This window comes from Hyla sarda, chromosome 1 (assembly GCF_029499605.1).
Source record: "Hyla sarda isolate aHylSar1 chromosome 1, aHylSar1.hap1, whole genome shotgun sequence".
In the NCBI taxonomy this organism is placed as follows: Eukaryota; Metazoa; Chordata; class Amphibia; order Anura; family Hylidae; genus Hyla; species Hyla sarda.
In genome coordinates this window covers 43235574-43354897 of record NC_079189.1, presented here as the reverse complement: position 1 = coordinate 43354897, position 119324 = coordinate 43235574, and the positions used below count along the sequence as shown (strand labels likewise).

The 119324-nt window shown below is 44.1% G+C and overlaps 1 protein-coding gene across 2 annotated transcripts; it reads right to left on the bottom strand.

The window, feature by feature from the left end:
• Nucleotides 1-18578: 18578 nt before the first annotated feature.
• Nucleotides 18579-99461, bottom strand: MAEA (macrophage erythroblast attacher, E3 ubiquitin ligase). Of its 2 annotated transcripts, none has more exons than XM_056554783.1 (9): nt 99172-99461; nt 74671-74853; nt 66924-67127; nt 38844-38966; nt 34577-34653; nt 29438-29546; nt 24184-24317; nt 21591-21786; nt 18579-19409 (listed from the first exon to the last, which is right to left on the bottom strand). In XM_056554783.1, exons 1-9 carry the CDS (start codon nt 99238-99240, stop codon nt 19314-19316), a joined length of 1191 nt encoding a protein of 396 aa, XP_056410758.1. In that variant the 5' UTR covers nt 99241-99461; the 3' UTR covers nt 18579-19313. The 2 variants fall into 2 exon arrangements, with proteins under 2 accessions (XP_056410758.1, XP_056410784.1); XM_056554809.1 differs by lacking the exon at nt 99172-99461 and adding an exon at nt 89129-89233.
• Nucleotides 99462-119324: the final 19863 nt, after the last annotated feature.

Sequence of the window (119324 nt, the reverse complement as noted above, 5' to 3'; positions counted from 1 at the left end):
GCAACCAATTGTACATTACAAGGTTATAATTTAATGACGTCACTCATTTTACCATACTACGGTTACACCTCCCCCCCCCAAAAAAAAAATAATAATAATAAATAATAATAATAATAATATATATATATATATATATATATATATATATATATATAAAATTTCAACACATGATGGCTTCTAGTGCGGTGCAAAGTATCCCCCAGTGTATGTATATGTGTATATATATATATATATATATATATACACATATATATATATATATATATATATTTGTGGGACAAAATAGATAAAAAAAACATGCAACGTGGCAACCTTTTGGGGGGGGGGGGGGGTTCGCTTTAACGCAGTGCATTACAGCAATACCGAATTGATGTAGGTTTTTGTTTCACTTTACTACTATTAAAAAATATAAACTGTTGGGCTAGGTTCACACTATGGAATCTCCAGACTGAAAATTTCCATCTAGAGATTCCGAGTGCGGCCAGGCTAGGACCGTGCGGACATTGCAGTCCCCAATAGACTGTAATATGTTCTGCGAGCGTTTCTGCCTGAAGAAAGCACCACCATACTTCAGGTGGAAATTTTAAAGCGAATTTTCCGTTCACAGATTCCGCTTCCAAAATTCCGAAGTGGGAATTTGTGAACAAAAAACCCATTCACCACACTATACATTTTAGCAAGCAGATTTTCTGCCTCCAATTTCAAAGCGGAATTGCAGGGCAGAAATTCCGTAGTGTGAACCTAGCATCAGGGTAGGGTCACAAGTAATGGATCCGCAGCATATTTTAGGCTATGGATCCGCTGATGACCAACGCTAGTGAGCCCCCCTGCCTGTGCCTACTCGCATACAAGTGCACACACAGGGATCTGCGCATGCAGTCCTGAGACCACTCCATAAATCTTAATGGCACCATGATGGAAAATATCCGTCATGTGTTGCCAATTGGCTTAAGCAGGAAAGAGCAATCGGTGGTTTGAAAAAAACAGTGCATGTACAGGATTGGAGGTTTAACCTCTTAATGGCTTCCGCTACGTCTTTTTACGACACATAGAGCGAGCTTAGGAGTTGAGCCTGCTCTATATGCAACGGGTGCTGGCTATATTTTATAGCTGACACCTGTCAGCCCTAGACTTAAAGGGGTTCTCCACTGCCCTGCCTTCTGGAGCTCCGCTCGCAGCGTCTGGAAGTTTATTACTCCGAACGCTGTGTGCGGGCTTCCGTGTTCGAGGCCGCCGCCCTCGTGACGTCACGCCCGCCCCCTCAACGAAAGTCTATGGGAAGGGGGCGCAACCAAGGGGGTGAGCGTGATGTCACAAGGGGGGCGGCCTCGAACACGGAAGCCTGCACACAGCGTTCGGAGTAATAAACTTATCTCCGGGATGGGACCCCGGCTCTCTCAGTGAGGAGCGTGTGTTGTCTACTGATAGACACCACACTCTCCATTCATTTTAAAGGGAGCTCCGATGTTGCCTGAGTGCTGTACACGGGTCTTTTCACCACTGATTGCTTTTCAACATTTACCACCATAGAAATGAATGGAGTGTGTGCTGCACTGCTTACAGAGCACCAGGTCCGATCCCGGTGATTGCGAGGGGTCCTAGTGCTCAGACCCCCTGTGGATAGGGGATAAGTTTATTTTTGCCAGATTTCTCCTTTAACCCTGTACATACCAAAATCAGTGGTGATCGTGGCATGCAGAGAGTGAACTGACAGGTGACACACCTGTCAGGGGTACGATCGGCACCATCACTGCACAATCGCGGGGTGCTGGTGGGTTACCATGGCACCAGGGGGCCTTCTGAAGGCCTCTGTACCTGTCATGGCAGACCTGCTTGTACACTCTGCCTCTGGCAGCGTACTAGAAAATCTCAGATTTGACCGTTCACTGCTATATAGTGGTATGGCAATAAACTGTAAAAACAATCTAATAATATCTTTAAAAGTCCTTGTGGGAAACTAAAAATGTATTAATAAAATATAATTTATAATGATATTTTTCAATAAAATATTTAAAAACTTTTAAAATCTAAAGAAAAAAAACTAAAACAAAAATAAAATTTACATCACCCCACTTTTCCCATAAAAACAAAAAAAAAGTCTAAACTATTAAAATACAACATGTACATACAAAATACATACTGATCCAGTGCCTGAACAGTGTCTACCAAAATAAAATAAAAAATACCAAATGCAGGAAATACTCCTTTTTGGTCACATAACATCTCAGAAAATTAAAAGTAATAAAAAAAAAAATCAAAAAGTCCTATGAACACCCTAATGATAATATTAATTAAAGAAGAAATCCAGTGGTAGACACCTTATCCGACCGCTGGGACCCCCGGCGATCTCCCATACGGCCCTGCTTTACTAGGTTGACTACATAGGTTGTCGTACACAGCACTGATGTACTTTAAAACATGCGCCCTCTATTCAATTCTATGGGAGAGGCGGAGACAAAATTTGCGTGTCAGCAGAAAGCACTGTGGTCAGACTGGAAAAAACTACACAACTTCCTCTGGTGCATACAACAGCTGATAAGTACTGGAAGGTTTAAAGGGGTTATCAGGGGACCTTAAAATAAAATTAAAAAGAAGAAACTCCACTTGGTGTGTAATGTTCTTGCATAGTCCCCCTGGCTTGTTTCTGGTACCATTCACTGCTTTCCAATGCACCATCCCCCACCGCAATCCGCTCCATTTTCTCTCTGCTCCTTCCTCCTGCACGCACTATATTAAAACTACATTTCCCAGCAGTCCTCACTGCTGAGACCAATAGAAAGGGGATATGGCTTGCCCTATTGATGCCAGAGGGATGCGTGGCTTGACAAGCTATGATAGAGAGGGGGGTAGCTTGATTGGATTATGTTACAAAGAGGTTGTGATATGTCAGGATGTTGCCAGAAAGGGGTGTGGCTTACATGAAGAGGACACTGAAAGCCAGGACAAAGTACCACATGACTGATATCTCTGTCGGGTGTTGAGGGGAAAATGAGAGATAAAAAATGGAGGACAGTGCCTCGCGTAATTCTGTGGGCTAGATTTGTCCCAAGTGCCCTGGGTTGTGTAATGCTCACCTTAGGCGAACCTTGGTTTCGTGCGTGTAACTCCTTAATGTAGGGGTAGCAATCGGTGGTCCTTGGCTGCAGCCTGCAGAGTTGACCTCTCAGGAGTCGGTAGTGGTCCAGGCGTAAGGAATTCAGTAAAAAAAACTTGCGGTGGCGCTGCCTCGTGGGTGAAGAATCAGATTCGGATGCAAGATATGTGATAACAGCATGTATTTTATTCATACATGAATGGCAAAACGTGTTTCGAGGGTATATTCCCTCTTTATCAATTGCATAGTGACATGTATCATACAGTGGAGTTATATACAGAGTTGGAAGGCGCTAAAAACAGTTGGCGGGGGTCAGGGTGGGCGGTGACATGCATCACAAAATGTGCGGGTCAAGTACATGAGAAGGCATGATACATGATAATAATCATAGTTTAAGAAACTCAAAAAAAGCGCTCAGAAACCTTTATAAATGTCATATTTGGTGAATACACTGTTTTGTGTTTCGTAGTGTGTTATGTAAGTTTGAAGGGATGGTTTTTTCCCGCTGGAAGGTTCATAATGGGAGGCGACCGATTGGATTAGGATGGTGGGGTTACCTCATTGGGTCACGTGTGATAGGCGCGACCAATGGAGGGAGAAGGAGGAGTTCAACACAATGCGCGTGAGATGACGTAGATTTTATTGATTTGATTGGTGGATTCTGTGGCCAATCGTAGTATTCCTGTGTGATGGCGATTGGGCCAATCACTGAGGTGTCTACTGTGTAATGTAAAGTATAGGCAAAATACAGCGACGACTTCATAGATTTCATTGATGATGCTGCGACCAATCATATCGTTTTTGTCTGATGGTGGTTTGACCAATCAGCTCAGTGGCTACTCCGTGGTGTATAGAATAGGTTATAAATGGCAGGGAGAGAACTTTTATGAAAGAAGGAGATAACCAATCAGCTTTGTGCGGCTGATATCTCTGTGGCTAATCGGCGCATAGTTTATCAGTACGGCTGTTTGATGGTGTTACCGTGGTCCTGGGAGCCAATGAGAGATTAGAGCGTGATGTGGTTTCATCCAATCAGGTGATATTCTTATTTGAGCGTACCGGGATTTTTGAACCTTCCAAAGGCTGATGGAGTGGTTTCTGTGTTACGTGGTGTGTTCCATGTATTTGTTCAAGCCCAGCGGGGTCAAGGTTTTCAATTTGAAAATCCAATAGTTCTCTCGAAGGCACAGTTGGGTGTATCTTCTATTGCAGGAAGGTGGTATCTGTTCTATGGGTGTCACGGAGAAGTTAGAAAAATCGCAGTCGTGTTTGATTGATGCATGTCTGGACACACTATGAAGTTGGTATCCATTTTTCACGTTCGAGCGGTGTTTGTTGATTCTGGCACTAAGCATTTGTGTTGTCCTACCTACGTATTGTGTGCCGCAGGTGCATTCAAGTAGGTATATTACATATGCTGATTTGCATGTCATTATGCTTTTCATTTTGTGACACTCTCCAGTGGTTTTTGAGATTGGAGCCATTCTTTATGTTGTTGCAACATTTGGGTGTTGAGGGGGGAATGGGCCAGTACAGGTAATAAGCAAATACAGTATTACAATACAGTTGGTCATTAGGGGACAAAATATGAATAATTTTTACTATCTGGAGTGCCCTTTTAAGATTTTTAAATAGAAGTAATTTACTGATCTGTATAACTTTCTGGTACCAGTTGATTTGAAAAACCTTTTTTTCCCTCCAGAGTATCCCTTTAACATTTGCTTAATGATTTATGGTTCCGGACGAGAAACTCTGTTCCGGTCATAAATGAAAGAGCTGTATTATGGCTACTCGCCTCCTGAACACCTTTGTTGAGTTGTGATTGATCGGGTTCTAGAAATGTAACAAGCGATTCATGTGCGGAGTGAAGTGTTTAGTGCAGTCTGGAGGGCTGGGAAGTGGACACGAGAAGATATACAGTCAGTGTGAGGAAGTCAATATCCAGCAGGGACTGCGGCGGGGAAGAGGTAAATAAAGAGGAAATGCTGGGGAACATTAACTGAGCGCTCGCCACGCTGAGGAGATCTATTGATTATTTTACTTTTACTGAAGTCATTGAGTAATGGCGCACTTTATTATGTAACCGCTGTATGGCCGATGCCATCTCTTTCTATGGCGGTGTGTAGTAAAGCTCACATGTGACCGAATCCCATACCCAGGACCAGTCTTTTTATTGTAGTTAATGAAGAGCTCCAGAGGGGTCTGTAAGGTGTGGGGGCAAGAATATACCATGATACCAAATTAAAATTTACCCCTTAGGGACCAAGTCATTTTAAAAGGGTACTCCGGCGCTTAGACATCTTATCCCCATGATCTTGCACACCGCACCCTGTTAAAATCAGTCCCCGGAGCGTGTTCGCTCCGGGTCTGATTACTGTCGATCACAGACCGGAGCATTGTGACGTCAAGGCTCCGCCCCATGTGATGTCACAGCTGTCACGCCCACTCCCATAGGCTTGCATTGAGGGGGGTGGAGCGTGACATCACACGGGGCAGAGCCTTGACGTCACAACACCAAACTGACAAAAAAAACTGACAAAACTGTACAGGACACAACCTGATGCATCTTTTGGCATACTGTTTTCAATGGAGAGTCAATCCATATGGTTCTGTACGGTTTTCAAATTGAAAACGTATACGGGTACTGTATTGCAAAAACGTGGTGTGAACCCAGACTAACTTATTCATTACATATTATAAATTCTTTTTAAAAGGGGGAAAGGGGGATAATGAAAACAATGCTATATAAGTTTATTTTTTGTAGTTTTATTTTTTGGGTCAGTAGGATTACAATAACATTAAATGTACATAGTTTTGTTTGACTCAAGAGGAAGAAAAAAAAAGTCACGTTCCAAGGGGTGCCACCTCACGATCGCGTGATTGATCCGTCCGGACGACCAATCAATCACCAAGCCTGCTGGGAGGTGATCGGGTGGCGATTGGGCAAGTCGGGGGTTCCTTACCTGTCCATCAGGGCAGGTGGTGTGGAGGGTCCCTGGAGTCAGCGGCATCGGCAAAGGTACCTGGGCAGCGGCAGCAGCATCCTCAGTGGCGGTGGCAAGATACAGCAGGAGGTGAGTTGTTCGCCTCCTGCTGTTGCTAAGCAACAACTCCCAGCATGCACAGCGAAGGGCATGCTTGGAGTTGTAGTTTTGCAACAGCTGGTGACAAAACTACATCGCCCAGCATGCCCGTTTGGCATTCTGGGGCTTGTAGTTATGCAACAACTGAAGGGACTTTTTTTTCTATGAAAAAATGTGCCTCCAGCTATTTCAAACTACAACTCCCAGCATGCACTGACAGACCGTACATGCTGGGAGTTGTTGCAACAGCTTTAGACACACTGGTTGTGAAACACTGAGTTAAGTAACAAACTGTGTTTTGCAACCAGTGTGCATGGACAGCCAAAGGGCATGCTGAGAGTTGTACTTTTGCAACAATTGGTCCCCCCCCCCCCCCTCATGTGAGTTTTCTGCTGCAAGTTTGAGCTGTGGCAAATTTTACGCCGCAGCTCAAACTCCCAGCCGGAAAGCTGTAAACTTCCGCCTGTGTGGATGTATCCTAATAACACTACACTACACCTACACAAAATAAAAAGTGAAACGCTACGTATACTTACAGTATACCCTTACACAGTTACCCCCCCCCCCCTCCCCCCAATAAAAAAAAAAAAAAAAAGTCTTGCACGGCACTGTTTCCAAAACAGAGCCTCCAGCTGTTGAAAATCAACAACTCGACTGTCAAGGCATGCTGGGAGTATTGCAACAGCTGGAGACACTGCCGTAGAGGTATTTTTGAGAGGGAACACTGCAGTAGGATATTTTGGTAGCGGATGTATAATCCACAATTTAGGCCTCAAATGCGCATGGCGCTCCCTTGCTTTGGAACCCTGTCGTATTTCAAGGCAACACTTAAGGGCCACATATGCGATATTTCCGTACTCGGGAGAAATTGCGTTACAAATTTTGGGGGCTTTTTCTCCTTTTACCCCTTATGAAAAGGTAAAGTTGGGGGTCTACACCAGCATGTTAGTGTAAAAATGTTTTATTTTTTACACTAAGATGCTGGTGTTGCCCCATACTTTTAATTTTCACAAGCGGTAAAAAGAAAAAAAGACCCCCAAAATGTTTAATGCATTTCCTGAGTATGGAAATACCCCATATGTAGAGGCAAAGTGCTCTGTGGGCGCACAACAAGGCTCAGAACTGAGAGCACACCATGAACATTTGAGGTCTAAATTGGTGGTTTGCACAGGGGGGGCTGATTTTAAAATATGATTTGAAATACCAACATGTGACCCCATTTTGGAAACTTCACCCCTCACGGAACTTAACAAGGAGTATAGTGAGCCTTAACACCCCAAAGGTGTATGATGAATTTTTGTTAAAGTTGGATGTGAAAATGAAAAAAAAAAATTTTTTTTCACTAAAATGCTGGTGTTACCCTACATTTTTCATTTTTAGAAGGGAAAATAGGAAAAAAAAGCCCCCCAAAATTTGTAGAGTATGGAAATACCCCATATGTGGATGTAAAGTGCTCTGCCGGCGAACCACAATGCTCAGAAGAGAAGGAGCGTCATTGGGCTTTTGGAGAAAGAATGCGTCCGAAATTGAAGGCCATGTGTGTTTACAAAGACCCCATGGTGCCAGAACAGTGTCACCACCACAACATGTGACCCCATTTTGAAAATTACACCCCTCACGTAATGTAATAAGGGGTGTAGTGAGCATTTACACCCAACAGGTGTCTGACAGATTTTTGGAACAGTGGTCCGTGAAAATGAAACATTTAATTTTTAATTTGCAGAGCCCACTGTTCCAAAGATCTGTCAAACGGCAGTGGGGTGTAAATGCTCACTGAACCCCTTATTAAATTCTGTGAGGGGTGTAGTTTCCAAAATTGGGTCACATGTGGGGGGGGGGGGGGAGGGGTCCACTGTTCTGGCACCAGGGGGGCTTTGTAAACGCACATGGCCCCTGACTTCTATTCCAACCAAATGCTCTCTCCAAAACCTCAATGGCGCTCCTCTTCTTCTGAGCATTCTAGTTCGCCCGCAAAGCACTTCACATCCACATATGGGGTATTTCCATACTCAGAAGAAATGGTGTTACAAATTTTGGGAGGCATTTTCGCCTATTACTCCTTTTGAAATTGAAAAATTTGGGGTAACACCAGCATTTTAGTGAAAAAAAATCAAATTTTTCATTTTCACATCCAACTTTAGCAGAAATTTGTCAAACACCTGTGGGGTGTAAAGACTCACTATACCCCTTGTTACGTGCCTTGAGGGGTGTAGTTTCCAAAATAGTATGCCATGGTTTTTTTTTTGCTTTTCTGGCACCATAGGGGCTTCCTAAATGCGACATGCCCCCCAAAAACTATTTCAGCTAAATTTGCTTTCCAAAAGCCAAATGTGACTCCTCCTTTTCTGAGCAATGTAGTGCACCCGCACTGCACTTGACGTCCACACATGGGGTATTTCCATACTCAGAAGAAATGGGGTTACAAATTTAGTGGGGCATTTTCTCCTATTACCCCTATGCCATGTGGGGGGGGGGGGTCTGCTGTTCTGGTACCATGGGGGCTTCCTAAATGTGACATGCCCCCCAAAAACCATTTCTGAAAAATTCACTCTCAAAAATCCCATTGTCGCTCCTTCCCTTCTGAGCCCTCTACTGCGCCCGCAGAGCACATTACATACACATATGAGGTATTTCTTTACTCGAGCAAAGTCGGGCTACAAATTTTTAGGGTGATTTCTCTCCTTTTACCCCTTGTAAAAATTCTAAATCTGGGTCTACAAGAACATGTAAAAAATGAGCGTAAAAAAATGAAGTTTTTGAATTTTCTCCTTTATTTTGCTGCTATTCCTGTGAAACACCTAAAGGGTAAGCACACCTTCTGAATGTCATTTTGAATACTTTGAGGGGTGCAGTTTTTATAATGGGGTCATTAATGGGTTATTTCTAATATGAAGGCCCTTAAAATCCACTTCAAAACTGAACTGATAAAATTCAGATTTTGAAAATTTTGTGAAAAATTGGAAAATTGCTGCTGACCTTTGAAGCCCTCTGATGTCTTCCAAAAGTAAAAACATGTCAACTTCTGTTCCTCCCCTGAATTCCGCCTTCTGAGATGAGGTCCGATTCTAGTTCTGTTCCGCTGACCCTGATATCCCCGTCCAGAGCTATGGGCCGCTGGGTGTCCACCCCAGCGGGATTCCTTTGTTTTATGTTGGTCCGACTGTTTGCCCTGTTGTGTGGCTTCTCCTTATCGTTTTTTCTTTGTCCTTGTCTGGTGTTCTTTTACTATTCTCTCTCTTGTCCTGCACGGATTTGCCTATTTTCCTTTTTCCTCTACTATAGTTTCTAACACTTCCATTCCTCAGTTTGAGTGCCTGGGTTTTTTTTTCCTCCCCCTTGCTTGCTCCTACTTCTCACCTTGCTCCTTATCTCTCCTTCTTACCCACTTGCCATGGTACCTAGAAGGCTTTACCATACTCACGTTTTTGGTTTTAGTGCAGTCTCATTATGTTGTTTACACTGCTCTGCATAGCCAGACTCTGTCTTACTTCTGTATTGCTATTTTAGCCTATTTATTTATTTATTTATATAGCGCCTACAGATTCCGCAGCGCTTACAATTATGGGGTACAAACAAAGACAAGTATCAGACATAATATTACACAATAACTATTCAAACAAGAGGTGTGGGGATATATTGAGGATATGTTCGGGATATATTGAGGATATGTTGGGGATATGTTGGGGATATGTTGAGGATATGTTGAGGATATGTTGAGGCCAATTTGAGACTGTTATAGGCCTGTCTGAAGAAATGTGTTTTTAGGCCACGTTTGAAACTATGGATGTTGTAAAGTCTGAGGGATTGAGGGATAGCATTCCAGAGAACCGGTGCAGCACGAGTGAAGTCTTGGAGACGGGAGTGAGAAGTTCGGATTATAGAAGATGTTAGTGTGAGGTCATTAGCAGATCGGAGAGAACGTATAGGATGGTAGACAGAGATGAGAGAGGAGATGTAGGGAGGTGCAGCATTGTGGAGAGCTTTGTGTGTGAGACTGAGGATTTTGTACTGTATTCTGGACTGAATTGGTAACCAGTGTAGTGACTGGCACAGGGAGGAGTCGTCGGTGTAGCGGCTGGAGAGGAAGATGAGTCTGGCTGCGGCATTAAGGATGGACTGGAGAGGAGAGAGTTTGGAGAAAGGAAGGCCTATTAGTAAAGAGTTACAGTAGTCGAGGCGGGAGTGAATCAAAGCAATAATGAGAGTTTTAGCAGTTTCAATAGTGAGAAACGGGCGGATTCTTGAAATGTTTTTGAGATGCAGGTGACAAGAACGTGAAAGAGACTGAATATGGGGAGTAAAAGACAGATCAGAGTCAAGTGTAACTCCAAGACAGCGAGCCTGCTGCCCGGGAGTTATGGTAGTACCACATACCGAGATGGAAATGTCAGGGTTAGGTACAGTATCAGTTGATGGAGAAAAGACAAGAAGTTCTGTTTTAGAATGATTTAGTTTCAGATATAAAGAGGACATGATGTCTGAGACAGCAGAGAGACAGTCACTGGTATTCTGTAGGAGTGCAGGGGTGATGGTGGAGGAAGAGGTATAGAGTTGGGTGTCTTCAGCATAGAGGTGGTACTGGAAACCAAATCTACTGATTGTTTTTCCAATGGGGGATGTGTAGAGTGAAAAGAGTAGAGGACCCAGGACCGATCCCTGGGGAACCCCGACTGCAAGGGGAAGAGGAGAAGAAGTAGAGCCAGAAAACGAGACGCTAAAGGAGCGGCCAGAGAGATAGGAGGAAAACCAGGCGAGAGCAGAGTCCTTGAGACCGATGGAGTGGAGACTACTGAGGTGGAGTTGGTGATCCACAGTGTCAAAAGCCGCAGAGAGGTCCAAGAGAATCAGTAAAGAGAAATTGCCATTTGATTTGGCCGTCAGAAGATCGCTAGTGACTTTGGTTAGGGCCGTTTCTGTGGAGTGAAGGGAGCGGAAACCAGACTTTAAGGGGTCAAGGAGAGAGTTCTCGGAGAGATAGCGGATAAGGCGGGAGTAGACCAAGCGTTCCAGCAGTTTGGAGATAAAGCGGAGATTTGAGACTGGTCGATAGTTGGCTGCACAGGACGGGTCCAGAGATGGTTTTTTCAATAGTGGGGTTATGATAGAGTGTTTGAAGGAGGAGGGAAAGACCCCAGAAGAGAGGGAGGCTATCGTACCAGGCTATCGTTCAATGTACTGTTTGCCTACATTTGTTTTGAATTCGCTTGATTTTCAATAAACTTCCTTGAATTTGAAAAAAAAAAAAAAAAAACATGTCAAGTTTATGATGCAAACATAAAGTAGACATATTGTATATGTGAATCAATATATAATTTATTTGGAATATTAATTTTCCTTACAAGCAGAGAGCTTCAAAGTTAGAAAAATGCAAGATTTTCAATTTTTTCATCAAATTTTGGAATTTTTCACCAAGATATGATGCAAATATAGACAAATGTTTACCACTAACATAAAGTAGAATATGTCACGAAAAAACAATCTGGGAATCAGAATGAAAGGTAAAAGCATCCCAGAGTTATTAATGTTTAAAGTGAAAGTGGTCAGATGTGCAAAAAACGCTCTGGTCCTACAGTGAAAATTGTCCTTAAGGGGGTTAATAACGGTCGTTATTTTGTGACGGGCGAATGAACGGGAGAAATAGTCCCGTTACTATCGCCCGCCACAAAATAACGGCCGTTATTAATAACGGGCGATAACAGGTAAAAACGGCTATTAGAAAAATCCCATAGACTATAATGGGATTTTCTAACGGCCGTTAGTGATTTAGTACCGGCCGTATAACTGCAGATTTCATGATTTCATAACGGAACTAGTTTTACAGTGTAAAAGCAAACCTTAAAGTAACAGTGGTCAGATGTGCAAAAAATGCTCTGGTCCTTAACATGAAAATGGGCTGGGTCCTTAAGGGGTTAAACAAAAACCCTGATCCTCGCAAATGGGGGGGGGGGGGTAGGTTAGGGTTAAATTAACTATCCTATATTTTAAGTGGATATATAAGTAACATGTGACCAAGTATTATGGAAATATCTCCAGCCGTTTGGGAGTTATGCAGTAACATATATATTTCCCATTGACTTGTATGGGACTTTAAACAAAAACCCCGACCCTGGCAAATGGGGGTGAGTAAGGGTTAAATTATCTACCCTATGTTTGTTGTTAACATATTAGTTACATGTGGCCAAGTTTCATGGCAATATCTTTAGCAGTTTGGAAGTGATGCTGGAACATACACACATATACATACACACATTGGGGGAGATTTATCAAAACCTGTGCAGAGGACAAGTTGCCCATAGCAACCAGATTACTTCTATCATTTTTAAAAGGGCCTGTGCAAAATGAAAGAAGCGATCTGATTGGTTGCTATGGGCAAGGTTTCCTTTGCACAAGTTTTGATAAATTTCTCCCATTGAGATATATAAATATACATATATATATATATATATATATATATATATATATATATATATATCTATATATATATTTAATACCGTATATACTCGAGTATAAGCAGAGCTTTTCAGCACGATTTTTCGTGCTGAAAACGCCCCCCTCGGCTTATACTAGAGTGAACTCTCCTCCTGTCAATCCCTTCATCAGTGGTCTTCAACCTGCGGACCTCCAGATGTTGCAAAACTACAACTCCCAGCATGCCCGGACAGCCATCGGCCATGGGTGTTGTAGTTTTGAAACCTATGGAGGTCCGCAGGTTGAAGACCTTTGCGGGCTTCGTCATCATCCAGCCCCCCCCTCCCCCTTTTGTTTTGTACTCACCTCCCCTCGGTGGGAAGTTAGGGTGAGCTGGTCCGGGTCATCTATGCTGCAGGGACCGTCCGATGGGGAGGGTTAGTCATTGCGGGCTGTCCATCTTCACCGGGCGGGCCTCTTCTCCGCGCTTCGGGCTCGGCTCTCCGGGCATGCTGGGAGTTGTAGTTTTGCAACATCTGGAAGTCCGCAGGTTGAAGACCACTGATGAAGGGATTGACAGGCGGTGATGATGAAGGGGGGGGGGGGGTATGATGACGGGGGTCTGGATGATGACATGGGGGGATGATGTATTTCCCACCATAGGCTTATAGTCGAGTCAATAACTTTTTTTCCTGGGTTTTTGGGGTAAAATTAGGGGCGTCGGCTTATACTCTAGTATATACGGTATGTATTTTATAATATGTATAATATTTTTTAATATGTATTTTTTATTTGTTTTCTGCCATTTTAGGTTGATAAATTGATATTTTTGAAAATGTTTAAAGTTTTTCCACTGTAAATCAATGTAAATAAAGACCAGGAGGTGGCACTAAAACTAAACTGTTGAAATCTCCATTAAAAATAGTTTGCGTGCATTTCTTTTCCTGAAAGGCAACACCCCAGAGATTTTATATTTGTGCTCCCCCCCCAAGGACCAAATAAATCACAGTGACCCAGCGATTAAAACCGACATGATTTCATATAGTAATTCCCTACAGCAGACCCCCATGCTCCCCTCTTGCTTAGGCTCATTTTACATCTTTACTGTAGCTATTTTTATTTTCACTGGTGGTTTAGTTGTTTTTTTGGAGTTTACGATCATTTTATTCTTGCTGCAGACGTTGTGTCTCTTCATGCACTGACTTCTTGTTGGGCTTGTTCTTATAGACAGAAGCCAATATGAGGATGAGATTCAGTCTACGGGTAGGATCGCACAAGCGCACCTGCAGAGTATTTCATGCCGCAGATGCACCAATGGCAGTCACAAGAGTCAACTTCCAGCGCTTGTAGCTGCGATTTCCCGCTGCACGCCTACTACGAGCTACAAGCGGAGACACACAGCTACCCAGCCGCAGCAGGGAGCTCACTCCGCACGTTAAATTGGCTGCGGAATGTGACCCTACAGCAGGACAGAACCGCAACACGTGACTATTTGATTCCAATGCATTAGGCTACACTACACTGCAAATATGGCCATGCCAAGGGTCAAACAGCTTGAATCCTGCTGCATCACAGCTAAATTTATTGAATGGGGTTATCTTGCGACCCAAAAATCCATTCCAGATGGCTTTCTGGTGATTGCTGAGATGTGGCCACCTATTCATCTACATAGATGCAGCATGATTCAAAAAGTGCAAGACTGCACAACCAGTGTTGCGTCCAAAACATGTCAGATTTTGACTGTACTTGGATTAAATCGTGTGGAAATAAAGTTTTTATGTGGACCATCTGTTGCCAGAGATTTTGTTCTTGCTTTTAAAAGTTGCCATGTAGCCCTAGCTAGTCCAGGGCCAGACAAAGACATTTCTGTAGAACTACTGATTAAGCTGCATAACAAAGAAATACATTGTGTGGAACTTTGCAGAGGTCACTTGTGAGTTAATAATTTCCTTATTTATATAGCCAATGTTAACCACTGAGTCACCATGCTGCTCTTACAGTAGCTCTAAGTCTCAGAGTAGTCCAGGCCTAAGACTTTGCAAACCTAATTTTCCTGGTGTGTAGGGCAAAGACATTCCTGGAAGGCAGATGAGTTTGTGAATCTGGTGAGGAAAGGGCTGAGGGCTTTTGGGTCTTATTTAAGTCCTTAGTGGTAGAACCCCATTTTAGCTCCATAACTGGCGGCGTAGCTCATGTAAAATGAGCTATGGACACTGGCATTTGACATCTTGAATATAACCTATTCCCCTTACTTTAGTAAAGTGGCAGCATACAGTAACCAAAAAAACAAACAAAAATAAAACATGGATGTTATTCACAATGCACACTGTTTTCAGTCTAGTTCTGGCCAGATAAATGCCCGTTGTGCTGCTTACGTCCTCTGCATTCCTCTCCCAAGCAGGGGGCATGTCCCTAAACAAGTTGTGTCAGCATTCACTTCATGTCTCTCAGCTCCTGCTGCAGGGATCCAGATAACATTCTGTGACTACATAGATGACTGATTAGTGGCCAAAATTGTAACGATCAAATATAAAGTAAAAACTACAAGACCCCATTCTTGTGATCAGTGAGTAGAACACCAACAAGATATTTATGGCATACCCATTTAAAAACCTCATACATTTACTTTGTGGGAACCCCTTTTGAAGTATAGTTAAAAAAAAAAAAAAGACATTCTTTACAAAACAGGAACTTCCTTCGGAGGATAAGGATCTGGTTGACACTTGAACAGGAGGGAATGGATTTCCTTAGGGGCAGATTGGCTCCCGCCTCCTCAGTTTTTTTGTTTTTTTGCCTTCTTGTGAATCTATAGTGGAAATCAAAGTTTTAAGATATCACTACATTCACATCCTTTCTCTGGTTGGTTGATAAGTCAATGGGATCAAACTAAAATTACGGAAGTCCTTACGGAGTGTAAGCAGTGAATGTGTTTACTTTTCTGGTGCCAAAATGTGCTCAGAGTAGTTTCTCTTCCTCCACTCCTGGCAGGTCAAAAAGCCTAACTTAGCAGGGAAAGTGGTATGAAACTTGTGCTCGGTAACACTGGGATTACAATTTAGGGTACGTTCATACATGTGTAGAATTACTGTTTCCACTTGGTAAACGACATAAATGCAGAACAATACCAAAGGCCAACATTGCAGATTTTTTGGCACATCAAAATCCATCCTAGAAAAAAAGGGAATGAAAAGTGCTCAAAAAGTCCTATAAAATGCAAATTTGGTACCGATAAAAACTAAAGATCATGGTGCCTTTATACAGCCCCCAAAAGAACAATAAAAAAAAGTTATACGGGTCAGAATAGTGAAATTATAAGCAAACTTATTTTGTTAATGTTTGCCTTTTATTTTTTAACCCCTTAAAGGGGTACTCCAGTGGAAAACTTTTTTTTCCCCAAATCAACTGGTACCAGAAACAGTGAAACAGATTTGTAAATTTCTTCTATTAAAAAAAAATCTTAATCCTTCCAGTACTTATCAGCTGCTGTATGCTCCAGAGGAAATTGTAGTTTTTTACAGTCTGACCACAGTGCTCTCTGCTGACCCCTCTGTTCGTGTCAGGAACTGTTCAGAGTAAGAGAAAATCCCCATAGCAAACAGCTCCTGGCTCTGGACAGTACCGGACACAGACAGAGGTGTCAGCAAAGAGCACTGTGGTCAGACTAAAAAGAACTTCACAACTTCCTGTGGAGCATACAGAACCTTATAAGTACTGGAAGGATTAAGATTTTTAAACAGAAGTAATTTAAAAATCTGTTTAACTTTTTAGCACCAGTTGATTTCTTTAAAAAAAAATATTGCGATGGAGTACCCCTTTAAGGACACAGCCCCTTTTATTTTTGCCTTCTAAGAGACATAACTCTTATTATTCCTTCCACAGGGCCATATGAGAGCTTGTTTTTTTGCGCGACCAATTGTGCTTTTTAAGGATATCTTTTAATCTACCGTAAAATGTATGGTGCAAACAAAAATTATTATTTATGGTGGGAAATAAAACGAAAACCGCAATTTTGCAACTTTGGGCAGTGCATGTTATCTTTATTCTGGGGGTCAATACAAATAAAACGAGACCAATCTTTACACACTTTTCTATTATTGTACTGCTGATCATACATACATACCAGTACGTCCTGTGTCCACAAAGATTAAAGCAGTACAATAATACAAAAGCATGTAAATAGGGGTATAGCTCCAATCGTATTGACCCACAGAAAAATGCACTGCTTAAAAACAAAACCCCTCCAAAAGTTTTTTTTTCTCCAGTTACCCACCAAAAATAATATTGTTTTTTTGTTTTGCCATACATTTTAAGGTAAAAGAATAGATGTCATTATGCTCAATGCAAGTCTATGGGAGGGGGCGTGACGGATGTCACGCCCCTTACCAAAGACTTGCATTGAGGGGGCGGGGTGTGACTTCATGAGGGGGTGGGGCTATGACATCACGAGCTCCCAGCTCCAGCGTTCAGAACAGTTTGTTTTAAATGCTGAGCAGCGGAGTACCCCGGATTAATAAAATCCATTAGAAACTAATGGGATCCTTTTTTTTTTTTTTTTAATTATTATTTTCGTTTCTCAAATTCTTTAACAGAAACTAGTAACAGAAATGAAAAACGCTGATGCGAACCCAGCCTAAGGCTATGTTCACCCGATGGAATTTCCTGCTGAATTCTGCATGGACATTCTGCTGCAGCAAAGTCCCATTGATTTCATTAGGATTCTTCTGCACTTTGCACATAGCAGAATTTCTGCTACAGATGTTTCTGCAGCGGAAATCCCTATTACGGAGTCAGCAGAAAGAATAGGCATGTCTATTCTTTCTGCAGAGTCTGCACAAAAATGCATTGCCGTCTATGAGATGCCTAATTTCCGAGCGTCATTATGTTCTGCTGGAGCTTCGCTGTCAGTGGAATGTCTACAGGGAAATTTTCTGTGTGGACATTCCACCATCTGAATATAGCCTTTAGATGGTAAAAGAAAAAAAAAAAAACACACTAACCGCTAGCCAGATCATGATATGATCACTGATCAAGACTGGCTAAAATTGTGTACTTTAGATTCGTCACAAACTTCTCGGCTCGGCAGTTGATGACTTTTCCTGCATAAATTAGTTCAGCTTTCCGGTGCTCCGATGGGCTGGAAAAGGTGGATACAGTCCTAGGAGACTCTTTCCTAGGAATGTATCCACCTTTTCCAGCCCACCGGAGCACCTGAAAGCTGAACTAATTTATGCAGGAAAAGTCATCAACTGCCGAGCCGAGAAGTTCGTGACTAATCGAATTTACTGTAAGTTCGCTCATCTCTAGTGTACTTCTTTCTCTACTTGTATGTGTGTATTATACATTATATTTATATAGTTGTGTATACTGTTGCATGCAATATTAGCTTATTCATTTCACAGGGACTCTCTCTGATGAGTTTTGATATTTATATTGTTAAATTAATAAAGTACAAAATTTACAGAAAGTAACTGGTTAAAGACATTTCCTTCAGCCTCCATCAACCATATTTTTCCTTAAAGGGGTACTCCGCTGCTCAGCGTTTGGAACAAACTGTTCCTAACGCTTGAGCCGGGAGCTTGGGATGTCATAGCCCCGCCCCCTCATGATGTCACGCCCCACCCCCTCAATGCAAGTCTTTGGGAGGGGGCGTGACAATCGTCACGCCCCCTCCCATAGACTTGCATTGAGGGGGCGTGGTGTGACGTCATGAGGGGGCGTGGTTATCATGTCACAAGCTCCCGTCGCAAGCGTTAGTAACAGTTTTTTTCAAATGCTGAGCAGCGGAGTACCCCTTTTAAACCCAACAAGTGACGTGGCATTTTTTGTGTGACTGGACGGCCACATTCTTAGAATCCAGGCAAAAATTATGAAAAATAAATAAAAAGGTATAGTATATTTCCGTAATCGACACCAAGTGCAATGACACCATGGCACCGCTCCAAACCCATATAGGTTTTCATTTTGGAACATAAAAAGAAATAAACACACTATTCGCTTAACAGGTTTCAAATTTACAATTTTTTTTTATTAGCTAATGAACACCAACATGCAAAAATAAGCACTAAATACAAATTTCTACAGCACTGGTTCCTAAAGACTTGGAAAGACTAAAATGTTTTTTTTTTTTTTTTCCTTTCTGCGGTGAGTGAAGACGAATCCTGCGCTGCTAAAAACAGAACCGTGGCTTTTCCTGGTGGCTCGTAGTTGGCTTCTTAAAAACGTAGGTCCCGGGAGCGGTAAAGAGATCCGACGCAGGAAGGAAGGACTGTATTATGTGTTTCCATGTGAGTAGTACATTCTGAAAGCTAGGAATAAGGCAGCGATACGGATATGATCCCAAGACCTAACACAGAACTAACGCAACCCTCGTAGGCATTACTACTTGTGTAGTAAGAAAGGGTCAGGAATTAAATAACTTTAGTCATGGGGCTTCAGTAGCCTCAGTCTTGACTTGTGTTACAAAAAAAAAATATATATATATATATGCTCACAATCAAAAGAATTGAAATCTCCTAAAAGTACAATTTTTTTTATTTCAGTTTTTGCACTTTGTTGTTGTAACTTTTTTGTTGTTGCTTGTTGATAATCTTTGGTCGCAATTGAAGTGAATAAATGCAACCATGGAATAGGGTGCCCTGTGACCCCATGGACTTGTTGTGCGTGAGATACTGCTGAACCTCTCCCTCTGTCTAATCTTCAGCAGCATTAGGGAGGCACGTGGATGAGATCTACATGATGTAGACCTTCTCGGCTTGGGAGAAGTTGAAGACTTCTTTGGTTCTTGGGCAAGTCACTTTGTCATCTTGGCGAATAGAAAGAAGAGACTGAAGAAAGGGGAGGTAAAACAAAATGTTAGTTAAAAAAAAAAAAATATATATATATATATATATTATATATATATATATTATATATATATATATATATTTATTATGAATAAACAAATAAATGGATAGCAATGAGAATAAGTACTTTCCATGTGGCACTACACATGGAGTCTTACGCAACCAAACCTACTTAGTGCTGATGAAGAACAACTTCAAAACAATGTAGTCAACAGATGAGTGACTCGAGAGTTCGGGAGATAATCCAAATACAATTTTTAAAAGGTAAGAAAGATCCTGACTGTGGGTTTCCCAATACTGGGGCAACCATGATTACTAACACAAAGTAGGGATGTCCCGATACAATTTTTTATTTTTAGACCGAGTACCAATACTTTAATTCTAGTACTCGCCGATACCAAGTACGAGTACTTTTATTTTAAAAGGAATCTGACAGCAGGGTGACCCGGTTTCTGGCGCTGTTTACCGTATGATGTGGGTCCTTGTTGTGTACAATGGAGGCGGTGAGACCGATGATCACATGGTGAGCAGCCCTAGAAACCGGGTCACCTGCACTATCTACCTATAAATTCAAGTTAGTGCAGGTGACTCTGCTGTAAGATTGTCTTTAATAGTAGGTAGTATCCCCTTGCAGACATTAGCAGCAGCCCCCCCCTGTAGACAGCAGCCCCCCCATTTAGACAGCGGCAGGGCCCCCCCGTTTAGACAGCGGCAGGGCCCCCTTTTAGACAGCAGCAGCAGGGCCCCCCTTTAGACAGCAGCAACTGGGCCCCCCTTTCAGACAGCAGCAGCAGGGCCCCCTTTTCAGACAGCAAGCCCCCCTGTAGACATTAGCAGCAGCACACAGCTCACCTGCGGCTGTCCTCCGTCGGGGGCTACCGCTCCACTGCCCCGTTCTTCCGTTCCGCATCATGTCGTCCTATGGAGGAGCATGTGACATATACGTCACTCCGCTTCCTCCGTAGCGTTACGCAGGGGATGAGGAGGAGTGACGTGTGTGTCACATGCTCCTCCATGGAACACTATGAAGCGGACGGGAGGACCGGAGAACGGGGCAGCAGAGCGGCAGCAGGTATCGGACCTGGTATCAAGGACCATGTAAATGGCTAGTATCGGCCCCGATACCGATACTAGTATCGTGAAATCCCTAACACGAAGCATCTGCCTGATCCCAATAGATCCCACTTAGCTTTTCTCAAGAGACACTTTTGGACCTACTGGATACTCACCAATCAAATATTGGAGAGAAAAAAAATCCCCTTTAAAAGAGTTGGCCACAAAAGAAAGACAATCTGTGAATGTTGTCAAAACTATAATAAAGCAACTTACTAATATGTTATTAGCTATAGTGCAGAGATCTTCAATATCAGCTGTGCTTTCTCCCTTGTAAGCTGTGATATCACAGCCTCAAAATCCTCAAAAGAACGCCCATCCCTCCTTCCCCTCTCTCAGCATGAGACAAGACCAGTGATATAAAGGGAGGAGCTGATATTACTGCTTATTAGACTAATGACTCACTAGATAAGGCAGCAGGAAGCCATGCTCAGTTAAAGTAGTTTCTGACAGAATAGGCTTCCTGCTGCCTTTTCTAATAAGATAAATCTAATAAGCAGTAATACCAGCTCCCCCTTCACATAACTGGTCTTGTCCCATGTTGACAGGAGGGGAGCGGGAGAGAAGGGATTTAGAGCCTGTGACGTGACAGCTTGCCAGGAAGGGGGCACAGCTGATATGGAACATCTCTGCACTAAGGCTAACAGCATTATATTAGTAAGCTGTCTTATTATACTTTTCTACACCATACACAGGTTGGTTTTCTCACTCAACAACCCCTTAAAAATGTTGCTCTGCTCCTATTTCCAATTTACATTTTGGAATAATTTTTTCGGCAATATCTTACTATGTTTCCATTACCGAAATGACATCCAAATTATTTCCTAAAGCTCTCAATCTGTCATAAAGTGCATCTCCAGCAGGCTTGAGCCAGACAGGTTATGAAAACCTTCAGCTTTGAAAGGAATTATTATGCTGCTCCATTTCTGACAGAAAAAGAATTTAGGTATTTAATATTCAGCTTTCCAAAGCAACTCCTCAATAGACCGCCCAGTGGTTGTGTAGACTCCATAGCTCATCTGCTACCTAGGATAGAACTTGAGGACTCACATTATATCCATAGACATATCCATTAGGCAGCATCATAGGAGGGTTGTTTTCATTCATGACGTCTCCCGAAATCTTACACACAAGCCTGGAGTTGGCACAGTGTGCCATTGGAAGGGGCTGAGCTAGTTTATTCAGGGACTTGCTGCACACTGGGCAGTCCGGGTTTTTGGAAGTCCCATCCTCTTTGTAGCACTGTCTGTGTTGTGGTTAAGGAGACCCAAAATAACTGGTAATATGATGACATTTTATGTTAATGAAAATGTATCTAGTCGTATCTTATGTCTTTCCCTTTCAAGCACGTTCCCTTTTTTATCATTTACTAGCTGAGTACCCGGCGTTGCCCGGTTTTTCCTTCCTCATCCTTGTTGGGGAGGAAAATCAACAAAGGAGGAAGCTTTTGACTTCAAATCCCATCCCCGTATATTGTTGTCATATCCCAACCCCATATCCCCCTCCTCATACCCCGACCTCCTATCCCGTCCTCCTATCTCGACCTCCTATCCCGACCTATCTCAACCTCCTATCCCGTCCTCCCATCTCCACCTCCCATCCCATCCTCCCAACCCATCCTCCCAACCCATCCTCATATCCCGACCATCCCGTCCTCCTATCTTGACCTCCTATCCAGACCTCCCATCCCGTCCTCATATCCCGACCCGTAATATGTGTACCAGGTATTGAAATATCTCCAGCCGTACGGAAGTTATGTGAGAACATACATTTCCCATTGATTTGCATGGGACTTTAAACAAAAACCCCGACCCTCACAAATGGGGGTAGTTAAGGGTTAAATTAACTATCCTATATTTTAAGTGGACATATAAGTAACATGTGACCAAGTATTATCGAAATATCTCCAGCCGTTTGGAAGTCATGCAGTAACATATATTTTCCATAGACTTGTATGGGACTTTAAACATAAACCCCGCCCCTGGAAAATGGGGGTGAGTAAGGGTTAAATCACCTATCCTATGTTTGTTGTTGACATATAAGTAACATGTGGCCAAGTTTCATGTTAATATCTTTAGCCGTTTGGAAGTTTTTGTGGAACATACACACACACATACACATATATACAGACACATGTTGAGTTTTATATCTATAGATTAAAATTCAGTTTCATGACTTTTAAGTGTTTAAATATTTTATATATTTATTCTTATAAGAGCCCCAAAAGCTTCAATACAATAAACAAGCAGTAACTCTCCTTTACGATCGGTAAAGGGAGTACTGATGCACGTTTATTATTTTAACCCCATATTGACGAAGCCAATTTAGGACTTAACGCTAAGTTTTCTTAAATTTTTCTTGCCGCATTGTAAAAGCTATAACTTTTTTTTTCCTTCGACAAAGCCGCATAAGGATTGTTTTTTTTTTGTGGGAAAAGTACTTTTTATGGCAACATTTTGGGGTTCATATAGGAACATTTTTTTTTTTTTATTGGGGGGCGAAGGTACTGGTATCATTTTCAGGTACATACAAAGTATTGATATATGGGAGGCGAATGCTGCCATTTTCGCATTTTAGTTATTTATAACATTTACTGTGTAAGATAAAATTTTTATTTTATTTTTTATAGTTCAGGTTGTTATTGATGTGGGGGATAAGTGTCTGATCACAGGGGGGTGTTTAACCGCTGGGACCCCCATAATCTCCAGACCACTCCTGTCTCTTACCTTGGACCACTCCAGCTCTGACCGTTGAAGAAGAAATGGTCAGAGTAATGAAGGCCCGTTCCACCAGTCACTGGCAGAGTGGTCTGTCGCTACCGAAACCAGTTCATCTCGGCAGCGGGGGTCAGAGTAGAGGTTTCTCCACTCCTGGCAACGGTTTCAAACTTCATATCCTCACCATCCCTGCAGGCAGAAACGTCCACCGGTGATGGTGAGGAAGAAGATTTTACCATATACCGTGTTGCAAAGCATTATATATGAAGACATCTAATGATTGGTTTCCTTTTAGAGATGTGCTGCTCATGTCTTGGTGGTGCCAGATACCACAAGACACCTTCAGAGGTCTTTTGAAGTCCATCTTGATGGGTCAGAGAAGTTTTGGTGGCATGAGAGGAACCTAAACAATATTACGAAGCTAATACATGAATGATAAATTACATACTGGGAAAACCAGTCGATCATTAGTTTTAGCAACATACGCATCATAGCACAAGAAACTGATCAAATGGTAAATTCCCCCCTATGTTCCTATAGGATTCTACAGTTTCTGCAGAGCATGAAGCTCAGATCTAGCTGCAATATCTCTACAAATAATATGAAATCATTGTCAAGCATTTAAGGCTTAAAGGGGTACTCCGCTTCTCAGAGTTTGGAACAAACTGTTCCAAACGCTGGAGCAGGGAGCTCGTGATGTCATAGCCCCGCCCACTCATGTCACGCTCCGCCCCTCAATGCAAGTCTATGGGAGGGGGCGGAGCCCCCTCCCATAGACTTGCATTGAGGGGGTGGGGCGTTATGTCATGAGGGGGTGGGGCTATGACATAACGAGCTCCCGGCGCCGGCTCAAGCGTTTGGGAAAGTTTGTTCCAAACACTGAGCAGCAGAGTACCCCTTTAATAAGACTGCATAATCGAGGATACGGTGTTTTGATGGCAGATAGGCCTGCTTGAAGAGTTATGGTAAAAACAGAGTTATTTCCCAGCTGATGTAGTCTATAGTTGTCATAGCGGAACTGTTGGATAAGCATGCGCCACCGGGCAGGGTCCAGGAGATCCTAGAATAGAAATGAATGGATTATTACAAAGACTTCTTACCAATTACAGTCATTGTACTACTGTAAAGTGTATAATATACTTCTAGATACATAAACACGTTAGTGGTTGTCTTATCTAGGGTAGTGTTCACCATACAATAGATGTGGACATAAGTGGCGTTAACAATGGAATTGGCAGCAAGAAACCCACCAATCAATAAAATAAAGGGGGAAGATGAGCTCAGCTAACCACTGCAACCCTTCTCATCAGCTCCACCTGGAGGATGGAGTAAGCAGTGTATGGACTCTCATAAAGTCTATAGAGCCTGCACACATGGTGCATCACCCATGGTGACCTCACTCTTCAACCAAAAGTAGCTACAATGAGCACATAAGAACTGGACCATGGAGCAATGGAAAAAGGTGACCTGGTCTGATGAATCTAGAGAGGTTACCTGGAAGCTTGGAGAAGAAAGTGAGCAGTGTATGGGGTAATGGAAAGTCTAGAGAGTCTGTACACCTATATGTAATATAATTTTATTATATTTATAACAGAATTATATTGTTTCGCACCTTTATGCACAGTCACTTTTCCATAGCAGTCACTAGTGATTTGCATGAAATACAGTCTCAGTAGTTATCCAGTTTATTACAGATAGAGTACATATACTATGTTTATATAGGGATATGTCCCATTATATTTCTACAGTATTTATTGAGTGTAATCAGTTAGATACTGTTCACCCTCTGCGTTGCATTTGGCAACTGTCATTATCTGCTTTATTGTGCGCACTATTATTATATTTTAAAGGAGTAGTCCAGTCCTGAAAAAACGTATCCCCTATCCTAAGGATATGGGATAAGTTTCAGAGAGCGGGGGGACAAGAGGCGGTCCGACTGCTGGGACCCTCTGATCTCTCGTACGGGGCCCTGGCTCTCAGGCCCGATGGCGTGTGCCGACCACCGCACGAAGCGGCGGCCGACAAGCCCCGTCAATACATCGCCATGGCAGAGCCGGAGATTGCCGAAGGCAGCGCTCTGGCTCTGCCATAGTTGTATTGAGGGGGGGGGGGGGTGTCAGCTGCCGCTTTGTGCGGTGGTCGACACACCCCTTCCCGCGGGCTGCTGGGGCCCTGTACAGGAGATTGCGGGGATCCCTGCGGTCGGACCCCCCCGCTATCTGAAACTTACCCCCTATCCTTAGGATAGGAGATAAGTTTTTTCAGGGCTGGACTACCCCTTTAATGTATATCAATAAAGTATGGTTTTATGATCGTGATTTTTCCTGTGGCCTTATTGAACTTAATTTTCTTTGGTGTATAAGAGTCTGTACACCACTCACTCAGAGTCTATCATAAAGAAGGTACCTAGCTGAGGGACCTAGCTAGTGATTCGGACCACCCATCAACACCACTGACCTGTCCCTATGACACGTGTTTAGGCATTACCCAGCATCTATTGAAGTCAACAGACAGTCTGTGTAATGTTTCTTTGTATCGATGCTCTGCATCAGGGGGTCCAGTTTTCCCAATTCCTTCCAAGAAACCCCCTTCTCCCCATTTAAAAGAGCGTTTTAAAAGCTGGAGTCAAATGCAGAACAATCTAAATTCCTATCACGGATCAGATTGTTGTAGAAGACGTCATCTACAGTACATGGAAGATCAGCTGCTAGTGAAGGATGACAGCAAATCCAAAGTATAGCCTTATATGAGGATTACAGCTTGGCAGACAAAACCTGTCATTTATCGTTGTACCACCTACTGGGAGATCTGCAGGGACTGGATGTAAAGTGCGGAGGTCAAATACACGTAAAAGGAAAACATTTAACCCCTTAAGGACCAGGCCAATTTTATTTTAGCATTTTCGTTTTTCTCCTCCTCGTCTTCTAAAATCCATAACTTTAATATTTCCATCTACAGACCCATGAGAGGGCTTGTTTTTTGCATGACCAATTGTACTTTGTAATGACTCCTCATTTTACCATAAAATGTATGGCGAACCCTAAAAATAATTTTTTTTAGGGAGGAAATTTAAATGAAAACCACAATTTTGCTAATTTTGGTAGGTTTTGTTTTCACAATGTGCAATTTACGGTAGAAATGACGTGTTCTTTATTCCATAGATCAATACGATTAAAATGATATCCATGGCTACATACTTTTCTATTATTGTACTGCTTAAAAAAAAAAATCTAAAATTTTTGTATAAAATCAGTATGTTTAAAATCGCCCTATTTTGACCACCTATAACTTTTTCATTTTTCCATACATGGGGCGGTACGAGCGCCGTGATCTTTACTTTTTATTGATGCCACATTTGCGTATATAAAACTTTTAAACCACTTTTTATAAAAAATTTTTTTTATTTTTTATAAAATCTGACCAAAAAGCAGCAATTTTTGAATTTTTCTTTTCTTTTACTTCGCTGCAGGCGATCCGATCATCTATTTAAGCGTACGCATTGCTGCAGATGCCGTGATATGTATTGATCACGGCATCTGAGGGGTTAATGGCAGACATCAGCGCGATGGCTGAAGTCCGCCGGTAACGGCGGAATTCAGCGATCGCGCGGGTGTCTGCCATTAACCCCTCAGATGCCGTGATCAATACATATCACGGCATCTGCGGCAATGCGCACGCTTAAATAGATGACCTGCAGTGCATGACACGAGCACCGCTCCGATGCTGCGGTCATGTACAGGACGTAAATCCCCAGGAAAACCCAAGGGGTCAAGTTTTCCATGTCTCTCTCATGGCTAGTAACTGGTGGCAATTATTGCGGTTAAGGGGGTACTCCGGCACAAAGACATCTTATCTTTAAAATTTGTAAATTAAATGTTCAGTATTAATTGAAGGGGGGGGGGGCTTGGGAGGGATCCACAATACCAAAGTCCAAACTATTATAGCGGCACTCCAGGAGGGAAAATGTATATATATTTTTTTATTTAAATTAACTGGTGTAAAGGTTAAAGGACCTTAAAGGGGTACTCCAGTGGAATAAAATTTATTTATTTATGTATTTATTTTTTTACAGATTAGTAAATTACTTTTATTTAAAAATCTTAACCATTCCAGTACTTATCAGCTGCTGTATGCTCCAGAGAAAGTTGTGTAGTACTTTCCAGTTTGACCACAGTGCTCTCTGCTGACACATTTGTTCATGTCAGAAACTGTCCAGAGCTGTGGAGGTTCGCTATGGTGATTTGCTCCGGATAGTGGCAGCAGAGAGCACTGTGGTCAGAACATGAAGAACTACACAACTTCCTCCGGAGCATACAACAACTGATAAGTACTGGTAGGGCTAAGATTTAAGATCTATATAACTTTCTGGTACCAGTTGAATTGAAAACATTTTTTTTCCCTCCAGAGTACCACTTTAGAGAATTCTAAGTGAACCCATCTATTAGCATGAAAGCAGGAATCTGGACAGCTCACTGATTTTATTGGGATTGTGTAACACCAGGTCCCAACACAAATTTGAGTTGATCACTGGGAGTCCACTTGTTATTAATTTGTTGTACAGTAAACCATCTAATAAATGCCGTCAGCCCGTTTAAAGGGTTTCATCATTTCGGACAATTTTCATTTGTTAGCCCATGTTCACACGTCAGAATTTCCACGTGGAACTCCGCTTGGAAAGTCTGCATGGAAAAACCGCTCCAGCAGAGTGCCGTCAAATTCAACGGGATTATGCTGCGCTGTGCACACGGAGGAATTTCTGTGCCAGATGTATCCAGCACGGAAAAATTCAATTTTCTGTGTCTGCAGAAAGAATGAACCTGTACATTCTTTCTGCAGACACCGCACGGAATGCAGAGCCATCTATGACCGCATAGCGGTCTGCAGAATGTCCGCACGGAGATCTTCCGTGTGGACATTCCGGCACATGAACATAGCCTTAGAAGGGTGAATTTACAATAAGCTCATGACACATTCTCTCCACTCTGATATCTGGATAGATGGATCCTGAACCAAGCATTCCCCTTTATCAATGGATTATTTAAACTGGAGAACATCTTTAACCTGCTCCTCAATACATTTGATTTACTCCCAAAGATTAAGACCTATCAAGAGTTTGAAATGGTCAAAGACTCAGACTCTGACCGATCAATAGAACGTGTGTATGTTCTCAGTTGTGTGTCCCATGACAGAGATGGTCAAGAATGCTTTGATTTTGAAGCCATAATGTTCCGAGATGGGTCCATAACGTGCGGAACTCTCCTATAGGGTGTACCTGGCACTTGAAAAACTTTTGACATTTCTTAGACACATGTATAAAGTTTTGATCGCTCAGAGTCTGAACGAGCCAGGAGAAGATCGCATAGCTGCTGAGCGTTCCTCTCCCTGCTCTCTGTGCACGTGACTGAGACAAACCCATAGATTAGCATGGGAGATTAAATGGGCACTCTGATTACAACTAATTTTTGCTATTGCACTCCTTATGGTAAATAAAAGAAACTCTTATGTACTTTGTTTAAAAAAAATTTAAGTTTTCTATGTTTTATTTGCGTTTAAAAAGCTGCCACTAGGTGTCTCCCTACTTGTCCAGAGCACATTTCCCCCATCTTTTTCACAGGCTTTGGACTCCAAAATCAGAAAATGCTAAGGGGGGTGTGTGCAGCCTTAGCCAGTCATAGCCCATCTCAAACTGAACTGCTCTGGGCTGTGTGTAACAGAGTGAGGGAGGAAGTTCTCCCCTGTATGGCTTCAGATGATGTCACACCTGCTGGGGAACGCCCCTTCCCAGCCTGTGAATCTGACTAAGACTGAGCAGAAAATACAGAACAATATCAAGGTAGCAAACTAACAAATAATAAAAATAAAGGCAAGGGGTGGTTTATCATGATGGGGGCAGTGAACTGGGAGTATTATAAAATTTAACAAGATCACGAGAGGTACTCTAAGTCTCGGCCACCTGGCACAGAGCACGGAGTGAATGCCTTTAGCACAGACTTCCCCTGGCTCGTTCTCCTGATTGGTCAGAGTCTGAGTGTTCAGACCACCACCAATTAAAATTGACATGTCTCTAGGAGATGTGAAAAGTTTTTTTTTTTTTTAAAGCGACAGTGCCCATTTAAGCCCACAAGATGCTTCCCTGGCTGCAACCAATCTTAGCATATAAAATTAAAAGCCCATGCTTACCTTGTAAGGAGAGATGTGCGTGTCTGAAGGAAACGCCAGCATCCCCATCACTTGTCGCACCTCATCCAACTGACTCCCTTCTGCCTGGCTAAAGTGTTTTCTAGCATGTCTGGAGGGAAAGAGGTAAAAAGACAGTAACAATAAGCCATGAGTTCTGCTGAATTATGTACTACAGGGAAAAATAGCTGCCGATGTCCCTTAGGGGATGTCCAAACACACACACACACACACACGTGTCAGACTTGCTGAGGATTTTGACTTCCCTATTGAAGTTAATTGGGCTATCTTGTCTGTGCTGCTGATCTCTATTATAACAGCATTCAGGAATTTGCTTTACAGCAGCCACATGGCCCACAAGAACATGTAGTCTGGAGTTTAGTGGGCATGCTTTTTAATCTGTGCAAAGGTCAGTGTGGAGTGAGGAGGAGGGGAGCTGTGACCATCACCTACTGTGAATGGCCTGATCCAATCTTATCTAGGTTCAATGGACAGGTAATAAATGTATGATCACTGGATGTGGGGGGAGGGGCTTGGAGTCCGTTCCCGAGACCCCTTTGTGAATAAAATGGTAGTTCAACTGCATGGCCACTTCTTCATTCACCATCATTAGGACTGACAGAGAAAGCGGACTACATTCTGCTACTGCCGTTAGTCCCGTAGACCGTAAATAGAGCAAAGGTCAGAAGGCAGATTCCTGTTTCATTTACAAAGGGCAGTGGTGTCTTCTTCATTGGCCGGGCTATGCACTTCCATGAAGCATGTGTGACTACATGGATGCTGTAACACAGAGGATATAGAGGACACAGCATGTTGCGTCTTTCTCACGTGTCCTTCAAGGGGTATAATGATATTACCCCATTAAAAGTTTGTGATTAGATTGGAAAAACTAAAAACTCTCTTGCAGGCGGTGATCCCACAGATTAATTACAGCTCACAGCTCCTAATGGCGTCTTTGCAGCAGAGTGGAAAGAAAATAATGGAGGTGATAGAAAGGCATGGGGGGGGGGGGAAGCAATTTGACGGTGCGCAAGGATAAGACATAGGACCAGGTTATTGATGAAGCAGAGAGTTGGAGGCACACTCGTTGAGAACAGCGTTTCCCAATGAGTGTGCCTCCAGCTGTTGCAAAACTACAACTCCTAGCATGCCCGGACAGCCTTTGGCTGTCCGGGCATGCTGGGAGTTGTAGTTTTGCAACAGCTGGAGGCACACTGGTTGGAAAACACTATCAGATCATACACCGGGCCGATCCTTTTACATAGGCTCTCTCTCCAATTCCTGACAATTTTTTGGTTGGTGCGGCAGCGTGCATGCCAACTCAGTCTCTATTCAAAAGGGTTTGGATTCCCTTCAGGAGATTGGACCAGTGGCCGGACCCTCTCTGAATTCACATTTATCCCCTTTCCGGCCGATCAACTAGTGACCAAAAGTTATACAGATTATTAAATTACTTCTGTTTAAAAATCTTAATCCTTCCAGTACTTTATTAGCTGCTGTATGCTCCAGTGGAAGTTGTGTAGTTCTTTCCAGTATGACCACAGTGCTCTCTGCTGCCACCTCTGTCCGGGTCAGGCACTGTCCAAAACATGAGAGGTTTGCTTTGGAGAATTGCTCATGTTCCGGACAGTTCCTGACATTAACAGAGATGGCAGCAGAGAGCACTGTGGTCAGACTGTAAAGAACCACACAACTTCCTCTAGAGCATTCAGCAGCTGATAAGTGCTGGAAGGACTTTTATATAGAGGTCACTTTCTGGCACCAGAGGATTTGTTTTTCCTCCGGAGTACCCTTTTAAAGGATAAGTATCAAGAAAAAAAAAAAAAAAAAAAAAAAAAAACGTATCTCCTATCCAAAGGATAGGGGATACGTTTTCGATCGCGGGAATCGCGATCTGCTGTTTGGAGCCTCAGCAATCCACCAAAGGGGCGCGCCACGACCCCTGCCCAAAGCCCCCTCTATATAGCTTTATGGGAGAGCCGAAGATTGCCGAATGGCTCTCCCATAGAGCTATATGGAAGGGGGGCATAGCGGCCCTTGCTTCGGGCAGGGGTCGTGACGCGCTCCTGTGATGAAAATCCGGGGCTTCAAACAGCAGATCGCGGGCGGCCCCCAGCGTTCAGACCCCACGATTTAAAAAACTTATCCCCTATCCTTCAGATAGGGGCAATTTTTTATGATACTTCTCCTTTAAAGGAGTACTCTGCTGCTCAGCGTTTGAAGCCAACGCCGGGAGTTCGTGATGCCATAGCCACGCCCCCTCATTATGTCATGCCCCACCCCCTCAATGCAAGTCTATGGGAGGGGGCGTGACAGCCGTCACGCCCCCTCCCATAGACTTGCGTTGAGGGGGGGGGCGGGAATATGACGTCACGAGCTCCCAACGCCGGCTCCAGCATTCGGAACAGTTTGTTCCAAACACTGAGCAGTGGAGTACCCCTTTAAGTCAGAATACCCATTTAATGATCTATAGGACATTTATTGATCTCTCAGGGCCATGACCCACCAGAGATATCGGAAGGCTAATGATAATTTTGCTAGAAAGCCACGAGATTATTGCTAAATTAATAAAGTGCTGGAGAGGAAGGGCCCACATACAGTTCTCTGCTGTCCACATGGTCACTGCTAAGACCTTTACATTATATGGCAGACAGTCCTAGAGGAAGACAGGGGGATTTCAGTACCATCCACTTTAGCCTTGGCTTCTTCTACAGATGTCTTTGCACACACAGTAAGAAATAGCTGACTAGTACTATTAAGTTCCTGCACATAAATTGCATTTTGATGTAACTTAATATTTGCAGTCATTACGGCTCATGGATGTAAGCTTTCACATACCCTTTTTTAAGTCTTCCTTGAAAGTGCTACTTAGCTGGTGCACATCACACGTAAAGCTGCTTTATGCCGCAACAGGCTCATCAATAAAAACACATTTCAATTGTGTGTTAAAAGCCCGGACGTCGCTTGTGAGGCTCCACAGCGGGACATAACCAAAGCTTTCTAATAGATGTGAGCTCCAGCTGTGTTGTAACAAATATCAGTCTGGCTTTAAGGAAATGGACGTTCAGATCGGCTCTATTAAGTGACAGGTGACCTAGTTACAATTCTGTGGACACAGTAGAGCAAAGATACCAACATAACAGATTCCGAAACGGTGGTGGCAAATACAAGAGGAGAGTCTTCGGACACTAACACAACCTTTCCAAGGATAGGGGATAAGATGTCTGACCGCAGGGGGTCCTGCCGCTGGGGACCTCCGCAATCTAGCATTAGGCACCCACCTCTTTGTGAGCTGGCAGCGTGGCGTGCAGCTCAAACTGCCGGGGTGCCCACCACGGGGCCGGAGTATCGTGACGTCACGATATCCAAATGATAGGGGATAAGATGTCCGACCGCTGGGGACCCCCCCCCCATCTTGCATTCGGCACCCACCTCTTTGAGCTGCATGCCGCGCTGCCAGCTCACAAACTGCCGGGTGCCGACCACGGGGCCGGAGTATCGCGATGTCACGACTCCGTCCCCCGCTATGCAAGTCTATGGGAGGGGGCGTGACGGCCGTCACGCCCCCTCCCAAAGACTTGCATAGCGGGGGGTGATGGCACACGGGGGCGGAGTCGTGATGTCATGATACTGCAGCCCTGTGGTCGGCACCTGGCAGTTTGTGAGCTGGCAGCGCGGCGTGCAGCTCAAAGAGGTGGGTGCCGAATGCAAGATTGCAGGGTCTCCAGCGGTCAGACATCTTATCCCCTATCCCTTGGATAGGGGAAAAGATGTTTTAGGGCAGGAGTACCCCTTTAAAGGAACACTCCAAGAAAAACTCATATGCTGTTACAGGGCCAGAGGGTGTGTTTGGGGGGGGGTCCAACCTTCAGAACCCAGCCAACCCGTGGAATGAAGGGTTCGTGGTGCATCTGCTTTACATGTGGCTCATCTGCTCACGTAGCTGGGCTGGTACGACAGTTTAACCCCACTAACTTAAATGTGGAAGAAAATATATGCAATAAAGTTCGCAATCAATGTGGTGTTGACTATTTTTCTACAGATTAAAGGGTATTTTGGCATCATAAAGATTGTGTATCAATAAAACAAGATATATAACTTACTAAAAAATGTAACCACCTCTGACCAGCCCCAACAGTTTGCATCTCCATCTCACTGCCATGTACACATATAGATTTTTTTGGGGACAGTTAGTGAAAAATAAGGTGTGTTTACAGCATGCAGCCTTGTGCTGAACAATGCCATAGGCAGAGGAGCAGACAGGGAATGCATAGCAGTCATGCAACTCCACTGATTGCTCTATACAGCAGACTGTTGCAGGAGGCCCCTTCCACTGGTCACCATGAATTATTATTTTTTATTTTATTATATTATTTTATTTTATTATTATTTTTTAATAAGGTAGCGATATACAATTAAATAATAATTTTTCTATCTCTTGAACCAATTGACATGACTCTTTATACCATATATATATATATATATATATTTTTTTTTTTTTGAAATAATATCCAACTTGTGTTGTTGAGTGTCGCACAATTTAGCGGCGATTTAGCGGAGCGATTTCTTGAGTCGTTTTGGTGTCATATTCACATCACATGCGATAATTATATATATTTATATATATATTTATAGGATTGCATTGTGCTTTCATATTGCTGTCTTATTACTATTTTTGTGATTTCTGTTTATATGTATTTATGTATCTTTTTTATATATTGTCATATGGATATGTAACTCTATGTAACAATTCTTTTCAAAAAGCACTCTAATGGTTAATTCCTGGAGGTATATATACCTGTTACCAGCCTCCCTTTGTCATGCCTGATGAAGCTGCGCATGCGCAGCCAAACGCGTTGCATCTAATAAATCCATTGATTTTACTTGGCTGTCTGATGGTTCCTCTCTGCGCCAGACAAACTCCTGACTCCCTGGTCATTCGCCTTTGATTCCATGAATGGAAAGAGAATTGAGCCAATCTCAACCATAGAGTGGACAAAGGAAAATCTTGTGTTATGCAGTGTCCACCTGACACGTACCATGGAGAGGGGATGTAATACCTTCACTATGAGGAACAGACAAGGGGCCCTGACAAGCAGTAAACTCATGGCTTTCCAGATGAGGAGACGTGGGAGTTCTTACCTAACAGCATCCAGCCTCTTGTTCTGTCGAATTAGTTCTATGAACTCCTGGATCCTCAGGCTGAATTCCAGGCAGCTCTGGAGAAGGAAGAAGAAGTGAGAAATTACTAGATTCGAAAAACCCTTTGTTTGTTTCATGCTCAAGACATCACTAGCTATTACCAATTGCTTATGACAGGACTGCAAAAACAATGAGAAGCCATGGTCACTGGACCAAGATCGTAAAGAAACGTCTACAACATGGGGAACAGAGACAGACCTTCTCTATGTCAGAAGTACAGACTAGAGAGGAGCTGTTATCTCTCCTGACCTGTCTTCATAAGGAAACACTTAAAGGGGTACTCCACTGGCCAGTGTTCGGAACTAAGTGTTCCGAGCGCTGTTTTTGCGCTGCAGCGGTCAGCCATGCCCTTTGATGCAAGTCTATGGGAGAGGGCGTGATGGCCAAAAACAGCATTCGGAATATTTAGTTCCGAACGCTGGTCAGTGTAGTACCCCTTTAATGGTCTATTCACACGTACAGTATTCTGCGCAGATTTGATGCGCAGGATTTTCTGCTGCAGATTTCAATGTAAACTGAATGAGTGAACACAGCTTCAAATCCTGCGCATCAAATCTGCGCAGAATACTGTAGGTGTGAATAGACCATAAAGGGGTATTTCAGTGCTTAGGAACGTATCTCCTATCCACGGGATAGATAAGTGTCTGATCTCGGGGGGTACGACTTTTGGGATCCCTGCGATCTCCATAACCGGGCCCTGACTCTCCCCGTCCGGATATCTCCAGTCCTCCTGGGAGATTGGTGCCTCCCAACAATGAAGGGCAGAGGCAACATAATATAGATGCATAGTGGTTGTTCTTGGTGATCTTCCTAAAAACAAGGTCTATTAGGCCTTTCAGACTAAGACCAGGTTTAGCTGATCCTTTAATAGTTTTCATCATCCTTCGGGATTATTATTGCCAGTTAAAAATGATATGGTAATAGCCTTTGTCAGGCTCCCTGACTGCATAAAAACACCATCAGGTGATGGTCAGTGATGGGGTAAAAGAGGTCCCCTTGCTCGGTCAAACTGTTTGAGAAGCTGAGGATGCTAATGACCATGACATCTAAGGGGTTAAACGAACAGGATCGGGGGAAAGTCTGATCCCGACATTGGAATATTGGTAGCAACATTTAGCTCAGTGGTCTCCCCCGTGCCTGAAATTGTCCAATCCCATAGTGAAAGCTTTCTACGCAGCTTGGACTTTTTTCATCACACATATGGCAGGCTCGGTCCAGATGTCCCTTATGGATATTCCACTTACCTTTTTGCAGCCTTTCCTCCCAAACATAGACTTAGCCTCCTGGACCCGGAGAGGTATTGTCCAAGTTCGGCACATGTACAATGAAGGCCTCTTACTTTCATTCTCAGACCTAGCATCTAAATTTCATATCCCCAAGCAGGATTTTTACAAATGTTTACAACTACGGCACTGCTTGCACGGCCTTACCCCCCAGGTAATTGTGTCTACTCAGCATTTAGTCTACTCAGTACCCCCCGAAAGGGATTGAAGCCATTCTATTCTGCTCTCATGCACAATCATAGTGACATCAAGCCCTACCCATTAAGGCTATGGGAACGAGGCCTACAGAAAACCTTCCCAATGCAGGACTGGAAACTAGCTTTCAAACATATATATCTTGCTTTTCAGTGTTCCGCACATGTTGAATCAGCAGTGAAACCCATTCTGCGCTGGTATTATACACCTGATAGACTACCCTGTTTCCCCGAAAATAAACCCTACCCTGAAAGTAAGCCTTAGCAGGATTATCAGAGTGGGCTGCAGACTGCCAGGTGGGGGGCACTGTAGGAGTGTGGAGGATGACAGGGGAAGGGGAGGATGAGGGGCTGTAGGAGTGTGGAGGATGGGGGGCTGCGGGAGTGTGGAGGATGGGGGGCTGCGGGAGTGTGGAGAATGGGGGGGCTGCGGGAGGATGGGGGGACTGTAGTCGTGTGGAAGATGGGGGGGGGTGCGGCATCCTCCACACTGCTACAGCCCCCCATCCTCCACACTGCTACAGCCCCCCATCCTCCACACTGCTACAGCCCCCATGTTGTTCAAGGTACATACCGTAAATAAATAAGCCCTACCCTGAAAATAAGCCCTAGTGTGTTTTTTTTCTGTCTAAAATTAATATAAGACCCGGTCTTATTTTCGGAGAAACACGGTAGCTTTGATATATCCTGAGGTCTCAGATAGATGCTGGAGAGGATGCGGGAACAGAGGCACACTCTATCCTCCCTAACATGAAACCCTTCTGGTCCGCATGTGCTAGATTCTTGAGAGAGGTCTTAGGTTGTGCTATACCGTGGTCACCTCATTCGGTCTTGCTATTCTTAGAATTGGCCTCTATTCCCAAGCGTGGCAGAGACTTATATTGCATTATCTGCATAATTGCCAAAAACGGCACTGGCAAGTCATTGGAAGTCGGCTACTGTCCCATCTTTGGAATCGGTAATAGCGAAAATCAATACCACCTATTCCTTTGAAAAAAATCATAGCCCTCGGCTCTGTGAGCTTCAATACCTTTAGGGGGTGGTGGGAAAAACGGAAATTGTCCCCATATTGCATAGATATCTGAGGGATGGTATTCGCTAATGTATTCAGTTTTCATAGCTATTCCCAGCCTTTTAGAGTTTTTTTTTTTTTTTTGATTTTCAGAAGACAACTCATTTGGGCCATTCACCTAGAGGTTATCCTAACAGTTACCTACTCTACCTAACTGAATCACATAACACTGAGTAATTGCTTCATTACTAGTTCTAAACACTAGCTACCATAATATGGACCATGGGGGAGATTTATCAAAACCTGTGCAGAGGAAGAGTGGTGCAGTTGCCCATAGCAACCAATCAGATTGCTTCTTTCATTTTCCACAGGCCTCTAAAGAGGCCTGTGGAAAATGAAAGAAGCAATCTGATTGGTTGCTATGGGCAACTGCACCACTCTTCCTCTGCACAGGTTTTGATAAATCTCCCCCCCATGTCTTCTTCTTTTTTGGACTGGATTATATTGAAATTCCGATCACCACTGTTGGTTTCCTTGTTTGGTTAAAAATGTTTATGAAACCATGCCGCATATTTATTTTGAATTTATTATGAGCTTTATCCTTATTGGTGTGTTCTGTTGCATCTTATGATGCTGTTGTACTTTATACCTTGAAAAATTTTAATAAAAAACTATTATTCAAAAATAAAAATAAAAAACACTTAGCTCAGCGTTTTCCAAACCGTGTGTCTCCAGCTGTTGCAAAACGACAACCCCCAGCATGCCTGGACAGGTTTTAGCAGAAAATCCCCAAATCCAGGTGGGTAAACCTTGTGGCCTCATCTCCAAGAAGACTGGAGGATGAAATCACCGCCAAAGGGGCTTCACCTAAGTCCTGAGTAAAGGGTCTGAATACTTAGGTCACTGCAAGATTTTAGTTTTTATCTTATCTATAAATTATTAAAGATTTTTAACATTCTGTTTTCACTTTCTCATTATGGGGTATTAAGTGTAGAATGATGGGGGTAACTTTTTTTAATTTTTTTATTGTAGCTCAAGGCTGCAACATAAAACAATGTTAAAAGACAAAAGATCTGAAGGCCTGTATATTGCGTATACTCCCAGACTGCAGTTTAGTATATGTTTGTTGGAGTGGGATATAAGCATTCATGACATCCCAGTCCTCATGGACTATGTACCGATTTGGCCCCCTTAAACGGGTACTCCGGTGGAAAACATTTTGTTATTATTTCTATTAAAAAATCTTAACCGTTCCAGTACTTATTAGCTGCTGTATGCTCCAGAGGAAGTTGAGTTTTTCTTTTCTGTCTGACCACAGTGCTCTCTGCTGACACCTCTGTCCGTGTCAGGAACTGTCCAAAGAAGGAGCAAATCCCCATAGCAAATCTCTCCTGCTCTGGACAGTTCCTGAGACAGACAGAGGTGTCAGAGAGCACTGTGGTCAGACTGAAAATAACAACTCAACTTCTTCTAGAACATACAGCAGCTGATAAGTACTGGTAGGATTAAGATTTTTTTTTACAGAAGTAATTTACAAATCTGTATAAGTTTTCTGGCACAAGTTGATTTGTAAAAAATTGTTTTCCACCGGAGTACCCCTTTGTTTGACACCAAATGCCCAGGACTAAAAAGACAACTCTTCTGGTCTATGGCAAAAAAACGCATACTACACAAACACACACAGCACTTCATAGTAAATAAACTGCAGCATAACATACCTTCATTTTCCTAAGTCTAGACTTGTTATCATGGCACCATGCCAGGCAGGTCATGGTCTCTTGTCTTTCCAGGGATTCCTCCACTTCCTTCGCAGTAAGGAACATTTCTATATTTACTAGATCCTGCAAGAACAAGGGTAGGAAATTACATTATTTTCATACACTACATAATTTAATCATATTAACTAATAGGCTCATCTATGTCAGACATCTGTTAACAGGTATATAAAATCCATCTTTTCTTGGAGCTCTGCATTGTGCCCTTACACTGTTTTTCCAACTTGAATTTTTTCTCTAAGGGTAGGGTCACACGTAGCGTACCCTCAGTGTATTTCACGCTGCGGATGCACCGATGCCAGTCACTAGAGCTCGCTCTATTGACTGGCGTCGGCACATCTGCAGTGTGAAATATGCTGCGGATGCGCTTCATGTGACCCTACCCTAAACGGACAAATGGGTTTTACCATTTTTCTTGTCAAAGGGGTGTGCCCCAAGATGCCAACATTGCCTAATCAGTGCTGCCAGTGTCAGTGTGTATGGACACACTGCCAACTGGTAACACCCACTTGATACATTTATGCATACATTGCTTGGAGGAATATCAGCGGAACAGCACAATGCAGAATTCTAAGGAAAGTTGTTCTAGAATAACATTATGGGAATGGGGTAAAACTTCTCCTTACGGAGACATTATTGCTGTTGTGAGGAGCTTCAAAGCCCATTTGCACTCTACTTGGCATTATGCAAATATTCACTATAAAGACGTCAGGAGAGTCGACAAGATCCTTTAGATTTGCCCCTCCCCGTGGAAAATACTACAGACTAGACAAAAATGTGGCCTAAAACTTGAAAATGTTTTCCATCTGAATACTTTTAATGAGGTAACATTGGTCTTCAAGCAGCATTAATCGTGGACCACCACCAGGCCGTTTCCTTTAACTATTCCTACTTGTCAGAAGGATCCTTTGACAATCAGCTGACAAACCCCCTTCTTGGACCCCTAGCAATCGGGTGTAATCTGTGAAAAAACCCCAAAGTAAGTGTGCAATTTCCCTGCAGTGCTACTTTGGGGGATATAAAGCATAGGGACCTTCCTATTTCCATGAATGCACTGTCTCTGCGAGTGGCAGATCCAGAGCGAGAGTGGCAGAGAGAGACAGAGCGGCAGAGACAGAACGGCAGTAAGCGGCAGAGAGAGTGATAGCGACAGAGTGCCAGCAAGTGACAATGAGCAACAGAGACAGAGCAACAGAGAGCAGCAAAGACAGAGCAACAGCGCGACAGAGAGCGGCAAAGACAGAGCAACAGCGCGACAGAGAGCGGCAAAGACAGAGCAACAGCGCGACAGAGAGCGGCAAAGACAGAGCAACAGCGCAAAAGAGAGCGGCAAAGACAGAGCAACAGCGCGACAGAGAGCGGCAAAGACAGAGCAACAGAGTGGCAGCGAACGGCAGAGACAGAGCGGCAGCGAACGGCAGAGACAGAGCGGCAGCGAACGGCAGAGACAGAGCGGCAGCGAACGGCAGAGACAGAGCGGCAGCGAACGGCAGAGACAGAGCGGCAGCGAACGGCAGAGACAGAGCGGCAGCGAACGGCAGAGACAGAGCGGCAGCGAACGGCAGAGACAGAGCGGCAGCGAACGGCAGAGACAGAGCGGCAGAGACAGAGCGGCAGCGAACGGCAGAGACACAGCGGCAGCGAACGGCAGAGACACAGCGGCAGCGAACGGCAGAGACACAGCGGCAGCGAACGGCAGAGACACAGCGGCAGCGAACGGCAGAGACACAGCGGCAGCGAACGGCAGAGACACAGCGGCAGCGAACGGCAGAGACACAGCGGCAGCGAACGGCAGAGACACAGCGGCAGCGAACGGCAGAGACACAGCGGCAGCGAACGGCAGAGACACAGCGGCAGCGAACGGCAGAGACACAGCGGCAGTGAACGGCAGAGACACAGCGGCAGCGAGCGGCAGAGACACAGCGGCAGAGACACAGCGGCAGCGAGCGGCAGAGACACAGCGGCAGCGAACGGCAGAGACACCGCGGCAGAGAGAGAGTGATAGCGAGTGGCAGAGAGAAAAAAATGGATGTGAAAGGGGTCAGCACTTTGGTCTATGAGTCATGTACAGTATATCAGGTATTCCAGTTCATGCTCATTCACTCACTATACAGCCCTTTAAAAGGACAATTGTCCAAATACTTTAGACTTGTATATTTTTTTCCAAATGTATTTTTATTTATTTTTTATTTTAAGATTTGACTGCAACAACATTCCAGAAGTACCGATAGCACTGCTGTATAACAACCCCTGCACAGATACTTTGCAGTGTTGAACAATACAAAGTTCAGCGTCTTAGAACTAGGAATCAGCTCTGCCACTCTTGACTAGTAATAAAATATGAGAAATAATTCGATTTTATTTTTCCTGTCTCTTACTTCAGGACTAGCGGTAAATGTACAGGAGAGTTTTTCTTCAGCGGAATGTGACACCAGATATGTGGTGACCTTTAGAGACTCTCCTGGGCATTGACTGCCATCATCGTGCCCATTCTTACAGAGTTTTACCTTCTCTAGAAAAAGTACACTGCGTACAAAACGAAATTTGTGTGCACGTTGCTAGTATACAATTTTTTTTCTAAACTAAATTCTTAGCAAATTAGATTGATAAATATGTTTTCATAGAAGAATAATATGTCAGACTCCAAAGACCTGGCCACCAGATCAGACTCCTAAACAATCCCACAAGGGGAATCTCCTCTGCTTGTACTGACTGAGCGTGCACTAGAGAAGAAGCGGAGCAGAGCGACTGCTGTTTCTGTACAGCCTGCCCAGTTATAATGGGGAAAAAAAAAAAAAACACTGGTCTCCTACTGGTACAATGAAGAAATCATAATTTAACAGCTAACTAAGGGATCACCAAGCCTTAAAAGGGGTACTCCACTGCTCAGCGTTTGGAATAAATTGTTCCGAACGCCGGAGCTCGTGACATCATAGCCCTGCGCACTCATGACGTCACACCGGCCCCCTCAATGCAAGTCTATGGGAGGGGGCGTGACAGCCGTCACGCCCCCTCCCATAGACTTGCATTGAGGGGGCAGGGCGTGATGTCCCGAGGGGGGCCTGGCTATGATTTAATGAGCTCCCGATGCTGGTTCCAGCGTTCCAGAGTTTGTTCCAAATGCTGAGCAGCGGAGTACCCCTTTAAAGGAGTAGTCCAGTGGTGACTCAGTGGTGAGCAACTTATCCCCTATCCTAAGGATAGGGGATAAGTTGCAGATCGCGGGGGGTCCGACCGCTGGGGCCCCCTGCGATCTCCTGTACGGAGCCCCGACAGCCCGCGGGAAGGGGGCGTGTCGACCTCCGCACGAGGCGGCGGCCGACACGCCCCCTCAATACAACTCTATGGCAGAGCCGAAGCGCTGCCTTCGGCAATCTCCGGCTCTGCCATTGAGATGTATTGAGGGGGCGTGTCGGCCGCCGCCTCGTGCGGGGGTCGACACCCGCTATCTCGGCGGAGAGCCGGGGCCCCGTACAGAGAGATCACAGGGGGGCCCCAGCGGTTGGACCCCCCGCGATCTCAAACTTATCCCCTATCCTTAGGATAGGGGATAAGTTTTTCACCACTGGACTACCCCTTTAAGGGCCCATTCACACTATGGAATTTCTATGTGCAACATGTGACAGCTCCATTAATGCACTCTGCATGGAATTCCGCAAAAAGAATGTACATTGTTTTTTTTTTTTGCTGGAGCACAGAATACATATTTCCTGAAGCAAAGATTCTGCAGTAAAATAACACTGAAAACCATGGGAGGCTGCTGCACTGGAATTTCTGCGTGGAATTTCACAGCTCGGAAATTCCGTAGAGTGAATGGGCCCTAACAGTGTGCATGAATATGTGCTTTTCCTGCCCAATGTTGCTCACCCCTTTCAAACCCAGTATCCCGATCGCATGCAAATTTTTCAGAGAGGGTAGACATGGCCAGCAAGGTATTTCCCCTACAGAGGACAGGTAGCATTACATGATGGCCATTCAGATGACTGGTCGTCTTCCTAATACAAGGATGGCTTGAGTTAACCAGAGTGGGAGCACAGAGTGGATGGAGGGAGGGATCCCCTACCATGATGCTCATATACCCCAAACAGCACATATGGACAGGGCATGCCTTAATTCTTATTAAAGGGAATGTGTAATGTCATTTTTTTTGTCAGATATTAAATAAATTTTTCATACATATACAGATGTCATAAAATATGAAAAATGTAATACTTTTTCCTATTTCACACTGTTGACCAGCAGAGGGAGCTAACAAGAGAATGTGGGGAAAACAAGCAATCTGTATCATGGCTGCTGCCATTTTGGCATTCCCATCTCAAATTGTTGACGTGGCAAGAGAACTGGTTATCGGACCTATGGGACCTAAGATGGGGTGTAGCGACGCTTCCCCTTCACCGTTATTCAACTGTACAGATGTCCCTGTACAATTCTAACGAATTAAGTCAACAGTTCCCTGCACAGCTTGGCGGCCTAGAGCACCGGGGCTACAACAGTACCACTTCCATTTCCCTCTCAAAATAGGACACCCTATGGTCATAAAGTGATGGCGTATCCCAGCGATATGCCATGATCTAGGAATACGCCTTATGGTTAGAGTCATACATATCGCATATGCAGCGTTTTTTATGCTGCGAGAAATCCACCAGGCAGTGGGTGATACACTAGGCATTTTGCTATAAACAGACACACGGGCGTTCCCCGCTGCAGCCCTGTGTGTGCAGTAAGGTTTGGAGGTGGGCTCGCACGTCACAGTAACATCGGTGCACTCAGCCTCCAAACTATACTGCACACTCAGGGCTGCAGCAGGAAGCCCTGTGTGTCTGAACATAGCAAAATGTGCAGTGTATTTCCTGCTGCCCAGCGGATTTCTTGCAGCGTGAAATACACTGTGTATGCGTCGTGTGTGACCCTGCCCTTAAAGCAGGGGTCTCAAACTCGCGGCACGAAAGTTTGTGGCCTGCACCAGGTCTGGGTAATTTGTATTGCCCGATGCCTGGGACATGCAGTTCCGGGCGCCGGGCAGTTAACTTCTTCAGGCATTTAGCCCTGCTTCGGGCAAGCAGCGCTAAATGCCGGAAGGCTTCACTTACCCCGCGCTCCTCCTCCCTGTCTTCAGTTGGCCAGCCCGAGTCTGATGAGGGACGTCGCGCATGTGACGTCCCTCCCCAGACCTGCACTGGAGGACGTCAGTGACTTCACTTGTCAGGCCGCCGCCGGAGAGGAGAAGCGCAGCACAGGACAGGTAAGGTTGCCTATGTGTGTGTGCATGTGTGGGTGTCTGTCTGTCTGTGAGAGAGTCGGGGACGACGACAATGCTACCTAATGTGGGGAACCTGCTTCTACCTAATGTGGGGAACCTGCTACTACCTAATGTGGGGAACCTGCTTCAACCTATTGCGGGGAACCTGCTTCAACCTAATGTGGGGAACCTGCTACTACCTAATGTGGGGAACCTGCTTCAACCTATTGCGGGGAACCTGCTTCAACCTAATGTGGGGAACCTGCTACTACCTAATGTGGGGAACCTGCTTCAACCTATTGTGGGGAACCTGCTTCAACCTAATGTGGGGAACCTGCTACTACCTAATGTGGGGAACCTGCTTCAACCTATTGCGGGGAACCTGCTACAACCTAATGCGGGGAGAGTCTGCTACAACCTAAAACGGGGAGCCTGCTACAACCTAATGCGGGGAGCCTGCTACAACCTAATGCGGGGAGCCTGCTACAACCTAATGCGGGGAGCCTGCTACTACCTAATGCGGGGAACCTGCTACTACCTAATGCGGGGAACCTGCTACTACCTACCTAATGGGGGAACCTGCTATACTACCTACCTAATGTGGGGAACCTGCTGCCTACCTAATGTGGGGAACCCCCAGAACCCCTATCATCTGTCAGCTCATGCTATTACCACACAGGGGTAGGGGGAATGGGGGGTTGCTGGTGGATGAGGAGGGCGCATGATGGGGGCATTATATGTAAGGGACGCATGTGGCCCGGCCTCACCAGGCTGCCACCTCCAGTGGCCCCCAGATAATTTGAGTTTGAGACCCCTGCCTTAAAGTGTAACTCCAGTGTTGGTGGCCTGCCATTCTGCAAGATCGGTGCAAAGAGACACGGATCACGCTGTGCAGGACAGTTGCCGATGCAGAGTTCCATGCACCAGCTCTTTTCTTATGAATGGGACTCAGCACAGAACTTGCTGAGTGTTGCCTCAACAATGTAACTCCTGTTACTCCACCTCATGTCATTTCCTATACACAACAAGTGACAACTATATTCTGCCAAATGTAGGAGTTATTGAATGTCCGCTGGAAACTGAAGTAAACACCACGAGAAGATTTTTCATTTTTTGTCTGTAGATTTCTGTCAAAGATGTACATACAGAGAATAATACTGTATGCACAATCCCTGTGGTTGCTTATCTTAATAGCAAAAATAAAAGCCAATAAGGCAATATAAAGACCAGCTGTTCAGAATGGGAAGAAAATAAGTACAGGCAAGAAATATCACGGCACTCACCATGGTTTGGCAAAGAGCTCAAATTCCTGAGATAGAAAGAAAAAGAAAAGAAAAAAAAATGCTAAGCTAAAGCAAAAACCCAAAATACACATGGGGAGTCATTGCCTGCAGATGCTTCACTGCTTCTGAACTTGTCAGAAATCCAGAGCACAAAAAATAATGAGACAAGCAAAAAAATATGATCAGACCAGGCGTGGACAATGTTCGTTTTTTTTCTTACCAAATTGGTAGTTTAGGATATGTTCACATGTCCAAATTATTTCCAATATACTATATATTATATAATTATTATTATTATTTTTTTTTGATCTATTAGAAATACTTTTTTTTTTGTAAATTATTACATTCTTTAAAGGTTTACATTAACACATTCAGACTAAAATAAAATTGTTAGAATTGACTGACCTTTTGGTCATGTTGATATACAGTCTAGATGACCAGGGTGGGATAATGGTACTTGTTTAGGTTGATCGTGCCAATTATTATCAATAATTTTTTTAGTTTGTGGCCAGTAATGCATTTAGCCGATTGACGCAGTCATGCAGGCCCACATTTAGAAATGCCCACCAAACCCCCCTGTGATCACCTGTAAAACTGTGGTCACCTTTACCTGGGGCATCCATAGGTCCCTACTGGGACTCACAATCTAAATTCACCCATCAGTTTGTTTCAGCAGAAAAAGGATCCAATAATCTAAGAGTACTGTAAAACTTGAAGCTTTATTTAATCCTTATAAAAGTCCAAATGAACATACAATCAATCTCAAGACACAGGATACACCAGGGTATGGACTATAAAGCAGTGCTGAAATGTTCATCTTCTACTGGGATTGCTCCTTTTTTTTGTCCATGAGTTACCTGACAAATAGAACAGGTCAGCTGCGGGGATGTCTAGCTTCCTGCTGTGAGCAAATACCGGGCAGCATGGTATTCAGCTCAACATGAGAAGAGAGGATTCTAGGAGTGCTGCTGCAGCAGCACTCCTAGAATCCTCTCTTCTAATGGTGAGCTGATTGTTTGACTTTGCTATCAGTATTTTTGGAGTGTAGCCCACTACAAACTGTTCACAGAGGTTGTTCTTGGTGGGATTTGAACCTAGGACCCTAACCACAGAACCACTATGTTGCCTGCTATTTGCTGTAAGCACAATGTCAGGAAACTAAACATTCCCGCAGCCGACATGTTCTATCTGTCAGGTTACTCGTGCTCAAAAAAGGAGCAATCCCAGTATAAGATAAACATTACAGCACTGCTTTATAGTCAATACCCTGGTGTAAAAGGATATATAAGAGACGATTTGGCCCGGCACATCAGTTAAGCAAACAATATGGCTGCCTTGGCTGTAAACCCCCTTGGAGACACAGCCTGATATACAGATGAACGAAGGCGCTTTTCAAATACATTAAATGCCGCCAGCTAACGTGTGCCGCCTTTCTCGAGACTCCACTGAAGGGAAGCAGGGCGTCTTGAAGGAAGCGATGAACCTGATTTATTCTGAATTGGCATCCACAGAGATTATTTGGAACTGCATAAATATGTCGTGCTGTGACAGATCATTCTTCCAGGGAAGAGGGAGAAAAAAAACCTCCTCTGTGGGGAGCTGCACAATTCAATGTACTGCAAACACAATAATCCCGTCCTGCAAATGTTTGTATTAACATAAAAATGAGCTTGTTCCAGCACATTTAAAGTGGATGCATTTCCGAAGGCGCAGGACTGAAAACCCTAACATCGAAACGTTCAGTATATGACAGGTATCCAGAACAGCCCCGGGGTGAACAAAGACGCAAAGCGGACCGCAGCATTGTCAGCTCTTCATAATAGATAAGGAGTGAGTACTGAACACAGTAAATGGTCATCGCTGTATAAGGTTCCAAACTACTAATAAGATTCATATTTTAGGTATTTTTGCTTTTAATGAATTGGACATTACTGCTGAATGTTAAAGGGGCATTCCACCCACCAATACAGAGTTGTTTAGTCAGCTCACCCATGGCATCTTCACAGTGGACAACCAAGCAGTGAGGCGTATCAGCATAACAAAATTGTCCTACTGAAACTACTTGAAAGTATCAAAAACCTCAACAACAGGTATTACACCAACATGTTTTGAGCACCAAGAGCTGCTAGCCTTGGCTGGCCAAATCTTTTGTTAATGTTTTTAATATGTTTCAATAAAATGTGCTATTAGCTGATCTTGGATGCTAACAGGAGTCATCCCGGAAGATTGTAAATTAGCAAATGTCGTGCCCATTCACAAGAAAGGTAGTAGGGAGAAATCAAGCAACTATAGGCCAGTTAGTCTGACATCAATAGTGGAGAAAGTAATGGAAACCCTACTAAAGGATAGGATTGTGGAACATCTAAGATGAAAAACAACATGGATTTACTTCAGGGAGATAATGTTAACAAATCTTATTGATTTTTTTGATTGGGTGGCTAAAATAATAGATGGTGGAGGGGAAGTAGAAATCGCATATCTAGATTTTAGTAAGGCATTTAACACACTGTCCCACATAGAAGACTTATCAATAAACTGCATTTATTGAGCTTGGACTCCTATATTGTTGAGTGGATTAGGCAGTGGCTGAGTGACAGACAACAGAGGGTTGTCGTCAATGGAGAATATTCAAAGCAAGGTCTTGTCACCAGTGGGGACCTCAGGGATCTGTACTGGGACAAATTTTGTTTAATACCTTCATTAGTGATATTACAGAATGTCTCGATGGTAAGGTATGTCTTTTTGCTGATGACACACAGATACAGTCATGGCCTGAAAATTTTCAAGAAAATTACGTATTTCTCACAGAAAAGGATTGTAGTAACACATGTTTTGCTCTACACATGTTTATTCCCTTTTTCTGTATTATAACTAAACCAAAAAAGTGAGGAAAATAAGCAAATTGGACATAATGTCACCAAACTCCAAAAATGGTCTGGACAAAATTATTGGCACCCTTTTAAAAAATTGTGGAAAAATAAGATTGTTTCAAGCATGTGATGCTCCTTTAAACTCACCTGGGGAAAGTAACGTGTGGGCAATATAAAAATTACACCTGAAAGCAGACAAAAAGGAGAGAAGTTCACTTAGTCTTTGCATTGTGTGTCTGTGTGTGCCACACTAAGCATGGACAACAGAAAGAGGAGAAGAGAACTGTCTGAGGACTTGATAACCAAAATTGTGGAAAAATATCAACAATCTCAAGGTTACAAGTCCATCTCCAGAGATCTAGATTTGCCTTTGTCCACAGTGCACAACATTATCAAGAAGTTTGCAGCTCATGGCACTGTGGCTAATCTCCCTGGGCGTGGATGGAAGAGAAAAATTCATGAAAGGTGTCAACGCAGGATAGTCAGGATGGTAGATAAGCAGCCCCAAACAAGTTCCAAAAGATATTCAAGCTGTCCTGCAGGCTCAGGGAGCATCAGTGTCAGCGCAACCTATCCGTCGACATTTAAATGAAATGAAATGCTATGGCAGGAGACCCAGGGGGACCCCACTGCTAAGGCAGACATAAAAAAAGCAAGACTACATTTTGCCAAAGTGAACTTGAGTAAGCCAAAATCCTTCTGGGAAAACGTCTTGTGGACAGATGAGACCAAGATAGAGCTTTTTGGTAAAGCACATCATTCTAATGTTTACCGAAAATGGAATGAGGCCTACAAAGAAAAGAACACTGTACCTACAGTGAAATGTGGTGGAGGGTCAATGATGTTTTGGGGTTGTTTTGCTGCCTCTGGCACTGGGAGCCTCGATTATCTGCAAGGCAGCATGAAATCTGAGGATTACCAACGGATTTTGGGTGGCTCTGTACAGCCCAGTGTCAGAAAGCTGGGTTTGCGTCCGAGATCTTGGGCCTTCCAGCAGGACAATGACCCCAAACATACGTCAAAAAGCACCCAGAAATGGATGGCAACAAAGCGCTGGAGAGTTCAGCAATGAGTCCAGATCTAAATCCCATTGAACACCTGTGGAGAGATCTTAAAGGAGTACTCCGGTGCACACTTTTTTCATTGTATCCCGTCCGGGCTGCAAAATAAAAGAAAACACACTTTATCTTACCTGCCAACGAGCCCCCGGAGCTCCGGTACAGGTGTTCGATCCCCGGGCTGTATTCTTCTTACTTCCTGTTAGCCCGACACATCACACGGAGCTTCAGCCTATCACTGGCCGAGGCGGGACATCGCTGCGGCCGGTGATAGGCTGAAGCTCCGTGTGACGTGCCGGGCTAACAGGAAGTAAGAAGAATACAGCCCGGGGACCGAACCCCTGTACGGGAGCTCCGGGGGCTCGTTGGCAGGTAAGATAAAGTGCGTTTTTTTTTATTTTGCAGCCCGGACGGGATACAATGAAAAAAGTGTGCACCGGAGTACTCCTTTAAAATGATTATTGGCAAAAGGCGCCCTTCCAATAAGAGAGACCTGGAGCAGTATGCAAAGGAAGAGTGGTCCAACATTCCGGCTGAGAGGTGTAAGAAGCTTATTGATGGTTATAGGAAGCGAATGATTTCAGTAATTTTTTCCAAAGGGTGTGCAACCAAATATTAGTTATGGGTGCCAATAATTTTGTCCAGACCATTTTTGGAGTTTGGTGTGACATGATGTCCAATTTGCTTTTTTTCCTCCCTTTTTTGGTGTAGTTCTAATACAGAAAAAGAGAATAAACATGTGTATAGCAAAATGTGTTACTACAGGGCAGGCCAGTTATATGGATACACCTTAATAAAATGGGAATGGTTGGTGATATTAGTATATGGCACATTAGTATATGTGAGGGGGGGAAACTTTTCAAGATAGGTGGTGACCATAGCGGCCATTTTGAAGTTGGCCATGTTGAATCCAACTTTTGTTTTTTCAATAGGAAGAGGGTCACGTGACACACCAAACTTAGAAAAACAATGATGTGCTTGGTTTTAACGTAACTTTATTCTTTCATGAGTTATTAACAAGTTTCTGACCACTTATAAAATGTGTTCAAGGTGTTGCCCATTGTGTTGGATTGTCAATGCAACCCTCTTCTCCCTCTCTTCACACACTGATAGCAACACCGCAGGAGAAATGCTAGCACAGGCTTCCAGTATCCTTATACACTGCTATATACTACTATATACACCGCAGGAGAAATGGTAGCACAGGCTTCCAGTATCCTTATACACTGCTATCTACTACTATATACACACCGCAGGAGAAATGCTAGCACAGGCTTCCAGTATCCGTAGTTTCAGGTGCTGCACATCTCGTATCTTCACAGCATAGACAATTGCCTTCAGATGACCCCAAAAGATAAAAGTCTAAGGGGGTCAGATCGGGAGACCTTGGGGGCCATTCAACTGGCCCACGACGACCAATCCACTTTCCAGGAAACTGTTCATCTAGGAATGCTCGGACCCGACACCCATAATGTGGTGGTGCACCATCTTGCTGGAAAAACTCAGGGAACGTGCCAGCTTCAGTGCATAAAGATGGAAACACATTTTGTGGATTGGTTGTCGTGGGCCAGTTGAATGGCCCCCAAGGTCTCCCGATCTGACCCCCTTAGACTTTTATCTTTTGGGTCATCTGAAGGCAATTGTCTATGCTGTGAAGATACGAGATGTGCAGCACCTGAAACTACGGATACTGGAAGCCTGTGCTAGCATTTCTTCTGCGGTGTTGCTATCAGTGTGTGAAGAGTCATAGCGCTGCCACACGCTGTTAAACTCATCTTCAACACCGGACCCCTCTCTCATCTGCTCCCGGGACTGAGAGGCATCCAGGACATCACCACCACCGGACTCTGTGCATCTCTCTTATATCTTCCCGTGCCGTCGGGTCAAAGGGGACGTACGACAAATACATCTGCAAACGTTGCCGTATGCCGGCAATCATCCTCCGCCAGGAGCCGGTAAGAGGCACTAAGTGCCTGATCTTCTAACTTTGTTCCTCATTTACCCGGTCTCCGTGCTGTCAGAGATAGAGGATTATTGTTCTTCTTGCATCAGTGCTAATACACGCACAAACTGTTACAGTGGGCATTTACTTAAGAGCCTCCAGCGCTCCCAAAATTGCTATTTGACCTTGTTAACCCACTAGCCCGAATATATTTTATTCTCAAGACTTTTTAACAATCTATTTCCCGCAACAGTGCATATTTTATGTATATTTTATGTACAATATATGTCTTAATATTCTTTTAATATATTTTGTTCAGTCAGTGGCAAGGGCCCTGCCCAGACTTTAGAACATCATTGAGACTATTATTCAATAAATACAGTTTATTTATTTATGTTTTAGACACTTCTTATTCCTTCTATTTTTTCCTGTTTCCCCTATACCTAGTAGGCCTGCATCTTTTTCTGTTTTACAAAATTCTCTCTTTTTTCTGTTTTACTAAATCCAACACAATGGGCAGCACATTGAACACATTTTTTAAGTGGTCAGAAACTTGTAAATAACTAATGAAAGAATAAAGTTACATTAAAACCAAGCACATCATTGTTTTTCTTGTGAAATTCCCTTTCATGTGTCACATGACCCTCTTCCTATTGAAAAAACTAAAGTTGGATTCAAAATGGCCACCATGGTGACCACCCATCTTGAAAAGTTTCCCTCTCACATATACTAATGTGCCACAAACAAGAAGTTAATATCAACCATTCCCATTTTATTAAGGTGTATACATATAAATGGCCCACCCTGTAGAATCCTTTTCTGTGAGAAATATTAATTTTCTTGAAAAATTTCAGGGGTGCCAACATTTACGGCCATGACTATATGTAACAGGGTTGATGTTCCTGGAGGGATCCGCCAAAGGGAAAAAGATTTAGACAAACTAGAAGAATGGTCAGAACTCTGGCAACTGAAATTTAATGTGCATAAGTGCAAGAAAATGCACTTGGGGCGTAAAAACCCAAGAACAGAATATAGAATATTTGACACAGTCCTGACCTCAGTATCTGAGGAAAGTGATTTAGGAGTAATTATTAGAGATTAGTGAACTTACAGTGATTCGATTAGTCACAAACTTCTCGGCTCGGCAGTTGCTGACTTTAACCTGCATAAATGAGTTCAGCTTTCAGGTGCTCCAGTGGGCTGGAAAAGGTCGAATCACTGTAAGTTCGCTCATCTCTAGTAATTATTTTAGAAGACTTAAAAAGGTAGACAGACAATGTAATAGAGCAGCAGGAAATGCTAGCCGAATGCTTGGATGTATAGGGAGAGGTTTAAGCAGTAGAAAGAGAGAAGTGCTCATGCCACTGTACAGAACACTGGTGAGACCTCACTTGGAGTATTGTGCGCAGTACTGGAGACCGTATCTCCAGAAGGATATAGATACTCTAGAGAGAGTTCAGAGAAGAGCTACTAAACTAGTACATGGATTGCAGGATAAAACTTACCAGGAAAGGTTAAAGGACCTTAAAGGGGTACTACCGTGCTGACAACTTATCCCCTATCTAAAGGATAGGGGATAAGTTGCCTGATCGTGCAGGGGCCCGCTGCTGGGGGCCCCGCCGCGATCTCGCACGCAGCACCCCGTTCTCATAAGGCCCCGGAGCGAACATCCACTCCGGGTCTGATGACGTGATCGTGACGTCTCAGCTCCGCCCCCGTGTGACGCAACGCTCCGCCCCCTCAATGCAAGTCTATGGCAGGGGTGAGACAGCTGTCTCGCCCCCTGCCATAGACTTACACTGAGGGGGCTGGGCGTGACGTCACAAGGGGGTGGAGCCGTGACATCATGATACTCCGGCCTCGTAATTGGCAGTCATCAGACCCGGAGCGATGTTCGCTCTGGGGCCTGATGAGAGTGGGGTGCTGCGTGCGAGATCGCGGGGGTCCTCAGCGGCGGGACCCCACGCGATCAGGCAACTTATTCCCTATCCTTTACATAGGGGATAAGTTGTCAGCACGGTAGTACCCCTTTAACATGTATAGCTTGGAAGAAAGAAGAGACAGAGGGGATATGATAGAAACTTTTAAAGGGTACCTCTCATCAAATAAACTTATGATATATTTTAGATTAATGAATGTTGAATAACTTTCCAATAGCATGTTAATGAAAAATATGCTTCTTTCTATTGTATTTTTCCCGATCAGTCCTGTCAGCAAGCATTTCTGACTCATGCTGGAGTCCTAAACACTCAGAGCTGCCAGCCTGCTTTGTTCACAGCCAAACAGGCTGTGAACAAAGCAGGCTGGCAGCTCTGAGTGTTCTCCTTTGTGAACAAAGCAGACTGGCAGCTCGTAGTGTTTAGGACTCCAGCATGAGTCTGAAATGCTTGCTGCCAGGACTGGTAGGGAGACCCCTAGTGGTCATTTCTTCAAAGTGGAAAATTAAATAGAAAGAAGCATATTTTTTATATGCAATTGTAAAGTTATTCTGCATACATTAATCTATAGTATATCAAAAGTTTTTTGGATGAGAGGTACCCTTTAAATACATATAAGGAAATGAATACAGTAAGAGTAGGGTCCCACGTAACGGATTTGCAGCGTATTTTATGCTGCAGATCCGCTCGTGACCCGACCCATTTTGTGCCTCCAGCGGTTGCCACCCTCATTCCCCCACCTTGCTCTGCCCCTGGCCTGCTTTCAGCGGCAATCCGCTGCTACGAGCAGCCACACAGGGGGGCCTGCGAGTCGGTGAGTGCTCTCTGACATCGCGGTTAGAGATGAGCGAACTTACAGTAAATTCGAGTCGTCACGAACTTCTCGGCTCAGCAGTTGATGACTTTTCTTGCATAAATTACTTCAGCTTTCAGGTGCTCTGGTGGGCTGGAAAAGGTGGATACAGTCCTAGAGGACTCTTTCCTAGAAATGTATCCACCTTTTCCAGCCCACCGGAGCACCTGAAGGCTGAACTAATTTACGGAGGATAAGTCATCAACTGCCGAGCCGAGAAGTTCGTGACGAATCGAATTTACTGTAAGTACGCTCATCTCTAACCGCGGTGCAGTGTACTGCACAGCGATGTCAGAGTGCACCAGCCGACTCGCAGGCCCTCTGTGTGGCTGCTCGTAGCGGCAGAATGCTGCTGCGAGCAGGCCAGGGGCAGAGCGAGGCGGGGCACGGGGGTGGCAACAGCTGGAGGCACAAAATGGGTCAGGTCACCGGCAGATGAGCAGCATAAAATACGCTGCAGATCTGTTACATGTGACCCTACTCTAAAGGAGGAGAGCATATTTAAATAGGAGAACTGTCACCTTGATCACCCACACTAAACCTAATACACTGGGTTATAGTGTGGGTGACCAGGAATCAAAAGAGGGGCCACTTACTATAATAGGTGCTGTGGTTCCCGAAATATTGGCTGGCGAAGTTCCCCTTCAGAATTCAGGGAGTCGTGCGCAGGAGGCGGCCCCTGCTTCTTTCTGTCTTCTCAATCAGCAATCCCCTTAGTTAGTATATTCATATTCTGTGACTCCACGTCCTAGTGACTTGAGTCGCATATCACGTGAGCGCTGCGCAGCTCTACAGCTCTCACATGACTGCTTTCAGCAGTCAGAGCTCAGGACATGAGAGCTGTATGTAAATTGCCGGCACAGGGGACAGCCATTGCGGCTGATAATTCATTCATTCGAGGGGGGGGGGGGGGTGGATGGAGGGATGTGGCCCAACCGGTATGGGAAAAATTCCTATCGCGCAGGAAAAAAATGTCGGTATTCGGTATGAACTGGTATACCGCCCAGCACTATGGGGGAGTGCTGGGCGGTATACCAGCTCATACCGAATACAAACATTTTTTTTCCTGCTGCTGAAATCACAAGAAGTTCTGGAAATCAAAGTAGTCAGCAATACTTACCTTCCCACCTTATCCCGCTGCTGCCTTTCGGACACTCACTAAGATACTGCTGATCTAGATTTCCTGGTCTCATCCTAATACACAAAATGGCCACTCAGTGGGCGCAATGGACACTCACTTCAGCTAGTGATTGGCTGGGGGGCACTTCCAGCCATTTCCTTTTTTTTTTTTTTTTTTTTTTTTACCTTTTACAGCAGGGGATTGGGGAGGTTAGTACCTCTCCTTAGTGCTTCTTTTCAAATTTCTTTAACCAAGCTGGAACCCCTGACAGGAATCTGTCATCAGAATTTACCGTACTAACCTACTGGTATAGACTTGTAGTGAGGGCGACACTGATGACAATGGTATTTACCTTTTTGAACCTATACCAACAGGTAAGTGCAGGTGATGCCGATTACAGATTCCCTTTACTTAGTAACACATGAGAAGTCCAGTACCACAAGGATTCCCAGCAACAACTTCTCCACTATAATGGCACAAAGCAGCCCAAATCCACACAGGTACTGGATGTGACAAGTTTCAACTACAGTGCCCTTGTAGTTTCATCAGTATAGTATTCGGTACAGTGTCACACAATAGATCAAGGTGGAAGAATAATGTCAGCGGTACTCACCATCCATAAAACATCACCTTTAATTCACGTTCTAAGTGAACATACTCCCTTCCCCTGGCCGGGGGTAAGATCTACTTTGGACTATATCGGTACCATCAGCTGAGCACCACTGAACACCTTTTGTGCCACCTTTTCCTGTTTTATAGCTGTACACCAAGGGAAAACAGCTGTGGGGTAGTGCCGACGTGTTCATTTCATTACTACTGTGTTTTGACAGTGTCACACAGTGCCTTACTAAAATACACCACAGTGCTATACATTGTCTAAACAATACTGCTATACAAGTAACATTCATGGCGCTCCCAAGTCTTGGCTGTCAGATCATTATAGGTTAGAAGCAGTAGAGGAAAAGGCATAAATAAAATCACAGAAGTGAAACCAACATGACCACAAATATTCAACACTGACTTTTAAGTGCTTTGTAATTTAACTTCTACTCTGTAATTGTACTAGGCTTATATGCTTTAACTTTTTAAAAATATTACCAAAAATTTCAAAAACTGACCCCTTCTCCTCACTATGGAGTACTCTTCTATGCCTTTATGTTGTTTTTCATACCTGACAACTGAAGGAGTTACATTCAATGGTGTTGTAGATCTAACATGGCCCAATTGATTCTAGATGAAAAGGTGGAAGAGTAGTGGGGTGGGATAGGGCTAAAAATGGTAACTGCTACTTACTAGCACATAGCACAAGGACAGAGCTATCTAGTTCAGGTCTATAGTACCCATTATCTTGTGATTGTTGGGTCAAAACATAGCTATATGTAAATTACATGGGTCACCTTGGCCAACCATATGTGGTGGGATGGGACCAAGGGATGCATTACTTAGCTTCCTAGTTCAAACTAATCTAAAAGTGGCTCACAGCTATTCTTACTTACTTTCTGATAAACATGTAGGCTTGGAACAGCTAAGCATGCATGTTTATTTCAACAGGAACTTAAAGGGGTTATCCACCATAAGGTGATTTTAGTACGTACCTGGCAGACAGTAATGGACATGCTTAGGAAGGATCTGCGCTTGTCTTGGGGCTAAATGGCTATGCTGTGAGATTACCATAACACTGTGGCTAGCTTTTTGTGAACTGGCTATTTCCTGCTTGAATTTTCTTTTTTGCCTACAAATCCCATAATTCCATTTTCCTCCTGCCCACACATCAGCCACCCCACCCATTGAAACATAAATGAGCTGCATCCATTCAAAAGACCTGTGGTTTTCAATCAGGGTGCCTACAGCTGTTGCATTAGTTGCAGATTGATCTCTCTCCCACCAAGTGATCGCTCCACCCATTGAAGCAGACAGGCTCCCTGTCATCAGCTGACTAGTTAGTCAGGTCTCGGCCGCATTGCAACTTGGGAAAAATCTGAGACAACAGTCATTTTGTATGCGGTTAAAAATAAATATTGGGGTAAAAATCCACAGAAGAATTGTGAGAAAACGGTCACACACAGGTGCAGACACTATATTATGAACTACACTAACTTTACAGCCCCTGTAGCATAGTCAAATAAAAAAAATCCTGGAATACCCCTTTAAGGGTCTGCAAGATCCTCCTTAAATGTATACCTGTCGTTAACAAAAACTTTGTATATAATATCAATATACATGTATACTTGTAAATATACATTAACCCCTTTGCGCCATGATCTGATGTTTTTATCGGTACCATGACTGTTTTGATCTGACTTTTTGATCACTTTTTATACAATTTTTTTAGGGTATACAAAGTGACCAAAAATACGAAATTTTGTACTTTGGAATTTTTTCTTATGTGTACGCCATTGACCGTGTAGTTTAATTAACATATTTTTATAGTTCCTTAAATTTACACATGCGGCGACACCAGGTTTATTTTTATTCTTGTTTACATTTTTTTTATGCGAAAAGGGGGGTCATTCAAGCTTTTATTCAGGAAGGGATTAAATCACGTTTATTCACTTAAAAAAAAAATGATTTTTTAGCCCCTACTGATTGTTGCTATGCCATAGCATCAGTGTAATCTGTGCTCGATTGCTCCAGCCTGGAACTCAGGCTTGGAGCAATCAAACGACGATCGGACAGCGTGGAGCAAGGTAAGGCGCCTCCCGCTGTCCTCTCAGCTGTTCGGGACTCCGGGATTTCACTGCGGCGGTCCCGAACAGCTCCGCTGAGCTAATCAGCATTGACTTCTCCCATTTTAGGCACCGCAACCAACTTTGATCACGGCGTCTAAAGGTTTAATACCGGACATTAGCCCAATCGGTGATGTCCGGTATTAGCGCGGGTCCTAGTTGCTGATAGCGGCGGCTCCCCCTGCGATCTCTGTGCAGCACCCGCATTCTATGCCGGGCTGCTGCTCCAGTCTCGGAAACCTCTGTGTTTCTGGGACTGGAGAAGAAATGTTATGCCACGCCCCTCCATGACATCATGCCCTGCCCCCTCCATTCATGTCTATCAGAGGGGACATCTGGTGAAATCCAAGTTGGCTTGGATAATGTCTAATGATAAACTTTCCAGTGTCTTCACAGATTCTCAAAAATAATGTTATGCTACTTGGCAGCAGTGGATATCAGAAGATTTACGCTAACTTCCATCCCTTATTTGCACTTTCCTTCTTATACACGTAGAGTTTTTCACCCCACTCTACTGCCCCTTTCCCTTGTATGTATTTTGTGTCTTCCCTTTTGTTCCAGTCTCGGTCCTTTTACTCTCCCCGGGAGATTTGATTTGGTACTTCTTTTTTGTTAACGTGAATATAAGGTAATATTTGTATGCTGGACAAGAATTGGAGGACTATTACTCCTCCGCTTTTAGTTTTCTGTCTATGGATGTGATTATTCTGGAACCGACATGGCCTTTCTTATGGAGCGTCTTGATTTGGATCTCTGCATTCCGAACATGACGCCTCTCATAGTTGTATCTTTTGGCTTAAATTCCTGACTGTACTGTATTCTTTTGATTTTAATTTGATAACCTTATTGTCCTACCAAAAACTTAATAAAATTGTTTGAAAATAAAAAGGCAAATTGAAAGGTTATGCCAAATACATCTGTGGTTGGAGATCCCTTTTTTTATTTATTTAATAATTTTTTTAAACTAATTGAGAAAAACTTGCTGGAACGGTTTTTATAAAATACCTTTCTAAGCAACAAAACTGTTTCTTCGGCTGGTACGCGAACTCCACTGAATGGCAAAAGGCTAGTTCTGTTTCCCCCACATCAAACAAGCAAAAAATATAAAAATTCAGATAGGCTAGAACTTCAAATTAAAGACCTTAATTTTTTCCCGACTTTGCAGGTAGCAAGAAGCCCTCTGATCACTATACACATAACATCCATAACGGTGGATTCTTTCTAGCAGGGACAGTTCCAAATAACAACGCAAGCTTTAATTTCTATTACCTTCCGCTTGCCTTATCATCCACATCACGTATGTTATTCCGAAATCCTCCAGTGATTTTCCATTTCAGAAAAGAGAATTGATGCAAACCATTACTGTTGTGGCTTCCTTGATGGTGGCGCTGCCATAGGGCTGTTTTGATACTATATAAAAGGAACCTCTGCTCCATTTACCTCATCACATGAACATTACATTCATGTGTCAGAGATCACATGAACATTACATTCATGTGTCAGAGTTCACGTTGATTGATGTTCTCAAGGAATATGGATTAGAGTCAAGATAACAAGCATGGAGAAGCTTAGAGCTAAAGATCTATAAGTAGTAAAAATATGGTGCACTCTTCGGAATATCATCAGATCTGAACCACAAATACATAAAACGCCAACATAGTGAAAAAAAAAGCAAGCCTTGGTTGAGATAAGGATCTAAATGCTGGGTTAAGGGGCAGTCATTGCTTTTTCTCTGCTTTTGATGATTCGCCTGATCTTGGACATTGCCAATAATCCTTGTATACTTCTTGCAGTTTAGATGTGACAGGCCATAAAAGCTGCTCTACCATGCCAAGTTATGTGAAAAATCCATACTCTACATCTGATTTCAGTTACATGCTTCATATACAAGTTCTTATCTAGTAAAATGTTAACAAAAAATATTCTTTAACCAAAAAGTTGTTTCCACATGCATCTAAAAAAGAAGGGCAAATTCCTCAAGATTTCCATGTAAATTTACAGCTGCCTATGGTTTCCTGAAGGAAGACAGACCCCTAAAACACATTCAATAAGAACATTAAAAGGGGTCAGAAAAAGGAGTTTTTATTTTTGCATCATTCACAATGTGGAATAACATGTTCCCTTTATTTCATGGATCGCTATAACTGCAGTTGAAGAAACTATACATCATTTTGTTTGCTTTTTTTTTGGGGGGGGGGGGGGGTTGCACAATGGAAAAAACTAAAACTTTAAAACAAAAAAGTTAACAGTATTTTAAAGCCGATCAAATGATCTCATGTTTTTTTTTCAAAATAAAAAAACATTTCCCTTTCATAGAAGTTGCAAAATATAGCAAAAACAATAAAACTTTGGTATCACTGTACCGAGTCCTATCATTTTTACTGCATAGTAAATGAACACCGTAACAAAAAGGGAAAAAAATAAGTCAAAACACCATTTTTTCCTACATTCCGCCATACTTTTTTTTCTGCTTCACAATACATGATATGGTAAAATAAAGGGGGGCAAATAAGAAAAAAAACTTTAAAAAAAATTAGTCCCCATATGTTCGACGAACACATATACAGTGGTCCCTCAACATACGATGGTAATTGGTTCAAGGCGGACCATCGCTTGTTGAAACAAATCGTACGTTGAGGGATTCGTGCCATAGATTACACTCACATGTCCCCACCGCTCTGTCATTTCGCAGCTCCACTGCTGCTGCTGACGCCATCATCATGTTCCCACTCACACCGCCCCTATTGAACGGTGCAGGGAAGAGGCAAAATGACGGGCTGGAGCAGCAGGGACGTGTAAGCATCCTTCAGCGGGGCACATGGGGCACATTAAATGGCTATCTGGCGACAGCTGAAGTAGTCAGTTTGCGAAGCCCTGACACACAGAAGCATCCTATGTTGATGCTGCCTTCAACAAACGATGGCCTCTGAGAGGCAGTCTTATGATGAAATGATCGTATGTCGCGGGACCACTGTTTTAAAGAAAAAAAATAAAATGATGGCGCTTAGTACGAGAAAAAAAAAAAAAAAACGGTATCACAATTGCCAAAAATTGATGCTGTGGGAAAGGTCAATATACACCTCATTTAATCTTGAGGTGTAGATCCAAAGCGAACCAACCCCTTAAAAGGAAATCTGTTATCAATGTCACCTGCACTAACCTGTCGCTTTTACTTACATACTTACCTGGTCCCATACTGTGTTCCGGTTCTGCCGCAATATCCCACCGTATCTTCTGTTCTGGGGCAGACTTTGAGCATGAGCAGAGCTTAGTGACGTCACCGCTGGTGTTTGTATGCTCCAAGTTGGCCCCGGAATGGAAGATACGCACCAAATGGGACCAGGTAAGTATGGTTGTCATCAGTGTCAACTGCTATACCTGTCTGTACCAACAGGTTAGTGCAGGTGACACTGATGACAGATTTCCTTTAAAGTGTTATTTTACAATCACTAAATAAAGCCTCATAAAGTGTATGGCAGTAGTGCAGGTTCACCCCCTGGCTTGGTGCTTAGCCTGTCAGATTGCAGAGGACAGCTACCTTATAGTGTATTGGGCAGTCACCTTGCAATCAGTCAGGCTGCGCGCCTAGCCGGCTATATCTTGTGATCGGTGGGGGTCTCGGCACTGAACCCCGACCAATCAAAACTTTTGACACGTTCCTGCCACATGTCCCAAGTTTTGTGTAACGATGGCAAAGCTTTAACATCTAGCTGCGAAGCTGATGGAGCCTACGCCTTAAAAAATGTGAGAGCAAAGGGTAGAGGGCAGTGTCGGGGAGAGAATTTGCAGTTATTTAATAGCATTTGATTTTGCAGGCAATATTTACTTTGATTTCGGCTAATTGCAGTGTTATCTAACAGTGTTTGAGCTGCCCTCCGGGGCCGCCGAGAAATGTTCTTTTACATCCAGAATAAAATGCTTCTAGCAAAACTAAATAATACACATGCAGGAATTATTCATCACGTCGCAGGATCCGTAATGAGGGGCTGCATGAAAGGGATTAAATGACAGATTTTTGCAGAGATAAAACCATTTACACAAAGACACAAAGCACACAGACAAGGGTATCAATTAGTTGGTTAGCACTTTGTTCATTTACTGGAGCAATGCGAAATAATGGAAGGACTCTATTTGCATATGCTTTTCATATTCACATTAAAAGAAAAAATAAAATGTTCTGGGTGATTTTTTTTCTGTAGCGATCAAAGTGGAGATGAAATGACGGCAGGAGACTTTTTTTTGCCTTCAAGTTTCTGCTGAGCTTTACGGACAGTTTTGAGTTTCTTGACTATTGGATTATCGTTAAATCAACAGTCTCAAAAAGAGCGAGCTTCTTTTAAGGAACACAGAGTCAACCCTACTGGAGACAGGATGGGACTTGATAGCTAGAAGGTCTTTTGGTCAACAATCGGATGAGTAGTCTTTCAATGAAATACTATGCCCCTTAAGATACAATATTAATTGGGTCCAGGACAAACATTTTATCTTAAGACCATAACATAATGGAAAACTAGTAATTGGTTCTCTAAAATGTGAACCCAAACTAAGAAAAAATTAAGATTAAAGAAAAATCACAGATGAAGCAAGTGCTTCTTGTATGTCGAGTATGGTCCCAAGTTATAATGGTCCAGGAAAGATCATTGTATGACCCGAAATCATTGTAACTTGAGGGACCACTGTATACCGTTTCAGAGGAGGGTACAGATATTAACTACAGCCCTGCAACGGGATTGGGATCCTGCTGGAGCCAATGAAAAACTTGCGGGTGTGGGCAGAAATGAGGTTGTTACAGGCGGGAGCAGGAAGACAAAGAACATTCAGCAGGTCCAGCAAACCTCTAAAATGCCACAGGAGCTGATGAAATGGCACAAGGTGGTACTATTTCTAAAAGCTGCAACAAAATGTTTGTGGGAGTGGGCGGGATTGGACGCATGCTGCGGGAGTGGAATACACACCTTGCGGGAGCAGGAGAGATGGTCAGAAATCCAGCGGGATAAAAAAAAAAAACCACAACACAGTCCCAGGCAGGGCTTGAGTATGAACCCCTTAACCCTTGATTCAGACTATGAGAAAAAGAACAAGAACTTGCAGCCTTCTGGTTTTAGAACATCCAAGGGTGTTTTAGACATACCCCAATCTAAGGGAGAAAAGGCTCTTAAAGGTGATGTTACACATTATATAGAAGAAGGTTGATGGCTGGACAACAGTTAAAGCCTCCTGTGTGATGTATCGCCACACAGAACATTCACGGTCATGTTTGGGCCAAAAGTTGACATCCAACAGTCAGTACAGAGCCACACAGATTACCGGGAACGGTAGTCTTCTGGTGGTGCGTGGCCTGAAGTAGCAAAGTGTAAGAGCAATGTGCAGATAAGCTAACATTATAAGGAAGTCTTTCAGCTCACAGATGTAGACTTGTAGTGAACGGACATGTAGACATTGCTCATTTTTATGATTGAACATTCTACATTGATTCTTAAGTACAAGAACAGCTGTGACAGCCGAAGATAGAGCAGATCAGCATAAGAGTGAGCCCAATATTTAGGGTCAGGTTTTTCACAAGACTTTTTCAAAAGCGTGCAGAACTTCTTGTAGAGACTTTTCTTCCTACTCTCATTAGTTTCTATATTTAGAGTCATCTTGCGAGAATACCATGATTTTCCCATCTAATAGTAAATGCAAGAAGACAAGGACAGTGACAGCTGTCATCATGAGTTTCCCCCGGCAGTCAGTGCATGACCGGTAATTCTCCTAGTCCTTCACCCTCTGCTCTCAGTCACGCTTTTCCTAGGGCAACTACTACGGGAAGGAAGGCTTGTAATTTGCCTGCAGGCCCCTGTTGACATGACAGTGTTTACTTAAGAAGCAAAGCAAGACTATCTCAATAAGAAGTTCCGTTTAATTACAGGATTTTTACTATTTTTAATTATTATGCGCAGACAATACATTTTTCAATTACAAAAATCCGTCACTTATCTGCATGGTTTTGATCCTAGCAAGCCAACATGGTTTTCACCCATAATGCATCAAAAATGGCATGCCACTATTTTATTTGCTATTCTACAATTTCCAAAACCATGATGAAAAAACTCTGCACTGTATAAACTACAGTATCCTTTTAAAGTGAAATTAATGTAATGTGGAATTGAAGAACTCAAATTGCATGGACTCGATAATGTCTGAGAAAAATTATGACATATGGGAATAACGGGGACATGGCTGGAATGACAATTTCAACTACCCAGATATAAACTGAAAAACTGAGACATATGGATCTTATAAAAGGTAGAACAAGGATGAAGAGGTGGCACTGAGATGGCGCTACCTGGCAAGGGTACATGGATACATGCAAGAATGTCGACTTGGTTAGGATATTGTATTAATGTGTTTAGTTTACGGACACATAAAAAGCACAAAAAACTAATTAAATAAGTAACATCAAGGTGGCAAGATGCGTTTTGGTAGGTTACTCTTCCTTTCTCAATTGCAGATGATTAGTAGATAGCATGTATCAGAGTTATTTAAAATACAAAAATGGCACCATTTTATACTAGAAAAATTTTAATATACAAAATTACCAGGTCCAGATGGAATTCAACCCTGCAATTTAACGGAATTAAGTAATGTAATTGACAGACCCCTTTTTACTAATATTCAAGGACTTTATAGTGACAGGATCTGTTCCTCACAAGTGGCGTATAGCAAATGTGGTGCAAATACTCAAGAAATGACCCTGGGACTTATAGGCCTGTTTTCTAAGGGATGCTATATTGGAGTAGGTCAATGAAAATAACTGTATAGCTCCATATCAGCATGGGTTTATGAGGGATCAGTCCTTTCTAAATGAACCTGATCAGCTTTTATGAGGAGGTGAGCTCAATACTGGAGCGGGGCGAATCACTGGCTATCGTATATCTATAGTATAGCTGGAGAAGTAACTGGCTCAGTGATAGGAAACAGAGGTTGGTTATTAATGGTACATACTCCGAGTGGGTGACTGTTACTAGTGGGGACCACAGGGGTCAGTTTTGGGTCCTATTCTTGGATATATCTTGTAGATGGATCATATAGTAAAGTATCAATCTTTGCAGATGATACAAAGCTCTGCAAAGTGGTTAACATAATAGAGGATGGTGCATTATGTATAGTAGATAACACAATAGAGGACTATGCACTGTGTATAGTAGATAATACAACAGAAGACAGAGCATTGCTACAAATGTATCTGGATAAGTTGCAGGCTTGGGATGAGAAGTGGCAGATGAGGTTCAACACCGATAAATGTAAGTTTATGCATATGGAAAGGAAAAATCCAAGCTGGGAATATGTTCTAAATGGGAAAATACTGGGTATCTGTAGTGACCAGTGTCAGACAGCTGCTGCAAAGGCAAATAAAATCATGGGGTGAATGAAAAAAGGTATACATGTACACGAAAAAGGAAATAATTCTACAACTGTACAGTACTGGGCATCTCTCCATCTAGAGGAAAGAAGCTTTCTAGACCAGCACAGACAGGGGTCTTTACTGTAAGAGCAGTGAGACTAGCAGAACTCTGCCAGAGGAAGTGGTCAAAAGAACTCAATAAAAATACTTCCGGAAGGGCCTGGACGCATTTCTGGAGAGTAATATTACAGGTTAAAATCACTAGATTCTAGAGTAGGCTGTAGGGTTGAATTTATTGGTGACATACGTTACTCTTAATCCAACATACACGGTCACCATGCAATGTGATGCAGCATGACAACGAGTATATCAAATCTCTACTGGATGCAGGGCTGCAGAATATGTTGGCATTCTATAAACCAGGGAAAAATGAACAAATGCAAAAATGATCCCTGACCAAAATCATGCGAAATAGCCGATAGCCATGAGTAGTGGGAGCTGGGTGCCCGATCTGTGTTTATATTAGAAGATAGAAAGAAGATAATTCAGTGTTTGAATCCGGTTGTGAAATCCAAGGTCAGAACGATATGAAAATAAACTCATTCCTCATTATATGAAGGCGCGGTGATGAGCCGTCTTTATAGCCGCTCCATCACAATCATTTGTTATGGCCACTTCTCTCCCGATGACTCGCCGCTGTTTATCACCTCATTAGGGAGCTGAAAACCATTAGCAAATTACTGCAATAGTCAGATTTGATTAGCGCAGATTCTTCTACCTCCACCTGTTGATGCACAACCTCGTCTCATTATTTTCTTGGATAAAAAAATATATATCAGATAATTCCATGTAGAGGAAGTCGTGGCACGATTGGGGAAGTGCACAGCGTCAGGGGCTTTGTATTCAGAAGATGAAACCAAAATAGATGCTGCATATCTGTGTCGCTTTACATTTTTAAGAGGCGCAGATAAGTGGGAATTTACTGGGGCACAAAATGGCAATCGGATTCTTTTTTTTATTTATTTATTTTTTGGTCTTGTTGGGAATGGATACACAGATTTCTTGTTATCTAATTCTTTTCAGCATTTGCTTGCAGGACATGTCTCACTTACAAAAGACTCAAGATCAGTACAGGATAGGTAATGCATGTACACAGTGACTACACCAGCAGAATAGTGAGTACAGATCTGGAGTATAATACAGGATATAACTCAGGATCAGTACAGGATAAGTAATGTATGTACACAGTGACCTCACCAGCAGAATAGTGAGTACAGCTCTGGAGTATAATACAGGATATAACTCAGGATCAGTACAGGATAAGTAACGTAATGTATGTACACAGTGACCCCACCAGCAGAATAGCGAGTACAGCTCTGGAGTAGAATACAGGATATAACTCAGGATCAGTACTGGATAAGTAATGTAATGTATGTACACAGTGACCCCATTAGCAGAATAGTGAGTGCAGCTCTGGAGTATAATACAGGATATAACTCAGGATTAGAACCAGATAAGTAATGTAACTGTGTTTACTTTTTAACAAATCCTATTAGGACCCTGATGGGCAGCTATAAACCTAAAGGAAGGATTCCAGGGAAGCTGTCTCACCTCTATACCGCTTTGCCTGGCCAGCTTCACTGCTGTGTTATAGTAGCCACACCGAAGGAGGTGTTCCACCATCATACGGTCCATGCGCTTCTTTTTCCACATATTTACGGCAGGAGTCTGATCACTGCTGTGCTCTTTTAAGTGTTCAATCCGCCTCTTGCACAACTTTGCGCTCTCATCCTCTGCTTGGATGGACTCTACTGCCTAGGAAGAAGGAAGTACAAAAATTGATAAGTAAAGTTTTTAGGGCAGAACTGCGCATGGGAAAACCCATGAAGGTTACACAGAAAAAAAATACAATGCTGCCCACTTTTTATTATCAGGACCCCCCAATCATACAAATATGGCAGATCCTGGCAAAAAGCCATCACTTTATAAGACGTTATAACAATTTAAAGTGTATGAGTATCTTTATTACTGTATATACTATGGAACGGTGGCACAAAGTCAATGGTGTTTTAGCACAGAGACCTGACCATTTGCTAAAAGTTGTGTTAAGAGTAACTATTCAAAAGTGGTCAGGCCAATGCAGACAACTCAACCAGTCAATACAGTGCTGTCCCTACTGGTTCCCAATGGTCTTGCTCAGTTTTCATGGACTAATGGTCTGACAGGATTAGTAAAAACAAGTTAGAGAAGCACTCCACTTTTTTGCCTATATTGTGCACATTCCCCATCACTAGTCCTACAGCACCATTTGTTTTATTTCAGCACAGCTGCATCTATACTTTTTCGCTGCTTTAACTGACCCACAGAAAATCAGTGTTTAAGGTGTCAGACGGGGTGGTCAGGCCTGGGTCAGCTGATCAGATAAAGCCTGCTAGCTCCAAGACCCCTCCCCACTCAGCTTTACCTTTATACTGCTGCTGCTACTATCTCTATGGGGTCAGGATATATAGCAGATAAGCACTTGGCGGCGGTCTATGGAGTGAGACCTGATGCGATCAAAGAATTTTGACCTGTCTGAACGACATGTCAAAAGTTGTTTTTAAATGATAGTATTGGTTTAAAGCCACTAGTGATAGCTGAGGGTCTTATGGAACTGGACTTCCATTTTTGTTCTGTCTTTATTTAAAACGCTTCCAAATGATAGGAAATAGTGACGAAACAAAGGGAACTGGCATCTCTACATAAAGCACCTCAATTTATTTTTATATATACAACTTGTGTATTGGAAGTTAAATGGAAAATAAATGGAAGTAAAATAATTTATATATACACACACACACACACACACACACACACACACACACACACATACATATATACTAGGGCTGCACGATATGGGGAAAATGTGTGATCGCGATTCTGGGCCTAAATATTGCGATATAATAATAAAAACAAATGGTGAAATCCCCCCCATTTCATGTCCAATCGCCTCCATTTCACATCTACCTACCCATTTTATGCCCACCGCCTATTACCCATCTCTCCCTTGTCACACCCCCCCTTGTCACATTCTCCTCCCCCTTGTCACATTCTCCCCCACCTTGTCACATCCCCCCCCCCCCCCCATTTACACACCCCCCCCCCCCCCCCCCCCCCGGTCACATTCTTGTATTCTTGTACTGCAGCAATACACTGGGTTTCCCGGGCGGATTTTTCCGCGGGACCCAGGAAACCTGGTGTATTGCTGCAAGGTACAAGACCTTTCACCATCAGCCAATCACTGGCTTGACACGTGACACCACTGCGGCCAGTGATTGGCTGAAAAGGGAAAGGTCTTACTGCCTGTACTAAGAAGAGAGGAAACTCCGGAGTGCACGGAGACGAATCTGCAGGGACCGGCACTAGGTGAGGAGAAGTTTTTTTTTATTTTTCACCCTGCGCCCTTAGCTCAGTGTTTTCTAGCAGAGTGCCTTCAGCTGTTGTGAAACTACTACTCCCAGCATGCCCGGACAGCCTTTGCCGGTCCGGGCATGCTAGGAATTGTAGTTTTGCAACAAATGAAGGCCCCCTGGTTGGGAAACACTGACTTAGTATTTAAATTAGTTTTTACCTGCTCTGGCTGCCCCCGCCACGGGAGCCAGCCCGAGCAGATAATTGCATGGTTTTCCCAGGGGGGCCATATCGCTAAAAGCAAAAATCGCGATTTGATTGAAATTTTTCAAGAAAAAAAAAAAAGTATTTCTCACAGAAATGGATTGCAATAACACATGTTTTGCTATACACGTGGAAAAAAAAGCAAATTGGACATCATGTCACAACAAACTCCAAAAATGGGCTGGACAAAATTATTGGCACCCTCAACTTAATATTTGATTGCACACCCTTTGGAAAAAATAACTGAAATCAGTTGCTTCCTATAACAATCAATAAGCTTCTTACACCTCTCAGCCGGAATGTTAGACCACTCTTCCTTTGCAAATTGTGCCAGGTCTCTCTTATTGGAAGGCGCCTTTTCCCAACAGCAATTTTAAGATCTCTCCACAGGTGTTCAATGGGATTTAGATCTGGACTCATTGCTGCCACTTCAGAACTCTCCAGCACTTTGTTGCCATCCATTTCTGGGGGCTTTTAGACATATGTTTGGGGTCATTGTCCTGCTGGAAGCTCCAAGATCTCAGACGGAATCCCAGCTTTCTGACATTGGACTGTACAGTGCAACCCAAAATCCGTTGGTAATCCTCAGATTTCATGATGCCTTGTACACATTCAAGGCACCCAGTGCCAGAGGCAGCAAAACAACCCCAAAACATAATTGAACCTCTCCCATATTTCACTGTAGGTACTGTGTTCTTTTCTTTGTAGGCCTCATTCTGTTTTCGGTAAACAGTAGAATGATGTGCTTTACCAAAAAGCTCTATCTTGCTCATCTGTCCACCAAAAGTCGTTTTCCCAGAAGGATTTTGGCTTATTCAAGTTCATTTTGGCAAAATGTAGTCTTGCTTTTTTATGTCTCTGTGTCGGCAGTGGGGCCCTCCTTGGTCTCCTGCCATAGAGTTTCATTCAATTTAAATGTTGACGGATAGTTCGCACTGACACTGATGCTCCCTGAGCCTGTAGGACAGCTTGAATATCTTTGGAACTTGTTTGGGGCTGCTTATCCACCATCCAGACTATCCTGCGTTGACACCTTTCATCAATTTTTCTCTTCCGTCCAAAGGCCTGGACAAAGGCAAATCTAGATCTCTGGAGATGGACTTGTAACCTTGAGATTGTTGATATTTTTCCACAATTTTGGTTCTTAAGTCCTCAGACAGTTCTCTTCTCCTCTTTCTGTTGTCCATGCTTAGTGTGGCACACACAGACACACAATGCAAAGACTAAGTGAACTTCTCTCCTTTTTATCTGCTTTCAGGTGTGCTTTTTATATTGCCCACACCTGTTACTTGCCCCAGGTGAGTTTGAAGGAACATCACATGCTTGAAACAATCTAATTTTTCCACAATTTTGAAAGGGTGCCAATAATTTTGTCCAACAAATTTTTGTAGTTTGGTGACATTATGTCCAAATTGTTTTGTTTTTCCTACCTTATTCCTTATTCTGTTTAGCTCCAATACACACAAAGGGAATAAACATGTGTACAGCAAAACATGTGTTACTGCAATCCTTTTCTGTCAGAAATACTTCATTTTCTTGAAAAATTTCAGGGGTGCCAACATTTATGGCCATGACTGTGTGTGTGTGTGTATGTATATATAAAAAAATCACACTTCTGTGAAATCACACTGTCCACTCAGGAAGCAACTCTGATTGACAATCAATTTCACATGCTGTTGTGCAAATGGAACAGACAACAGGTGGAAATTATAGGCAATTTGCAAGACACCCCCAATAAAGGAGTGGTTCTACAGACCACTTCTCAGTTCCTATGCTTCCTGGCTGATGTTTTGGTCACTTTTGAATGCTGGCGGTGCTTTCACTCTAGTGGTAGCATAAGACGGAGTGTACAACCCACACAAGTGGCTCAGGTAGTGCAGCTCATCCAGGATGGCACATCAATGCGAGCTGTGGCAAGAAGGTTTGCTGTGTCTGTCAGTGTAGTGTCCAGAGCATGGAGGCACTACCAGGAGACAGGCCTTTGTGCAAGGAGGAGCAGGAGGAGCAATGCCAGAGCCCTACAAAATGACCTCCAGCAGGTCACAAATGTGCATGTGTCCACTCAAACAGTCAGAAACAGACTCCATGAGGGCCCGATGTCCACAGGTGGGAGTTGTGCTTACCGTCCAACACCGTGGAGGACGTTTGGCATTTGCCAGAGAACACCAAGATTGGCAAATTCGCCACTGGCACCCTGTGCACTTCACAGATGAAAGCAGGTTCACACTGAGCACATGTGACAGACGTGACAGAGCCTGGAGATTCCGTGGAGAACGTTCTGCTGCCTGCAACATCCTCCAGCATGGCTGGTTTGACGGTGGGTCAGTAATGGTGTGGGGTGGCATTTCTTTGGGGGGGGGGGGGGGGGAACGCGCAAAGCCCTCCATGTGCTTGCCAGAAGTAGCCTGACTGGCATTAGGTACCGAGATGAGATCCTCAGACTCCCATATGCTGGTGCGGTTGGCCCTGGGTTCTTCCTAATGCAAGACAATGCTAGACCTCATGTTGCTGGAGTGTGTCAGCAGTTCCTGCAAGAGAAAGGCATTGATGCTATGGACTGGCCGCCTGTTCCCCAGACCTGAATCCGATTAAGCACATCTGGGACATCATGTCTCGCTCCATCCACCAACGCCACGTTGCACCACAGACTGTCCAGGAGTTGGCGGATGCTTTAGTCCAGGTCTGGGAGGACATCCCTCAGGAGACCTCATCAGGAGCATGCCCAGGCATTGTAGGGAGGTCATACGGGCACGTGGAGGCCACACACACTACTGAGCCTCATTTTGACTTGTTTTAAGGACATTACATCAGAGTTGGATCAGCCATGGATTGATACATTTGATTTCCATTGATAATTTTTGTGTGATTTTGCTGTCAACACATTCAACTATGTAAAGACGAAAGTATTTCATACGATTAGTTCATTCAGATCTAGGATGTGTTATCTTAGTGTTCCCTTTATTTTTTTGAGCAGTGTACATGTGTGTGTATATATATTTATGTATATGTCGACTGCCGCAAGAGTGTCAAACGTTATCACATAATTCTAAAATCTATTTAGTTTCATTTTAATTCCAATCTTTCCAATGTTTCCTTCAGCACAGTTAAGTTTATTTATCAGGTTTTCTCTTGATTCTGTCCTTCTGGCTTTAGAAATTTCAGTTTTTGCTTGTGGAAAAAATTAAAAACTAGAATGATATTCCATCATGGAAATAGGGCTGCACGACAAGACACAAACTCCAAGCGAACGTTAATGGCTTTCAAAATATTGATCCTATGGGCAAGTCAATGCTTAAGTTTTACATCACAGATAAGCAGAATGTTCCTTCTCAGACGTCTGTGGAACTTTGGCAATCTTAAAGTGTACCTGTTTGCACAGACTTTTTATATAATGTAGATAATACAATTATATGTATATTTGTAATCTACATTGGTTAAAAAAATTGTATACTTCTGGTGAAAGAATCCTGTTCCTGCAGCTATTGCCTGTGTGTCTGTGTGGAGACCAAATAAAAGAAGTGAGGGCAGGACAAGCAGGGCTCTGTGCAGACTGCTGGCTTGTCAATTAGTCTGCTGTGTGAGCCGGGAGCGTGTCACAGAGCCTCAGTGCACAGAGGGGCCCCGCTTGTCCTCAGTGCACAGAGGGGCCCCGCTTGTCCTCAGTGCACAGAGGGGCCCCGCTTGTCCTCAGTGCACAGAGGGGCCCCGCTTGTCCTCAGTGCACAGAGGGGCCCCGCTTGTCCTCAGTGCACAGAGGGGCCCCGCTTGTCCTCAGTGCACAGAGGGGCCCCGCTTGTCCTCAGTGCACAGAGGGGCCCCGCTTGTCCTCAGTGCACAGAGGGGCCCCGCTTGTCCTCAGTGCACAGAGGGGCCCCGCTTGTCCTCAGTGCATAGCTGTCACGCCCCCTCCCATAGACTTGCATTGAGGGGGTGGGCCGTGATGTCATGAGAGGGCGGTGCTATGACATCACAAGCTTCCAGCTCCAGCGTTCGGAACAGTTTGTTCCAAACGCTGAGCAGCGGAGTACCCCTTTTAAGTTCCACAGCCTATTGGCATGCTTCATGGCCTGACTTACCTCCTCCCACCCCTGTCCTTGACTGATGTACACAGCCCTGTAGGTCAGTCAAAAATGGCATGAGGAGAAGGCAAGCTAGGAGTTGTACCAGGCTGTGGCAACTGAGAACCTGGGCTCTGCCTCCTTGACACTTTCTGAGAAATAAAAAGGCAATTCTATAGGGTGGGCAACCACAGTCAGCTCCAGGAAAGGTATACTCTGCTTTTATACTCAGCTGTCCAACCATGCTGCAGCAAATACAGCTGACCAATGTAAAGTCAATGGGGCCTGTGCCAGTACCCGCACACATACGCCAGCATCCCATTTAAACAGGATGCCAACGTATACATAGACCTGTAAAGTAATAGCATTTCTAGATCAAAAATCTAAAATATTCCCTTCTGACTTTTTAATATGCGTAAGCAATATACGGCACTGCTCCACCGTCACTTTGCATGTGTGACCATGTCAGACGAGCCCGGGCTTGATACTTATGTAAAGTCATTAGCAAAACATTATAAATGAGAATTTCATCTGTAACATGAAACACTGGTAATTTACAGGGTGAATGGAAAAATTCCATCAGATACAATTCAATAAAATGCTGTGAATTGTAGAGACAAAGATGGAGTCAGCAGCTATCGTCGACAAGTGTGGATGAAAGCGTCCGCTCCCTCATAATCTAATACATCAATGTCTCCGAGCTGCTGGATTGAAAAGCAAACATGCTTGAACCAGAATCCATGTAAATCACGGTGATTAATTTGACGTCTCTTTCATTCACTGCGCCCGGATGGCGATCACACATTGTTAACTGGATGCTAGGCCGCTTCACATTCAGATGGCGTAAAGTAGGAGCTCTGCCTAGTAATGTCAGAATGGGGGGGACGAGTGACTGAAGACCTCGCAAATGAGAACAAAGCATATAATCCATATGATGTATTTAAAGGCAACTCCCCTGAATTCAAAGGCCTTAGCACTATGAATTGTCCGTTTTTTTTGTCAAATTCTTGGAAAGCTTACAGGGTTTCTACAACTGAACAATTAAAGGGGTACTCCACTGCTGTTCCGAACGCTGGAGCCGGGAGCTCGTTTAGTCATAGCCCCGCCCCCCAATGCAAGTCTATGGGAGTGGGCATGGTGGCTGTCATGCTCCCTGCCATAGACTTGCATTGAGGGGGTGGGGCTATTATGTCACAAGCTCCCAGGACCCGCCTTTAAGTCACTTCCTTGCCTGAGCTGAACAGCATTTAGATATATGCTTTACAGCAAATAATCCGGGCTCAAAAGACTGTAGGGGGCTCTATTAACTTCAGTGGGAGAGTTTTCTAAGCATGCTTTGTGACCTCTGCAGAGGTCAGTTTACAGGGAGGAGGGGAGCTGTGCCCATCACCTATTGTGAATGGTGGGTCCTCTCTTTTCTTTACACTGGTGTTACCTTTCACTGTAATGATAAGTAGGAGACTGCCCGAAAGTGATCTGTACAGAACGTTATTTTCTGTAAAACCTTCTCCTATAAAAAGCCTTGAAACATGACTAGGGATATCAGCAACCTAGAGTGTGTCTGTAATGTAAAGAAGCTCCTCCTATAGAAAACATGGCTACGTCCAGAACACATACTAGATGTTAAAGTACATATGGGATCTTACCTTTCTCTTAAGAACACTTAGTTTCTCCACCACTCCGTCCAGCAGGCTAACCACAGAGTCTACAGCAGGGCAGCTGCCCAATGTCTTCTCCAGCTCTGCCACAACCATGGAGACATGGCTCGTCTCCCGATCTATGTTCTTCTGTGCTGCCCGGAAGCGCTTGTTAAGGGTCTCATAAGGAACCTGAAAAGAGAATATAAGGTACCGGATTATAAAACCTAAGATAGAAGGTTTCAGACAAGAATAGACATAAATGATGCTGGAATTTATCTAACATGGTGTATGCTTGGTCACGATGAAGTTTGTAAGACCAAGGGTGCTCCTGTAAGCTCTAGCGCCTCCAGACTTCTGCTGAGACCAGAAGTAGCTACCTGACACCTATCATTGTTGGCTGTATTATAGGGAGATTTTGGCAACAAACACAACTGTATCTACCTACCCCAGGTCTAAATTTGGTCCCGCCGTAGCTCGGGTCCTTCTACCTGTACCCCGTCATTTGTCTCTTCAACAAGTTTCCGTGACGAGCGCTTGGAGCAGGACATTTTTGCTTAGCCAATCAGTGGTAGCAGTGATGTGCCATCTCAGCCAGTGATTGGCAGAGCGGGAAGGTCCTGCTTCAAGTGCCCATCATGGTAAAAAGGTTGAAAAGACGAGAGGTGTGGGACCAAAAGAGGAAAAACCAGATCTATGGGGGGCACCAGCAGGGGACTGGGAGTAGGTAAATTTATATTATTTCTATTTTATCAGAGCCTAAGCAGAATATATTTTTTTCTACACCGTCCCAACACCCCCATACCTCTTAAAACGGCTAATCTGTTCATTCCCAAGACAATCCTCTCATAACAACCTCCTATCCCTCTCAGGTAAAACATTACTCTGGCTCATTTCTTGAACCGCAAAATTGACATTTTACGGTTATAAAAAATAAAAAAAAGTACAGCCCAAAAAATTTTTTTTTTCAAAAAAAGGGTAACTAATTAAAACAAATTTTTGCTCTTGCACTCCTTATGGTAAATAAAAATTATTTCTAATATACTTTGTTTAAAAAAAATGAAGTTTTCTATGTTTTATTTGTGCTTAAAAATGCTCAAGAGCACATTTTCCCCCCTCTTATACACAGACTTTGAACCGAAGTCCAAACACAGGAAGTGCAGCCAGGAGTGCTGAGGAGGGGGGGGGGGGGGGGGTGGGGGCGCGTGTCCAACCAACAGCATACGGCAGTTAAGTGTGAGAGGAGCTATGATTGGATGAGGCTGGACACACCCTCCTCAGCACTCCAGGCTGCACTTCCTGTGTTTGGGTTCGGTCCAAAGTGTGTGTATAAGATGGGGGAAAATGTGCTCTTGAGCTTTTTTAAGCACAAATAAAACATAGAAAACTTCATTTAAACAAAGTATATTAGAAATATTTTTTATTTACCATATGGAGTGCAATAGCAAAAATTTGTTTTAATGAGAGTGACCATTTAATATTGAGTTTTGACTATTAATTGGCCCTCCCTCCACCCATATGGTGAAAGGTCATAACATATATAACCATACTATACCATGCTTTACAGTGCCCAAGTTTAAGAATAGTACAGAATTGTGTCCGAATTACTATTAATATTTGTGGTGGTCACAAGCTTCAGGCCATAGGTGGTGCCCCATTCAGTAGGGGCAGCTTATGTTCTCTGTTATAGGGCACCCCACTAAAGCAGACCGTTCACCCAATATGAATGATGGCCATTGGACTCTTTCTTGACAGAAGGTTTTGGAAGAGAAAGGGACTGCTGGAATTTTAGATGCCAGATTTTAGAGTCTGGTAGCAGCTTAACCCTCCTTTCTTTTATACTCTGATTGGCCATACATGACATCAGCTCTCTCTCCTAGCTCCACCGTAAACATGGCTTGGTTGACAGTAAATGGTCACTTTATAGGACAGACGAGAATATGCCAACAAAGGATCGGGCATGTTGAAATCTAATGCAGCTGATTCTTCTCCAACCAAAAGGGGCATTCCAATCTAATGAAAAGTTGGCACATCATTAGGATCCCCACTGATTCCAAGAACTAAGGGGCCACAGCAATGATTTAACTGTAGGATTTAATTCTCTCTCTTTCTCATTTACCTGAAAAGGGAAGGGTATAAGGCTCCCTATGCCATTTATTGCATAAGGCTGCATTTTTAGGCCCCTTTCACACTGCCATTGTGCCCTTTTATAAAAAAATAAAAAAAATAAATAAAATTGTGCCTTTAACAGCTGTTCTCGTGGCGGGGCATAACGGGCATAACGGGCAACAACAGGTTCCGACGGCTACTATTATGGGGTCCGTCGGGTGCCGTGTCACAACGGCAGTGTGAAAGAAGCCCTAAAGAGTACCTGTCACTAAATAAACTTTTCTAAACTAACTCAGGCTATGTTCCCTAACTACTCCTAACAACCCCTCTGCCCTTAAAAAATTTTTAAGAGCTTTAAAAAGCTGTGTATCTTACCTCTCTTCTTGCTCACATAGTGTGAGCTGCCGGCAGGAGGATGTGGGCGTGCCGCAGCCGGCGTTATGTCATTGAAGCCTGCTGGGGGGACTGCTTCCACCCTCACTTTGCCGAGGAGAGCAGGTGGGGGGGTAGGGGATCTGCGAGTGAGTCTACATTTGCAGAGCCCCACTCTTGTCCTCACTGCACAGAGCCCTGATTGACAGGCAGGGAGCTGCGCTGAGCTGGTCACGTGCTCAGCCAGCGGTCTGCGATTTCGGACTCACTGCCAGGCTGGCGTGAGTCCAAAATCAATGCAAAAGCGTGCAGCCAAGGACTCCTAGGGGCCACATTTTAAAAAATGTAAAAAGACATACAAAGGAAGCTTTTTATTTATTTATTTATTTTTTATAAAATCCTATTAGAAAGTTTTTTTTAATATATAATTTATCTATATCCTAAAAATGTTTTGGGGGATGAAAGGTACTCTTTATAGGGGTACTCTGATGTCAGGTTAAATTAAAATGTTGTAAAAGCTATCTGCCCTAGCTCTGAAATCATCAAAAATAAAATATATTTTGTGGGTATGTAATCCTGTAATTACTTCAGGCACGCATAGCAGACTGTTGCTCTGCAGTCAGTAAATCTGCAGTACATGTTATTCATTTCCTGTCTGCTCTTCTGTCTGTGCCATTACTCAGCACAGGGTAGCATGCTGTAAATGCACCTCATTCTTCTAATATGGTCTAATAAAGATGTATATGTGTGTATGACAGCTCCGAGACAAGATCCAGCCACACTTCCTAAGCCAGCAGAGGCTAATGCGTTTTGACATAGAGGGAGGGTCCAGAGACAACACCACACTGACAATGAAAAAACTACACAACTTCCTGTTAGGAGGTATTTCAAGCAAAAACATGCTGAAGTACAATGGTACAATTTGTGATAATACTACATTAGTTAGTTATATATGTTAGGGTAATTGTAATTAAAGGGTACCTCTCATCAAATAAACTTTTGATATATTTTAGATTAATGAATGTTGAATAACTTTCCAATAGCATGTTAATGAAAAATATGCTTCTTTCTATTGTATTTTTCCCGATCAGTCCTGTCAGCAAGCATTTCTGACTCATGCTGGAGTCCTAAACACTCAGAGCTGCCAGCCTGCTTTGTTCACAGCCAAACAGGCTGTGAACAAAGCAGGCTGGCAGCTCTGAGTGTTCTCCTTTGTGAACAAAGCAGACTGGCAGCTCGTAGTGTTTAGGACTCCAGCATGAGTCTGAAATGCTTGCTGCCAGGACTGGTAGGGAGACCCCTAGTGGTCATTTCTTCAAGTGGAAAATTAAATAGAAAGAAGCATATTTGTTAATAACATGCAATTGTGAAGTTATTCTGCATACATTAATCTATAATATATCAAAAGTTTTTTTGATGAGAGGTACCCTTTAAATAAAAAACTTTTTTCTTTATTTCCAGAATACTCCTCTATAAAATAGATATATTAGGTAATAACCCTGTTAAATCAATAATGGGCAGAGGGATAGAGAACTGTACAAAAAAGAAAGTTGCAACAGCACTCTAGGTAAAAAAAATGGAGGCTATTAGCGCACTTTTTGATCAAAATGTGTGCCATGTTGAAAATCTCTGAGCACCCGGTGGACTAGGGCACTGCGAAAAAATAAAATAAAATAAAAAAATAAAAGGATGGTTAAGGGGAAGTAGAACTATGCCAACTAAGTTAGATAACTCTCTTAGACCCCCCCCCCCCCCCCCCCCCCCCAAACAGCAGCTGGTAGCATAGCGACTATCGGGCTCTGAGAGTAGATAATTTGGGATGATAGGAAATGTTCCCATCGGCCCAGTCCCATGCATCAGAGACACGTTATAAAACTTACAGTCCTATAGTAAATGCTTGCTCTGTGGAAGCGTGATGGGATGACTTCTCTCAGCTTCTCACTGAGCTGGGAAAGTCATTCAGTTCACTGAAGCGGCGACTAAACGTAACACTTTACATGATAAAAAGCACCAGAATTCACTGGGCTAAATACCATGGAAACGTTGGGGGCATAAAAGCAGTTTGGAAAATTGCATCTTAACTATTTGTGTTCTGTAGCCATAAAAACTATGGGTACATTCACACAGGAAATAAATGCTCCAAGGACATCTGTAACTTAGCACGTCCTAGGCTTTGAGATCTCTAGGCTGCAGGCTGTTCTTCTGGGACAAAGAAAATAAGCGACGTCATTTCGCACGTACCAAACGGTAGAGACGCTCCCGGCCTCTAGTGGCTGCAGGAAGAAGCTGCCAGCGGCCTAGAAGTGGGAGAAGATGGCGGTGACTGAGGGGGAACTGAGAAGGTGAAACGTGGGAGGCAAGCTACCTACAGGGGAGGGCAAACGACATAATGGAGGAAATGAGCTACAGGAGACGACACCAGCATATTAGGGGTGCTAGACTACTAAGGGAAAGTACATATTGGAGAGGCACCTACTTATGGGAAAAATTACCTATTAAAGGGGTACTCCGCTGCTCAGCGTTTGGAACAAACTGTTCCGAACGCTGAAGCCGGCGCCGGAGTTCGGGACGTCATAGCCCCGCCCCCTCAATGCAAGTCTATGGGAGGGTGCGTGACGGCTGTCACGCCCCCTCCCATAGACTTGCATTGAGGGGATGGGGCGTGACGTCACAAGATGCCGGCTCCAGCGTTCGGAACAATTTGTTCCAAACGCTGATAAGCGGAGTACCCCTTTAAGACTGTATAGGTGGGAAAATGGGAACCAGGATGTTGGAAAAGTGAGGATCAATGGGGTTCCTAGTAGGGATGGATCAATATTTTTTTAGGGCCGATACAGATACTCTGTGGAGGTTAGGGCCGATAGCCAATAACTTGTACCGATATTCCGGTATAAGTTAACAGCTATTTAGTGTGGCGCAGTGCGGTGGTGGGGGGTGCGGCATTATCGGCAAGGTAATTGCCGATACCGATAACGTCCAAAATCATGAATATCGGACAAACCGATAACGGTCAATCCCTAGTTCCTAGTAGTCTGACTCCCAACCAGGCCTTTAAGTCATTTTTACCAATCTCTGACAAAAATGTGCAATTGGCAATGCAAGATCTATATTATCAAATGAGTAGGGGAGGGGTCTGATTCACACATGAAATATGGCCATTATGGAAAAATCAGGATGTTTAGGTAGAAAGTAAGATTGGACATCACCGCCGGATATTCCGCAAACAGGCCCATTTTTGACTGGGTAGAATAGACCAGCGATCTACGATTCCACATTACTATATACATGATACTGTCTGATAAACTCAGTGAAGACCGGAGGGCCATGATCCAGGCCCCAGTGACTCCGCTCTTCCGAATATCTAGGGGCGTCATTACTTATTTCTCCTCATTCTCCTAATATTTGGATAATTAAACAGACACAAAAGCCTCGAGCCTAAAGGTTTAATTAAAAAGAAAAACCAATAGCAAAAGCCACCCAACAACACACAACACAAAAAGCTCACAATGGCGTCTCTTAATACCAGAATAGATTGGAATTACTGAAATGTAATTAATTCCCTCTGAAAAGTTCCATCATATTATGCAAGACTGGCTTCACGCCGACAGAAAAGCCGCCATCAGACACTTACACCCCGCAGTTTCTCTTGACTTCAATCTTGAACACCAAAAAGACATTTTTTAAAGAAGCACCCTGGGGAAATTATTATCATTTTGCCTATATAATGCAGCATAGGCTGTTAGACTAATAATACAAAATAATTTAGAGGTTCTTGTGTGTGCCTTGTGCTTACCCATTTTTAGTTGATGTGGTAGGTATGGGTTTTCTGCCATAATAATTTATATTTCCACAGTGAAATAATTGCTTAAAAAGGGGTTATCCAGGAAAAAACTTTTTTTTGTATATCAACTGGCTCCAGAAAGTTAAATAGATTTGTAAATTACTTCTATTAAAAAATCTTAATCCTTTCAGTACTTATGAGCTTCTGAAGTAAAGGTTGTTCTTTTCTGTCTAAGTTCTCTCTGATGACACGTGTCTCGGGAACCGCCCAGCAAATCCCCATAGCAAACCTCTTCTAAACTGGGTGTTTCCCGAGACACGTGTCATCAGAGAGCACTTAGACAGGAAAGAACAACCTTAACTTCAGAAGCTCATAAGTACTGAAAGGATTAAGATTTTTTTAATAAAAGTAATTTACAAATCTATACACCACTGAAGAAGGGGTGTTAACTTGCCATACCCCGAAACACGTCTGGTGTTTGATTTGGAAATCGGATCCCACTGAACCATATTCACATTTAGCACCTATCCTGGTGCGTCTTTTACCCGCTAACATCTAGGAGGACTTATTGACATTGATACCTAAGGAATGAAAGAATTGCCCTATATCCACCTAGGATTACTGACCGTATGCCGACCGTCTGCTGAATAATCCTATTGGAAAAGATAAAGACTCTAATATCTGCTCAAAACAAGCGTCCACCACAAAACAGTCAGCGGACCTGCAATCAGCTGACTGCTGACGTCAGACGGCGCCGAGACACGCGCTGACCGGCCGAGCACCGCTATCCTCGCAGCTCGCTGAGGGAGACGTGGCCGTGCATCGCCACCCCAGCTCGAGCGTGACACAGTCAACCAGATCGTAGGAGCGGTGAGTGGTACGAAAGTGCCGACAATTCATTCACAGCTATTACGCTTTATACCAATACAGCAATCCTAGAGAGTACAGCATACGGAAACACTGATACAGTTTACCATCCTTAAGTGGATATAATTGGCAAAAAAGAAAGACTGCTTCATTATATGCGGGACATATGAAAATGGCCACTATTCACACAGGACTATATTAGGACTGCGATATATTCATTTACAGGACAGAATATATGGTTATTACTGGAGACCACAGTCGTTTGATACCATCAGCGTTTTATTTGTACTTTATTTGCAGGTTTCACATTATATTTATTTGTACTTTATTTGCAGGTTTCACACTACATTTATATTTGTATTTGCAAGCTGTATTTTCATTTACAGGTTGTTCCTTTCATTGTAGGACAATTCACCCCGTCATAGGGGATACAATTTTTCTAGGTTCCATTCGAGCCATTGTGTGTTTTTTCTACTCCTGGTATGAATTGGTGACCATAATAACATATCGCTTTTACCAAGTTATTTGGTGGCATCCGTTGGGGCCCCACGTAAGGCACATCATTAACACTAATATCTTTTAAACTGTATTTTAATTGTCACTTGATATCCATATATCTTATATATTGAGGTACACATATTAAATTTATATTTTTTGGTATATCTTATCGAATTTCATTCTTGGCATTTCCCAGACTGATACCATATAACTCTTTGAAGAGTTAGTGCACTGAGGACTGGTATATTTTATTTTCCTTGATTTAACTCCTTTTTTCCTCTTTTGGGTGAGAGGTATCCAGTTAACCTCGTACATTTTATGTTGTAGAGTTACGCATCCACATTTCCAATTTACAAATCTGTTTAACTTTCTGGAGCCAGTTGATATATAAAAAAAAAGTTTTTTCCTGGAAAACCCCTTTAATGCTGCCTACATTTCCCATGAACCCCCTGGATTTGTAAAGAGAGGTGTTTAAGTCTCATCACTGCAGGTCCCCTAATGAGATCAACTTAAAGGGGTACTCCGCTGCCAGGAGCTCGTGACATCATAGCCCTGCCCCCCATGATGTCACGCTCCACCCCCTCAATGCAAGTCTATGGAAGGGGGCGCCCTTTCCCATAGACTTGCATTGAGGGGACAGGGCGTGACGTCATGAGGGGGTGGGGCTATGATGTCACAAGCTCCCGATGCCGGCTCCAGTGTTCGGAACAGTGTGTTCCAAACACTGAGCAGCGGAGTACCCCTTTAATCATCCGGCTAGACCTCAGCAGCCCGAACTGTTGAGACTCACAAGTGAGTTGCTGTCAGTTCACACTACATGCAGTTTTGATGCATTTTGTCATCTAGAGTGTATTCACACATACAATATCCTGTGCAGGGATTAGAAGCTGCAGATTTCAATGTGCACTAAATGATTGAATGCAGCATCAAATCTACAGCTTAAAATCCTGTGCATCAAATAGGCGCAGAATACTGTGCGTGTGAATGAACACTGGAGCCGGGAGCTCGTGACTTTATAGCCCCACCCCCTCAATGCGAGTCTATGAGAGGGGGCGTGGCAGCCGCCATGCCACCTCCCATAGACTTGCATTGAGGGGGCTGGGCTATGACATCACAAGCTCCCAGCATCGGCTCTAGCTTTCGGAACAATTTGTTCCAGACACTGAGCAGCGGAGTACCTCTTTAAAGCCTTTAGGCTATCTTCACACATTGCGTTTTTACTGCATTAGTCTACCACTTGCTACTGTATTTTGGCTATGGTTTTGCAGTAAACTGTAAAAAAGAGGCATTTTTTTTATGATTCGGGAAACACCACCATTTTGACATGATTTGGGGAAAATTACAGCAAAAAACGAAAAAACAAAAAAACAAACTGCTGCAGCAGCAGTATACAGATCTGGGTGGGGAGGAGTCTGTGAGCTGCCAGGAGGCATCAAGTAGGTGATGATGTCATCCTGCAGTTCACAAGAAGTCCGCTGACTCAGGACAGGAAACTTGTGTTCAGGTTTTTTTATTCAGCCCCAAGTGTATAAAATCCAGCCCCTACCAGTGCAGACGCCTTAAAGGGGTACTCCACTGCTCAACGTTTGGAACAAACTGTTCCGAACACAGGAGAAGGCAGCTTGTGACGTAATGGCCCCGCCCCCTCACGGTGTCACACCCTGCCCCCTCAATGCCAGTCTATGGGAGGGGGCGTGACAGCCGTCACGCCCCCTCCCATAGACTTGCATTGAAGGGGCGGGGTGTGACGTCATGAGGGGGCGGGGCAATTACGTAACGAGCTCCCGGCGCCGTCTCCAGCCTTCGGAACAGTTTGTTCCAAACGCTGAGCAGCAGAGTACCCCTTTAAGAAAGTTTTTGAAAGAATGGGTTCTTCTATAGAGCTCACTAAAATCCAGTGTGGTCCTGTAATAAGAGCCCCCCCCCCCGCCTGCAACAAGTCAGGTCATAAAATTTCGTCCCTCCTAGATCTTCCACCATTAATTGTCATCGATATTACTGAGAAGTGGAAGCGTTTAGGAAGCACGGCTATGAAGTGGAGACCCCGTAAGGTTACAGAACGGGGTCACTAAGAGCTAAGCCACATAACGCATTAGTCACAACAAGACCAAACCTCATCTGGCATTAAAAATCGGTACAAAAACTGTGCCCCACCGGGAGCTTCATGGCATGTCAGCCGTATATCACCAATGCAGAGTGTTGGACAGAAATTGGTATAACTATATTGCGCTGACAAGTAGGGAGATTAAAATGCGCTTTTATTAGTTTCTGTAGAGAAAAGAAAAGAAAGGACCGACTGATGGTGCCTCGTGTATTTACCCTCAATAGATCGGGTGGTGGGTGGGGGGGGGGCAACCCCATGGGGCTTATAGTTGGCCGCTCACCTCGAGATCTATGCAAAAAAGCATATCACCCACGATATAATCTGGGTACTGTAGTGCGAGTCGCTGCTATGCCGATGGATTGCAGGAGGAAACAAGTCGCCCTGGGAGTCAATATTAGAAGTAGAGCAGGAAAAAACCCTCAGGTATGGCGCTGCAGACTCTTGTAGACAGATGAGGCGGATGCCAAAGGTACGGTAATAGGAAAGTCCTCAGCAGGACATTTTATTAAAAAAAACAATAAAATGGACAAGATTACGCGTTTCGGGAGGATCCCTCCCTTCCTCAGATCAGGATAAGGACAGTACAACAATAGCAGGTTTATATTAGGGATCGACCGATAATCAGTATGGACGATATTATCGGCCGATAATCACGATTTTGGGCATTATCGGTATCGGCAATTATCTTGCGCCCGCTTTAAATCAATGATCTGCAGCGGTGTCGCAGGGGGTTAAATAGCCGATAACTTATACCGATATTCCGGTATAAGTTATCGGCTATCGGCCCTAACCTGCACCGATTATCGGCCCTAAAAAAACGATATCGGTCGCTCCCTAGTTTATATAGCCCCATAATGGGCACCAAAAACACATGGGAGGAGTAACAATCCAAACTTGAAAATCAAAGTACAGGAACAGAAACAGCACTTACATATAATATACAGTATGAATATACATTAGGAAGCAATACAATTACAAATTGTGGTAATATAAGGTCAGGTTATGTGTTGGACCATGGCTGGCAACTGCTGGAGAACCACAGTGGGCCGGAAGCTGTCAGCTTTTATTAGTTGTCTGATTATAATATTATATAAAATTGATAGCAAAAATACAAAAAGTGAAAAAACAATGTGCTTAGTAATAATAACTTATAATACAGGACATCATGGCCGCCATCTACTTTTGCTGCCACATGGTTCATCCCGTGTAGCCGCCACACATACAATTATACAGGTACTATATATGGGGGTATATTTTACACAGTCCTCTGTACAACCTGTTTCAACATATACTTTTCACATAGTTGTCCATTATATGTGTATCATCACGCACACAGTTCACACCTCCACGGGAGGGATCGCATGTCCACCATAGAGTTGCATGCACTTAAAGGGGTACTCCAGTGGAAAACTTTTTTTATTTTATTTTTTTTAATCAACTGGTGCCAGAAAGTTAAACAGATTTGTAAATTACTTCTATTAAAAAAAATCTTAATCCTTCCAGTACTTATTAGCTGCTGAATACTACAGAGGAAATTATTTTCTTTTTGGAACACAGAGCTCTCTGCTGACATCTCTGTCCATTTTAGTAACTGTCCAGAGCAGCATATGTTTGCTATGGGGATTATCTCCGACAGGTCCTAAAATGGACAGAGATGTCAGCAGAGAGCGCTGTGGTCGTGATTCAGCAGAGAGCTCTGTGTTCCAAAAAGAACATTTCCTCTGTAGTGTTCATCAGCTAATAAGTACTGGAAGGATTAAGTTTTTTTTAATAGAAGTTACTTACAAATCTGTTTAACTTTCTGGCACCAGTTGATTTAAAAAAAATAAATAAATAAAAAGGTTTATCACTGGAGTACCCCTTTTAAAGGCTCATCCGTTTTCCATAGACTTCAATGTTAAATTTACTGTATCGTTTTTTTCGACAGAAGAAAAAATACTGCATGTGCCATTTTTTTCTGCCGTCAAAAAAACGCAAATGAGTGCAGACGGGTACAAACGGATGTAAACGGAATTGACATGAATGGGATTTTTTTTTTAAACTGTTTTTTAACAGCCTGCAAGAACGGAACCGAAACAGGGATAAAAAAAAAGAAAAAACAAAACAAAAAACGGGGACAGACGGCCGTGTGAACGCACACTTAGTGTTATGGAGTAGTATAAAACCCCCACCACTTGACTCTGAAGCACTGGAAATACGTTCTGTCTCTATCTGGCAGTATGATGGACGAGTCTGAATTTAGTGACTGCCAGGAGACCATTACGTGCCTGCATTGCGCCATCTGTGGAGTTTGGTGGAGGAGGGGCAATGCTATGTGGTAAACATAGAAGGTGTCAGTACAAAAGAACCATTTGGCCCATCTAGTCTGCCCTGGGGTAAGTCTAGGCCCTTAGTTCCAGTGAGGGGAAATCTTATTACTTCAGCATCAAGACATTTTGGACAATGTTGTGAGAACAGTTTGGGTTTGTCCTTTTTCTGTTCCATCATGACGTTGCCCCAATGCACAAAAAGAGAGATCCATAAAGACATGGTTGGTGCACAAAGACCTGACCTCAACCCATTCATCACCTTTGGGATGAACTAGAATGGAGATTGTGAGTAAGGTCTTCTCATCCAACATCAGTGTATGACCAGAGACATGCTCCGCTAGAAGAATGGGACGAAATTCCCATAGACACCTCCAAAATCTTGTAGAAAGTCGTCCCAGAAAAGAGGAAGCTGTTATACCTGCAAAGGGAATGCCTATGGGTTTAGAACGGGATGTTCTTAAAGTACTCCGCCCCTAGACATCTTGTCCCCCATCCTTGCCGGATGACCGGCGATGCGGGGCGGAGGCTGGTGACGTCGCTGCCACGTTCCGCTCATGACATCATGACCAAGCCCCCTCAATGCAAGTCTATGGGAGGGGGCGTGACGTCAGTTTTGTTTTATATTAAGTTCAGTCCTCTGTCTATAATTGTATTCGATGTTGTGGGGTTAGTCCTGTCCAGTATCTTGTTTTTTCCAGAAGTTGTATGGTTTTTAGGCATTAGTTAGTTGAACTTGTGATTTGTCCAGCTCTGCATTTAGGTATCTGGTCAAATGTATATATGGTGTAGAAATGATAAAAGCATTGAGCCATGTTCCACGTACAAGAGCTTAAGGGTCTATTCACACGTACAGTATTCTGCGCAGATTTGATGCACAGGATTTGAAGCTGTGTTCAGTCATTGAGTTTACCTTGAAATCTGCAGCAAAAAATCCTGCGCAGGATACTGTATGTGTGAATTGACCCTTAAAGAGGTACTCCGCCCCTAGACATCTTATCCCCTATCCAAAGGATAGGGGATAAGATGTCAGATCGCCGGGGTCCCGCTGCTGGGGACCCCGGGGATCGCCGCTACAGCACCCCGCCATCATTATTGCGCAGAACGAGATCGCTCTGCACGTAATGACGGGCAATACAGGGGCCGGAGCATCGTTACGTCACGACTCCGCCCCTCGTGACGTCACGGCCCTCCCCGTCAAATGGTCATCACGCCCCCTGTCATAGACTTGCATTAAGGGGACGGGCCGTGATGTCATGAGGGGTGGAGCCATGACGTCACGCCGCTCCGGGCCCGGTATCGGCCGTCATTACGTGGAGAGCGAACTCGCTCTGTGCAGTAATGATGGCGGGGTGCCGCAGCGGCGATCCCAGGGGTCCCCAGCAGCGGCACCGCGGCGATCTAACATCTTATTCCCTATCCTCTGCGGTGGGGGTGGTGTGGGGGGCGGGGCATTATTGGCTTATCGGCAAGGTAATTGCCGATACCGATAATGCCCAAAATTGTGATTATCGGCCAATAATATCGGCCATACCGATAATCGGTCGATCCCTAATATATATATATACATATATAGATGCAAATCAAAAAATGTTGCAGTATCAAGTCCAAAGCAAATCTTGATAAAGGGAGGAATCCCGAAAGCTTCTCTACAAAATTCTGTTAGTCCAAATAAAAAAAGGTATTACAAGATACTGCAACATTTTATGATTTGCATCTGCATCACTGGACTAATACGGCTACTCAAATATACTATCTCTCTCTCTCTCTCTCTCTATCTCTATCTCTATCTCAACTGGCTCCAGAAAGTTAAACAGATTTGTAAATGACTTCTATTAAAAAAAAATCTTAATCCTTTTTAGTACTTATGAGCTGCTGAAGTTGAGTTGTTCTTTTCCGTCTAAGTGCTCTCTGATGACACCTGTCTTGGGAACTGTCCAGAGTAGCAGCAAATCCCCATAGCAAACCTATTCTACTCTGTGCAGTTCCCAAAACAAGCAGAGATGTCAGCAGAGAGCAACGTTGCCAGAAAGAAAAGAACAACTCAACTTCAGCAGCTGATAATTATTGGAAGGATTAAGATTTAATAGAAGTAATTTACAAATCTATATATAAATAAATTAAATTTTTTTCCTGGAATACCCCTTTTAAAGGTGTACTCCGCCCCTAGACATCTTACCCCTTATCCAAAGGCTAGGGGATAAGATGTCTGATCGCGGGGGTCCCGCCCCTGGGGACTCCTGTGTTCTACCTGCTGCACCCGGCATTCGTTTAGAGTGTCTGGTGCAGCGCCGGAGGCTCTTGACGTCACGGCCATGCCCCGCTCGTGATGTCAGGGCCAAGCCCCCTTAATGCAGGTCTATGGGAGGGGGCGTGACGTCAGGGTCATTGGAAGATGGAAGTAAAACTGACTTTTTAGGGAGATCTTACTATTCAAAAAATGATCCAAAAGCAATGCTTAAAATATATTCAGTGCTCTGTGGGGGGAGATTTATCAAAACCTGTCCAGAGGAAAAGTTGCTGAGTTGCCCACAGCAACCAATCAGATCGCTTCTTTCATTTTTGAAAAGGCCTGTGAAAAATGAAAGAAGAGATCTGATTGGTTGCTATGGGCAACTCAGCAACTTTTCCTCAGGACAGGTTTTGATAAATCTGCCCGTGTCCCACAATTGTGCTTGGGTCAAAGGGGTTGATTTATCAAAACCTGTCCAGAGGAAAGGTTGCTGAGTTGCCCATAGCAACCAATCAGATCGCTTCTTTCATTTTTAACAAGGCCTTTGTAAAATGAAAGAAGCAATCTGATTGGTTGCTATGAGCAACTCAGCAACTTTTCCTTTGCACAGGTTTTGATAAATCTCCCCCAAAGTGTGGACCGTAAAATACATCAAAACCATCCATGATGGGTCTACAGCAAACAGCGACTCCAAACTGCCCAGAAGGAGGGCACTTCAATGACTGAGAAGAACAACAGAAGAAACACTGCTAGTGTGAACACGGCCTAACTTGCTACCAGTATGGTAATTCCTGATGTGAACCATTGGGGCAGTGTGAAGTTCACTCTGGGGCTTCTAAGGCTGCGTTCACACGACCATCTAGATCCGGGACGTTCTTCCCCTGTCAAAAATAAAAATGGACTTTAACCCCTTAAGGACCAAGGACGTACCGGTACGTCCTTGGTCCTGCTCTCCTGATATAACGCGGGGTTACACAGTAACCCCGCGTCATATCACGGCGGGCCCGGCGTCATAGTGAAGCCAGGACCCGCCTCTAATAGCACGCAGCGCCGATCGCGGCGCCGCGCGCTATTAACCCTTTAGCCGCACGCTCAGAGCTGAGCCGCGCGGCTGAAAGTGAAAGTTGCCGGCTAGCTCAGTCGGGCTGTTCGGGATAACCGCGGCTAATCGCGGCATCCCGAACAGCTGACAGGACAGCGGGAGGGCCCCTACCTGCCTCCTCGCTGTCCGATCGCCGAATGACTGCTCAGTGCCTGAGATCCAGGCATGAGCAGTCATGCGGCAGAATCGTTGATCACTGGTTTCTTATGAGAAACCAGTGATCAACATAGGAGATCAGTGTGTGCAGTGTTATAGGTCCCTATGGGAGCTATAACACTGCAAAAAAAAAGTGAAGAAAGATCATTTAACTCCTCCCCTATTAAAAGTTTGAATCACCCCCATTTCCAATAAAAAAAAAAAAGCACAGTGTAAATAAAAATAAACATATATGGTATCACCGCGTGCGGAAATGTCCGAATTATAAAAATATATAATTAATAAAACCGCTTGGTCAATGGCGTACGCGCAAAAAAATTCCAAAGTCCAAAATAGTGCATTTTTGGTCACTTTTTATATCATTTAAAAATGAATAAAAAGCGATCAATAAGTCCTATCAAAGCAATGGTACCGTTAAAAACTTCAGATCACGGCGCAAAAAATGAGCCCTCATACCGCCCCATACACGGAAAAATAAAAAAGTTATAGGGGTCAGAAGATGACAATTTTAAACGTATTAATTTTCCTGCATGTAGTTATGATTTTTTCCAGAAGTCCGACAAAATCAAACCTATATAAGTAGGGTATCATTTTAATCGTATGGACCTACAGAATAAAGATAAGGTGTCATTTTTACCGAAATATGTACTACGTAGAAACGGAAGCCCCCAAAAGTTACAAAACTGTGTTTTTTTTTTTATTTTGTCGCATTTTTGGGCAAAATGACTGACGTCATTACAAAGTAGAATTGGTGGCGCAAAAAATAAGCAATTATATGGATTTTTAGGTGCAAAATTTAAAGAGTTATGATTTTTTAAAGGCAAGGAGCAAAAAACGAAAATGCAAAAACGGAAAACCCCCCGGTCCTTAAGGGGTTAAATAAATTTTTAAAAAATGTTTTTTTTAAAACGACAATAACGGATGCAAACGGATGTTATCTGTTTGGATCTGTTATTGTTCAGTTACTAAAACTCCCCAAATTTTTTTTTGTTCTCAGCATGCTCAGAAATAAAAACGGATTGAAAAAACGGATGACATTAAAGGCTCATCCGTTTTCCATAGACTTCAATGTTAAATTAACTGTATCAGTTTTTTTGATGGAAGAAAAAAAATACTACATGTGCCGTTTTTTTCTGCTGTAAAAAAATTAACAAAAAAAAAAAATAAACAAAAAAAAACAAATGAGTGCAGACAGGTACCAACCGATGTCAACGGATTGTAAAAAAATCCCATTGACATGAATGGGATTTTTTTTAAAAACGTATTTAATCCGTTTACAACCTGCAAGAACAGAACCGAAACGGAATAAAATAAAAAATAAAAAACGGGGACAGACGGCCGTGTGAACGCGCCCTGAGTACATTGCTCATGGGGTCTGCGTACAAAATGGTGTTAAAGTTCAAACAGCTCTAGTAACGGTGAAGTCACAAGGTCACCCGGTGTATTGTAAGCATTAAGCTTTAGTGCTCACTGTTTACACTGCCGCTTGCTAAACAGTAAAGAATTTCTAGAATTTCTCTTTTCTTTACAAGGGAAACATTTGGATCACAAGACTTTTTGCTTTGTCCAGTATCCAACAATGAATAGTTAGAAAACAAACAAAAAAGTATAATACTACTAATATTATAGCGGTTACGTCCCCCGCCTCCGCTCTCACACCAGCTTGCAATGCCTGAGAACCATCAATAAAACATTGTACGGATAGTTGGGGAGATTTATCAAAACCTATGCAGAGGAAGAGTGGTGCAGTTGCCCATAGCAACCAATCAGATTGCTTCTTTCATTTTCCACAGGCCTCTAAAGAGGCCTGTGGAAAATGAAAGAAGCGATCTGATTGGTTGCTATGGGCAACTGTACCACTCTTCCTCTGCACAGGTTTTGATAAATCTCCCCCATTGAGTGCAATCCTGGTGCGTCTTGTCTACATTGTTAATACTAATATTAGGATACAAGAAAAAGTCTCCCCCCCCCTTCACTTAAGGGGTATTGCAGAAATGTAAACATATATATACACACACAGACGTTAGATTCCTCTGTAAATATAGCTTTATTACATTGTATAACATTTTATAGATATTTTCATTTATAGATTGAGTGGCAGTTATCAACACAAACATTGGCAGCAGCAGTGTCTGTTCTTATTACTGCCCCTCAATGTATAAATATATCACAAAAAACATGCTGGGCCCGCTAGAGGAGCAGGGAAGGCCCCCCGCTGGGCCCCCTAGAAGAGCACGGCAGGCCCCCCGCTGGGCCCGCTAGAGGAGCAGGGCAGGCCCCCCGCTGGGCCCGCTAGAGGAGCAGGGCAGGCCCCCCGCTGGGCCCGCTAGAGGAGCAGGGAAGGCCCCCCGCTGGGCCCCCTAGAAGAGCACGGCAGGCCCCCCGCTGGGCCCGCTAGAGGAGCAGGGCAGGCCCCCCGCTGGGCCCGCTAGAGGAGCAGGGAAGGCCCCCCGCTGAGCCCGCTAGAGGAGCAGGGAAGGCCCCCCGCTGGGCCCGCTAGAGGAGCAGGGAAGGCCCCCCGCTGGGCCCGCTAGAGGAGCAGGGAAGGCCCCCCGCTGGGCCCGCTAGAGGAGCAGGGAAGGCCCCCCGCTGGGCCCGCTAGAGGAGCAGGGCAGGCCCCCCGCTGGGCCCGCTAGAGGAGCACGGCAGGCCCCCCGCTGGGCCAGCTAGAGGAGCACGGCAGGCCCCCCGCTGGGCCCGCTAGAGGAGCACGGCAGGCCCCCCGCTGGGCCCGCTAGAGGAGCACGGCAGGCCCCCCGCTGGGCCCCCTAGAGGAGCACGGCAGGCCCCCCGCTGGGCCCCCTAGAGGAGCACGGCAGGCCCCCCGCTGGGCCCCCTAGAGGAGCACGGCAGGCCCCCCGCTGGGCCCCCTAGAGGAGCACGGCAGGCCCCCCGCTGGGCCCCCTAGAGGAGCACGGCAGGCCCCCCGCTGGGCCCCCTAGAGGAGCACGGCAGGCCCCCCGCTGGGCCCCCTAGAGGAGCACGGCAGGCCCCCCGCTGGGCCCCCTAGAGGAGCACGGCAGGCCCCCCGCTGGGCCCCCTAGAGGAGCACGGCAGGCCCCCCGCTGGGCCCCCTAGAGGAGCACGGCAGGCCCCCCGCTGGGCCCCCTAGAGGAGCACGGCAGGCCCCCCGCTGGGCCCCCTAGAGGAGCACGGCAGGCCCCGCTGCCCCCACTGGAGGAGTACGGCAGGCCCCGCTGGGTCCACTGGAGGAGTGTACAAAACATTTTTCCTACTAGGTGTGAGAGCAGGCTTTGCTGTAGGTAACATACAACTAACTCTTTCCTACTGTTCTGGATGTACAGATCGCTGGCTATCATGCTGGGACTTGTGGTTCTACACCAGTATTACAGGTCGGACAGTAAGCCTGATGTAAAAAAAAAAAACTTTTCTAGGATCGCAATGTTTTCCAGCAGCTGCACATTCCAGCGCATGAGTCAGAGAGGATGTTTAGTCACCACGAGGCCTGACAACAACACTGCTCCAGAAACCTACAGCGCGAGCGTCACTTCCTATGTAAAAGAGCCTGACAAGCTGGACTCCAATTACATATACCTAAAAGTAATAACAACGACGTTCCCACATCTCAAATAATATACACATTGTGTAGGGCAGTGGTCTTCAAATTGTGGATCTCCAGAGGTTGCAAAACTACAACTCCCAGCATGCCCGGACAGCCAACGGCTGTCCGGGCATGCTGGGAGTTGTAGTTTTGCAACATCTGGATGTCATTGGAGTGTTAGATGGAGCTGGTGAACTGCTGCTTGTATACAAGGAAGTTTCCTTAAAGGGGTACTCCCATGGAAAACTTTTTTTTTTTTTTTTTAAATCAACTGGTGCCAGAAGATTTGTAAATTACTTCTATTAAAAAATATTAATCCTTACAGCACTTATTAGCTGCTGAATACTACAGAGGAAATTCTTTTCTTTTTGGAACACAGAGCTCTTCTGACATCATGGCCACAGTGCTCTCTGTTGACATCTCTGTCCATTTTAAGAACTGTCCAGAGTAGGAGAAAATCCCCATAGCAAACATATGCTGCTCTGGACAGTTCCTAAAAATGGACAGAGATGTCAGCAGAGAGCACTGTGCTCGTGATGTCAGCAGAGAGCTCTGTGTTCCAAAAAGAAAACCATTTCCTCTGTAGTATTCAGCAGCTAATAAGTACTGGAAGGATTAAGATTATTTAATAGAAGTAATTTACAAATCTGTTTAACTTTCTGGCACCAGTTGATTTAAAAAAAAAAAAAAAGTTTTCCACGGGAGTACCCCTTTAAAAGCAATTCCCTATAACACGTCTATGATGCAGTCAGAGGAGAGGGTCTGTCACAATGTGTCCTTTGTCACACTTCATAAACGCTGTGAACAGCTGCAGGGCATCGACTTTCCTGTAGTTGCTCTATTGTCACCTATAGACACATCTATGAAGAAGACATCAGTACCTATGGATATACCCACTTTTGTGATGCCCAAGTGAAGTAAAGCAAAGACTTCAAAAAAGGTAACATGGTGAAGGACCAACCTTTTTTTTAAAAAAATTTTTATTGTAAATTACTTCTATTTAAAAAAAAAATCTTAATCCTTCCAGTACTTATCGGCTGCTGTATGTTTTTTCTTTTTGAATTTATTTTTTGTCTGACCACAGTGCTCTTGGTCCGTGGTAGGAACTGTCCAGAGCAGGATAGGTTTGCTATGGGGATTTTCTCCTACTCTGGACAGTTCCTGAGACAGACAGAGGTGTCAGCAGAAAGCACTGTGGTCAGACTGAAAAGAAATTCAAAAAAAAAAAAAAACTTCCTCTAGAGAATACAGCAGCTAATAAGTACTGGAAGGATTAAGATTTTTATAGAAGTAATTTACAAATCTGTTTAACTTTCTGGCACCAGCTGATTTAAAAAAAAAAAAAAAATGTTTTCCAGCAGAGTACCCCTTTAAGAAGCTTCTCCACTGTAACAAGTCCTTGTAGAACTTAAAGGGGTACTCCGGTGGAAATGTATTTTTTTTCTTCAAATCAACTGGTGCCAGAAAGTTAAACAGATTTGCAAATGACTTCTATTAAAAAAATCTTAGTCCTTCCAGTACTTATTAGTAGGGATTGAACGATATCGATTTTTTAGGGTCGATACCGATAATCTGTGACCTTTCAGGCCGATAGCCGATAACTTATACCGATATTCCGGTATAAGTTATCGGCTATGGTCAGACTGAAAGGAACAACTTAACTTCCTCTGTAGTATACAGAGGAAGCTGATAAGTACTGGATGGATAAAGATTTTTTAATAGAATTCACAAATCTGTTTAAAGGGGTACTCCGGTGCTTACGCATCTTATCCCCCATCCAAAGGATAGGGGATAAGATGCCTGATTGCGTGAGTCCCGCAGCTGGGGACGCCCGTGATCATGCACGCGGCACCCCGTTTGTAATCAGTCCCCAGAGCGTGTTCGCTCCGGGTCTGATTATGGTCGACCGCAGGGCTGGCGGCATGTGACGTCATGCCCCCGCCCCCTGTGACATCACGCTCCGCCCCTCAATGCAAGCCTACGGGAGGGGACGTGACAGCTATCATGCTCCCTCCCATAGGCTTGCATTGAGGGGCGGAGCGTGACGTCACACGGCGGCGGGAGCGTGACGTCACACGGGGGCGGCGGCGTGATGTCGCACGCCGCCGGCCCTGCGGTCGAGCGTAATCAGACCCGGAGCGAACACGCTCCGGGGACTGAATACAAACGGGGTGCCGCGTGCATGATCACGGGCGTCCCCAGCGGCGGGACTCCCATGATCAGGCATCTTAGGGGATAAGATGTGTAAGCACCGGAGTACCCCTTTAATTTTCTGGCACCAGTTGATTTGAGAAAAAAAAAAAAGTTTTCCACCGGAATACCCCTTTAAGGGATCTGTAAGGTCCCCACTTGGTCTATGTGATCTCCGAAACCTCCAAAAAAAGAAGACCTCTCAAGACCACCAGGGATCTACTAAGAGAACTTCCAAAGTAATGGAGACCACCGAGACCTCGAGAGGCTTCAAAACATAGTATAGTTACATAGTTAGTATGGTTGAAAAAAGACATACGTCCATCAAGTCCAACAAGGGGATTGAAGGGAAGGATGTAAGGGGATAAGGGAAAGGGATGTAGTTTTATAATTCTGCATAAGCATTAATGTTATTTTGTTCCAGGAATGTATCTAACCCTGTTCTAAAGCTGTTAATTGTTCCTGCTGTGACCAGTTCCTGAGGTAGACCGTTCCATAAATTCACAGTCCTCACGGTAAAGAAGGCGTGTCGCCCCTTTAGACTAAACCTTTTCTTCTCCAGACGGAGGGAGTGCCCCCTTGTCCTTTGGCCCCCTTGTCCCAACATCTTCAACAACTCTCACGAACTCTGGGAAAAGGGACCTCTCAAGACCACCAGGGATTTCCAAGATCTCCAGGGATCTGCCAAACTTTCATTTCTTGTCCTTGAAGACTTCACAAATACCAACAGGCATCTACCAAGCAAACTTTCAAGGTAATGGAGACCACAAGGTCTTGGTGGTCTCCATTACTTTGGGAGTTCTCTCTTATCAATGATCTAGGACAGTGTTTCCGAAGCACAGTCCTCGAATACCCCCGACAGGTCATGTTTTCAGGGTTTTCTTACTATTTCGAAGGTAATACTGAACACTTAAAGGGGTACTCTGGTGGAAAACTTATTTTTTTGTAATTTTTTTATTTATTTATTTTAATTTATTTATTTATTTTTTTAATCAACTTGTGCCAGAAACAGATTTTTAAATGATTTCTATTTAAAAAATATGAATCCTTCCAGTACTTATTAGCAACTGTATGCTACAGAGGAAATTATTTTCTTCTTGGAGCACAGAGCTCTCTGCTGACATCTCTGTCCATTTTAAGAACTGTCCAGAGTAGGAGAAAATCCCCTAAAATGTACAGAGATGTCAGCAGAGAGCACCGTGTTCCAAAAAGAAAATAATTTCCTCTGTAGTATTCAACAGCTGATAAGTACTGGAAGGATCAAGATTTTTTTTAATAGAAGTCATTTACAAATCTGTTTAACTTTCTGGCACCAGTGATTTAAAATACATAAATAAAAAAGTTTTCCACCAGAGTACCCCTTTAAGCTGCTGTCACACAACTCTGGTGTCAACTTATCTTCCACAAAGTGTACCTAAACTTTCAGACATGTCAGAGATTGGTGCGGGTCCAACAGCTGAGCCCCCCCACCGATTGATAGAGTGAGACAGAAGCACTTGCCTGAATGCCCCCCAGCCCCCAACATTAGATGGTATCAGCTGCCATTAATCTAATGTGTATGGCAGCTTAAAGGGGTTATCCAGTGTTTTCTAAAAACTTACAAAGTGCTTGGACAGGGGAGAAACAGAAAAAAATTAATTGAAGAAAAAAATACTTACCTAACCACGGTCCCCCACAGATCCCCGTTCCCTGGTCTCCTCTCTTCTCCTGAGATGATCGCTTCATGCAGGGCCTGCCAGCTTAGCCAATCACTTGCCGAGGCGGGACACTGCTGCAGTCAGGTTTTGGCAGGTCCTGCAACCAGCACGTCTCAGAAGCAGGAAGAAGACAGAACAGACAAGGAACAGGATGGAGGCAAACTGGAGCTATGGGGGTACGGAGGCTTGGTAAGTATGTTTTTTTCCCCTCTGCTCCAGCACCATATTGGTTATAAAAAAAAAAAAAACACTTGATGACCCCTTTTAAAGGATCTCCCTAACCTCAAAGTAACGTATCGCCCAACCTCTAGGCCACCAGGGATATCCTCATTTACTGTAATAGAGTACTGTGGATAAAAAAAACAACAACGGCAGAACAGAGAGCGGATTGGCGCGTGTTCTTGCGCCTGCGCTGAACAGCTGATTTAGCTGAACAGCACTGCTCTGGCAGACTTCATCTGAACAATAAACATTATAATTCCTAGTCATCAGTTCCAACGAGTACCGTATTTTTCGCCGCATAAGATGCACTTTTTCTTCCCCAAAATTGTGGGGGGGGGGGGGGGAGTTGGTGCGTCTTATACGGCGAAAACACACCTATTGGGTCGGTCCCTGCGGTCGTCAACGGCCGGGACCCGCGGCTAATACAGGACATCACCGATTGCGGTGATGCCCTGTATTAACCCTTCAGACGCGGCTATCAAAGCTGACCGCCGCGTCTGGAGCGAAAATAACACTAATCCGGCTGTTCAGTCGGGCTGTTCGGGTGAAATCGCGGCGTCCCGAACAGCTTACAGGACACCGGGAGGGACCTTACCTGCCTCCGTGCCGGGATCCCCTGCATGGCCGGCGCTCTCCTTCATCGTCATCACGTCGTCGCGCACGCTGTCCCGTCATCCAATAGGAGCGGCGTGCGTAGCGACGTCATGGCGGCGACGGAGAGCGAGGATACCGGGCAGCAGCGACGTTCCGGAGCAACGGGGACACCCCGGGACAGCGATGGAGGGCGACATCCAGGGCAGCGGTGACGGGTCCGGAGCGGCGGGGACACGTGAGTACTACCTCCTATACCAGTGGTCTTCAACCTGCGGACCTCCAGATGTTGCAAAACTACAACTCCCAGCATGCCCGGACAGCCAACGGCTGTCCGGGCATGCTGGGAGTTGAAGTTTTGCAACATCTGGAGGGCCACAGTTTCAGACCACTGATTTACATAAACCCGATGAACCCTCTTAAGGGGTGTAAGACCCATTGTTGCCCGTAACGCCTTCCGTAAAAAGGGGGGCGTGGCTGAAATGTGGCCAATCCAAGCAACGCGCCATTTCTATATACCGGTGACCTGTAGCATATATTAGTATAAATGTTGTATGGGATTTTTTTTTCCATATATAAAAATGCCGCACACAGCGCCAATGTCTGCAACCGTAAACTGGCGAAAGCAGCAATGCATGCCAACCCACCCCAATTACTGGGTGCACCTAGGAGACAAGCAAACACCCATGCACCCTGTACAGGAGAGACAACAGGACACACCTTTAAAGTTGGATACTCCTGAACCTTCAGAGCCATTGAGAGCTGAGCAGCTGATTCCTGGACCGCCATCTTGGACTGAAAGGAGGGGGGGGGGAGGGGCTGGCAACACTACATGCCCACAGTCCTGGGCATCGTGGGTAACAGAGGGCACCAGATATATGGCGCAGCAATACAGCTGAATAGGGAAAATAAGGTCGGTAAAAAAAAGAGGAGGGCGGGCGCAGGAAAACGAACACTGACAACTTGACAGCTCAGCAGCAAAACAATTAATGCCCAGCGCCTGCTCCTACAGATCGTCCCACTCCTGGCCACGCCCACCCAGCGCTGACTGACGTCTCCGCCAGCCAATGCCGGACTCCAAGCGCGGTCCAATCTGAGACGCCGTTCCGTGACGTAACAATGAAACTGGGCGTGACGCACCAGCTCAGCTGACAAGCGAAAAGGGGCTCTGTGGAGGAATTTCCGCCAGCCAATAGGATTCACCGATACCTCTGGAACGACCCGCCCCCTCACTGACTCGTGACGCCGACGGATTGAAGTAGGTAGGGGTTAGAGGTAAGATTGACGGCTAGGTGGACGAATGGGAGCGCTCCGAGCTGTGCGTGACAGCCAATGAGAACGTTAGCTAATTCTCGTGTGTGGCTATTCAAATTCACAAAGAAAAGATAAGCGGGCGGGCAGGATAAAAAGAAAAAAATATATAATTCTGGCACAGTGTTCGGGTCATTTGGCAACTTATTTTATCCTGTAAGTGGATTAGAGTTATTTAGTAGAGATAGTGTAAGAAATAAGTGATAAAAGATTTAAAAAAAAACAGTAAGTGATAAAAAAAAAAAAATAACACTTCAGCAGTTGTATAGTGTGATTTTATAGGTTTTCAGGAAAAAAAAACATTAGTGCTTGTGTTTCTCAGTTATATCTGGTCCTGGGAAAGCTGGGTGATAATAATCGCAGCTCTGACAGACTGTCACCCAACTTTTCCAAGCTCCTGGTCTTGAATATTTGCATACTGCTGGTTGTCGTGGTTTCCTAAAGAAAAATATAACAAAAAAACTGAATATGGGCGCGTTTGGTCTCCGTTTAATGCATAGACCAGTGTTTCCCAACCGGTGTGCCTCCAGCTGTTGCAAAACTACAACTCCCGGCATGCCCGGACAGCCAAAGGCTGTCCGGGCATGCTGGGAGTTGTAGTTTTGCAACAGCTGGAGGCACACTGGTTGGGAAACAAGGGCATATACATTCTTTAGGGAAAAACAGATGCTAACATGCTAAAAATGGATGCTGCTGTATGCCATCTGTTTTTCCACTTTTTACATTATAACAAAAAAACTTAAAAAAACGGACCATAACGTAGACTTTTAATTTATTTTTAGCCGTACACAATAGTTGACTTCATTTTATTGTAATGGTACATAAAGCGTAGACAAAAACATGGTGTGAACGCACCCTAATCTGTTTATGCGCCGCTGTTTCTTTAGCAATGCCCCCTCCTACACTGTTTTATAGAGCTGCGTTCACAATTTTGAAGGCTTCAGAGCCGTAATCTCGCCACATTTCTTGTCACCTCAATGTCTACACGTGGCTTGCTCCGGTGAATTGCATTCTGGGTAATTGTCACGGCACTGTACGCGTAAAGACGTCCATATGCGTAAGAGGTGACAATTTCTGCAGAACCGGCTGAACAGTCCTATGTGTAAAGGTGTAGTTCCTACCCAAGACTAGTGGAGACTGGTTAGAAGTTCATGTGTCCTGACATGTTAAGGGGGTTATTTGGGTTTTGCAATTATTTATATTCCGCCGGGGGCCAGAAAAAAAAAAAACGAAAAAAAAAAAAAATATATATATATACTTATCTAGCCCAGCTCCAATTTGGCTCTGTCGAGTCCTCCGATCTTCTGTCTTCTTCATGCTTCCGAGACAAGCATGTGGAGCAGGACCTGCTGACTCAGCCAATCACTGGCCGAGACAGGACAATGCTGTAGGTAGTCATTCGCTTAGCACTCGTCTTGGAAGCAGGAAGAAGACAAAAGATCATGGGACAGTAGGGGACGAGGAATAGGTAAGTATATATTTTTTCTATTCAAAATGCCAGATAATTCTTATAAAACGATATCTTAGCCTAGTCCTGCCTCTCTTAAAGGAGTAAGAAAGTAAGTGTATACTTGAGTGCAGAGCAGTGTGGAGTGAGGAGGAGAGGAGTGTGTCTCTATGTGGACGCAGACAGAAGTTCACATCCTTGAACTAGATGGTTAATGATTGTCTTCCCAGTATTCTTAAAGGGGTATTCCAGGAAAAAAACTTTTTTTTATATATATCAACTGGCTCCAGAAAGTTAAACAGTTTTGTAAATGAGTTCTATTAAAACATCTTAATCCTTTCAGTACTTATGAGCTTCTGAAGTTAAGGCTGTTCTTTTCTGTCTAAGTGCTCTCTGATGACACGTGTCAGTTTAGAAGCAAATCCCCATAGCAAACCTCTTCTAAACTGGGCGGTTCCCGAGACACGTGTCATCAGAGAAAACTTAGACAGAAAAGAACAACCTTAACTTCAGAAGCTCATAAGTACTGAAAGGATTAAGATTTTTTTTATAGAAGTAATTTACAAATCTGTTCAACTTTCTGCAGCCAGTTGATATATATATATATATATATATATATATATATATATATATATATATATATATATAGTTTTTTTCCTACATAACCCCTTTAATGATGAGGACCTTGGCTGGACTTTTGTTCTCCTCTATGTACTGCCTGTCTATATCTTTTCCCTTTTCTCCTCCATTTCAGTTTGTATTTTATTTAGCTTTTTCTTTGTTTCATTCATGTTTCCAATTTGAGTCAGCCACTCTTTGGCTTGTTACTGGGTCCGTCACTATTCTGTTACGTTCTGTTTTCAATGTCATTTTGAATTTGCACAGATTTTGTGCACAAGTTTGTAATGTCCCAGTACAGAACAGGGTTCTGTACTACCCTTAGGCCCTGTCAGGTTGTGTCCCTCAGTGACCTGGGGGCTCTCCTGCAGTGTCCCCCATGCTGTTCCTGTAATGTAATTTATTATAATGGGATTGTAGTTAGTGTCCTAATGTATAGTTAGTATAAAGGACCTGTGAGATGCTGTGAGATGTTGTCTAAAGGACCTGTGAAATGTCACATGTTATGTTATGTTTTCACATGATGTTACCCAGAAAGCACCAGCTTAACCTATGACCCACAGTATGACCAATGGGCTTTGGCTCAGCCCCCTCTATATAAGGGGGCAGCCATTACAATTCTCAGACTCTTCTCTACTGAGACCAGCAAACGCCAGATACCTCAGTTCTAGTGACCAGCATCTGGAAGACCTCAAATCTAGAGTCATTCCTGTAAGTCAAAAGTCTATGTCTGCTGTCACTACCCATAGTCAAGTCCAGTCTAAAGTCAAGCCTCAAGATAATTATCTGTGGTGTCCCGGTACCGTATTACATACGTTACCTTGTGGTGAGGTCCCCAAAGTCAGAGTCCCTAGGAACAGTGGGGGTCCTCTTCCTTAGTTAACCCCTCGTCACCCCTCAGTTAGCTATAATTAATGTAAATATATATGTAAAGATGTATATTTAATATTCTTACCTTGTTTGCGTTGCACGACCTGCGGGTCATGTGACCGGGTTGCAGAACTCTATGGTTTTTGCTAAAGGACCTTTGGTGGTTTTGGACATGTGATCACCCACAATCCATTGTAACGGTGAGTGACAGCCCCTGCCCATATAAGGGAGCTGCGGCCAGCCCCTGCCCATATAAGGGAGCTGCGCCATCTTGATCACTCTCTTGGGTTGCTGACTCTGGATGAGGTAGGACCTCCTCAGCTTACAAGACAATTACTAGGCCTAAGCCTTGCGGCTTAGGCCTGTGCTAGTGACGGATAGTTCATACAATTCCCCGCTGTCTCCGGACCTAATCAAACCCCTAAATCTGGCGGATCTATGCAAATACAATCCTCTAAAGCTAAAGAGAACTTTCCGGTCCTAAGCATCTGTCAGTCACTGCTGTGCTGTTTAAATAGACTCTGTTATCTGGACTGTTACCGTTATTGCAAATACAGAAAATCCTCAGTAAAGATTCCGCAAGTTTTAAGTTCAGCACTGCTGTGGACAATCTACTTATTTCACACTCACCTATCGCTCTTGGGAAGGGTGGTGAAAGGCATCAATACAGAGTTTTAACCCTCACCCTGGCATCATGAGTGACAAGGGTTAACAGCGCCCTTTATAATACTGAACAGCAACACCCCAACTACCCTACACCCCCACAAGGCTTTATTCCCCAAGTTTACCACATATCTAAAATCTATTACAAGTCTAATTGGTCCCAGCAATCTGCGAGGTCCTTCTGTGTTCCTGGCCACCTCTCTGGGAATCTGGCCGAGCTGTGAATATAATACTATCTACCTAAACTCAGTAAAGCCTCTGTTAAACCATAACTGGTTGTGGACTCTCCTTTCACTACCTAACCATTGGAATAGCAGAGATACCGTTCGTGTGGCTCCAGTACCCAAAAACCACTCTGGCGTCATGAACACTAGGGGTTAACAACACCTTGCCCCAGGGGTTAAAATCATTTTGCCCCTCCCCCTACACCGCTATACCCCGTGGTCCCACCACACCGTGGGTCACCACGTGTTTATATTTGTAAAACCTAAGACATTTCTTGACAACCAAATTTGATCTTCAATTTTGCTTCACCACAAAGGGCACCCTAACTTTAAGACATTTACACAATACATCCCCCAGGGAATTACTATTACGGTCATCATTAAAGGGGTATTCCACGAAAAAAAAAAAATTCATATCAACTGGCTCCAGAAAGTTAAACAGATTTGTAAATTAATTCTATTAAAAAATCTTAATCCTACCAGTACTTATCAGCTGTTGAAGTTGAGTTGTTCTTTTCTGTCTGACAACAGTGCTCTCTACTGACACCTCTGTCTGTCTCAAGAACTTTCCAGAGTAGCAGCAAATCCCATTAGCAATCCTCTCCTGCTCTGGACAGTTCCTAAGACAGACAGAGGTGTCACAGAGAGCACTGTTGTCATCTAGAAAAGAACAACTCAATTTAAGCAGCTGATACGTACTGGAAGGATTAAGATTTTTCAATAGAAGTAATTTACAAATCTGTTTAACTTTCTGGAGCCAGTTGATATGAAAAAAGTTTTTTCATGGAATACCCCTTTAAGGAAAATCTTCTCAGTACTGTGCCAGCCCAAGGCATATGGGAAGACCACATTCACTGTGAAGAGACCATAACACTAGAAGACTACATTTCATTTGTGCCATCCATTCCATTAGGCCTCCACCACAACACACTTTCTCTGGATTTCTGCATAGTGGTTTGCTTTCCACTTCATGTTGTTAGGCTTATTCCATCTCTAGTAATGGCGACAACATATGGATCACAGGAAGTGGATGCAGCACTTAGCTACTGCAAGACAGAGAGAGAGAGGGGGCATGCTGTTAGGCTGTTTCTGAAATCTATGAGCCTGTCTCTGCCCTCCAGAGGATTCATACTGTGCATGAAAGGTAAATCAAGGCCTCCCTCGAGAAGTTGTTGGCAGCTCATAAAGTTGTTGGCAGCTGTTCCTTGTACTCCTACTACTGTATGTACACAGTGCTGCCTCTTGAATGTAATCCCCCCTTTCCCCCCTCCTCTTACCTTGTCATTACCAGTAGTTCAGTGCTTAGTTTAACCCCATCCTTGCTGTGATCCTGCTGCTGTTTATAAAATTTTTGCTTACATATCACCTTTTAAATTCATTGTATCAGTAACCCCTTTTCCCTCCATAGGCTGGCTATAGTAGTAAACTGGAAATCACCCCACAGCACAGTGCCAGCCTCTTCAGTCCAATGCACTTTCACCAGTGTTATGTCATGGCAAAGCAGTAAAGAGTAGGTGCTGTGATTGGCAAGATAAGGAAAGGAAGTGCCTGTGTGAGTACTACTGGCAAACAACCCAGCTCTGGTCCCACCCCCTAAAATGGAAAGAATAAGAAATAGCTGTGCACCATGGAGGGGACATTATGGGGCTTAATAACAGCAGGGAAAGCACTAAGATGTCCTTGTTACCATTATAATGGGCTACTACTAAAAAAAAAAATATGATCTTTTAAAAAAAATTCTTTTAACACAAAGGTATACTTTTAGTTAATAAATGCATGTCCTTGCTGAATTACAATGCTTCTAAAGGGAAGGCTCATACAAAACCATATGAGCTGCAATACAATGCTAAGCACTTTCATACCATGCGCTTTAAATATCCTCATGTCCCCATTTTACCCGGGTGCATATACTATGTATAGTATTCACATACTGAAATAGCTCTGCCTATGCAGCTGCTTACTTAAAGAACTAAGAACCATCTGGTTTGTCTCGTCTCTTCCATGTGTCCTTGATGTCTCTCAGTCTATTTTACTCGATTGCTCTTCTATTCCTTTGTTATAAGTTTATGATAGTGAAATGCGAAAGCGACGCTACAAGATGACAACTTCCACCTGCCTCCAACTTTACAATATCAGAACTCTAAGGCCCCATACATATTAAGCATGTGCTGGCTAAGCTCCACCAATTTGACAAAGTTTGGGTATTGTGGTGTGCTTCACCCTAACACATTGTTCTATAAATAAGGTTTGCCATTTGTATGCTTCTATATTGCAAAGTGCAAAAGCCTAAGTGCACGTCAACGTTCTTCTCTGTTCGATGAGTCCTTTGAAACTGTTGGACATGAGCGAAGAAAAAAAATGCTGCAAGCAATAGTGGACAAATGGACCAAATGGACAACCAGATGGACCCCATTAAAGTCAATGAGATCTGTTGGGACCCGTTGATGTCCATTGTTGAACGGACCATTCAATGGAATCTGTCATCAGTATTACCCGCACTAATGGTGGTTGTCATTGTGTTTGATTACCATACTATAAACAGAAATGTGATCAGCCCCCCTTGCCCCCTTGCTGTCTATGAATGCCACTATCTCATTTTTTACAAAGAGACCACAGGTCCCCTTTAAAGTACAGATATCCTCTAAACATAAATGATAGTGGCCATGGCCGGATACAACTGTAAGCTCCTTCTCAGTCCTCCCATGTCCCAGTGCCTTCCAGTAGTGTAAAGGTATGTTCATGCGGCAGAATTTCCGTGTGTAATCCCGCAGGAATATTTTGCACAAACATTCCACCGCAGACCACTTGATTCCAATGGGATTCTGCTGCATTGTGCATACAGCGGCCGCAAAAAGAATAGACTTGTCTATTCTTTCTGCAGATTCTGCTTGGAAATGCACTGCTGTCTATGAGAAGGCGCATTTCCGAGTGTTCCTAGCTCCTGGCGAATAGGTCAAATGTGCAGAATGTGCGCTTGTGCTTTCTAGCAGACATTCTGCTCATTTTCGGCCATGTGAACCCGACATAAGGAGGAGGAATTTAAAGTCCTCCAGTACTGATGTCACGTGCATCAATGGAGGTGGAGACAGTAGGATGCCATCAAGGGTACATTCACACTGCGGACTTCCTGCTGAATTCCTAGAGCGGAATTCCGTGAGTAAAATTCTGCGCAGTGAACTGTACCATTAGTGTTAATGGGTCTTCCGCGAGACCCGTTCACACTGTGGAATTTCAGCGGCAGACAATACCGCCGCTGAAATTGTTCTCCGCAAAGAAAGAACATGTTCATTCTTTGTGCAGAATTCCGGGAGTACTGCATAGCCGGCAATGGTGACGGTGCAGTGCCCCGCGGTCCTACCGCCAAAGTATCTTCGGAAGCAACGCTGATGGAATCTCTGCTCGTGGAATTCTGCAGTGTGAACGTACCCTAAGGGTATTTTTTTACTTTTCTACTTTCTTCTTGCTTTGGTAAATCAGCATCAAAACTGATAGCACAGTATGTACGGTTCTCTCTAATATAGTCAAAAGATACAAATTACATCTACACAACACGTCTTGATAAATGCGTACAGTATTAGATCTTGTATCTGAATCCTCAGTGCTTCAAAGTCCAAGGAGATGATCAATCAACTTCACACAACAAGCTCCGTTTACTAGAACCATTTTATTTGTATTGCGCATACATAAAAGTGCTCAAAGTACTTTTTGCTTTCCCCGGGAGACTAATCTAAAAGTAAGCCAAAAGCCTTAGTAATATAAAAGTGAAAACATCAGGTAAGGCCCCCTTTACATATGTCAGTCGCCCGGCGTAATTTCCCTCCAGTGCTGCAGAGAAGGCACAGGAGGAAAATGACTGTAGATCTCATGCAATTCATTTATATTGGACACGTCACATTTGGGGTGTCTCAAGTTGGATTCCGGACGGTGGAACTCGCCGCATGGGCGCAGGACAGGGGAACGCATCTTGCTGCATTCCCTTGTGTGGCATGCACAATTAATTACCCATGGATCCTATGCCACTGATGTACTTTTGTCATCTGTTGTGGGATCAGCTGCGTCGAGTTTAGGCTGAGCCGGACCCTTGACTTATGTAAATCCAGCTATAGATCAGAATTACTAGTATATGGCCATAAATAGGTATAATCTGATAAATTAAAGGGGTATTCCGGCCAAAGACATCTTATCCCTTTTCCAAAGGATAAGGGATAAGTATGTCTGAAAAGATGTCTGATCGCGGGAGTCCCAGCGATAGGGGATAAGATGTCTTTGGCCAGAAAACCCCTTTAAGTGAATGAAAACATGTATGTTTTTTTAAGTGAAAAAAAAGTATGTGCATGTGTTAGGTTGCTGATTACTAAAACAAGTTACATAGTTAGTACGGTCGAAAAAAGACATATGTCCATCAAGTTCAACCAGGGAATTAAGGGGCAGGGGTGTGGCGCGATATTGGGGAAGGGATGGGATTTTATATTTCTTCATAAGCATTAATGTTATTTTGTTCCAGGAATGCATCTAATCCTGTTTTAAAGCTGTTAATTGTTCCTGCTGTGACCAGTTCCTGAGGTAGACTTTTCCATAAGTTCACAGTCCTCACGGTAAAGAAGGCGTGTCGCCCCTTGAGACTAAACTTTTTCTTCTCCAGACGGAGGGAGTGCCCCCTCGTCCTTTGGGGGGGGGTTAACCTGGAACAGTTTTTTTCCATATTTTTTGTATGGGCCATTAATATACTTATATATGTTTATCATATCCCCCCTTAAACGTCTCTTCTCAAGACTAAACAATTGTAACTCCTTTAATCGCTCCTCATAGCTAAGATGTTCCATGCCCCATATTAGTTTATTCGCACGTCTCTGCACCCTTTCCAGCTCCGCAGTTTCCCTTTTATGTACAGGCGACCAAAACTGAACAGCATATTCCAGGTAAGGCCGTACCAATGCTTTATAAAGGGGGAGTATTATGTCCCGGTCCCTCGAGTCCATGCCTCTTTTTATACATGACAATATCCTGCCGGCTTTGGAAGCAGCAGCCTGACATTGCATGCTATTCTGTAGTCTGTGATCTACAAGTACACCCAGATCCTTCTCTACCAGTGACTCTGGCAGTTTAATCCCCCCTAAGACATACGACGCATGCAGGTTCTTAGTACCCAGATGCATAACTTTACATTTATCCACATTGAACCTCATTTGCCAAGTGGATGCCCAGACACTTAGTCTATCCAAGTCATCTTGTAACTTATGCACATCCTCTATAGACTGTACCGTGCTACAAAGCTTGGTGTCATCTGCAAAGATAGAAACAGAGCTGTTAATACCATCCTCTATATCATTGATAAATACATTAAACAACAGCGGGCCCAGTACTGAACCTTGGGGTACACCACTAATAACTGGGGACCAATCAGAGTACGAATCATTGACCACCACTCTCTGGGTACGATCCATGAGCCAGTGTTCAATCCAGTTACAAACTAAAATTTCCAAACCCAAAGACCTTAACTCACCTGTCAGACGACTATGAGGGACAGTATCAAATACTTTAGCAAAATCCAGAAACACTATAGCCACAGCCATTCCTCTGTCAAGGCTTCTACTCACCTCTTCATAAAAGCAAATTAGATTGGTTTGACAACTTCTATCCTTAGTAAACCCATGCTGGCTATCACTTATAATACAATTATCCCCTATGTATTCCTGTATGTAATCCCGTATAAGTCCTTCAAACAATTTACCCACAATGCACGTTAAACTTACCGGTCTATAGTTTCCTGGGGAAGACCTAGAGCCCTTTTTGAAGATTGGCACCACATTCGCCTTGCGCCAGTCCCTTGGCACAATACCAGACACCAGAGAATCTCTAAATATCATGAACAAGGGTACAGATATTACTGAACTTACCTCTCTAAGAACTCTTGGGTGTAGTCCATCTGGCCCTGGAGATTTGCTTACATTTACTTTACTTAACTTACCTTGTACCATCTCTACATTAAGCCAGTTCAGTACATTACATGATGTGTTACCAGCACTGACCTGGCCAATGTCAGCTCCTTTTTCCATAGTATATACAGAACTAAAGAACCCATTCAGTAGCTCCGCCTTCTCTTGATCGCCCGTGACAACCTCCCCATTATCATTATTAAGGGGTCCTATATGCTCTGTCCTTGTTTTTTTTGCATTTATATATCTAAAAAAATATTTAGGATTAGTTTTGCTTTCTTTGGCCACCTGTCTCTCGTTTTGAATTTTTGCTGTTTTTATTACATTTTTACAGATTTTATTAAGCTCCTTGTACTGTGTAAATGTTGTAGCTGACCCATCAGATTTGAATTTTTTGAAGGCTATTTTTTTTGTTGTTTATTGCTCTTTTAACATCATTTGTCAGCCATGTAGGATTTAGTTTTAGTCGTTTATATTTGTTCCCCTTTGGTATATATTTAGCTGTATAGTTATTTAGAGTTGATTTAAAGATCTCCCATTTACCTTCTGTATCAGCATTTGAGAACACCTCCCCCCAGTCTATGTCCTGTAGTGCAGCCCTCAGCCCAGGGAAATTTGCCTTTTTAAAGTTATATGTTTTTGCCTTCCCCGCCTGTCTTTGTTTTCTACATTTTAAGTCAAAAGTAACTATATTGTGGTCGCTATTACCAAGGTTTTCCCACACAGTTACATTACCAACCAGCTCTGCGTTGTTGGAAATGATCAGATCCAACAAGGCATCACTTCTTGTTGGGTCCTCCACAAACTGGCCCATAAAATTATCCTGCAATAAATTTAGGAATTGTCGCCCCTTTGTAGTTTTAGCCAACCCCGGACCCCAATCTATATCTGGATAGTTAAAATCTCCCATTATTACCACTGTACCTGCCTGGGCGGCCCTCTCTATTTGTTTATATAGCCGATCTTCTATCTCTTCAGTGATATTAGGGGGTCTGTAGATTACACCAAATATTGTTTTTTCAGTATTTCCCTCCTTTTGTAATTCTACCCACAATGATTCCACCTCCTCAGAATCATCACACACTATGGCATCGTTCACACTGACTTTCATACCACTTCTTACATACAGACAGACTCCACCACCTTTTCTGTTCATTCTATCCTTGCGAAACAATGTAAACCCCTGCAGATTAACGGCCCAGTCATGCGAGGAGTCCAGCCATGTCTCAGTGACCCCAACTATATCAATATGTTCCTCCAGTATCAAGGCCTCAAGCTCCCCAATTTTATTTGCTAGGCTTCTGGCATTTGTGAACATACACTTTACATTTCCATCCTTTATGTTATTGGGGTTAATGGGATTCAAGGGTGTAAGTTTTATTTTCCTATGAAGCCTATTCCTATTAACTATTCTAACCCCTCCCTCCGCTCCACCCCAGGTACATTAATAAGTCCTCCCTCTCTATCTACACTATCTTCTCCCTCTTTGCTGTAGGTTCCCTCCCCCCAAGTCCCTAGTTTAAACACTCCTCCACCCTTCTAGCCATCTTCTCCCCAAGCAAAGCTGCACCCTCCCCATTGAGGTGCAGCCCGTCCCTACGGTAGAGCCGGTAACCGACAGCGAAGTCAGCCCAGTTCTCCATGAACCCAAACCCTTCCTTCCTACACCAGCTTCTGAGCCACTTGTTTACCTCCCTGATCTCCTGCTGCCTCTCTGGTGCGGCTCGTGGTACTGGTAGTATTTCAGAAAATACTACCTTGGAGGTCCTTGCCTTAAGCTTGCGGCCTAAGTCCCTGAAATCATTTTTAAGGACACTCCACCTTCCTCTTACTTTGTCATTGGTGCCAATATGTACCATGACTGCTGGGTCCTCTCCAGCCCCGCCCAGCAACCTGTCAACCCGATCCGCGATGTGCCGAACTCGTGCGCCAGGCAGACAACACACTGTTCGGCGATCCCGGTCTTTGTGACAGATTGCCCTGTCTGTCCCCCTAATAATTGAGTCCCCCACCACTAGTACCTGTCTGGCCTGCCCTGTACTCCTCCCTCCCTCTTTACTGGAGCAGACACTTTCACTTGTATCGTCAGCGTCCTAATCAAACAAAGGACGCTGACGATACAAGTGAAAGAAAGATGTGAACCGAGAGGATGAGAGATTGTTTTTCCCTAACAGCCCCGGCTTTTGCAAATTGTGCCTTCCTGAAATGCAGTGGGCCACTAGGTGTCCCATCTCTCTGCAATCTGTAGTCTATTGGCTGTTAGACATAGTCAGTCTCTAGTAACAGAACAACCAAGATGGAAAGCAGGAAGAGCAGGTTGGGCGATAATGCATTTCTGAGTGGATCTGCTGAAAAAATGTGTGTACATGAACATTCTTTTGTGGGATCCACTCAGAAATGCATTGCCGTCTATGGGGACGGCAATGCAGTCCACTCAGTCCTAGCGCCACCCTCTAGATCTCCGGTGGAAATTTTGGCTGGAGATTCTATGGTGTGAACCTAGCCTTAAAGGGAACCTGTCATCATTTTCACACTGCCTAAACCGAGGGCAGCATAAAATTGGTTCAGGCAGAGTGATGCCGCCATACTATGCATTACTCGCGATAACTAGTCCTCAGGGTGGGTCCCGGTAGCTGCTCCCCATCCGACTGGCTTGAGTAATGGGTCTGTCCCTCGCAGTGTATAGGGCAGTGTTTCCCAACCAGGGTGCCTCCAGCTGTTTGCAGTTGTGGTTTGGCAACAGCTTGAGGCACCCTGGTCGGGAAACACTGGTATAGGGAGAGACGTGACACTCAAGACGTATCACTTTTGTCAGTATCAGCTGCTTGCCCTTTTTGCTGGCACAACCCCATCCTTAATACTGCAGCTCTGTCCTGCTCCCATGCTTGATGCTGCAACTCTGCTTTCTTACATCATTTTATATATATATATATATATATATATATATATATATATATATGTGATATTTATTACAGCAAGGACATAATAATTATAAACTAAATCATCATAAGAAATATTACCTCACATACCTCAGTAAGATATATATACTGGTAGGACTAGCGGGGACCACACAATAGGAGTGGTCCCTTTATGGTTTGTAAGCAAAAGTAATTAATTCCAACTAAAAATGTGTCTTCTTTATCTGCTGAACAAGCGCACGTTTCCCCATTTCCTTTCCTTTGCATATGACACAAAAAAGCGCCTCTTATTGTCCTATTAACTCTTGTGTGACCGGCCGAGATGTTGCAGTTTATTAACTTACAATATGGCTTTTCCCCACCAGAGTTGAGTAGATTATTGCGGTGTAAATCATGCCTGACGTTCATTCATCACATTTATGATCATTCAGGGAAATATGTTATTTAACTACTACCGCTTAAATGCCGTCACAGTAAACACGAGAACCGCTGAGAAAATACAGGACGGGTGGGTAATGGTGTAAATAATAAAGGAAGTCTAATATTATCAATTATTCATCTACAATATGATACAAAATCACAAGGAGAGGAAACCTAATGCATGTCTGCGCGGCCCCATTGTCTGCTCCGCCGTCCTGAGATCTCCACACTACAATGGAAGAATGGATAGAGTTCCCAGTTATCATTGATTGTCTATGGAGAGGATGGCAGTGTAAGTCTTTAACCTTGTGACCTTGTAATGACCTTGTTCTTATATGGGACCTTGAACAACTAGAAGAATTGCCTAAGTTAAAAAAAAAAATTGTCACACCCCTCCCCCATTTCATGACCACCTCCATAACCCACCTCTGTAATTGCCCTTTGCAGTATACTTGGCTTCTAGATACAGTGGGGTCTCAAGTTACAATATGAGTTGGTTCCAGGACGACTATTGTATGTTGAGACAATAACTCTATGGAAACCTGGTAATTGGTTCTGAAGTCATCAAAATGTCATCAGAAAATAGGAAAAACTGAGGATTAAAGTAAAATAAAAAAATTAGTAGGTAACTAATAGAGATAAAGCAAGTCCTTACATATAAAAGTAAGAAGCTGTATATAACTGTCTATTGTAGGCAGCCAGCAGGTAAAGTAGTGGAAGGTAGATACTAGAGATGAGTGAAGTTACAGTGATTCGATTTGTCATGAACTTCTCGGCTCGGCAGTTGCTGACTTATCCTGCATAAATTATTTCAGCTTTCAGGTGCTCTGGTGGGCTGGAAAAGGTGGATACAGTCCTAGGAGAGAGTCTCCAGCCCACCGGAGCACCTGAAAGCTGAAATAATTTATGCAGTATAAGTCAGCAAAGGCCAAGCCTAGAAGTTCATGACAAATCGAATCACTGTAACTGCATTCATCTCTAGTAGATACGTGCCAAGTAGGTTGCTGTATCAACTTGTAAACTTCCAGGGTTGTCAAGAAGGCCGATCCGGCAGTTCGCTTCGGCCTTTCCATGCAACTAATTTGCAGCAAAGAAACTGCAATATGTGTGCCACCGAAGTCCTGGGGTTCGGTGGGGAAAAAATAGAAATTTTAGGTTGGGTTTACATAATGTTTTTGCAATACATTTCCCATATCAGGTTTTTGATGAAAAATGGATTCCTCAAAACCAGACTAAACTGTATCAAAACGTGTGTGCACACTTTAACCCGTATACAGTTGAAAACCGTATATGGTTTTAAAAAATTATTCACGGGGGGGGGGGGGGGGGGGGCGTGGTCTGGCTGTCTAGCTGTATGCACGTCTAAGCTGTGAGCTCCGGCTCCTGCTGTGAATCTAGCAACTTTTCACCGCTTTCAGCCTAATAATTTTCTACTTTCAGTGACCGGAATGTCTGGAGACATGCCTGAGAAAAGGAGGAAGGCGACACAGCAGGCTAAGCTGACTAAATTCTACTTTTCCCGCGAGGCGGGAGATCACCAAGATGGCGCCGGGAGAGAAGAGGAGAGATGATCTCCTTATAGCGAGATGCAAGCTGCCTCCAGCCGCCACTGGCCTGCACACACCTTGAGGCGCTCCACTTCCGACCCTGAACTGCGGTCTCTGGAACCGAGAGAGGACCGGTCTTCCCTGCCCTGCAACCCTCGTACCTTACCAATGCTTCTGGATGCCTGCCTTTCGGTGAGTGAACTGCCCCACACCAGCATGGGAGCTCTGCGCGGCTCCGCTTCTCCCTCACCCTCCTGCAGCCCTCTCAAACAGCTTCCGCGGCTTGCCGGCAATGCCGCTGCAGGGGAGACACACTCACAGCAAGGGGATTCTGCTCCGGCTGCCTCCGGAGGTGATGTGCTTATGGCTTTCACAGGTTGCTAATCTTACCCTGACTGATACGGCCATGAAAGAGATGATGCTTTTGCAAACTCAGTCCCTGCTGACTGACATTCAAGCTCTCATTCACCCCTTACGTGCAGATATGGGGGATTTTGGAAACAGAGTCGATCATTTGGAAACTAAATTTGGGGACTTTGCTCACTCCCATAATGATCTTATTGATGCCCATAATGCTTTAGAAGAAGAGGTCGTCGTGATGAAGTCTAAATTGGCTGACCTAGAAGACAGGGGGCAGCGCAACAGAGACTGTACTACCTAGGGATATCCCACAATATGTTCGCTCTCTGCTGCAAGCCACCCTGCCTTATCTACCTGATCGGGACTCTAAAATTGACAGAGCGCACCGCATTCCTTGCCCCAAACACCTTGCAGATTCTGTACCTAGAGATGTTTTGGCGTGGGTGCACTTTTTTTTAGAATCAAGGAAGCGCTCATGTCATTTTCTCGGAAGAATGGAGGCTTACCTGCACCGTTTTACAAGGTGCTTCTATTTGCTGACCTCTCCGCTGCAACTTCGTAGGAACATGACCCCCATCACGACGGCACTACGACAGGTGAATATGCCGTATAGATGGGGCTTTCCAGTCCGCATCCTGGTCCACCACAAAAATGAACTTCATGTGATTAAGACTATTGAGGAGGGCACATGCCTACTGAAGAATTGGAAAGTCTCCATCCCTACACCACCGTCCTCTTCCATGTCCAAGCTCAGAGAAGACTGGAGCACGGTCCGCTGACCAGCTGGATGCATTGAAGGACTTTGTTCCTTTCGGGATGCCGCTCTTTGCCATGGCTGGTTCGTTGTCTGCAGTGCAAAGCTGCAGAATGGACTTTAACCCCACTGTGACAGATGGTACACCATCTTTCTTTGTCTTGTTGAATTTATATTGCATATCTATACGAGGCTTTTCTTTTTTTTTAGTTTTACAATGTTTAACTGTCTTTGTTCCTGTCCGGCAAACTCCTGTCCATTTTTGCCCTGCCTATCTATACAGAAGAGGTTTGTCCTCGTTGGGAGACGATCCCTCTTCGAGACGTTTTGGTATGTATTCAACTCACCTATTGTTATATTTACTGCTTTATAATGGTGTTGAACATAGTTAGCATTAATGCCAATGGCCTGAACAGCCCAATGCGTAGGGCTCATCTATGGAGAGATTCTAAAAACCTAAATGGCGATGTTCTCTGTGTACAAGAGACACATCTACTAACCTCTGATGCTTATAGATTAGTACATAAGACCTTTCCGGTTATCTACCATTCTTATTTTCTCAGTAAATCAAGAGGGGGCGGCAATAGCAATTAGGAACACTGTAGCATTTTCTCTAATTCAGAGCCATTGTGACCCCCTGGGCTGCTTTATCATCCTGGTGTGCACGCTCAATAATGCCACATACACTCTGGTTTCCTTATATGCCCCCAATACCTCTCAACTGCGTTTCTTCCACACTCTCATGCGAAAGATTAACCAGCTCCGTAAGGGTAAACTAATGTGTGGAGAGTGCAACATCACAGTTGACCCACAAGTTGACACCACCTCCCCACAACTTAGACACCTTATTTCCTTGGCCGACTTACTATGGAAGGAGGATATTTATGATGTGTGGCGGGCACAACACTCTTCAGAGCGGGACTACAATTTTCACTTTGGAGTTCAATGTTTACTCCCGCATTGATATGTTCCTTGTAGACAGATCCGTCCTTCCTCTTGTCTTCAGCTTCACCATAGGGACCATTCAGTGGTCTGACCATGCAGCCATCACACTCTCCCTGACAGAGCGCTTAAACTCCCCCCCCCTACTTACCTATGGCGCAGCAACCCTTTCCTTCTTTCCCAACCTGTCTCTAAATACCACATTGAACAAGATTTTTTTCACACCAATGTTTCCCCATCAATAAAGCCTAGCACCTTCAAGAACGCTCATAAGGCCTTCATCAGAGGTTCTTTCATTAAACAAGGAGCGATCCTTAAAAAACAGAGAGAACGACAGTTGACTGAAACTCTCATTGTCAGGATTCGGCAGGCTGGAGGTGGATCCTCTGTGTCAGAGAGGGATTGGCGTGGACCGTGTCGGTGGACCGGTTCTAAGTTGCTACTGGTTTTCACCAGAGCCCGCCGCAAAGCGGGATGGACTTGCAGCGGCGGTAGCAACCAGGTCGTATTCCACCGGCAACGGCTCAACCTCTCTGACTGCTGAGATAGGCGCGGTACAAAAGAGTAGACAAGAGCAGAGTCGGACGTAGCAGAAGGTCAGGGCAGGCTGCAAGGATCGTAGTCAGGGGCAACGGCAAGAGGTCTGGAACACAGGCTAGGAATACACAAGGAAACGCTTTCACTGGCACAATGGCAACAAGATTCGGCAAGGAAGTGTAGGGGAAGTAAGGTAATATAGGGAAGTGCACAGGTGAAGATACTGATTAAAACCCATGCGCCAATCAGTGGCGCACCGGCCCTTTAAATCACAAAGACCCGGCGCGCGCGCGCCCTAGGGAGTGGGGCAGCGCGCGCCGGGACAGCACAGACGGAGAATGAGTCTGGTAAGCGGGTCGGGATGCGCATCGCGAGCGGGCGCGTCCCGCTTCGCGAATCGCATCCCGGCTGGGGACATTATCGCAGCGCACCCGGTCAGCAGGTCTGACCGGGGCGCTGCGAACAGGAGAACGCCGTGAGCGCTCCGGGGAGGAGCGGGGACCTGGAGCGCTCGGCGTAACAGTACCCCCCCCTTGGGTCTCCCTCTCTTTTTAGAACCTGAGAATTTGTGGATAAGGTCTTTGTCAAGGATGTTGTCCTTGGGTTCCCATGACCTCTCCTCTGGACCGCAATTCTCCCAATCTACAAGAATTTTTTTTTTTACCTCTGACCGTCTTGGATGCCAAAATTTCTTTAACCGAGAAGATGTCAGAGGACCCCGAAACAGGAGTAGGAGCAACAACCTTAGGAGAGAAGTGGTTAAGGGTGAGTGGTTTAAGGAGAGAGACATGAAAAGCATTGGGAATACGGAGAGAAGGAGGAAGAAGAAGGAGTTTGTAGGAGACAGGGTTGATTTGGCATTTGATTTTAAAAGGACCAAGAAAACGTGGTCCCAGTTTATAACTGGGGACACGAAAGCGGACATACTTGGCGGAGAGCCACACTTTGTCTCCAGGAGAAAAGACAGGAGGAGTTCTTTTTTTGTCGGCATGTTTCTTCATCCGGAATGAGGCCTGTAGGAGAGATTTTTGAGTCTCTTTCCAGATGGTGGAGAAGTCCCGAGTCACCTCATCAACAGCGGGCAAACCAGAAGGCATGGGAGTGGGGAGGGGGGGAAGAGGGTGACGGCCGTACACCACAAAAAATGTGGATTTAGACTCAGAGACTTTGAAATTGTACGAGAATTCGGCCCATGGTAGGAGATCGGCCCAGTCATCCTGGCGGGAGGAAACAAAATGTCGCAAATAGTCACCAAGAACCTGATTAACTCTTTCCACTTGCCCATTGGATTGGGGATGATAAGAAGACGAGAAGTTTAATTTGATTTTAAGCTGATTACAGAGGGCCCCCCAGAATTTTGACACAAATTGAACGCCTCTATCCGAGACAATATGCGTAGGAAGCCCGTGAAGGCGAAAAATGTGCACAAAAAATTGTTTCGCCAACTGAGGCGCAGAAGGAAGACCTGGAAGAGGGATAAAATGTGCCATCTTGGAGAACCGATCAACGACCACCCAAATAACTGTGTTGCCATGGGATAAAGGTAAGTCTGTAATAAAGTCCATAGCAATCTGAGACCATGGTCGCTCAGGAACAGGCAGAGGATGGAGGAAACCAGCAGGCTTCTGGCGAGGAGTCTTGTCCCGGGCACAGACTGTACAAGCCCGAACAAAATCAGTAACATCAGCTTCCAGGGTAGGCCACCAATAAAAACGAGAGATGAGCTGGACGGATTTTTTGATGCCAGCATGGCCTGCGAGGTGTGAGGAGTGTCCCAACCTGAGAATCCTGAGGCGTTGGCATGGAGGGACGAAGGTCTTTCCTGGAGGAGTTTGTCTGACGGAAGCTGGAGAAGCGGAGATAAGACAGTCCGGAGGAATAATGTGTTGCGGGGAGGCTTCCATTTCAGAGGCATCCGATGAACGAGAGAGAGTGTCAGCCCTAATGTTCTTGTCAGCGGGGCGAAAATTAATTTCAAAGTTAAAATGGGCAAAGAACAACGACCACCTAGCCTGGCGAGGGTTCAGCCGTTGGGCAGACTGAAGATAAGAGAGATTCTTGTGATCGGTGTATTTAATAACTTAGTATTTGGATCCCTCCAGCAGGTGCCTCCATTCCTCGAGAGCCAGTTTTTTGGCAAGTAGTTCTCGATCACCAATGGAGTAGTTTTTCTCCGCCGGAGAGAAGGTCCTAGAAAAGAAACCACAAGTAACAGCATGTCCGGAAGAATTTTTCTTTAGGAGTACCGCTCCAGCTCCCACCGAGGAGGCGTCTACCTCCAGTGAGAAGGGTTTAGATGGATCAGGTCTGGAGAGTACGGGAGCAG

Bases quoted from the DNA above. Each gene is read 5' to 3' on its own strand.
- MAEA (XM_056554783.1), bottom strand. From the start codon at position 99,240: ATGGCGGTCCAGGAATCAGCTGCTCAGCTCTCAATGGCTCTGAAGGTT. The intron at 67,128-74,670 runs GTAAGATCCCAT...CCTTCTTCCTAG, and splicing joins TAAGTGTTCTTAAGAGAAAG to GCAGTAGAGTCCATCCAAGC. The intron at 24,318-29,437 runs GTAAGCATGGGC...TTTCTATTCTAG, and splicing joins CGCACATCTCTCCTTACAAG to GATCTCCTGGACCCTGCCCG.